Below are 121896 nucleotides of genomic sequence, written 5' to 3'. Positions count from 1 at the left end.
CTCCTTGGACACTAAGCTAAAACTGGTAGCCTCTATCTCCAGGCTGAGGGTATAGCTGATGGAGGAGGGGCTTAACAGTTTTACTTAGTGTCACGCCTCCTAGGGAGCTGAGCTATACCCAAGGTCTGTGTCCCCCAAGGAAAATGGGCGAGAAAACTGCATGTGCGTTTCTAGCCTTACAAGATGAAAAAGAGAAAACCTGTTGTGATTGGTACATTATATTTTTCCCAAAATGCAGCTTCCTCCTTCTTGCTTCATGTGTCTAATAATTGGTTTCATGCTCACAGTATCCTATATACAGTGGCTCTGCAGGAATTCCACGCCTAGGAGAAATGCAGCCAAAAAATCCAATGTTATAAATAAATTCCGGTTAAACATAATTAGGGTGTATTCACACACTATGGCCTCATGCACACTAACGTATTCACTTCAATGGGGCCGCAAAAGATGCGGGCAGCACTCTGTGTTCTGTCCGCATCCTATCACCTCATTTTTACCTAATTAGCTCTCAGACACTAGCGATCTGCTAGTTTCTGATCTACCTAACAATGCTATTCTCAGACCTGTGTGGATCTCTTTGCTCCCTGCACCGGCATCTCCACTGCACCTGCACCATCTGTTCCTCTGACGTATCCGGCGCAGTGGAGATGTCTGTGCAGGGAGCGGTCAGACGTTCACTGTGCCTGCGCCGAATACAGACGCGCACGCGCGAGAATTCGTCGGCTGGCTCAGAAGGAGGATCGCATTTCAGAGGAGATGGGCGGGCTGGACTGACGAGTTGGGCGGCATAGAGTGTGAGTAGACCGAGCCTCTAGGTGCTGAAAAGACACCCCCATAGCACCTAGAGGCGCATTAGCATATCAATAAAAGTTATTTTTTAGGGAAACGGATCCACACTGAGAATAGCATTGTTAGGTAGATCAGACACTAGCAGATCGCTAGTGTCAGAGCTAATTAGGTCAAAATGAGTTGATAGAAACCCTTTAACAATGGAAGAACAATGATTTCAAGCATCACCCTCCTTTTAACAGGTCAGGTCTGCCATAATGATCTCCAGCCTTGTGCTCGTCAACATTCTCACCCGAGTTTACAAGACGATTACTGAAATGATCTCAGCAGGTCCTTTAATGACAGCAATGAAACGCACTGGAAAGTTTTTTGGGGGGGATTAAGTTAATTTTCATGCCAAAGAAGGACTATGTAATTCATCTGATCACTCTTCATAACATTCTGGAGTATATGTAAATTGCTATTATAAAAACGTAAGCAGCAACTTTTCCAATATTTATGTAATTCTCAAAACTTTTGGCCACGACTGTAGTAGCGGTGATTGGTATTGCAGCTCAGCCCCATTCAGTTTAAAAAAAAAAACAAAAAAAAAAAAAACAAGCATGAAATAACCACTGAAACCACACCTCACAGTAAAGACTTTATTACATGAAACTGTAAAAAAAAGGTTTTACAATTAAACTTTTTGAAAAAAGTTGCAAATCAGTGATTTTAAGATTTAAGCTAGATATGCACACACACAGTTTTTGATGACATTTTTTAAAAGTAAAAATAAGAAGTGGATCCAGAAGGAAGAAGTGCAAGTCCTTCCTTTAGGCCTCTTTCACACAGGGGTGCCATGTTTTTTGCCCGGATAAGAGGCGGGTGCGTTGCGGGAAAATGCACGATTGTTCCGCGCAAGTGCAAAACATTGTAATGCGTTTTTCACGCGTGTGAGAAATATCGGCATGTTTGGTACCCAAACTTCTTCACAGAAGTTCAGGTTTGGGGTTGGAAAATAATAAAATCTACACCTTATAACATGGTTATAAAAGGGAAAAATAATAGAATTCTGAATACAGAATGCTTAGTACAATAGGGATGGAGGGGTTAAAAAATAATAATTTAACTCGCCTTAATCCACTTGCTCGCGCAGCGGACATCTCTTCTGTCTTCTTTGCTGTGCACAGGAAAAGGACCTGTGGTGACATCACTGCGCTCATCACATGATCCATCACCATGATGAAGATCATGTGATGAGCGCAGTGATGTCATCAAAAGTCCTATTCCTCAAAGAAGAAGACAGAAGAGAAGCCGGGCTACGCAAACAAGTGGATAAAGGTGAGTTAAATTATTTTTATTTATTTTTTTAACCCTCCAGCCCTATTGTACTATGCATTCTGTATTAAGAATGACGTTATTTTCCCTTTTAACCATGTTATAAGGGAAAATAATCATGATCGGGACCCCATCCCGATCATCTCCTAGCAACCGTGCGTGAAAAATCGCACCGCATCCGCACTCGCTTGCGATTTTCATGCAGCCTTTTTCACTTCTATGGGGCTTGCGTTGCGTGAAAAAACGCATAAAATAGAGCATGCTGCGATTTTCACGCAATGCACAAGTGATGTATGAAAATCACTGCTCATGTGCACAGCCCCATAGAAATGAATGGGTCCCGATTCGGTGCGGGTGCAATGCGTTCACCTCACGCATTGCACCTGCGCGGAAATCTCTCCCGTGTGAAAGGGCCCTTATATTTCCTGTTGCTTTTGAATCCATTTCTGCCTCATTACACGGCCACAAAAACTGCATGTGCGTTTCTAGCCTTACAAGATGAAAAAGAGAAAACCTGTTGTGATTGGTACATTATATTTTTCCCAAAATGCAGCTTCCTCCTTCTTGCTTCATGTGTCTAATAATTGGTTTCATGCTCACAGTATCCTATATACAGTGGCTCTGCAGGAATTCCACGCCTAGGAGAAATGCAGCCAAAAAATCCAATGTTATAAATAAATTCCGGTAAAACATAATTAGGGTGTATTCACACACTATGGCCTCATGCACACTAATGTATTCACTTCAATGGGGCCGCAAAAGATGCGGACAGCACTCTGTGTTCTGTCCGCATCCGTTCCGTAGCCCCGCAAAAAAATATAACCTGTCCTATTCTTGTCCATTTTGCGGTCAAGAATAGGCATTTCTACAATGGGCCACCTGTTCCGCAAATTGCGGAAGGCACACGGATGGCTTCCGTTTTTTTGCGGATCCGCGGACCACAAAAAACGGAATGGTCGTCTGCATGAGGCCTATGTATATTCTTTATCACCGAACACAACAAAGGGCACAGTCAGCAAGAGATCCTAAACTTACCAGGTTGTAAAAAGGTGTTGACAGATTATGAAAAACCTTTACCAAAGCCTTGATGTGTTAAAAGCTCCAATACTCACCCATTTAATCCTCTTCCAGCTGTGACAGCCCCGTGTGACCACTACAGCCAATTACTGGCCTCAGCAGTACACGTGTTTGGTGTGCTGCAGTCACCTGGGGTGTATAAAGGTTGTCACAGCTGCAGCCATGTAAACACAAATTGAACCTGTACGGGATTGAAAGGGCAATTACAGGATCTTATTTTGGGATGAGCGAATAGACTTCGGATGAAACATCCAAAGTCGATTTGCATAAAAACTTTGTTCCAATACTGTACAGAGCAGGAGCGATGTACAGTATTAGAATGTATTGGCTGTGATGAGCCGAAGTTATTACTTCACAAAGTCTCCCGAGACTTTGCGAAGTGGCTGTAAACTACGGTACGGGCACACAGTAGGGCGTAGAGGGAAAGGTGCGCTGTGTGTTTTTTTTTTTTTTTAAGGCAGATTTTGCTGGACTGGTTTATTTCCTTGTCCCATTTGAAGCCCCCCCGATGCTCCCCTAGAGTAGAAACTCCATAAAAGTGACCCATTTTGGAAACTACGGGATAAGGTGGCAGTTTTGTTGGGACTATTTTTAGGGTACATATGATTTTTGGTTTATCTATATTACATTTTTGTGAGGCAAGGTTACCAGAAATAGAAATTCTGAAATTTCATCTCCATTCACCAATAACTCTTGTGGAACACCTAAAGGGTTAACGACGTTTGTAAAATCAGTTTTGGATACCTTGGAAGGTGTAGTTTCTTAGATGGGGTCGCTTTTATGGAGTTTTTACTCTAGGGGTGCATCAGGGGGGCTTCAAATGGGACATGGTGCCCAAAAAAAAAAAAAAAAAGCCATCAAAATCTGCCTTCAAGAAACCGTACGGGGTTCCTTTCCTTCTGCGCCCTGCCGTTTGGTCATACAGCAGTTTACAACCACACATGGGGTGTTTCTGTAAACTGTAGTATGAGGGTAATAAATATAAAGTTTTTTGGTCTGTTAACTCCTTACTTTGTTATTGGAAAAAACGGGTTAAAAGTGATTTTTTTTTACAGTGTTCATTGGGGGGGGGGGGGGGGGGGGTTATTTTTATAGAGCAGATTCTGACAGACGCAGAGATACCTAATCTGTCTACTTTAAGTTTTACACTATATTATCTTTTTATAAACCCCCCCCCCCCCAAAAAAAAAAAAAAAAAAAAAAAACATTTTAGTATCTCCATAGTCTGAGTCATATTTTTTTAGCTGATTCTCTTAGGTAGGGGCTCACTTTTTGCGGGATGAGAGGACGGTTTTTATTGGCACTATTTTGGGGGGGGCATATGACTTTTTGATTGCTTGCTATTACAATTTTTGTGACGTAAGGTGACAAAAAAAAAAAAAAAAACACACCTTTTTTGCACTTTATTTCTTTTACCGTGTTCATCTAAGGGGTTGGGGGGGGGGGGGGGTGTTTTTATAGAGCATATTCTTATGGACGCAGCGATACCCAATATGTATACACTTTATTTTAGGTTTTTACTAAATAGTGTTTAAAAAAAAAATAAAAAAATTCGTTTTTGTGTCAGAGAACCAGTTTTTTATCCGATTGTTAGTGGCTACATTTGGGATATAAATTTTGTACTCCATGGAAATGTGATACTCCCTGAAGCAACCAATAATGCAGAGGCCCGGATGATCAGGGCACGTGTCACATTGAGTAGTGGTGTCCTTCCGTATCCCCTTCCTGTGACACACTCTGCAATTTTTTTGGGGTCCGTCCCTTCTTTCCAGTATGGGGGACCACACCTGGAAAGTGTTGGCCAGGGACGATCCGGGCGTCTACAGATCCCGAGGTACTCCAGCCTGCTCTTTCCCGGTCAGAAAAGATCAGGGCCTTGAGGACTGCCTCATAGAACTGGAGGAATTTCCCTGTGTTGCCAGCGCTCCGGGACAGCACAAAAGAGTTGTACAAGGCAACCTGTACCAAGTAGACCGCAACTTTTTTGTACCATGCCCAGGTTTTGCGCATGGCATTATATGGCTTGAGTACTTTATCAGAGAGATCAACTCCTCCCATATACCGATAGTCCACGATACAATCAGGCTTGAGGACAGTTGCCGCGGTACCTCGCACAGGGACAGGGGTGATGCCGTTACCATAAATTGTGGACAGTACAAGGACATCCCTCTTGTCCTTATATCTGACCAGCAACAGGTTTCCAGTGGTAAGGGCACGGGTCTCACCCCTGAGGATAGGTATCTGGAGGGGGTAGGTAGGGAGGCCGCGTTGATTTTTCTGCACGGTCCCACAAGCGGACGTGGATCTGGCAGCAAGGGACTGGAACAAGGGTATACTAGTATAAAAGTTGTCCATGTACAGGTGGTAACCCTTATCTAGCAGTGGGTGCATAAGGTCCCACACAAGTTTCCCGCTAACACCCAGAGTGGGGGGACATTCTGGGGGTTAAATATGGGAATCTCGCCCCTCATACACACAAAACTTGTAAGTGTACCCTGAGGTACTCAAAGTTTGTACAGCTTCGGGGACATGCTGCATTATCTAAATAATGCAGGCATTTCCAGATGGCCTCAAACTGGGAGCGTGTCATGGCCGTACTGTAAAGTGGGGCCTGGTAGAGGACGTCCCCACTCCAGTAATGCCTGACACTAGGTTTCTTGACTAGGCCATTATGCAGCACGAGGCCCCAAAATGTCCTCATCTCGGCTGCACTGACTGGGGTCCAGCCACCGGGCCTAGCCAAAAAGGAGCCCGGGTGTTGAGCAACAAACTGTTGGGCGTACAGGTTCATCTGCTCCACCATTAGATTTACAAAGTGGTCACTGAAATAAAGACAAAAAAAGTCATATTCAGTGAAGCCCACTGTGGAAATCTGGATTCCTAATTGGCCTACAAAATCAGGAATCACAGGCTCATAACGCTCTGGGCTACACCAGACAAGTTCACCGGCAGGGGGCTCCGGTGGATTTAACTGGTGGGCCGGAAAACTAGTACGAGCCCCAGAGCTGCTCGTACTAGGGTGGGCAACAGGGTCCCTAGCATGGCAGTCCCCTTGCTCTGCCTGGCAGCATCTCCGCTGCCTTGGGGGCTCATCATCGCTAGATGATGCGAATGACAAAAGGAAAGTGGGGTCATCCTTGTCCTCTCTTGCCTCCTCGGCCAAGAACATCTGGCGGGGCATAGGGGAGTGTGTGCATATCTTTATTTGGTGTGCGTGTGTGGGCACGGTTGTTCGCGAGCTCAACCTAAACCTAACAGACAAAAATTTGGGGGGGGAGTGAAAATAAATTAATAAAAAATTCAAAAATCGCTGATCAACAGTCTGAAGTTGATCAGCGGTGGGGTGTGCAATGCGCTAACAGTGGCCGGACGCTAAAAGTGCCAGCCACGGTCAGCGTACGCAACAAAAAACAAAAAACAACAACTGCCTGCACCCCAAAAAAGTTGTGCTGTGGACCCCCCAATTTAGGGTGATGCAACCAAAACAGTTTTAGTTTTTTTTCTTCAACTAACTTTCCCTAAAATATCCCTGCCTAATCTAACTTGTCCCTAGCCTTTCCCTAAATACCTGGTGGTGCTGGGGCACAGATGGGGTGCTGGCTCTGAGACACGACGCAGCGCTCCTCTCTCCTCTGGACTGAAAAGGAGGAGAGGAGCGCTGTGATAATTTGAATGAACCGCCCGCCCAGCCGACCAATGAGAGCGATCCTGAGAGGTGATGTCACCATCATCTCTCAGGATCTAAGTATGGTGATTGGTGGTGTATTATCACACCACCAGAGACCCGAATAACCCGGAAACGCAGCAAACCGCAGGTCTGAATTGACCACCTCGCATTTAGCCCGCCGAGCAGCGGTGATCAGAAATACATAGGACGTACCGGTACACCCTGTGTCCTTAACGATCAGGAAATCAGGGCGTACTGGTACGCCCTATGTCTGGAACAGATTAAGTACCGCAATCAGCAGTATTGCCGGCCTCGGGTTTCTGCCATTTAAAACAGCGGCGACCCGCCGGCCATGACACCCCCTGCATGAGCGGGTCGACGTCATGTTTGCCCATCGCTCCAGCACCACACATATACAACACTTGTAGCGAAGGGCTTTAGGACAAGAAGCAGCAATTTTAACATTGTGGGACCTGCTGAAGGGGAAAATGTGGGATGCGCATGGCTAGTATCAGTGTTTTGTGGATCCCATCACTTGCAAACTGCAAAAACGAATATGGTTCTGTGCATCCGGCCTGAAAGGAATACCCTTCTGATAAAGTGTTCCTTTAAGCTTTAATTTGCACATAACTAAATACAGCACCACATATCAATTGTGAAAGAAAAAATAGAAAAAATAGTGCAATGCTGCATCAGATGCCATATTCTCAGGATCGCCCGCATTGGCCGGCTGGGCGGGCTGTTCATTCAAATTATCGCAGCGCTCCTCTCTCCTCGGGCTCCGGACTGAAAAGGAGAGGAGCGGCTAGACGAAAAACTTAGGAAGAATGCCTCCATAATGGCACGTCTGTAGTAACTTCGCAGACTAGGCAACCTCCGGCACTCCAGCTGTTGAGAAACTGCAACTCCCAGCATGCATACTTGCTCTGCTCTAAGAACTCAGAGTTATAGTTTCACAACAGCTGGACTGCTGAAGGTTGCTGATCCCTGCTATAGTGTAAAAAAAAAAAAAAAAAAGCACATGAACAGAATATAGCAAGCGTTAAGTGATTACTGGTTGGCATAATGTGTGAAATTGCTTGGCATTCCATACCCGACCATGCGGCATCGATGCTTGATAAGTCTGGAATAGGCATCCCCCACTGAGGTGACATCTTTGTTACTCCACAGCCTTTCTGCAACTGCGCTGGCTCTGGGCCTACACAACAAGAGCAATATCAATACTGCAAAATTAGTAAATCCAATAGTCGAGTAAATGTGTCATGATGGCAGCTTGGGGATAAATACTAATGATCACTCACAGGATGGCGCAGAATATGACTTACCACAATCTAGGCGTGAGGTTTGAAGCATCCACAAACTCTCCCCATAAACAAGCTTCACCGCCAATCACCAGCTGCTTCTGCTGGGTGGTCCCTGCAGCGACAGGAAATTCATCAGTCTGGACAAGTATGTTCATGCGGCCAAGGTACACTACAGCCAAAACAACTATTTTTAATGCTAAGGCGTGTGTTGGGCGTGCTGTATTTCTGTTCTGTCACAGAGACAAAACCTGAATTCAAGCCAGAGACGAATCAGTCACAGGACAGACAACATCCGCCGATTAGTATGAGCTTTGTCCATTTCCATCATTTTAAGGATCAAAAATTGTGGAATTATAAAAGCTAATGTGAATGAAGGTCTACACTTTAAACCTGCATTGTGTTCTTAGGATTAAGGCCTGGAGGCAATTAAAACCATGTGGGTTTTTTTTTGTAATAAAGAAAAATAAAAAATAAAAACTGTACTTTATAGAACTAAATAAAATCACAATTTTAATTATCTCGAATGCTGGAGTTTTTCTTCCTCAGCTTGGGAGTCGACAAAGCCATCCACACGCCCTCCTTCATGCATATGCTGGAAAGGCTGCTGCGGGCGAGCTGAACATTTGCAGCTTTTGTAAGAATTTTAAACAAGAGACAGATACGTCCCAAAAATGGCGTTGTCAGAGTTTACATGCTATAGAGCAGGCGTGCTCAACCTGCGGCCCTCCAGCTGTTGCAAAACTACAACTCTCAGCATGCCCAAAACAGCCTACAGCAGGGCATTGTGGGAGTTGTAGTTTTACAACAGCTGGCGGGCCACAGGTTGAGCATCCCTGGTCTAGAGGAACAGACCAGGGCAAGCTGAGACTTTTCTAGCTCGGCTGTGTCATATAACCTTCACAGAAATGTAAAGGGTGCAGGCTCCCAGCAGAGAACTATTCCTAGTGCAATACACTAAGGTTACAATAAGGTTTGACATGGTTCCCTCACCGCAAGCTCAATTTTGACCATAGCTACATGGAAACGTGACACCCTAAATATGTATACTAGGCTGGTGCACACAGATGCAGAGTCTATACAGCTCCATTAGTACACAGCTTTATCTGATGCAACAAGGCCTCATCACATTCGTAGATAGAATAGAAGGCTCCTCTACCTTTTTGAAAGCCTAATACAACCGTGTGCATGAGCTTGGAGAGTCCCAAATGCAATGGTATACAAGCACTGAGATTTATCATACTGCATCGCATACGCTCCATGACCACCCGCAAATCCAATTACAAGGCAGTAACGCCATGAAGAAAAGACATCCTCCAGAGATTCAGTTTTCAGCATATCTTCAACATGAAACTCCCTTATAGAAAGCAATCGATACTAATTATAATCCTAGCAAATGTTTAATGCTATGAACTAATAATGTCTGTAGTGCCAGGAAAAGGTCTAAGATGGAAGCCAATAAGGACCCCTTTTACATGGGCCGACAATCTGGGCGATTATCGGGAAGGAGCATTCCTGATAACTAGCCTGTGTAAGGCGTTTCACATGAGCATGTTCAATCTGTGAAACCATGTGATGGCTGTATTTCCCCGACCGAAAACTGCTTCTCTGAGCGAACTCACAGCATGATAATTTATTATGGGAATGAATTCCTGCCTGACCACGGGTCTACTGAACGGAGATCACATAATGCCCTCAGTAGGAAGGAAGTAATTACAATGCTACGAGTTTGGTCAGAGGAGCAATGTTTGGTCCAGGTAAGGTGGGCACCATTTCTGAACTTGTGTGAAACTGGCCTACTAACAATGTGGATTGATGGAAGACTGCTCAATGATCCTGGTGGCTCCTTGAAGCAGCAGGACACCACAGTCACCTTATCTCCTTCCATACTTGACAAAAATAGAATGGACAGCTGTGAATTATTCAGACTGGGGGTTATCGTCGTACAACCATATAAACCTTTCGGTCACAATTCACATGGGGCTAAACATAGACTCTTAAACAACTTGCAAAAAAAGTGTCCAGTCCCCCCCCAACTTCACATGGTTTGTATAGCAGAACCTCAAAATTATGAGCAAAACTTATGGAGAAGAAGTAGCTGCCTGCTCCTCAGCCAATGATTTCTACAAATGCTGTCACATGCAGATTTATTGAGGTAAACAGGCTCCAGAACACACCATTAAAATTTGTTGGCTCAACCCCATAGGCTGCGATCCAGTCCTGACCATAGGAAATGCGGTTTAGGTACCAGGGAGCTGACAGAAGGACCTGAAACCCGGCGGCCGTAGCAGCCGCCATCTCCTGTTGATAATCCTTTTCCTTCCAAACTTCAACAATGGTGTCTGGTTTCAACTGGGAGATTTAAACACTTATTTAATAGATTACACCACTGTATATTACACCTGCAAAGAGAGCAAGACTGCACACATCATTAAAGGTCACAACAGCCCCAAGAAAGTCCTCGGCCATACACAATATAAAATCTTTCAAAAGGAAGATGCACAGAAGCCATCACTTTTGCAGAATACTTTGGATGTGGAATAGAAAGGAAGCCCTGGTTGTGGCTGCTGAGGACCTAAGCTACAGGAGTGCTACTGCGAAATATTATATTCTAAAACGACAATTCAAAGATGGTGGCAAGGCCATGAGAAGCACGTATCCAAGCAGAGGCGCAAGAACAGCCAGATATTTTAAAGCAAAGGTGACTTCTGACAAAATTGATTTAAACCTGCAACACGACACACTGCACACATCATTAACTCAACCAATGCAGTTATCTAGTCCTCTAGTATGTTATAGTTACAGGAGGCACGGCTGCCAGTAATTTGCTACACGTAGATACGGATACAAAATCAACGGGGTCCAACTGTTGCTGCCGGTGTCCACTGTGCGATAGATCTGCCACTGCATTGTGGGGTTTGTTTATGACGGTGACCACAATAAAGATGTGAACACAGCCATACCTGCCAAAAGGGAATATTGTGACGTGGCTTATTCTAAACAAAGGTACATTTCAGTCATTGGGGCTTAGCGAACAGTTATAGGGTGAATATAAGCCAGTACACCATCCGACCCGGATTCAGGATCGCTGAACCTTCAAGTCAATGTTCACTTTTTAATACCCAGTGTTCAAGTGCGCTTGTGTGGATTTAACTAAGGGCTCTTTCACACTTGCGTTGTCCGGATCCGGCGTGTACTCCACTTGCCGGAATTACACACGGGATCCGGAAAAACGCAAGTGTACTGAAAGCATTTGAAGACGGATCCGTCTTCAAAATGCGTTCAGTGTTACTATGGCATCCAGGACGCTATTAAAGTCCTGGTTGCCAGAGTAGGAGCGGGGGTGCGGTATACTTACAGTCCGTGCGGCTCCCGGGGCGCTCCAGAATGACATCAGAGCGCCCCGTGCGCATGCATGACGTGTTCCATGTGATCACGTGATCCATGCGCGTGGGGCGCCCTGACGTCACTCTGGAGCGCCCGGGGAGCCGCATGGAAGGTAAGTATGCTGCTCCCCCGCTCCCCACTACACTTTACCATGGCTGCCAGGACTTTAGCGTCCCGGCAGCCATGGTAACCATTCAGAAAAAGCTAAACGTCGGATCCGGCAATGCGCCGAAACGACGTTTAGCTTAAGGCCGGATCCGGATCAATGCCTTTCAATGGGCATTAATTCCGGATCCGGCCTTGCGGCAAGTCTTCAGGATTTTTGGCCGGAGCAAAAAGCGCAGCATGCTGCAGTATTTTCTCCGGCCAAAAAACGTTCCGTTCCGGAACTGAAGACATCCTGATGCATCCTGAACGGATTTCTCTCCATTCAGAATGCATTAGGATAATCCTGATCAGGATTCTTCCGGCATAGAGCCCCGACGACGGAACTCTATGCCGGATCCGGACAACGCAAGTGTGAAAGGGTCCTAAGGGGTCTCAAGCACACGGCCCCCGATGTACTTTCTTTTGGCCCTCGAGACCTCAAGGGATGGGGTGCACCTTGAACTAATGAGTGCTTCCATTGTGGGAGCGCTCATTAGTACATAATAGAAGACCCAGGAAGCCGTGAGTAAAGCACCGCTAGTCCTGTGCTGGAATTACTCATCGCTCCCTGGACCTTTTCACCCCATACCCTGGCAGTTCACAGGTTCAACATGTAGTGCACACCACTTGATATTGTGTGAAATGTAGCAGTGCTTCGCTGACGAGTCAGAGTGGTGGCGGCGCCCAGAGGAGGAGAGGAGACTGCCTTTGCTGTGATGTCAGAGGGGTTGGGTGGGGGGTTATAAGGGGGCAGCAGTTTGTCGGTATACATTTGTGGTGTAAATCATGGGTCTGTATAAATTTGGAGTTTGATCTGTATGTGTTTGTGGGCTGAACTAGGGTCTGTATTAATTTAAGGGTCTGGTCTGGGAGACTGTTTTAACTTTGGAGTCTCATCTGGGGACTGTATTAAGAAGGTGCTGTCCAGCTAGGGTTGGACGATATCAAAAATATTCAGACGATAACGATGTATATCGCGATAAATACCGGTTTAAAAGAAAAAACACAAGGAGACGTTATACTGTATGGCAGGCATGGCCAACCTGAGGCTCTCCAGCTGTTGCAAAACTACAACTCCCAGCATGCTTAAACTGCCTACAGCTATCAGCCTGCAGCAGGGCATGGTGGGAGTTGTAGTTTTACAACAGCTGGAGAGCCTCAGGTTGGCCATGCCTGCTGTATGGGGTCAGCCACAAGGAGACGTGAGAGCAGCAGCCACAAAGAGACATTACATACAGTCTAGGGCTTGGGGGCAGCAGACACAAGGAGACATTACATACATTCTAGGGCTTGGGGGCAGCAGCCACAAGGTGGTGCTGCTCCCCCCCACCCTTCCCCATGTCTTATGGCCACCTGTGTGACTGACTTGTTACTGCCACCACCACACAGTAATTCCTTCTTGTTGGTCATGCTCATCATGTCATGGGGAGGTACTGGAGGGATTAATGATGGCTCATTCCCTGCCTGCTATTTCAATGTGCAGTGCAGAGCATGCAGCTAGTTGCAGGCAGGCAGGCATGAAGGACTGAGTGGGCCAAGCCAGTTGGACAGAAGACCAATAACTGGGGTAATCTGATAAAGATAGGCAGAGTGAAGTGACATTACACCTTTAATAGCTGACTGTCCGGCAGCTGTGATATATAGGGTCTCTTCTCTCCGCAGGGGGTAGGGGTCAGTCGGAGTGTGGGTTCTTCTGACTGACTTTCCTGCTGCTCAACTCAGCCTGGGGGCGTCACCTGAGGGGTTAATTGTGCGTATCATAGCCCCCTGTAAGAGATCAGGTGCTGCCAGGCAGCAGACCCCCTCCCCCCCTCTATTGTATTAATTTCATTGGTGGCAGTGCGCGCCCCCCCCCCCCCCCTATTGTATTAATTTCATTGGTGGCAGTGCGCGCCCCCCCCCTCTATTGTATTAATTTCATTGGTGGCCAGTGCGCCCCCCCCCCCCCCATCATTGTATTAATTTCATTGGTGGCTAGTGTGCGGCCCCCCCTCCCTCCCTTGTATTAATTTCATTGGTGGCCAGTGTGCATCCCCATCACTATGGGAACGCCTCGGTGTTAGAATATACTGTTGGATCTGAGTTTCACAATCTAACTCAAATCCGATGGTATATTGTAACCTAGAGGTGTTCCCATGGTGATGGGGACGCTTCAAGTTAAAATATATCGTATTGGAGAAAACTCCGATCCGATGGTATAATAGGGGCTCCTGACTTTACATTGAAAGTCAATGGGGGACGGATCCGTTTGCAATTGCACCATATTGTGTCAACGTGAAACGGATCCGTCCCCTCTGACTTGCATTGTAAGTCAGGACGGATCAGTTTGGCTCCGCACGGCCAGGCAAACACCAAAACGACTTTCCTTCATGTCCGTGGATCCTCCAAAAATCAAGGAAGACCCACGGAAGAAAAAACGGACACGGAACTACGGAACCAGTTTTTGCGGACCGCAAAAAAACGTCCGTGTGCATGAGGCCTTATACAGCTGGATGGGTTACTTCAAAGTAGCGAGCTGCCTCAGCTCTCCTCATTGCGCTCATGTCATAAATTAGGAGCCTACATACAGCTGATAGCATCTTCAGCTCAGATGTGTGTAGGAACGAGTAAGGCTAATTTCACACCTGCGTTCGATCGGATCCGTTCTGAACGGATCCGCTCATATTAATGCAGACGGTGGCTCCGTTCAGAACGGATCCGTCTGCATTATAACTTAGAAAAATTTTCTAAGTCTGAAAGTAGCCTGAGCGGATCCGTTCAGACTTTACATTGAAAGTCAATGGGGGACGGAGCTGCTTGAAGATTGAGCCATATGGTGTCATCGTCAAGCGGATCCGTCCCCATTGACTTGCATTGTAAGTCGGAACGGATCCGCTCGCCTCCGCACGGCCAGGCGGACACCCGAACGCTGCTTGCAAGCGTTCAGGTGTCCGCTCACTGAGCGGAGCGGAGGCTGAGCGCTGGCAGGCGGATGCATTCTGAGCGGATCCGCCTCCACTGAGAATGCATTAGGGCCAGGCGGCTGCGTTCAGGGCCGCTCGTGAGCCCCTTCAAACGGAGCTCACGAGCGGACACCTGAACGCAGGTGTGAAAGTGCAAACAGGATGGCTGTGGTAATGCAGCAGAGTGCACAGGCGCTGCTGATCATTAGTCATACCCACACCTGCGCTGAAGAGGTCATCAGCTCTATGCAGGACGGCAAGTCATGACAGTGAGAGCAGTGAAGAGACTCTGAAGTAACCTGTCCAGCTGTGATATATATTTATTTATATATTATATAAATCTCCGGATTCTCACAGCTTGATTTACTCCCTCTTGACCTCTGCATAGGTCACAGAGCATGCCTAGAAAACTCTCCCATAGAAGTCAATGGGGTCAACTCCTGTTCATTGTGTCTCTGGCGTATGTGGCTGCTCTCAAATAAGTATTGACATATTTGGGCCCCGTGGCCAGTGTGAAAACTACATAATTTTAGTTTTGTTTTTTTTTTGTTTTGTTTTTTATATGGATAATTACATGGAAAAGTTTTTTTTTTTATTGTTAGGGATTTATTTATTTTTTACCTAAAAACTTAAAAGGGAGAAGGTTAATTTTTAGCTTTAACCACCTCCCGACAGCTGTACGCACCGATGCGTCCGGGAGGTGGTTGATTTATTCCTCCTAGACGCATCGGCGCGTCATCTCGCAAGACGCGAGATTTCGTCACAGCCGGCCCGCGCATGCGCATCGCGGGCCGGCATTTCGTCGAGAAGTATTTCGTCAGCAACCTGCCGGCCAATGATCGCGGCTGGCAGGTTGCTGATTTTTTTAAAAAACAATCAGAGTGCCAGATAGCAGATCATATTTGTAAATATGATCTGATATATGGCTGCCTGCTCCTCTGCTGGTTCTTTTCGTCGGTTGGATCCAGCAGAGGAGCAGGCTTCACAGTGAGTACACCAAACACCTCATACTAGCCCCAGATCACCCCCCTGAACCCCTATTAACCCTTTGATCGCCCCTGTCAATCACTAGTGAAAGGAAAAAAGTGATCAGTGCAAACTGTCACTTTTTTTTTTTCACTGGTATTGACAGTTAGGTTTTAGGTATAGTTTAGGCCCCTTGGTTAGGTAGTTTAGGGATCAGTTAGCGCCCAGCCCACTGCACCGCAGTCCGTTATTCGCTGATTAGCGTATCGCTAATCAGCATTTGTACTTTTATAGTATCTGGAAGTGATCAAAACTGATCACGGTCAGATCTATAATTGTATTAGTGTCACTTTAGGTTCGCCCTCCACCCAAAACGTAGTGTTTGCCCGATCAGGCCTGATCGGTCGCCCACACGTGCGTTCACCTACGCCCGCCCCACCGCAGAGACAAAATTTTATTTTATTTTTTATCACTGCACATTCACTTTACACGCGCTGCGGCGATAAAAAAAAAATAAAAAAAATCAGTTTTGATATTTTTTATCAACCGCAGCGGCCTCCGGTACTTCGCTAGCCTCCCATTTGTAAGACAGGCTTGCTTTTTTTTTTTCTTGGGTAGTCTCAGGGAATACCCCTAAATTTAGTTGCCCACATGTCTAACAGGGGGTATTCTTCTGAAGAGGCCTACAGGCTTCTGACCCAGTCGGATGAGGAATGGGAACCCTCATCTGATGAATCCAGCGGGTCAGAATACGAACCTGTAGAAAGCAGTGGCTCTCTGACCCAAAGTTCGGACGAGGAGGCTGAGGTCCCTGATAACACCAGGCGTACCCGGCCCAGTGTCGCTAGACCGCAGGTTGCGCAGGATCCGCTTCAAGAGCAGCAGAGTGGGGCTGGTGCTGTTGGATTACGTGGTGAGGCATACACCAGCAGCCCAGCCCTTCCTGGACCTAGTACCAGCACTGCCGTACAACCTGGTGAAGTGGCGAGCACCAGAAGGGCAGTTGAAGCTGGTACGGTGGCACGTGCAGTAGTGACCCCGTCGCAGCCACCGCAAAGACGTGCCCGTAGAGCCCCTAGAATCCCTGAGGTGCTGGCAAACCCTGATTGGCAGTCCCCAACTTCAGCTGCACCTGTAGTTCCCTTTCACCACCCAGTCTGGAGTTCGGGTTGAGACAGCTCAGATCGGTTCGGCCCTGGGATTTTTTTAGCTGTTCTTGACTGCGGAGCTCTTAGACTTAGTTGTGGCAGAGACAAACCGATATGCCACACAATTTATCACCGCTAACCCGGGAAGCTTTTATGCCCAGCCTTTCCGGTGTAAACCAGTCCAAGTTTCCGAAATTAAAACTTTTCTGGGACTCCTCCTCAACATGGGTCTAACTAAAAAGCATGAATTGCGGTCATATTGGTCCACGAACCCAATTCATCACATGCCCATGTTCTCTGCTGCTATGTCCAGGGCACGATTTGAGACCATCCTGCGTTTCCTGCACTTTAGTGATAACAGCACCTCCCGTCCCAGAGGCCACCCTGCTTTTGAACGGCTCCACAAAATTTGGCCCCTCATAGACCATTTCAACCTGAAATGTGCAGATTTGTATATCCCAGAGCAAAACATCTGCGTAGACGAGTCCCTGATACATTTTACCGGGCGCCTTGGCTTCAAACAATACATCCCAAGCAAGCGCGCCCAAATTTCGTGTCTATGAGGGAAAAGACCAAACCCTGGAGCCGGTCGGTTGCCCTGACTACCTGGGGAGCAGTGGGAAGACAGTCTGGGACTTGGTGTCACCCTTATTCGGCAAGGGGTACCATCTTTATGTGGACAATTTCTACACAAGTGTGGCCCTCTTTAGGCATTTGTTTCTAGAACGGATTGGCGCCTGTGGTACTGCGCGAACTAGTCGCGTGGGCTTCCCCCAACGGCACTTCACATATACCCATGCTGGGTGAGAAAAATATCTTGGTCAAATGCCAACTTTGTATAAAAAAAATGGGAAAAGTTGTCTTTTGCCAAGATATTTCTCTCACCCAGCATGGGTATATGTAAAATGACACCCCAAAACACATTCCCCAACTTCTCCTGGGTACGGCGATACCAGATGTGTGACACTTTTTTGCAGCCAAGGTGGGCAAAGGGGCACATATTCCAAAGTGCACCTTTCGGATTTCGCAGGCCATTTTTTACACATTTTGATTGCAAAGTACTTCTCACACATTTGGGCCCCTAAATTGCCAGGGCAGTATAACTACCCCACAAGTGACCCCATTTTGGAAAGAAGACACCCCGTGAGGGGCATGGCGAGTTCCTAGAATTTTTTATTTTTTGTCGCAAGTTACTGGAATATGAGACTTTGTAAGAAAAAAAAAAAAAAAAAAAAAAAAATCATCATTTTCCGCTAACTTATGACAAAAAATAAAAAGTTCTATGAACTCACTATGCCCATCAGCGAATACCTTAGGGTGTCTACTTTCCGAAATGGGGTCATTTGTGGGGTTTTTCTACTGTTTGGGCATTGTAGAACCTCAGGAATCATGACAGGTGCTCAGAAAGTCAGAGCTGCTTCAAAAAGCGGAAATTCACATTTTTGTACCATAGTTTGTAAATGCTATAACTTTTACCCAAACCATTTTTTTTTTTGCCCAAACATTTTTTTTTTTATATCAAAGACATGTAGAACAATAAATTTAGCGAAAAATTTATATATGGATGTCTTTTTTTTTTGCAAAATTTTACAGCTGAAAGTGAAAAATGTCATTTTTTTGCCAAAAAAAACGTTAAATTTCGATTAATAACAAAAAAAGTTAAAATGTCAGCAGCAATGAAATACCACCAAATGAAAGCTCTATTAGTGAGAAGAAAAGGAGGTAAAATTCATTTGGGTGGTAAGAAAGTAGTGTAGTGCAGAAGTGTAAAAAGTGGTCTGGTCATTAAGGGGGTTTCAGCTAGCGGGGTTGAAGTGGTTAAAGGGTAACAGTCATGTTTTCATAAAAAAGAAATAAAAAACATTTTTTAGCATAAGTTACTGCTGCAGCATCATTATGCATAAAGCAATCTTTAGTTTCTTCACATACCACTGTTTTCTTTGAGTTTTCCCTTAGTTACAGACGTTTAAACATTTACAACATGAGGACCTTCTCAAGATGGCTCCTCTTCCAGTTCTGAGGACAAAACTGCTTTCCCTCACTTCCCATACACACTCTCTGTAGCCAGCAGCTCCCTGCCAGCCAATCAGATTGGATTACTGAGACACGCCTCCTCACTCTGAAGCCTAATGCAGGCATGCAGTGTGAAGGACCGCCCCTCTGTCTTCTTAGCCGGAGACAGACAAGCCCTAGCAACTGTCTGAAGGGAGCAGTGGAAAGGGACAGGAGGACATTAATGAAAGCTGTTATTATAAGGCGATTACAGATCTTTTGACAATCATTGACAGACTAACTCAGGTATACATGACTAGCTGTAATAAACTAGCAAATAAAAGAAAAAATAAGAAATAAAAAGAAAAAAAAAAGACAGTTACCCTTTAAGGCTGGTAACCTTTGTGACTTGAGTACAAGTGAAGAAAATTGGATTTTTTGTACTCACCGTAAAATCCTTTTCTCGTAGTAGGCATTGGGGGACACAGCACCATGGGTATATGTCCAACTACCACTAGGAGGCACTAGACACAAAAAGTGTTGGCTCCTCCCAGGTGGGCTATACCCTCTCCACAGGCACGAGGCTATTCAGTTTGTACCAAAAGCAGTAGGAGAGAGAAGAAAAGCAAGGAACCAACAACTCCCGTACCGGGAAAGATCAAGAGACCAGCCCGGAGAAGCGGAAGTAAAAACATAGGGTGGGATCTGTGTCCCCCAATGCCTACTACGAGAAAAGGATTTTACGGTGAGTACAAAAAATCCAATTTTCTCGTGCATGGCATTGGGGGACACAGCACCATGGGACGTCCCAAAGCAGTCCCTGAGGGTGGGAAAAGAAGAGACGTGCCACCGGCTGGGCATACAGGTGCAGGAGAATGTGACCATGTGACCCAACAGGAAAAAACACGGAATGGGCAAGAGGTCTCATAACAAGGAAGAAACCTCAGAAGAAGCAGGGAAGACTGCCAGCACCCCAGGACAAATGTCTGGAAGAAAATCCCAAATGCAAGAAGGTGGCAAAAAGGGAACACCAAGCGCAGCCAAGGGCTGGAGAAAAAAATTAGGACAGCACTGCGTGTTGGATCGACCCAACGCCCTACATTGTCTCAGACCCATAAACCTGTGGCCATCCCCTGAAAGGCCAGGGGAGAAAAGAAACAGGGAAGCACTGGAAACCAAACGAGTGAGGGAAGCCATAGCAAGGCTCACATGTGAAGGGAGAGGGACTCCCCTCACCGCAAGGCCAGGTGAAGAAGCCAAGCGCCCCATGTAAAGGCGAAAACCCAAGGCTGCTAGAGGAAACTGCCAACCCTTGGAGAAGGAGGGGGTTGTAGGTAAAAGCCAGGAACAAAGAACGATCGCTCCTGCGTCCCCAAAAACAGGAAACGAGGCACAAGCCTCCGAAAACAAGATAGCACTGTAAAGCGCAAGACCAGAGGAAACTCTGGGCATGTGAAGTATCATGGAAAAAAGGAACCAGAGACAGGCCCAGGCAACCTTGGCAGGAACACACTGGACTGACAGACATGGGAGTAGAAGAAGAGCACTCCAAACAGCCTAAGGAGGAAGGGGTCTACAACAGGAGGAGGTCCCTCCCGAAGGAGACCATACGGTGGAATTGCAAACCGTAGCACCAAACCACTCAATACCAGGTACTTTACGTGGGAGGATGGAAAAAAAGACAAATCCCAAGAGGACCTCAAATGAACAGGGACAGGGACTCCAGAAAGGAGTACCCAGATGGGGTCACAAGGAACCAGGAGCTGAACCACCGGAAGACAACGCAAGCCAGCATATCCAGGAAAGGCGAAAAGAAACCGCCATAGGGGAAGGGACATTGGCCATGGACAACTAGCCGCACCAAAAACATTGACCAGCAAACCGTAAACATTGTCCCAGAGAGGGCAAGTACAGCAGCTCGGAGGTACCACAAAACGACAGACATCGATATGCATAAGGAATGCAGAAGTCGCCATGAAAAAACCGGGGTAGCCTACATAGAAATGTAGAAACCAGCTGCGACCGGCATACAGAAAACTCGCAGGGGGGAGAAAGTACCTGATAGGTACAGACGACGGCAAGGTCCAAGGGGAACGTCCCTCCGCCATGTAGTGCAACCAAGCATAAAATACAAGGGAAAACCGAAAACACCAGGACCCAGAAGGAACTACGGGGCCCTGACCGATACCAGAGCAATCAGCTGAAAATTCAGACAGATGTGTGGCGCTCAGTGGTCCTGTCCTTGACCCGTCAGGGAGGACGTCCAGCGACGAAAAAAAAAAAAAAAAAAAAAAAAAAAAAAACGTGGACCCAGAAGGATACCGTGAGGCGGACATCCAGCGATGACCGAAAACCACTGCCGCGGCCGATGCTCACCAGCTACATGTCCAAACAAGGTAGAAGATCCAGTGGAGATCCTTGTACTACACCAGGAATGGCCCGCTCAGCAATAGGAAACAATGTGAGTACTCCCCTATAACATGGGGTAACGCGGAGCACAGCATACCGTAGGACCTTAAAGAGAAAGCAAGAGCAACTCTAGCACAAAGGCCAACAACCACCTGGCCATGGAGTAGGAGGTTGAATGAGGACCACCCGCCGGACCAGACAGATCAGTCATATACTGGAGCTACCAGAAGCAGCACTAGACCGATAAGGTGGGGGATGGGCTGACCCACCCCTGCCAGATATGGTAACCATGCACATGCTGAACAAGGGTGACCTGGTGCTGACCGTGCCTTGAGCGGCACAAGGAGACCAATGAGGACGACAGTAACGGAGTGGCAGACGTATGGAAGAACCAAACGGATGGAACCAACATCTGCAGCACAGATTAGAACCCGTGGGCAGAAAACACCTAGTAAGAAAGAAACTGTCTGGGCCACAGATCGCACCATAGGGCCCAGCACTTGGGGTACTACAAACACACGCCTAAAATAAAGGTAAAGTGGCTGCATGTTGCCGACCAAGGAGAGTGGAAACATAGCCACAGCATCTGGGGATGCGACAGCATTCGGAGGGTACAGGTACACAACCTGTAAAGTAGAAATATGGCTGTGAAGAGGAACTTCATTTAAGATCGAAGCAATGTGGCCGCATGGTGCACCCCAGACCCAGAGAGGTGCAACAGCAACTGCGTTAACAATGGAACCCATAGGGCCGCACGGTACCACAAAGAACAAGACAGGTGCACACTACAATCAGGTAGGTGCAATGGCAACAGAAACAGGGCCGCATAGTACACCATAGAAGCCAGACAGGTGTAACGGCTGCAGCATCAAAGACGGTTCAGGAACTCTACCTATGAAGGAAGTAAGATGGCTGTTTGGTGCACACTATGATGAGGTAGGTGCAATGGCCACGGCAACTGGAGGAGGCCTCAAAATCTCGTCCTGTAAGGGAGAGAAAATGCCACATGGTACACCATAAAGCCGGACAGGAGGAACGGCTACCACATCCGGAGATGGTGCAGGTACTCTACCTGTTAAGGGATCAAGGTGGCAGGGAACAGACAGGTGTAACTGAACCGGACAGGGGCAACTCTATGGCAATAGAAAGTGGCCTCTATATCTCGCCCGTAGGGAGAAATGTTGCCGCCTGGAAGACAAAAGAGCCCGCCAGGGGTATCGACCACAGCACCGGAGATGGCGTAGGTACTCTACCTATGAAGGGAGCAAAATGGCTGGGAATAGACAGGTGCAATTTCAACGGCAATTAAAGGCGGCCTGTAAATCTCGCCAGAAAGGGAGAAATAGTGCCGCACGGAACACCATAGCGCCAGCCAGGGGAATTGGCTACAGCATCAGGAGATGGCGTAGATACTCTACCTATGACGGGAGCAAAGTGGCTGGGAACAGACAGGTGCAATTGCAACGGCAATCGAAGTGGCCTGTACATCTCGCCCGGAAGGGAGAAATAGTGCTGTATGGAACACCCCAGAGCCAGCCAGGAGTAATGGCTTCAGCATCTGGAGTAGGTGTAGGTACACTACCTATGAAAAGGGGCAAGGCAGCTGTACAATTGCTCTTAACTCCCCAACCTACAGGAGGCGATAGCCGAGCTAACCGCTTGCCCAGAACAGGAACCCCCTGTAATGAGGTAGAGTGGCGAACACCACCACCAGGATGGGGACCCTGTGGAAACACTCTCAAATGTGTAGAGGATAGCCCCTGGTATAGGGGAACCAGGAAGGCTTGTCAGGGACAGCCTATGGCAGTGGTGCAGGAATCCCCCTGTTAAGGAGAAGGCGTACGTATCAGAGACACCGCGTAGGTGACTCAGTATGCTAAACACGGGGACGGCTGCCTTACCTGTGCGGTTGAATACCTGTGCGGTCAGGGGAGCACCATCCGAAAATCCACTAGAGGGGATACCAACCCTGGGTAGGAAAGGTTCCTCCGTCCACATTCGTCTTGACCTCCCAGAGGGCTTCTGTATGGAGGAAGACCGCCTGATGCTCTGTTCCGAGGGAATCGGCGCAGAGGTGTCCCCAGAGGCAACGGATGGGGTGACAGGAAGGATTCGTCACCAGCCTCAGGCCTGTCCTGGGGGGGATCCGAGGATGCCGAGGAGGGGTGGTACCCCGTTGAGACCACCCGAGGGAGTACCGTGAGCTACCCCTAGCCGAACCCGGGTGCAGGTACCCCTAACTGAGCGTGCCCCATCTGCAGGGAGGACCCTGGGAGGGCAGAGGTGGCCGCAATTTGGATTGGTAGCGGCCAGCGACACCGCCAGGGAGAGGCGGTCAAGGTTCCCATGGCATTGACACGGAGGGAGCCCATTCATGGGGGACCGACACAAAGGGATTGTTCGGGGAAAGGATCTGGGAAGAGGTACTGCACCCAGCAGGGACAGGCTGACCGCACGGCAGCCATTGTTAGACCCAGAGAGGTGCAGACAGCGGACGCACGTGAAAACACGTGGCGACCGAGGAGAGGCTGGGAGAGGAGATGCTCAAAAAGCAGCCAGCAGAGGCTGTCTATCCTGACCCGGACGCCCTGTTCCCCCAAAGAGGCGCTGCAGCAGCTTGTCCCCCCAAAAGAGGTGGTCAGTAGGGCTGCAGGGGACATGAAGCAATTGAGGGGAGGGAAGGGGTTAACCACCCCCTTCAGCAGAAAAAACACGTTAGCCCAGGAAAGGGTGAAGAGATAGCCCCTCCCAAGGGCCGGGCGGGGCTCAGAAAAGCCCGGGAAGCAAGGAGGAGGGGCCGGGAAGATTGCGGCCTAGCAGGCCCAAAAGCAGGGGCCTCGATTTATTAAGGCGGCCGGGAATGGAGCGAGGGGGGCGGGGCGAACCGCGGCCGACAGAGGGCCCACCGAATCATAAAAATAGGTGAGGAGGGTAGGGGGGGAGAAGCGACACCTAGGGACAGGTGGATCAGGGCAAACGGAGCACCTGGGAGCCGGGAACGGGCCACAGAAGATGAGGCCTAGTCCCGGCAAAAGCCGGGGACTAAAGTAGCGGAGAAGCCAGGGAGAAGACTGTGTGGCCAGGGAGGAGAGAAAAGACCAACCAAGGGGGAAGAGAAGGGAGGGGAAACAAGAATATAACCCCCCCCAGAAAAAAGGGGGGGTTGGCTAGGGGGAAGATTGAGGCTCCCCAGGACCCCCAGCTAAGGTGGATCCCATCCCCCTGGCCACAGGAGGGAACCTAACCCTGGGGCAGGGACACAGGGACAGGGGAGTATACTCACCATCAGATATACTCACCATCCGATGTCTTCGGGCGCAGCAGGGTCACCCCTTCGGCAGACTCAACACGGAAACCGTGGGAATGCCGGCAAGCCACTGCGGATGCAGTCCGTGGGGACTGGGTGACCGGCGATGGTACCGAAGTACGCGCCCGCAGGGGGGCAACTAAAGTGGAACACGATGGAGCCCCAGCCTGCAGCAGGTATAACGGTGGAGAACACCGAGACCTGCGGAAGAGAGAAAAAAGAAAAGAATAAAAATAAAAAACAGCAGAACCTGCAAAAAAGCAGGACAGGTCTGCCTCCTACGGACACTAGACTAAAACTGAATAGCCTCGTGCCTGTGGAGAGGGTATAGCCCACCTGGGAGGAGCCAACACTTTTTGTGTCTAGTGCCTCCTAGTGGTAGTTGGACATATACCCATGGTGCTGTGTCCCCCAATGCCATGCACGAGAAAACTCAAGAACGGGAAGTTTGTTAAAAAGTAAACCAAAATTAATAAATTACAATATTCAATGTTAAAAAGTTAACAAACCATTAAACGTTAGCGGCTCAACTCCGTAGTATTTCTGCCAGTCCTGGCCATAGCTAACATAATCTAGGTACCAGGGGGCTGAGAGGATAGCAGACAAGCCCACATCTGTCACCTTGTACAATTCGTCCTCATAGTTCTCTGACTTCCACACCTCCACTATAGTGTCAGGGTTAATCTGTAAAGATTGCAATAGATAAGGGTTTAATAGAAATGTGTAGGCTCGAGTGTAATTATCACACGTCTTTACAAGAGTGACACCCGAAACAGGCTGGGACCACAAACTGTTTGTAGAACGAGAACTGCCGCCCACAGGTACAGGATGCAACCCCCACCCTCGTAATGGGAGAGATCGGTAATAATGTTGTGCTACAACGGTATACAAGTCTGTAAGTAGCCCCGTGTACACTAACGCACCTGTGTTTTTCCTGGACTATAGTATGAAAAAAGTTACCATCTGTCACTGCATTATGGGACTTGTAGTTTTATAACAGCTGGAGGGTCTTCAGTTGGCCATTACTGCCTAGATCACAACTAACGCCATCATTTCTAAATGCCTCATCAATGTAGTCCGGTCCTTACAATGAATGGGTCCTGTACCCCCCGGGGCATCAGTTGTGCAATGGCTGGTCTGACCGCAATCTCCCAGACTCCTTCATAAAGATCTGTTCAGATCAGTCGACTGTGCAATTTTTTTTCCATAATAAGAGGGGAAGAAGCCACTGCCAGATTACTTTTCCTGGGACACCAACGCTGGCCATACACTTCAGATACCAGTCAGCCAAATGCTTGTTTGATTGACAGCTATTCCTCCAATACACATGCATGCACCATGCTGAGCACATGTGTTTCTAGGGGGAGAGAATAGCTGCTGCCAGAGATGTCCTCTTCCTATTAGGGTGCATTCACATGACCGTATCAATTATGTGGTCCGCAAATTGCAGATCTTAAAAATACGGAGGCAGTACATGAGCCTCCCACAGTTCACGGGCCCCATTGGAAAAAAAAAAAATGCCTATTCCTGTCCGCAAAGTGGACAATAGAACACGTTCTATAATTTGCGGCTCGGCCACACGGATGCGGACAGCACAAGGACGACATGTGCCATCTGCATTTTTTTTGCAGACCTATAGAAAGAAAGGGTCCGAGTCTGATCTGCAAAAAACGTTGACCGAAAATATGACCGCGTGAATGCTACAGTGGTTTAACTCCAGTGAGAACAAAGGATCTCCAAAGGATCAGACTTGTTGACATCCAACATGCCCGATGCTTTTTTTCCCGGCAGCAGACAGTTGTACATTAGTCGGTCAACAATTGCAGCAGGATCAGCCAGCAGCTATGACCATGGGCAGCTTTATCAGATGGCTACACGACAACCATTTCATGTGCTGACCGATCATGACGCAAGCATGGGACAGAAATATAATCAATTCAGAGGTGGTGTTTTACAGATATGTGTTAAGGATAAGCAAAGCAGCATTTGTGGTTTTCTGATGATTATTTAGAATGATAATATTTCTCATGATTGTCCTTCACGTCTGTGAATAGAGGACATTGGTAGGTCAATCAGCAGCCACTAAGGATGGATACAGGTAACCCCAGAGAGGAACGTCAATAGAAAGCACAAATACATGTACATGCATGACATACAGTGAGACCTCTCCGAGATGACCACCCAAAAAAGTGGTCTTCTAAACAAAGATGTCTAGTATCCATGATACATGGCAGAACGAAAAATCTGTGGCAGGAAATTTGGTCTGGATAAAAGGGGTGATCTGAGGGAGATGTTTCACTGTATGTGCGAAGTGTGTGATCGGAGGAAGGTGGAAACACCCGGAGAAGAGATGACGTCTAGCTCCACTACAACACATCCCACTCCATAGAGGAACATACCTGGTCATGATTATCAAATACCTCTTGCCAGACCATGTAGCCCTTCTTGAACTCTGACACTATGTTCAATATTCTGTAATAAAGTTAAGTTACAGGCAGTTAGTCACAGGTACAGGCAGAGGTCCTACCCAGAAGGAGAAGATCACTCTATGACAATATGGAGTGATGAAGAATAACACAATCATGTGTCAGATTTTATCTGAATGGTTTCATTATTGCAGGAAATCAGTATGTGGGTCACTCAAAGACAGAATCGTACCGTTTCAGTTTCATCCAGCCAGAACAAAAGATTAGACAAGCTAGATTTAAACATGCCCAGTCGTCCTTTCTCCTCAATACCTTATGTCAAGGGACAGTTAACAGGCCTCCATATGCAGGAGGTCATAAACAATATATCTATAATTTTGATACCTCAAATTTTTTGATCAGTGTGGGTCCGAGTTGCGAGACCCCCGCCAACGGCTAAAACAAGAAGGTAATGATCACACAGGGCAGCGCTGTCCATTACCATGTTGGCAGAGCTACACCCAAACATCTGATGGGCAGGGCTGTGGGGTGTCACACCTCCACTGATCAGGTAGTGATGTTCATTCCTGAAGACAGACCACCGCTAAAAATTATAAAATAACCAAATATATGTATATTTCTTTACTATTAAATCATTTTGAATTAAAATTAAAAATTTTCTTTTTTCTTTTCGCACTGCTATTTTATTGTAATGTCCTGTCCGACAGGCAATAGGACACTACAGTACAGCCTCTGCATGTGAAGTGCACAGACCTCTGTAGGGCATACCTAGCAGGGCAGGGGGATCTTGTTAGACCTCAGGCTGAACATATGCCTCTGCTGGGGTAGAAAGGAATTAAAAACAGCCAGAAGCTAAGTCTTCTTCATTTATGGCTGTTAGTGCTGGAGATGGCCGTCAGTCACGGGTGTCCTCCAGCAGATGTTTGCAAGGGCACTGTGCAGCACAAGATGGCCTTTCCTGCAACGTATGTGTATGCGACAATGCAGGAAGGGGATTAAATTGAAGCGCCATGACATACCATACATGTACATTATGAGATTGTAAATCAGCAACCTGGATAAGGAAAATCCCTGTTCCCAGGTGCTTAACCCTTTAGATGCTGAGGTTAATAGCCCAACTCAACCTCTCTCCATCAACTTCTTTGACAGACCTCATTTCTGAGCCATTAGACATTTGGGTTGGGAAACTGTGCAAGGTTTATTTTGTCCGTGGCTGATATATATCCACATTACACAATTAGTGTTACCCTTCAAACCGCTCTGCTTTGTTAGGCTACTTTCACACTAGCGTTCAGAGCGGATCCGTTCTGAACGGATCCGCTCATATAATGCAGACGGTGGCTCCGTTCAGAACGGATCCGTCTGCATTATATTGTCAAAAAATGTCTAAGTGTGAAATTAGCCTGAACGGATCCGTCCAGACTTTTACATTGAAAGTCAATGGGGGACGGATCCGTTTGAAGATTGAGCCATAGTGTGTCATCTTCAAACGGATCCGTCCCCATTGACTTACATTGTAAGTCTGGACGGATCCGCACGCCTCCGCACGGCCAGGCGGACACCCGAACGCTGCAAGCAGCGTTCAGGTGTCAGTCTGCTGAGCGGAGCGGAGGCTGAACGCCGCCAGACTGATGCATTCTGAGCAGATCCGCGTCCACTCAGAATGCATTGGGGCTGGACGGAAGCGTTCGGGTTCGCTTGTGAGCCCCTTCAAACGGAGCTCACAAGCGGACAGCCACATTATATTTGGGCACAGTCAATCACAGCCACTCAATACTCTGATGTTTCATCAGCACCATCACCCCGATCAGAAGGTGTAGTGTAGAGCAGAGGTGCAAGGAACAAATGGACTAACACCCCAAGGACAGCACAAAAAAAAAAGACAGCAAATAACTTACTTTTGAACATAGTAAGATTCTAGTTTACGGTAATCTGTGCCAAAGCCATGTTCACTCATGAACTTCGTGATATCAGGATTGGATTTCCTGCAGAGAATAAAAGGCATAAAGTAATATTGTATTTTATTACCATCAACAGGACTGTCTGTACTGGGACGTAATTGTATACAAAGAACTGCAACTGGTGGTTAGAACCCAAGAGTTAGGCCTCTTGCACACGGGCGTGTGCACCCCCGTTGCCGTGTCGCGGCCCGCATTTGCAGATCCGAAATACACGGGTGCTGTTCCGTGGGCATTCCGCATCACGGATGCGGACCCATTCACTTCAAATGGGTTCGCAAATCCAGAGATGCGGAATGGAAGCACGGAACGGAACCCTACGGAAGCACTATGGAGTGCTTCCGTGGGGTTTCGTCCCGTACTTCCGTTCCGCAAAAATATAGAACATGTCCTATCTTTTTGCGGAACGGCTGGATCGCGGACCCATTAAAGTAAATGGGTCCGCGATCCGCTGCGGCTGCCCCACAGACTGTGCTCGTGCATTGACCGTGCTCGGGGAGACCATGGGGCGCACACGCCAGTGTGAAAGAGGCCTTAAAATGGGTTTTCCAGGTTTAGGGTGGAACCTGGATATAATGCTTTTTATTCCAACTGCATATAAAAGTGGAGCATCTGAGTATTTCCTTGCTCCGATGCTCCCCCTTGCCACGCTACATCACGCAGCACAAGGTTACGTTTGCTACGTGCCGCAGACTTCAACCTAGCAGTGCAGCGAGCCCGGTGACGTCAGAAGGTGGTTTAGTGTAGTAGCATAGTACCCGCCTCCAAAACAGCCTCCAGGAATGCTGTAAACCACTCATCTGTGTTGGTGATGTCACCAGGCTTACTGGCCTAGTGATGCAAAGCCGATACGTCACCGGTACACAAACAGAGCCTACCCCCAGTGGGGCAAGGGGGAGCAATGGTGCAAGGAAATGCTCTGATGCTCCACTCATATGTAGTCACAGAATAAAAAGCAGCTCCAATTCCGGTTCAGCCCTGAACTCAGAGAACCCCTGTAAAGTGGATTTACACAGGCAGATTAATCGGGAATGAACGTTCCCGTGAATGAATTTGCAGCAGATCAACTGATGAACAAGCGAAACACTCGTTCATAGAGTGATCCTGGCACATCAATCATCATTCTTGGGAGGCAGATTGTGCTGTCTAGAGAGCGATCTGCTGCAGCTGTATGAGGAGGAGTGAGCGCAATAGAGATCCCTTGTCCTCATACTGTGGAGGGTGGGCTTAGGGGATAGTTGTAGGCCAAATGTCTGTAGGGGTCCAGCTTAAATGGGTGGGAAGTGCATAGCCAGGTTAATCAGGATCCCCAAGGAGGTGGATGAGGACTCAACTCAAAAGTGACATGCATAGTCTCCAGATTTTGAAGGACCATACGTTGCCCCATGGGACTGCAGTGTGTTTCTCATTAAACATGTATTATTGCATTGACACCTTACTTCTGAGAAGTGGAAGGTCAGGGGCAGACTGGCCATAGACTACAGGGAAATTTCCCAGTGGGCTGATGCCCTGGGGGCCGCCTGAGCCCTCCTCATGGGCACCAGCAAGATAAGCTATTATCTGTCGCTCCCAGAGTTAATTAACGCTGGGGCGTCAAGTGTAATGTACCTGGCTGGTGACCACAGGTGCTCCGATTCCTGAATTCAACTAGTGCCATCCCGAGGCAACAGGAGTCGGAGGGCAGAATGTGGCAGCTGGTGCTGGCCAACACAGAGGGGCAGCTTCTGAGGAGGTATTTTGGGCTGCAGTCTTTGGTTCTGCTGGGGTGGTATTTTGTGTCGCAATATGGAATCGTTAGCCCGCCTACTTGTGTTGGCCCTGCTTTCTGTCAATTTGGATCCGCCTACTTCATGGGGCCATTTATAGTTTTTTTTTTTTTTCTAGGGCCACTTTAAGTTCCCTATCCACCCCTGTGGAAGGTTGACTGCTTCTGCTTAGCACAGGGGGATCCCTTAGATAGATCTTTGTTAAGCAGGGCTTGCCAGGAACATTTAGACAGATTATAGTATGTAACAAAGCGGGTATAACTTGTACCAAAAATGGACCACTTTAGGACCACCAGATATACACCATATCTCTAATGCCACAACAGGTAGGAGGTAGTCTGGCACTACGTGGTTATATAGCTGGGTACAAGGCACCACCCTCATCAGCACTTCGTAAGAGGTTCTATAATGGAAACATCTTTAAAGCGGTGGGCCAATCACTAGGATCTACCACCAATGTCAGATAGGTACAGGACCCACGCCTTATTTCAGGAATGGGGCCTACAAAGTGAAGGGCAGCACACTTCTATGGAAGTTCACTTCTAAAAGTGAGTGCACAGCTATTTCCGGAACTTCCATAGAGATAGAGAGTGCAATCACGGCCAACTCTCCATTCTGTTCTAGAGATAGGTGCAAGTCCCAGAGGTAGGAGCTGCAAAAGGCTAGATGGGATAAACCCTTTAAAAATTGTTTTTTTTCCCCTTTTTCTATAGCTGTATTGGGCTTGATTGTTTTTTCACAGGATGAGCTGTAATTTTGAAATTGCATATAATTTTACTAACCTTTTCTGGGAGGGAGGAATGGAAAAAAAAACATGGTGTACCTAACGCATTACTTTCATTCTATGGGTCAGTACAAATATTATATAGTTTTTTTTTATGTGAACAGGATTACTTTTTATTAACTTTATATATATATTTTCACATAAACTTACCAACAAGAGAAATCTACTTCATCCCCTCCTAGATGGATATACTTATCAGGAAATACTAAATTGAGCTCATAAAACAAATCGTGTATAAATTTGTAGGTCTCATTTATAATGGGATTTATAGGCCCAAATATTCCACTGGGTTGCCCATCCTTGTAGCATGGTGTCAAAAGATCTTTCTGCCCTATAAAGCAAGAATACAACTATAAATCTTCTCATTTACCTGTTGATCTATAGAGGATGTGCATTTAGAAGTGTGCCGAGTGACTGAAAATGGCTATTCCCTAAGTAAAAACTAGGAGGAATAGGTAGATATCAATGTATTGTAAGCTAAAAGCTAATGGAAGAGGGTCCTGGAAATGATCAAAACTCTCAGATGTCAAATTACCACCAATTGTTTTAAATATGTCCTAGCACTGTTGCCTAGCAGTGCTGGGGTCCTAGGTTCGAATCTGACCAAGGACAACATCTGCATGGAGTTTGGATCTTCTCCCCATGATTGAGTGGGTTTCCTCCCACACTTCAAAGACAAACTGATAAGGAACTTAGATTGTGAGCCTGATGCTGATGTCTGTAAAGGGCTGCAGAATATAGCAGTGCCTTAAGGGTAATAAATACAATGTTAAGGAAAATGGAAGAGAAGGGGTTGCTTGCGACGCAAGGTTCTCCATGAAGTTCAACAATGGCCAATGGATTTCATAGGACAATGTGTGATGGTTCATCTATAAAAAATAAGCGAGTAACAACCTGCATCTCCCTCTTCCCGAGTTTCAGAAACATACACTAAAGCTTATTGTGTAAAGTATACTGAGCCAGTAGAGTGCATGCTGAAGTAGCACCAAAAACACTTACCTTTACCCCATGAATCCGCATGTCCTGGAGTGTCAAACTCTGGTACGACTCTAATGCCTCTGAAGCGGGCATATTCAATCACCAGGTTAACATCAGTGGGAGTGTAGATGTGTGTCAACGGATGGTAAGCTCCCTGAAAAACAGCAAGAAATACAGGACTCAACACTACACGTGATTTTAGGGCTTACTCACATTGTGGCCTGAACAAACAAACACACATATACCACAAATCGATACCACACACATTGAAGAGCTGGCAGTTTCAGTATTACAGGTTTATGCCTCAAGCACACGGCCCAGAACGGAGGCATAGAACCCCACGGAAGCACCACAGAGTGGATCTGCAGCGCAGAAAATAAAAAAAAGTGCATGCACTACTTTTTTGCGGTGTGAACTGTCGGATGCGGATCCCATTCAAGTGACTGGGTCCGCGTCCGCATGCAGCAGCCCTACGGTCGGTGCCCGTGCAGTGCAGGGCCGCAACCTGCAATCCGCAGCACAGGCCCTAACGACACACGTTCATGAGGCCTTAGGCAGAGTGCTGGATGTCCTTAAAGAGACCACTCCTATGTGGAGACTTCTTGGCAATACATAGGAATGGAAAGGGAACTCTTCTGGAAGTGGCTCCTTCGTGTCAAAATTCAACTTTTAACCCTTTCAAGACCAAGCCATTTTTCACCTTAGTGACCAGGCCTAATTTAGCAAATCTGACACGCGTCACTTTATGTGGTGATAACTTTGGAATGCTTTTATTTATTCAATCCATTTTCTCGTGACATCTCGTACTTGATGTTAGGGGTAAATTTGGGTTGATAACTTTTACCTTTATATTTAAAAATAAAAATAAAAAAATCCAAAATTTACAGAAATCGTGGAGAAAAAAATAAAATAAGTCATTTTCTAAATTTGAATTTGTACGCATTAAAGGCAGATAACGATACCTTATTAGATTAAGATTCCCTGTATGTCTACTTTGTCAACATAAAAAAATAAAAATTACATTTCATTTTCTTAGGACGTTGGAAGGCTTAGAATTTAAGAAGCAATTTTTCCATAACATTTTCAAAACAGACTTTCAAGGACCAGTTCAGTTCTGAAGTCACTTCAAGGTCCTTACATAATAGAAACCACCCATAAATGACCCCATTTTAGAAACTACACCCCTCAAAACTGGTTTTACAAACTGTTAACCCTTTAGGTGGTCCCCAAGAATTAAAGCAAAATGGTGGTGAAATGTACAATTTTCAGTTTTTGTGCAGATTTTTAATTTTAATCCAATTATAACACAGCAAGGGTTAACAGCAAAACAAACCTGGATATTTATTACCCCGATTCTGCAGTTCACAGAAACACCCCATTTAAGTTCATAAACTGCTGTATTTTTTTTTTTTTTTTTTTTTTAACAAGAAAGTCACAAAAAAGCCCACATCCAGATGTTTGCGGAAAAGCCTTTTACCTGCAATGGGGAGGGACATCAAGGCCAGTTTAGAAGCATTATCTGCCGCCCAGCAAGATGGCCACAGGGTACGGCGAATAGCCATCAAAAGGGCTGAAGAGCTGCGCGATTCGCCATTTTTAAAAATGCAGAATGCACGTGGCTTTTTTTTTTTTCACGTGGTATCGAGTATCGCAATACTTTTTCATGGTATCGAAACCGAATCAAAAATTTGGTATCGCAACAACTCTAGTTTGTACATTGTTTGGTTTTCCTATTTTTTCCTTTTGCTTCTCCTACTGCTTTTGCAAAAACAATTTTAGCTTAGTCCCTGTAGCTGGATGGAGGAGCTCACACACATTTTTTTTTTATAACGTTCACTATGTGGGATTGGTAACATGATTATTTTATAGATCAGGTCATACAGACACGGCGATACCAATTATGTGTCGTTTATTTTATTTTTTTAATCTTTTATAAAATGAGCGGATGTGGGAAAAAGCAATTCGATTTTTTTTAACATTTATTTTTTAACTCTTATTTTCAATTTTAATTTTTATCAAGTCCCACTTGGATCTTGAAGATCCAGTGGGACTGATGGCTGTACTATACTTTGCAATGCTCTTGGGGCATTTAGGGGTTACAGCTGACACTCGCTGCTTATGGTGGCGGCTCAGGAATAGCCGCCGCCATCAGATACAGGGGGGGGGGGGGGGGTTACAGTTGCTGGCAGACAGCACGGCCAGCGAATTTGAGGCAGGGGCACACAGCAGCCAGTGCCCAATTTCAGGCTCGGATCTGCAGAGTGCAAATCAAAACCTGCGGCACTTTTACACACTGGCAGAGACTAACCAATCGGAGCGATCACTGGCAAGGGACCACTCCGATTGGTCCCTTGCCGGCATTACCAGACTCTGCACTGTCCCCGACAGCGGCTGAAGCTTTAATTCAAGCGTTTTGCAGCGCTTGATTAAAGCGCTTCCATAATGTTTATATACGTCCTATCTGCACTGGGTATGTGCAGAAAGGACGTATATAGCCTTATGGCAGTCATGAAAGGGTTAAACTAGCCTTGAAATATGACGAGGGAAAATGCCAAGCCAGATATCCATCTGTAGACAGCCATTTCAGGGTGCTTGCCTCTCGTCAGTACAGAGTAGGATTCTGGCTGGGTCCAATGCCTCGAAAGAGGCTTAGCCAGGGTATTGAATCTTCTTTAAAAGAGACCAATTCTGTATGGAGACATTTTCGCTTGTCATATTCCAAGACTTGTTCGAAAGTCAGACTTTGACTCATAGGGAGCCACTTCCAAAGGGTAGACCCAGTGAGATGGTTCTTTGTCTTTGGAGATAACTCTTCGCATATTCGTTTCCCATGGAGCATTGCCTCCATACCATAGAGCACTCCCAGCAAGTCTCTATACAGGACTGGTCCCTTTAAGGCGATCCAGCACCCTGCGTAAGATGCATTCAAGGCATCGTACCCAGCCAGACAGAATCCTACTCTGTACTGACGAGCAGCAAACACCCCAAAACAACTGTCTAATGGATATCCAGTTTGACATTTTTCTCTTCATTGGGAAATACCACTTTGCACAGTATTATAGGTTTTTAGGGACCCTATCACCATGAAAACACGAAATAATCTACAGGCAGCAGGTTATAGAGCAGGAAGAGCTGAGCAGATTGATATGTAATTTTAGGAGAAAAAGATTCTGAAAAAAAAACAACTTGTATTTCACTCATGTAAATTCCTGCTCATTCTGGGCTTTGTAGTCCAGGAGGCGGTCCTATCAGTGATTGACAGCCTTCCCTCTATGACTGACAGCCATCTCTGCACACACAGTCATAGAGGGGAGGCTGTCAATCACTGATCGGACCGCCTCCTGGACTTAAAACCCCCAGAATGTTCAATGTGACCGGTTGCCATTAACCATTACATCAATGCATGTTTTGCTATGCGGTTCTGGGTTTCTGGATCTGTAGTTAATATCCTTCTGGATACTTGGTGCATTTCAAATAGTGACTTTTCAACACCCACAGTCAGACCGAGTCCACATTACACCATACTAGAAGACTGCGTTTTATAACTGCTGGATTGTACACACAGGTAATTCTTGCCATTAGAATCTGTGACGGACACTCACCTTGTTACTTAGTTCTGGAAAAGCTATGCTCTGGTAGGGAAAGGACGGATCATCTACTATATGCCAATGAAAAACATTCATCTTGTTAAAGGCCATTGCATCCTGGAACAGAAGAGACTTATTATCTGCCCATTGATTAAAATTATTATTATTATTATTTTTTTTTAAAGAAAAAAGGTTTATTCCAAGGCTGTAAAACTAAACCATGTATTGAAATCCTTGGCGTAACATTCCCATCTGAGACATGCAGCTCTATCGATTCACTTTTATGCGACTTCTGATCATAAGCAAGTGAGCATGCTCTGCCATTTCCAGAACTCACATATGTGAATGAAGAGTGCAGCCACCCCTCTATTCGTGGCTGCCACACGATGGGAACAAATTCTCAGGACAGGAGAACATCTCAGAGGTGTGACCCCCACCTACCAGATATTCATGACATATCCTGCTGCTATGCCATAAGTGTCGCAGAGGGTAAAGACCCTTTAAAGGGAACCTAGCCAACTGTATGCTGAGGGGACCAAGATACTGTCACAGGGCACCCTGAACCCAACATGCCAAAACTTTTTTTTCTCCCCTCTACATCTGCCTTCAGGAAAAGTTGAGAGATACAAGCCAATGGAAGTCAATGCAACTGGTAAGTAATAAGCCTCAAAATGTGTGACACAGTGCATTTAAAAGGGTTTTCCAAGTCTTTACAACAGATGATGAACTATTCTCTGCATATATTATCAGTATCCAATCAGTGGGGGACCGACAAATGGGACCCCCGCCAATCAGCTGTTTGAGAAGACAGTGGCACTCCTGTGAGCATCATGGCCTTCTCACAGCTCACCAAGCACAGCATCGCACAATGTATAGAGGCTGTGCTTGGTATTGCGGCTCAGCCCCATTCACTTCTATGGGGCTGAGCTGTGCCTAGGCCACGTGACCGATAAGACGTGCAGTCACTGACCTAGGAAAAGCTGAGAGCAGGCCACGGCACTACATTGATCGCCGCAGCCTTCTTAAACAGCTGATCGGCCGGGGTCCTAGGTGCTGGACTCATCGATCAGATACCGGATAGGTCATCAGTACAAAAGTCTAGGAAAACCCCTTTAAGCAGTAAAAGAGGGGAGGGGGAAAAAAAAAAAAAAAAAAAAAAAAAAAAAAACACACTCACCAAGTTCAGCAAAATAGTTTTTAATGGCAGGTAATGCCTGGATGTATCCAGCAAGACTCCTCTATGTGCAAATCTTGGAGCATCAGCAATTCGGCTATGGTTTACAAGGAACTAGTTAAAAGGAGAAAAACAGGGCAATGATAAAATTATACTATAATGTTCGATTCAACTCTCGACAAACATCATATATACTCCTTGACCAAAAAAACAAACAAAAAAAAAAAAAAAAAACACTGCACACAACATAACGCACCAAGGAGTTATTGAAACTGAATGATTGAATTAATACTTTTACACATTGGAAGTAGATATACTATACACATATACAGTGCTGTGTGTGTTTTAGGCAGGTGTGGAAAAATGCTGCAAAGTAAGAAAAAAAAGAAAAATAACAATATATGAATAGAAAAGAAAAAAAAAAGGGGGGGGAGGAGACTTGATGTATTTCTGGAGTGTAATAATATTACAGGTTATAGGTATTAGAATTCTGGAGGGGTCATTGATCCAGGGAGTTATTCTGATTTTTAGGGGGGAAAAAAATTCCTTCCCGACTACAATGAGGAAAATTGTCTTCCACCCCAAGGGGCTTTTTGCCTTCCTCTGGATCAACTTGCAGGATAACAGGCTGAACTGGATGGATGGATTTTTTCAGCCTTATAAACTATGTTACTAGGCTAAGTGTTAAGAAGTCTGCATTTTATAATTGATAAAAATAAAGTGAATAAAGAGAAATCTAAATCCAATCAATGATCTTGGTTAGGTCTGCGATTAGGGCCTCGTGCACATGACTGTACCCGTTCTGCGGTCCGCAAATTGCAGATACGCAAAACACTGATACCGGCTGTGTACATGTTGCAGTTTTTCTTTCAAAGCCCTGTAGAAATGTTCTATTTTTGTCTGCAAAGCTAGCAAGAATAGGACACGTTCTATCGATTTTTTGTGGGGGGTCGTGGAACAGACATACGGATGCGGACTGCACACGGTGTGCTGTCCTCATCTATTGCGGCCCAATTATAATGCGGATCAGATGTGAAACAAAAATGCTGACATCTGCATGAGGCCAAACCGAAAGGATCTGAGCAAGCCTGCATCCACAGAAGATCTGTGGTTAATCGCCAAGATGTTGGGAACAAGCTCACTGTTGAATTCCTTCAAAAACGGTGTGAGAGTGTACCTAGAAGACTTGATGGCGTTCTGAAGGCAAAAGGCGGTCATACCACATATTGATTGGATTTAGGTTTCCCTTTTGTTCATTCACTTTGCATTTTGTTAACTGAAATATAAACCATTAACGTTTCTATATTTGAAAGCATTCTTACTTTGCATCATTTTTCCCATACCTGCCTAAAACGGTTTATTAACGGCTTGAAATCTACTTCTAATGTTTATTTTCTTGTAATAGCATTCAAGATAATTATCCAAGTCAATCAATATATCCAGAACACAATATTGAACGTATTGACTTACCAGCCCAGCAGCATCCTCATAGACTAGTTGGCTGAAAGTCTCCAGACCTTTAAAGAAAGAAAGGAGGGAGGAAAAAAATAAAATAAAGTGGACTGAGCTGCAATGCCAGACACAAACTATGGACAGGGGTAGCGCCATTTTCACTCAATCCAACATCAGGAGTGGAGACATGCAACTCCATGCTGGGCGATACAGTTGCCAAGATTACTATGATACTCTCCAAGGAACATATGGTTATCAGAACAGGACCAGTGCACCAAACTTTGGCAACTGTTCCACCCTGCATGACCAATCAGATGTTAGATGAAGCGGCAGACTATCCCTCGAAGAACACTTTTCAAACATAAATTTATGTAAATTTGTCAGAACCATAAAAAAGGTCAGAGCAATTAACAATAGACCTACTTAAAAGACTTACCTCGTAGGGCACCCCAGACCTGACTGGCCTGTAACACAGCTCCACCCTCATCAATTACGAGTTTGTCTACAAAGAAGATGAGACGCCCATAAAGAAACAGAAATAAAGAGTACTGCTCCGCTACATGTAACTACACTAACATTTCACTCGCACCACCTCAGTCTCAGAAGGTCTAGGAAGCAGGATTTGCCTCCATGGACTGCATGAAGGGAACACGTGTTGAACTGCACTAGAAAACAATGTTGCATAAGAAAATTAAAACATAGCAGCAGGAACAGCATCACTCCTGTCCATTACTACAGATCAGCCCAAATCAACTGAAGGCGGTAGATCCGCCAGAGTTATGAAGAGGCTCCAACCTCTTCAAAACTTTTGACGTATCCAGCGCCTGCTTCCAAGTTGTCTTACCTTTAGACCTTTTCTATGCCTGAAACAGGCGTAGAAAATGGTAAATGAGACAGACCGGCCAGACCGTCCCCTTCCTGCTCACACTAGGTCTAAATAAGCGAGTGTAGTGTGAGCAGGAGAAAGATCGCAAATTGCGTCGTAACTAGGCATTGCGCAGCAATCTACACCTGAAATACACCTAATATAGGCATATTTCAAGTTCATAAATGAAGAAATCATAAAAATCTCCTTGCTAATCTACAGGCAGTAAAAGAAGGGCATGTGAGAAGGATCCACCCGACTACACATAGGGCTTGTTTGCAGTCTGTAACCCTGGAGACACAGAGCACTGCATAGGAGTTGTACTATGTACAAAGCGTAATAAAAAATAAAAAAAATTACAAAGTTCAAACTTTCCCCATTACAAGCGAGTGTTTCAAACAGCATCCCACCAAGTGCATTCACGTTAGTGGTAGACATACATTACTTACAAGACTCGTCTGATTTGATGTGGGGATGCATAAAACATTCATTATCTTCAGAAGTAAGAATAACCTGAAGCTGGACCAACCTCCCAGATGATGGACCTACATCCTTTACACCACTGTTCTTCCATGGAGAGTATCCAAAGATATATTCATAATACCTATAAAAAGAAAAACATAAATTTAGTCTTACCGGTAAATACCTTTCCAGGAGTCTGACATGACAGCACACATGGAGGATGTCCTTTATACCTCTAAAGGGACAGGAAGCACACAGGTTAAAAGCCCCTCCCTCCCCTCGGAGCTAGGCTTGGACGATATCAAAAATATTCCCACAATAACGATATTAAGAAATTTATCGCGATAACGATATATATCGCGATAAATGCCCATGTAGAAGAAAAAAAAAAAAAAAAAACACACACACACGGAGACGTTAATTGTTATACATTTATATGTCATTTTTCACCATTTCGGGTATCTGTAACTGTAACGGTATCTGTCAATTGACTTCTAGTAACAACAAAAACATTACAGGGTTAATTCTGTACCAGAACGAGTGGTTTATAGTAGGGACGTCTCGATACCATATTTTTTATTTTTTTTAGACTGAGTACCGATACTCTTATTTAGGTACTCACCGATACAAATTATAAAAAAAATTTAATACATTTTGTGACCACTGACCAACCAAAAGTCCAAAAAACAGCCCCCAGCCTTTGATCAGCCCCCCCAGCCTCTGATCAGCCCCTCATGTGCCTCCCAGCCTCTCCCTCTTATCATCCCCCTCTCGTAACTCAAACCCCCCCTCTAGTATTAATCATTGGTGACAGTGGCCACAGGGTCCCCCTCCCATCATTGGTGGCAGTGGGCCCCCCCTCCTCCCTCCCCAGTATGCATCATTGGAGGCCACAGGGTCGTCGTCCCCATCATTGGTGGCAGTGGGCAGTTCCGATCGGAGTCCCAGCAGTGTAATGCTGGGGCTCCGATCGGTTACCATGGTAGCCAGGACGCTACTGAAGCCCTGGCTGCCATGGTGCGTTAGTGAGCAGCATTATACTCACGTGCGCCGTGGCCACTCCTTCTGTCTGTGCGGCGCATTGCTAATGCTTATAGCATTAGCAATGCGCCGCACAGACCTATAAGAAGAAGGAGCGCCCGGAGGCCACGGCGCACGTGAGTATAATGCTGCTCACTAACACACCATGGCAGCCAGGGCTTCAGTAGCATCCTGGCTACCATGGTAACCGATCTGAGCCCCAGCATTACAGCATTGATGGGGAGGGACGACCCTGTGGCCTCAATGATTAATACTGGGGAGGGAGGGGGGGGGGGGGCACTGCCGAGACTTAAGAATATTCCCAGCACCCGACCTCTGAGAGGACGCCGTGATCACCTGAGGGGTTAATTGCGCGGATCACAGTGTCCTCTCAGGTCGGGTGCCGGGAATGCGAGTCACAGAATTCCTTCCCTCCCCACGCCGGCCGTACTGCTAAGAGCGCCGCCGCAAGCTGCCAGCAGGTATCGGGGACATTTGCACGAGTACAAGTACTCTGCAAATGTCCCGTATCGGTTCATGCTGGGACGGGCGGCCACGGACGCAGATTTAGAAGCGGTCAGCGCACATGACCATTTCTATGACGTCATGAAATACCGCTGTATTTAGGAAACAGCGATATCACCCTTTTTTTTTTTTTAAATACCGCTGTATATCGTCATACCGGTATATCGCCCAACCCTATCCCCTCCAATGCCAGTATTCTAAATTATCACGCCGGTCAAGTAACAGACTACATGTAAGAAACCGATACTCAAGTAAACAATATATACCCATCTACAGTAAGGAGGGGCCAATAGGGGTGCCGTCATGTCGGACTCCTGGAAAGGTATTCACCAGTAAGACTAAATTATGTTTTCCGGGACATCCTCCATGACAGAACACATGGAGCAATACCAGATACCGTATTCTCCCCCCTCCCAAAAGTAGGAGAAAAATGTCAGTGCGTCTTATGGGGCGAAGGCTGCCATTTTTACACCGATACGCCGGCCGCGCTGTGCAGCTTGCGGTGTGTGAATCAGCGAGGGGGGGGGGGCTGGGGGCCGGCCTTTAGTTTTGTAATGGCAGCTAACTATAGATATGTTCGATCCAGCGCTGAGCAGTCTGTACTAACGATCATAGCAGGCTGGAGGCTGGGCACTGGCAGTGTAACTTCCTACGTCACGTGCCTGCTCCGCCCACTTTATGTATGAAGCAGGCGGCGCAGGCACGTGACGTAGAAGGTTACGCCGCTAGTGCCCGCCCGCCCACCCAGCCTCCTATGATTGTAAGTACAGGCTGCTCAGCACTGGATCGAACATATCTATATAGTTAACCATTGCATGCCTGCAGTTACAGTAGATACCATTAGTACAGTGAGCGGGGCCCAGTGCAATGGAATACAATGACTGCACCGGAGCCCGCTGCCATTTACAAACTATTGTAGATGCCAGCCCCCACCCCCTGTATTGGGGGTCATTTACAGTGGCTGACACTGTTATGGGGAGGGGGCGAAATCTCTGGATGTAAAATAGCATAAGATGCTATTTATCTGTGTCATTCACAGATCCCCCCCATAGCAGTGTCATGCCAGCCACAGACGCCCATAACAGTGCCATTTACAGGCTACCATTAGTTCAAAGCCCACCTTTTGGTTCAAAAATAAAATTCTTAAATTTTCCTCCTCAAAAACCTAGGTGAGTCTTATGGGCCGATGCATCTTATAGGGCGAAAAATATGACTATTTTAGGGAGGGACTACTGACTGTAAGACTTTAGACCTCTCTTCTAATACAGACCTTGGACGTAATCTATAATGCCTACAAAAGGTTTGAAAACTAGACCAGGTAGCTGCCCTGCAAATTTGTTCCACCGAAGCGTCAGCTCTTTCTGTCCAAGAAGCAGACACTGATCAGGTAGAATGGGCGAGATCTGTTCTGGGAAGTATATGCTTGCTGAATTGTTGATTTAATCCACATTGCAATAGTGGACTTTGAAGCTTGCTTCCCCTTGTTCTTCCCCGCAAATTGTACAAACAGGGCTGAACCCTCCCTGAAGGGGCGAGTGGCTTCTAGATATCATATTACCGCCAGACGAACGTCCAGAGTATGAAAAAGCTGTTTTTTCACATTCCTTGGGTCAGTACAAAAAGAGGGTAGAACAATTTCCTGTTAACGATGAAAGGTAGAGACTACCTTTGGCATAAAAGCCAGGTCCGACGTTAAGATAATTCTATCATCCAGGATTCTCATGTTGGTTTCCTTGAAGAAAATGCTTGAAATTTCACCCACTCATCTTGCTGTTGTTATGGCCACAAGAAATACAGTTTTAAAAGTGAGCATTTTAATGTGACAGCTATCTAATGGTTCAAATGGAGATTTACATAGTTCTTCTAAGACAAGCGACAAGTCCCAAGAAGGGACTGACTTTATAACTGGAGGCCGAACCTTGAGCTAGCACGAGTAAAAAGGTTTTTATCCAATTGTGCCCTGCAAGAGGGAAGTCAAGAAACCACCTATTACTTATTGTACTGGGTCGAAGACCCATATCAAAACCTTCTTGCAGAAACTCTAGAATGTCCTGTATGGAAGGAGAGTCCGAATCCTTCTGTAAGCACAGATACCAGGAACTAATTTTTTTTCCAAATCTTCACATAGATGGCTGAAGTGACTTTTGTGGCTCTGAAGCATAGTAGATATCACTTTCCGACAAGCCTCGATTTCAGCATCTGCTTTTCAGAATCCAGGCGGTCAGTATCAATTTGTGCACTTGTGGATGGTATAGAGGCCCTTGAGAATAGGTATTTTTCTGGGAAAAGAAAAACGGTACCTCCAATGGCAAGTTTTCTAGAACTGAAAACCAGCTCTGTTTCGGCCAATTGGGAGCTACTAGGATCAGAGCAGTTTTTTCTGATGTCAGTTTTTTTTTTTTTTTTTTTAAAGACCGACCCAATCAGAGGAAATGCGGGAAAGGCATAATCCAGATCCATGTCCCATTTTTGAGACAAGGCAACCACTGCCAGTGGTCTGCCGCATGGGTTTAGCGAGAAGAAACAGGGAAGGTGGGAATTCTTCCGTGTTGCAAAAAGATAGACTTGCTGCGTCCCCCATCTTCTGCAAAGTAGATGAAAAGTTTCCTTCTTGAGACACCACTCCCCTGGTTGCATGGAGTGTCTGCGGTAACATTTTGTTCCCCTTTCAGGTGGGCTGCTGATATTAACAGAACATTTTTTTTTTCTGCCCAGCTGAAAAATCTGTGCTGATAGATGCTGAAGGGGCGGGAATTTTTTTTTTTTTTTTTTTTTTTAAAGTTTTATTGAATAAATCAGTACAATACAAAAATAGAGCAGAAGAGAAGTAAACAAACTCCTCTACTCTTATAGATAAGAAAACGGAATACAGGTCTGTCAAATATCAAATATACAGTAAGTATGATAAGCTAGCATCCAAGGGGTTAATCGGTATAGAATATCCCATGGAAAATATGGAAAGTACACTTCAGAAAAAGCACATTTAAGAACCAGGTGGCAATTATTGATCTAAAATGTCTGTTAAATACCTTAGGTCTTAATGATACGTTCCATCCGAGACGGTCCCAAGCGGGAGCAGCAACACCGTCTGAGCAACTCAACGTCCAACAATCCAAGAAGGGTTAGGAGATAAGTGGATGGGGAGATAGATGGGGTAGGCCCTAGATGCTGTATATCTAAGGATAATGTTGATAGTGCTAATCTCTGTCTAATAGCCCCTAAAGGAAATCCATTGACTCCAGTTCTTTAGAAACTTATGATGAGATCTCAGTTCCCATGAGGATAACTCCTCTAATCTGTAAATTTGATCTATTTTCTGATACCATTGATCCAAAGAAGGAACTTCGGAGGATAACCATAGTGTAGGGATCAGCAATTTTGCAGCATTCACTAGATGTTTGAAAAGAAGTAGGTTAGGGGGGGAGGGGTTACGAGGATAAAGATTCAGGAGGGCAACTTCCGGAGACGGAGTAATATTGGAATTGCAAATCTTGTTACTGATTTGAAAAACCTTTTCCCACCAATTAAGTAAGATTGGGCAGGTCCACCATATGTGGATAAAAGCGCCCCTTTCTTTTGAGCATCTCCAACATGTGTCAGATGATGTAACTGAATATAAACATGTCTTGTCGGGGTTTTTATACCATCTTGTGATTATTTTATAGTTAGTTATTCTCCTGAATCCAGACACACCTTGAAGATTTGTGTGAAGAGTTATATATGATGCCGGTATCCTCCGGTGAGAGACTTATATTTAGGTCATTTTCCCAAAGTCTTATGAAAGCAGGCGTTAGGGCTTCAGGAGGAGTTCTCAGCCTGTTGTACCATTGTGAGATCAGTTTATGTGGGGTGGAATCACGAGAGATAATATGTTCAAGCAAGGTAATAGGGCGTAACAATGTATGTAATTGTACGTTTTGAGACATGTATGCCCTTAAGAAATTGAGCCCATTAAAACTTGAGAGAGGGCTTTTTAGGAGATCACATATCTCTTATGGAGAGTAGTTTGCCTTCTTTGTATAAATCTATCAGTTTCAGATTAGACTGAGTAATTTCAGTGGGAAGGCTGCTCTGTAAGGCCTGGGGGGCTAGGTGAAAAATACCCTCTATTTTGAGGATATTTTCAGGAGATGGGAGTGGGGAGCTTAAGGATGATTTTTGTAAGGTGTACCACGCATTCAGAGTGGCTTTCATAACTGGAGTAATATTAGGATGGGGGTGCAGTGGAGACATGCGTCCCAGTAGAGCCGCTCTGAACGGAAGTTCCAACAAGGACTCTTCCATTGGGACCCAAGTATTCTGCTTGGGGGCCGTTAACCAGTCTACTACTCTAGTGAGTAAAATAGCTCTACCGTAGAGTTCAGGGTCTGGTAAAGCTATTCCTCCCCTCTCTCTCTCGGATAAGACAAAGATTTGTAAGACGTTCTGGCCTTTTTCTTATTCCATATAAAGGAACGAAACATGGACTTGAGTTTAGAGTAATATGTGGAAGGAACGGGGATTGGTAAGGTTTGTTGGAGGTAGGTAAGTTTAGGGATGATGAGTGACATTAATATGTTTTTCCTCCCGAACCACGAGAGTATAGGGATATCAAGAGAAGTTAAATCTTCCGCCAATTTATTTTGGAGAGGGATATAGTTCAGGTTAAAGAGTTGATTGGGATCCGTACTCATTTTGATGCCTAGATAGGTTAGATAAGGAGAGGACCAGTTAAATGGCGAACACGCTTCTAGCTGACTTTTCAAAGACTTTTTAAGTCCTGTGGATATTATTAGTGATTTATTGTGATTCATCTTGAAATTAGAAAGTGATCCATATGTTTCAAAATGGTCATAAATTTTCGGGAGAGCCATTTCGGGGTTACTTATTATTAAAAGCAAGTCGTCCGCGAATGCGGCTACTTTGTGCTGTTGGTAAATTTATTCCCAATGTGTCAACATCCATCCGAATAGTCTGTAGAAGAGGTTCTAAGGCAAGAACAAACAGGAGGGGAGATAGAGGGCAGCCTTGCCAGGTGCCATTACTAATTCTAAAAGAATTTGACAGGGTATTGTTGACCCTTACTGAAGCATGTTGATACATTGCTTTTATTGCTGCTATGAAGGGGAGGGGGAAATTACGAGATTGCAGCGCCGCATACATGAAGGACCAGTTGGAGGATTAGAGATTAGAGATTGAGAGATCCCAGTGGTCCTGGAAGTAGGAGTCTTGTATCTGGGTGCCTCAGCCTGACTTGCTGGCATCTGTTGTCACTATAATCTGAGGTTCTGAAGGCCAAGGAATTCCCAACAAAAGATTCTCTGGATCTTTCCACCATGAAAGACTCTGGATTACAGAGTCCGGGATGCAGAGCTTTTTATCTAAAGTCTTCAGATCCCGGTTCCAGCAAGTCAGGATTGTCTTCTGCAGAGGTCTTGAGTGGAACTGACTCCAGGGGACCATGGAAATGCAAGAGGTCATTAATCCCAGGATTTTCACGGCCGATCTTATGGACCAGACCTTCATCTGGAATAAGGAGATTTCCTGGCACATTTTTACTTTTTTTTTTCCTATTGGAAGGAATTAACGTTGTTTCTCTGAATCCAGAAGTGTACCCAGGAAGATCTTCCTCGTTTCTGGGACTAGGTTTGCTTTTTCTAGGTTGATGTTCCACCCTAAGCGATAGAGGCTGGACAGGGTGTATTCCAGCTGTTCTCTTAGCATTGTGGCCAATGGAGCTGTCAATAGGATATCATCCAGATAAGGTATTATTCTTATACTTTCTTTCCTTCTCAACCAGGACATCACCTCTGCCACTATTTTTGAAAATATTCTTGGAGCTGAGGATAGGCACTGGAACTGGAAATGCAGAATGGATGAGTTTTTTTGAACTGCAAATCTGAGATATTTTTGATGGTCTGGGAAAATTGGCACATGATAATAGGCATCTTTTAGATCCATCGTGCACATTGATGCACCTGGATTGATCAAACGAGTCGTGGTTTTTATCAATTCCATTTTGAACCTCCGATATTTTACCTACTGATTCAGTGTCTTGAGATTCAGAATGGTCCGATATGTTCTGGTCGGCTTTTTTTTTTAATAAGGAAAACCTTTGAGTAGTGACCCAGACCTCTCTCTTCTGGAGGAACAGCCCTGATGGCTTGAAGTTTCAGAAGTTTCTCCAGATCTGAAAGTATTGAAGATCTGTTCCGGTTGAGAAAAATGAGTTATCACAATTTTTTTTTAGGGAGGAGTGTATAAGAACTCAAATTTTTTAAATCCAAGTAATCTCTTCCCATTGGGGAAGGAAGGATTTTAATCTCCCTCCCACAGGAAGAATGTCATTGTTTCTACTGTGTAGGGTTGGGATTAAGGAGAAACCCCCTACCCTTGCCTCCTTTAGGGCAACTCCATCTTCCTGACTTACCTTTGCCCTTGTAAGACTGGGTAGTATAACGGGAACCAGGCTTCCGAAAAGGACTGAGATTTTTTACTTTTGTCTTCAGGAAAGCCTCTCTTTTTATCCATAGCCTTTTCTAGAATGGAATCTAAAATAGGACCGAAAACATACAATGCCTTGCAAAAGTATTGACCCCCCCCCCCCCCCTTGACTTTTTTTGTGTTTTGGTGCCTCACAACCTGGAATGTTTGAGGATTTGCATCATTTAATTTACAGAACATGCCCACAACTTAAGATTTTTTTATTTTTATTGTGAAGCAAACTACAAATAGGACAAAATAACTGAAAAAGTCAATGTGCATAACTAGCCACCACCCTAAAGTCAATACATTGCAGAGCCACCTTTAGCAACAATCACCGCTCCAAGTCGCTTTGGATAAGTCAGTGTGGCCCCCCCCTTCCCTCTACTGTATTTAACTCATTGGTGGCAGTGTGCGGCCCCCCCTCCCTCTACTGTATTTAACTCATTGGTGGCACAGTGTGCGGCACCTGAGGGGTTAATTGTGCGTATCATAGTTATCAAGAGATCAGGTGCTGCCAGGCAGCAGGGGGCAGTCATGTACACAGTTTGTAGTATATTCTAACTAAAAGCATCCCCATCACCATGGGAACGCCTCTGTGTTAGACTATACAGTCGGATATGAGTTTTCACGATGTAACTCAAATCCGATGGTATATTCTAACAGAGGCGTTCCCATGGTGATGGAGACGCTTCAAGTTAAAAAAGTTAAAATATACCATCGGATTGGAGAAAACTCAGATCCGATGGTATAAAAGGGACTCCTGACTTTACATTGAAAGTCAATGGGGACAGATCCGTTTGCAATTGCACCATATTGTGTCAACGTCAAACGGATCCGTCCCCATTGCCTTGCATTGTAATTCAGGACGGATCCGTTTGGCTCCGCACGGCCAGGCAGACACCAAAACGACTTTTTCCTTCATGTCCGTGGATACTCCAAAAATCAAGAAAGACCCACGGACGAAAAAACGGTCACGGATCACGGACCAAGGGAACCCCGTTTTGCGGACCGTGAAAAAATACTGTTGTGTGCATGAGGCCTAAGTCTGACCACAGATTTTCTATTGGATTGAGATCTGGGCTTTGACTAGGCCATTCCAACACATTTATCTCAAACTCATGTTTCTCCTTAAACCAATTAAGTGTTGCTTTAGCCGTGTGTTTGGTGTCATTGTCCTGCTGGAAGGTGAACCTCCGTCCTAGCCTCAAATCACAGAGTGGTACAGGTTTTGCTCAAGAATATCCCTGTATTTAGCCCCATCCATCTTTCCCTCAACTGACCAGTTTCCAAGTCCTATCCCCTGCTGCTGCAACCACCATGTTTCACTGTGGAGATGGTGTTCTTTGGGTGATGTGATGTGTTGGGTTTGCAGCAGACAGTGTTTTCTTTGATGGCCAAAGTGTTGAATTTTAGTCTCATCAGACCAGAGCACCTTCCTCCATACATTTTGGGAGTCTCCCAAATGCCTTTTCGCAAACTCACAACGTGCCTTTTTGTTGAAAGTAATGTTTTCTTCTGACCACTCTGCCATAACGCCCAACTCTGTGGAGCGTACGGCTTATTGTAGTCCTATGTTCAGATACTCCAGTCTCTGCTGTGAAACTCTGCAGCTCCTCCAGGGTTACCTTGGGTCTCTGTACTGCCTCTCCGATTAATGCCCTCCTAACCCATTTTCGTGAGTTTTGGTGGACGGCCGTCTCTTGGCAGGTTTGCTGTTGTGCCATGTTCTTTCCACTTGGTTATGATAGATTTTATGGTGCTCCTGTGGATTGTTGTGCTTATATTTTTATAACCTAACCCTGACTTGTACTTCTTAACAACATCGTCCCTTACTTGTTTGGAGAGTTCCTTGGTCTTCATGGCAGTGTTTGGATAGTGATGCCTCTTGAGTAGGTGTTACAGCCTCTGGGGCATAAAAAAAAAATTGTGTGTATATGTAATGACAGATCATGTGACACTTGCATTGCACACAGGTGGACATCATGTCACAAATTATGTGACTTCTGAAGGTAATTTGTTGCACCAGAGCTTTTTATGGGCTTCCTAACAAAGGGGGTGAATACGCACATGCCAATTTTCTGTTTTCTATTTCTAAACAATAGTTTTATTTATATAATTTTTCCCATTTCACTTCACCAACTTAGACTATTGTGTTCTGATTCATCACATAGAATTCAGATTAACAAAACAATGACCTTAAGGCTGTAATGTAACAAAACACAAAAAAAGTCAAGGGGGGAGAATACGTCGCAAGGCACTGTAGGTACCGGAAAAGGGAATAGCGCACAACTTGTTTTTTGACAGAATATCTCCTGACCAGGTCTTAAGCCACAATGCTCGTCTGGATGTGTTAGTCAGCTGCATCTGGCAGCGAATCTTATGGATTCTTCCGAAGCATCAGAGAGAAACGCTGTAGCCATCTTCAATAGTGGAATGGACTTTCTTTGGGGTTTTCATTTTTAAATGGTTCCCAAGCTGGGAGAGCCACAAAAAAAAAAAAAAAAAAAAAATAAAAAAAAGACACTGGGGTAGCAGCAATATTCGTGTTGATTAATGCAGAAGATACTTCCCAGGATTTTTTAAGAAGACCATACATTTTTTTCTATCCATAGCATCTTTTATCTTCAAAGGGCAAGGTGTTTTTTTTTTTTTAGTTTTTTTTTTTTAGTACTTTTGCAATGGGTACGTCTATTTTTGGGGTCTCTACCCATAGTTTTGTATCTTCAGCATTAAAGGCTAAACTGTTTTTAATTTCACGAGATATATACAGACTTTTTTGCCCGCTTCCTCCCATTCCTCCAAAATGAGGGACTTTACATTTTCATTAACAGGAAATGGAGACTTCCTTCTTGCTTTAAGTCCCCCAAACATTTTGTCCTGAATAGAACAAGGCTATATTCATTGTCTAACAGACTGCGGAAATAATAGTGTCTAAATGATCGGAGGAAAATTTCCTCCCCTCTTCCGCCGGACCAGAAGCAATATCATCGTTGATCTCTCCTTCAGATCTATTATAAACAGATTCTTCCTCGGAATCTTGAGTCTATATACACTCTAGGTCTTTTAGCCCGAGATCGTGTAACAGATTTTGGTATTAATTTAGCCACAGAGGAATGAACTTCTTCTTTAATGTTTTTTGTAATTTCAGATAACAAAGATGGGGATATGATAGAAACTTTTAAATACATAAAGGGAATCAACAAGGTTGGGCCTCTTTCACACGTGCGTTGTCCGGATCCGGCGTGTACTCCACTTGCCAGAATTACACGCCGGATCCGGAAAAACGCAAGTGAACTGAAAGCATTTGAAGACGGATCAGTCTTCAAATGCGTTCAGTGTTGCTATGGCTATTAAAGTCCTGGTTGCCATAGTAGTAGTGGGGAGCGGGGGAGCGGTATACTTACAGTCCGTGCGGCTCCCGGGGCGCTCCAGAATGACGTCAGAGCGCCCCATGTGCATGGATGACGTACCATGCGATCACGTGATTCATGCGCTTGGGGCGCCCTGACGTCACTCTAGAGCGCCCCGGGAGCCGCACGGACTGTAAGTATACTGCTCCCCCGCTCCCCGCTCCCCGCTACACTTTACCATGGCTGCCAGGACTTTAGCGTCCCGGCAGCCATGGTAACCATTCCGAAAAAGCTAAACGTCGGATCCGGCAATGCGCCGAAACGACGTTTAGCTTAAGGCCGGATCCGGATCAATGCCTTTCAATGGGCATTCATTCCGGATCCGGCCTTGCGGCAAGTCTTCAGGATTTTTGGCCGGAGCAAAAAGCGCAGCATGCTGCGGTATTTTCTCCGGCTAAAAAAACGTTCCGGTCCGGAACTGAAGACATCCTGAACGGATTTCTCTCCATTCAGAATGCATTAGGATAAAACTGATCAGGATTCTTCCGGCATAGAGCCCCGACGACGGAACTCTATGCCGGAAGAAAAGAACACAGGTGTGAAAGAGCCCTAAAAGAGGAAAGAATATTTATAAGAAAAAACTGCTACAAGAGGACATAGTTTTAAATTAGAGGGCAAAGGTTTAAAACTAATATCAGGAAGTATTACTTTACTGAGAGAGTAGTGGATGCATGGAATAGCCTTCCTGCAGAAGTGGTAGCTGCAAATACAGTGGAGGAGCTTAAGCATGCATGGGATAGGCATAAGGCCATCCTTCATATAAGATAGGGCCAGGGGGTACCCATAGTATTCAGTATATTGGGCAGACTAGATGGGCCAAATGGTTCTTATCTGCCGACACATTCTATGTTTCTATGGTTGTTCCTCCTTATTGAGTTTATCAATACAAGAGCTGAAAAGTTGCTTAGCGTAGGAATCCGCCAGCTTCTTATTACACGTAGCGAATATTTTAACTCCATTTTGATTCAGATAGTGTTTTATGAATCTTTATCATGCTGAAATTACGTAAGGAAAACTGCCTTCTATGTGGCCAGAAGACGTTTCATCAGACAGGGTCATATATAGATTTAAAAAAACAGAAATATGTCGCACACGGGTGACGGGGAAATTGCTTAGAGTTGCTCCCACTGACAGACAACACCCAATCTGACAAGAGAAGGAATAAATATATAATAGTGGGGCACTCTATTGTATTGGGATTTTATTTGATAATGGATAAATTCAGATAAGGGTACAATCAAGGGTATAGATAGGTCAGTGAAAACCAAATACTAATGTTAAAACTGATTGGCAGCAATAATAAATATGTATATATCGTATCACAATAATGTTATAAAAGGATTCACCAATTCATCAAGATATCTCAGTCCCTGGAAGGGTAACAATCAACCAAGCCTCTAATGGTAGAGAGTGTTCGCAATACGAAAGTCTTCCAAGAGCCAAATCAATATGCCAGGTAGTTGTTAGTCTCAAGCACAGACGAGCGCTGGCAACAAGCAGAGCGGCGTCCCGCTCACTTAACAGGAACAGCGGCGTCCCACTGTATTATCCAAAAGGATGCGATCGCTAAGTGGAACAAACGGTTGCAATCTTACCGGGAGGACTTCAGTGGACTTCGTTGCCCTTGACACGGTAAGCCTCCTATGGAAATCGGGGTTCCGGTCTCAAGGGCTATTACTTGTATTCAAATCCCGCGCCAACCTTTAAAGTACACATGACCCCGCGATGAGTGAGGGTTTCCTCTGTGTAGCGAAAGTTGTCTGCGCGGCTCGATAACTTCAGTAATAGGTTCCACTCCTCCTCAGCAGGTCGATGTGCGTCTGTCTCCACTCCAGAACAAGGGGTAACACCAAACGTGTTTCGGGGGTTTAGAGAGATGACCCCTTCATCAGTGGCTTACTTTTATGTAGAGACTATGCCCGATACTGCCACCCACTGCCTGCTGAGTACCATTCAAGTGAATGACACTGAGGTGCAGTACCAGGCACAGCCTCTACCAAAAGGTAAGTATCCTTAGAACAGGTCGGCAATTTTGTAGTCCCAGATAAATCCTTAGGGTGGCTGTACACAGTGCGGATTTTGTGTCTCCCCCCCATGTGGATTTTCATGCTGAAAAACCAGTGTATGGGCTCATGCACATGAGCATTGTTGCTTGGTGCCCGTATTTCGGGCCAAAAACAGCAGGTCTGCAGTATACGGGCACTGGCCGTTTGTGCACCACATCTCGGATGCAGACCCATTCACTTGAATGAGTCTGCAATTTGGAAGGGAAAGGAGGCACAGAGCCCCACGGAGAGAAAAATAAATAAAAATAGAACTTGTTCTACCCACACAGAATAGGCCATACATGTCTGATTGGTAGGACCCCCATGATCACCAGAAGTGGGGGTTCTGAGTTCCCCATTCCTCCTCTAAAATGAGAAGTTAAATGGAGCATCAGGAGAATGGGCTGCCGGATACAGTCAAGATCAGTACTTAGCGGTTTTGGAGAGTCCCATAGACAATAAATTAAGCGGCCGCGCACATGCTGGATCGCTACTCCTCCTGACAGTCATGCAGAGAGCACAGGGGTCCCAGCAGAGGAGACCCCAGCAAAGACACCTATTTATATTGGTGAGAAATGTCCATTGGGCAATGCAGTGATTGGTTAGTAGTGTTGCCTGCAGCGCTTGGGTTCTGGGTTTTAACCTGGCTGAGGGCAGCATGTGGACAGGCTCATTTGGAATTTAGATTGCGAGCCCCAATCAGAACAGTCTCTGTACAGGGCAGCGGAGTATGTTCCTGCCCTGTAAATGAATAAAATAGTCATAAAATGTGGTAAACAACTAAGAATAGGCGATCTCACGTGGAAATAACTAATGTATTTGTTATATGCTGTATTGTTTGAATTGAGGGGAACAGCAGCCAATGGGGGGGGGGGGGGCAGAGGGGGTGGGGGGGTTATAGGTATGTTTAGGTTTTTTATATTATATACATAGATGTGATGGATTTGTTATATACTGCTATATTTTTCACATTAATGAGATTGACACTGGTCTATGTATTAATCTTATGCTTTTTCTTAAAATAAAAATAAAGATAAATAAAAAATAAAAAAAAGAAGTATCAGAAAAATGACCCTAAAATCTAAAGAAAATCTGCAAAGCCATAAATCTAGCCGTGCCACCCTCCTAGTGAAACTTTCCAGTGAGAATTACCAGGAAGTTCAGTATCTGCCAGGAGAACATGTTGGTGTATTTCCTGGAAATCAGCCAGAGCTAGTTAATAGCATAATTGGACTTCTGAAGGATGCTCCCGCAATCAATCAGGACATCCGGCTGGAGACACGCAGTGAACAAGGTAACTTCTGGACAACCAGTGAGAAAATCCCTCCTTGCTCACTGTCCTAGGCATTGACTTACTTCCTCGACATAACCACCCCACCCTCCCAGCTGCTTCTGAAAAAGCTGTCTCTTCTGGCTACTGACGTGGAAGACAAACAGAGACTGGAAGACTTGAGCAAAGATACAGAAACGTACAATGCATGGAAATCCTACAATTATCCATCATTCCTTGATATACTGGAGGAGTTTAAATCTCTTGAAGTAACTACTACATTTTTGCTGACTCAGTTACCAGCACTTAAGGCACGGTACTACTCTATAAGCTCCTCCAATGACATGACACCTGGAGAGATTCACCTCACCGTCGCTGTTGTAAACTACAGAACGAAAGGAGGCCATGGTCCACTTCACCATGGGGTTTGCACTACATGGTTTAACACTTTGAGCCAGAATGATATAGTTCCTTGTTTTATACGGAGCACAAACGCATTCCATCTCCCGACAAACCCATTATCGCCATGCCTTCTGATCGGCCCAGGAAGTGGAATTTCTCCATTCAGAGCTTTCTGGCAGCAGAGATTGTATGACATTGAGAAAGGTAAGAAAGTCAACTCTATGATATTGCTAACTGGCTGCCAGCAACCTGACATTGATGAAATCTACAAAGAAGAGTTGCAATACATGAAAAGAAAAGGTGTTATGCAAGACGTGTTCACTGCTTACTCGCGAAAGCCCGGACAAGCAAAGTCATATGTCCAGCACATTCTGGAAAAAAGTCTTGAAGATGAAGTGTTAAGGATTCTATTTGGAAAAGACGGCCATATCTATGTGTGTGGACATATTGAGATGGCCAGAGATGTCGCTTCAACAATTAAACAGATTATTGCAAAAAAGAAGGGTTTGAATGACGAGGAAGTGGAACAATATCTGACCCAGTTAAAGAGTGAAATGCGTTATCATGAAGATATATTTGGGGCAACATATAAGACACGGCAGCCCCAGAATGGAATAATATCTCCTGATATATCATATCGCTGCCATGAATCAGTTGTTCCGCAATACAGAAAATTTTAACATTTCCTCCACATATCTTGTTTTAAATCATGAACAAGTATAGAGGAACCAATTCAAATTTTGAAAGCAAAAAAATTCCTTCCGGGTTGATTAAAACAATTTACTTTCTGCATGGCCAGTACATGGTGTGGAAAGCAAGAACCAAAAAATATCTCTATAAATTCTGCTGGCTCCCTAAAAATTGAAGTTAAAGAATTCCAGAATATCCAGACATGTGCCTCCAGAGCTCCAGATGATTGGTTTCCAATGGATCTTAATCAAACATGACTATTCTCTTTTGTAAATGTCCTGGAGCAATATGTTGGACATCAACTGTGATAACACCATGGCTAAAGAAGATTTGGAAAAAGTCAGAATTTGCATTTAGAACCCAGTGGACTTGTTGAACGGCTGCTTGTTGTCATTATGAAATTGAATTTTTTTGTCAATCATTGTACATACATCGATTTTCAATTTGGCAACACAAAATTTCATACTTATATTCATGTTTATGACATTACAATGTTTTGTATTTATGGTATAGACATTATGGAGCAGGGATGCTCGGGCTGCGGCCCTCCGGCTGTGCGGGGCTTCAACTCCCAGCGTGCACTAATAGCTGTAGGTGATCTGGGCATGCTGGGAGTTGTGGTTTTGCGACAGTTGGAGGGTCGCAGGTTGGGTATCCCTGTTGTAGAAGTTTTTATGCCCTGTAACAGATGGGAAACTCTTGCCACTCGGGGATGTTTTTTTTTTTTTGTTTTTTTTTTTTGTTCTTATGGTTTTTACTATTGTTGAACTAGGCCATCAAAATCTGATCAATGAGGAACCTTGCACCCCCACCAATCAGCTTTTTCAGAGTAGCTCTGGCATCAGCGGTGCAGTAAGCAGGTACAGTATGCCTACTGCACAAAGGACAGAGTGGTGTAGCTCCAGCACACTTCTAGCAAACAGCTGATCGGCAGGGGTACAAGATGCCAAATCCCCCGTCGAGTAGATATTGTGGCCAATCCTCAGGCTAGGCCATCAATAGTAATATCTGCAACATCCCTTATTATTTAATATATTTTTACCCTTGCTCATGATGAGCAGCATCGAAACAAAATTGCAATGCATTGCAGTGGGTGAAATCTGCTTCAAATCTGAGGCATGTTTTCAAACCATTGAGTTTTTTTTCCCACTGATGTCAATGAGTTTTCTAAATGCAAGCCAATAGTATGAAATGAAGCAAGCAAGGCTCTTAGGGGGGTTGTCCGGGTTCAGAGCTGAACACGGACATACCCTTATTTTCACCCCGGCAGCCCCCCTGAGGCTAGCATCGGAGCATCTCATGCTCCGATGCGCTCTCTTGCCCTGTGCTAAATCGCGCAGGGCAAGGTCTCTTGTTTTTAATAGCACACTGCCGGATGGAAACTTCCGCCTGGTAGTGTGTTCAGTGGCGTCGCCGGCTCTGATGGGCGGGCTTTGACGCTGCCCTAGCCATTTTACTGGCTGGGGCGGCGCTGAATACTGCCCATCGGTGCAGGTGATGTCACCGGGCTTCCTGGCAGCCCCATGGAGAGCCCAGTTCGTCACCGGATCTCCCAAGGATGCCTTTGCCCTGCGCGATTTAGAGCAGGGCAAAGAAGAGCATCGGAGCATGAACTGCTCCGATGCTCATGTCAGCTCTGAACCTGGACAACCGCTTTAATAGATGTTATACCTCATGCCAGTAGATGCAGCCTTTACACCAATAAACAGCTCTCCTTGTATGTCTGCTTCGGTAAATGCTTGCATTGCCAATGAAATAACAATACTGGAGCGTCTTTTCTTAGAACTCCACATTGTGCTGTTCCCCTGTTATTTCCTCCTGGAAATGTATGAATATATTGGCAACTGGGTGGTACCTTTACCCTTGGCGATAGGGCATGTCTCTACCCAGTTTGACTGTCAGCAGTAATTGGATAGTGTCAGAATGGGCAGGGACACACTCCCTAACTGGTACTACCCACCTAGACCTTCACTGCAAATTGCTAGTAATTCATAACTTCTAGCAGGAATGGTATGGGAATGGCACATTATGGAGTTATAGGAAGATATACTCCATAATTCTTGTTACAAGAATGATGCAGGTAGTTCCTAAAGCAGACATGTCAGGAGAGGTTACAGGACCCCTTTAACTACTTAGTAATTGTCATACATAAGTGTGAGGATCCAACCACTGGGACCCCATCAATTCCAAAAACTAGAATAATTTGTTTCCTTGTAGAAATGGAGCGGGGGTTTAGCATGTATTTCATACCTATAGGACTGCTAAAAAGAAGTTAAAAACAGCCCTTGGCACTGTCTGTCAATGAATGGAGCAGCAGCGAACATGCTCGTGATCAGTGGAGGTCCCAGGAGTTGAACCTCCACCAAAAATATGCCCTAACCTGTAGATAGGGGCTAAGTTTAAAACTTGGCACTACCCTTTTTAACTAAAGTCTTTCTATGAGATTTATGAGAAGAATGAATACGTCAGTAAGCAAATTATGAGTATGGTATGCATCTAATACATTGGCAACTGGGTGGTACCTTTCCCCTTGACAATAGGGCATGTCTCTACGCAGTTTGACTGTCAGCACTGATTGGATAGTGTCAGAATGTGTAGGGGCACGCCCCTAATTTGTAATACCCACCCCTTTTGTATTTATAAGGTATAATAGGTGAAGCCAATGATATAGAAAAAAAATCCCAAAAATATATAGTAAATATGAAGGTACTGTAGCAATATATCTATATGGCAAACTGAACCTTGTTTTGGCTGCTTGCCTATTACCTCCATATATTCTACATCTATCTACCAAACTGGCACCTGTTTGTTTATTATTGAAGTATATGTTGGATAGCTGCCTGGCTGGACCAGGGGTCCAACTGTCAACCTATTCTATAGTTTGAAACCAGTTCTAACCTTATTCTATTATTATTGTATCTGAATTTTATCAGAACCTATATTGTTATTTAAATCATTATATCTAATAATAATTATAATCATAGGAGTCTGTGTAGAGTATGTTTTTTGAAACTTTAGTTTACCCTGTATGATAAATGTAAAATTAAATAAAGTTAATGTATAAATAAAAAAAATAAAAAAAATAAAAGAATAGGCGATCTCATCTGTAATAAAGCAATACTGAAAAATACTTGCATAATTTCTAGTAGTGTTTTCTAAAGGAGTTTTTTTAGGTTCTCTTCCTGTGAAATGTGTTGCAAATCTCTGCCCTGAGCTGAAAGGTTTCCCAACTATCAGTCTTCCTATGTATATACAGGTATGAAAAACAGCAAACATACCGACCAAACCACCAAAGGACCAACACAGCAGCAAGCCAAGAAAAATAAACCGCCTCTAGAATAAAATCTGTTAAGCAAACATCTTGGAGGCAGATACCTTAAAAGAGGACTTAGACAACCCCTGCTCATGTGCCCGATCTGTAATATGACTGTAATAGATGGGGTCCCCCACTTGCAATGTCTGAACCATAACCGAGTCACAATCAAGACCCCCCCCCTTCCCCCCCCCCCCAAAAAATAAATAAATATTGTTTCCCCTTCCATTAGCACATCATCAAGGAAGTACTCCATTCCTAAGGAAGTTCCATCTTGGTCGCACATAGAGAGAGCAGAAAGCTAGATAGGAAGGTGACCGTTAGGGCTCATGCAAACAGCAGGTCCACAATATACGGGCACAGTTTATGCACACAGGACCCAGTCACTTGAATGTAATCCGGAAGGTCCGGAACCACTATATAGTGCTGGGAGTTTTCTGTCTGTGCCTCTCCACCGCAAAAATGTAGTCCATGCACTACCTTTTTTTTTTGTGGTGCGGACCGTGGACGCCATTCAAGTAAACTGGTCCTGCGTCCACATACAGCGGCTCTATGGTCGGTGCTCGTCCACTGCGGACCGCAATTTATTAAAAAGACAACATGTTAAAAAGACATGTTCTACTTTTTTGCGGAATGGCCACGCGGACACGGAATGCAAACGCAGTCACTTCCATTTTTTTGCACCCCCATTGAAGTGAATGGTTCCACATATGGGCTGCCCAAAAAATAAAAAGTTTGAACATGGAAAAAAAAATAAAATTATATTTGTGTGCATGAGCCCTTACAGAAGCAAGGTTTGGGCGAGGTATTGGGTGCAGAAAAGAAAGCAAAAAGCTGGAATGTCTAGTTTTTCCGCAGGCCCTAAACAAGAAAGTGCTGCCTCAGAGGTAGAACATCTGAATTCTGTAAGTAACCTGTAAATAAGGGTTTTGGCCTGGAAATTTCTCTTAGCTTTTAAAAAAAAAAAAAAAAAAAGTATTTTAGGGATTTATTCCACAAATTACAATCCCCCCCCCCACTTAGGACTCTCTTTTCCTAGGTGGCCAGCAGCTCGTCACATGGGACAGTCGAGCGCTTGCATCTCCCAGGAAGCATTGCAATCCGCTCATTAACCCCTTCATCTCCTGCTTAAAAAACAGTCCACGACAAGTCCAGGAATGCCTTCAGTATGAACGCCCCCACAACTCCATTCTCCACTGTCTAGAAAGATATAGCTCTACGGTCTATGTATCTGAATTTAGAAATGGGGATGAATGCTTCTTCCCTTTTTTTTTCCCCTATGAGAAAAGTTTCCAATTAGCAATAATCGCGGCCCGGATAAACCTCATTGGCTACTGGATACCGCCACTGCACAAACCAGGAGATCAGTTACTGAGCATGTCAGTCCACATCTGAACACAGGAGAAGGTGGACCAAGAGGGTAGACAGCAGGGGGCGCTACCAGAGCGGAAAACGTAATGTGCGTAAAAAAACGGAATATTTTTATGGCATGCATAATATATGAAATACGCCATCTGAGATATCCTATTCACTGCATAGTAATACTTTAAGAATAACGAGAATTCAACTATTATATCTGAGGCATGGCTTTATGATAAGCTCAGGTATACAATTCATAAACAGACGCCATTATTTTATAGAACTGTGTATATAGCAATTACCAAACATAATTTATCTGAACCCCTCCCTTGGCAAGAAAGATGGAATGAATAATAAAGCATGCAGGCCTGAGGCAACGCACCACCACTGACCTGAATCCAGGCAGCCATGAACGTGACCTGCACTCTGTTTAAGGCCACTTTCACGTGGTCTGTATTTTTCATGAGTAATAAGCCAAAACCAGGAAAGAGTCTGAAGCACAGAAGAGGGGCACATCTTTCCATTATACTTTTAGGCTGGTTTGAGTGAGCTCAATGCATTGAACCCGCAGCATGCGTCTGCTAGAGCGCCCGTCCTGACCTACATAGCCTTAGGGATCATTCAACGAACATGTGCTGCCCGTTGCTGTATTGCGGACCGCATTTGCCACCCAAGGCGTCAGCCAGGAGCTTCTACAAGGTCTGGTCTCTCCCCGAAGGGAGAGCCCAAGGAGTTTGGCAGGCCCCGTCAGAGGTCGGGTGCCGGCTATGTGATTCTGCAGCCGACACCCGCCTCCTGTATTTGTATTAATGGTTTAGTTAGGGCCCCCCCCCCCCCCCCCAGTATTAAATCATTGGTGGCAGTGGCCACAGGGTCCTCTCCCCCCCCCTCTTCATTGTTGGTGCAGTGGCAGCTTCTGATCGGAGCCCCAGCAGTGTAATCCTGGGGCTCCGATCGGTTACTATGGCAGCCAGGACGCTACTGAAGCCCTGGCTGCCATAGTCTGCTCCCTGCTGCGGTGTGTACTATGCACAGGAAAGCAGGGAGAGTGAGAAGTCCTAGTCACCCTTATAGATCTCTATTAGGGTGAAAAGGACAGGGGATTAAGGGCTGTTTCACACGAGCGGATGCCGTGCGTGACATCCGCTCCGTGAAAGAGTGCCAAGACCCGATGCAGACTGCAGAGGCACGGAGCATTAACATGACTGATAATGCTCCGTGCCTCTCTGTGATCTCTTTACTACGAAATCACAGTGACAACTTTATCTTGCTGCGATTTCGTAGTAAAGAGATCACAGAGAGGAACGGAGCATTATCAATCATGTTACTGCTCCGTGCTTCTGCTGTCATTCACGGAGCGGATGTCACGCACGGCATCCGCTCGTGTGAAACAGCCCTAAAAGATCCCAGGTTCTAGCCCCTAAGGGGTTAATAGTTATTAAATCGTGAAGAGAAAAAATAAAAATAAAGTTTAAGCACCAAAATATTAAGGCTACTTTCACACTAGCGGTTTTTGTGGATCCATCATGGATCTGCAAAAACGCTTCCGTTACAATAATACAACCGCATTCATTCGTCATGAACGGATCCAGTTGTATTATGTCTTCTATAGCCATGACCGATCCGTCTTGAACATCATTGAAAGTCAATGGAAGACGGATCAGTTTTCTATTGTGCCAGAGAAAACGGATCAGTGTACCAGGACGGATCCGTTTGGCTGTTTCATAAAGCCTGCCTGCAGCGTTTTGGTGTCCGCCTCGAGAGCAGAATGGTGATGGAACGGAGGCAAACTGAGACATTCTGAGCGGATCCTTTTGCATTCAGAATGCAAACTGATCCGTTTTGGACCGCTTGTGAGAGCCCTGAATGGATCTCAGAAACAGAAAGCCAAAACGCCAGTGTGAAAGTAGCCTAAATATAAATCACCCCTTTCCCAATTTTACATGTAAAATATCTAAAACAATAAATAAACATATTACATATCGCCACATGCGAAAAGTGGCAACTATTAAAATATTTTAAAAAAAATAAAAATAAAAATATGAACGCTGTAACAGAGAAAACATTTTTTAAATAAAAACAGCACGATTTCCCTTTTTTTTAGTCACCTTATATCCCCCAAAAATAGGATAGGACTGTTCTATTATGGGCCGGACGTTCCGTAAAATGTGGAATGTACACATTGGAATGTAGTTTTTTTGCGTGGTATCGTGACAACCCTACCAAGCACGCATGTAACAGGTCAGCCAGCTTCATAAATACAAAGCTGCTGACAGACGCCATTTAATACAATATAAAAACATGATATCATAAAGAGCAGTCGATGATTCCCTGTTCCTTGACTAATTACAAGACAGCGGAGTCAATGCTATCACATAACATCTGAACTTTGTGATAAATGCACCCTGGTCTGGGAGCGGCAAGGTCTGGGCGGACGCCAACTGACATGCAGTACATGAGGTTCATACGAGAATAACACAGATGTAGATTCCGTCAGTATTACTCCATGGGTTTATAATGGACCTCAACTCTCAGCATCACAGGGACCTACAATGCTGAGGGTGTCAGTTAAGGCTACTTTCACACTTGCGTTCGGAGTGGATCCGTCTGGTATTTGTACAGACGGATCCGCTCCTATAATGCAAACGATGGTATCCGTTCAGACGGAACCGTCTGCATTACATTTTACTAAAAAAGTCTAAGTACAATTTGTATTCAGACGGATCCGTCCAGACTTTACATTGAAAGTCAATGGGGGGGGGCGGATCAGTTTGAAAAATGCACCATATTGTGTCACCTTTGAACGGATCCGTCCCCATTGACTTCTATTGTAACTCTGGACGGATCCTTTTGCCTCCGCACGGCCAGGCGGACACCCGAACGCTGCAAGCAGTGTTTAGGGTGTCCGCCTGCTGAGCGGAGGACAGACTGTGCCAGACTGAGGCATTCTGAGTGGATGCGCATCCACTCGTGAGAGCCTTCACTTGTGAGAGCCTTCACACGGAACTCACAAGCGGAGCCCCGAACGCAAGTGTGAAAGTAGCCTAAGCCTGCTGTCAGGTCAGAATATAGATGTAATATACATCCATGTTGTGCTCATGTGAATCCTGCATACAATGAAATGTAGCACCGCAGTGCCGTTTTTACGTGTCTGTGATGACATATGGCAGATTTTATGCCGCCATAATACACACCATGGTCATCTCGGCCCAATACAGCAGAAAGGCAAGGGCTTGGGGGCTGCAGCTGTAAGGCTACTTTCACGTGGGCGTAAAATCGTTATGTAGCGGACTGACATTCGCGATGTGCTAATGACAGCAGTACATAGCAGTGTGCTTTATAACTCCCTGCCTTCCGCCGGTCTCTTAAAAAAGACTTTTATAATATGCCAATGAGCCTCTAGATCAGGGGTGCACAACGTTTCCTGGTTGGGGGCCACATTGCCAGACTGAACCAATGACGAGGGCCGAAATTAAAATTTAAAGGTGTATTAACAACTGAAATATTGTACTTATGGCATATTGAACACACATTATATACCATTAATGTCTAGTTACACTTCAGGACTCCCATCTAATGGGAGAAATACATGAAAAATACATGAGAGCAGCCACAAGACATAGGCATACATGTCTGTTACCAGATGGTTGGGGGCCGCACAGAATGGTATCGAGGGCCGCATGTGGCCCCCGGGCCGCAGGTTGTGCACCCCTGCTCTAGGTGCTATGAGGGCGTTACTGCAGCACCTAGAGGATCGTTCTACTCGCCTTTTGGCACGCCCACTTGATTGACGTCCTTCTCCACATCGTCCTCATAATACTGCGCCTGCGCCGTCCTGTTTAGTATTCGGCGCAGTGAGGAAGTTGGCAGCAGCCGAGTGACCTTCACTCACTGCGCCTGCACCGAATACTAAACGGGACGGCGCAGGATTAGGAGGATGATGCGGAGAAGGACGTCAATCAAGTGGACATGGGCGTGCCAAAAGGCGAGTAGACGGAGCCTCTAGGTGCTGCAGTAACACCCTCATAGCACCTAGAGGCTCATTAGCACAATATAAAAGTCAGTTTTTTAAGAGACTTTTTCTGACCTGACAGCAGGTTTACCTGACACATACCCTCAGCATTGTAGATCCCTGTGATGCTGAGAGTTCAGGTCCATTATAAACCCATGGAGTAATACTGACGGAATCTACATCCGTGTTATTCTCGTATGAACCTCATGTACTGCATGTCAGTTGGCGTCCACCCAGATCTGCCGCTCCCTGACCAGGGTGCATTTATCACAAAGTTCAGATGTTATGTGATAGCACTGAATCCCATGCGCTGTTTTTATTTATTTTTTTATATTTTAATAGTTGGTACTTTTAGGGTGTGGCGATAAGTAATATGTACTGCTGACATTAGCACATCGCTAATGTCAGTCCGCTACATAACGTTATTTCTCATGACAGAAACCCTTTAATACAGAATGCTTACTAAAATGTCGATTGAGGTGTTAAAATAAAAATTAAAAATAACTCACCTCACGATTACGAACAAACCAGCACGATTACGTCAAAGGTCCTTTTGGCAGGTCCTGAAAGAAGAAGACGACTATGCCGGCTGCACGAACAAGTGGATGAGGCGAGTTTTTTTTTTTTTTAACCCCTCAATCGATATTTTACTTAGCATTCTGTATTAAGAATGCCATCATTTTCCCTTGTAAGGCTACTTTCACACTAGCGTTCAGAGCGGATCCGTCTGAGACGGATCCGCTCATATAATGCAGACGGTGGCTCCGTTCAGAACGGATCCGTCTGCATTATATTGTAAAAAAATTTCTGAGTGTGAAAGTAGCCTGAACGGATCCGTCCAGACTTTACATTGAAAGTCAATGGGGGACGGATCAGTTTGAAGATTGAGCCATAGTGTGTCATCTTCAAACGGATCCGTCCCCATTGACTTACATTGTAAGTCTGGACGGATCCGCACGGCCAGGCGGACACCCGAACGCTGCATCAGTCTGAACGCTGCCAGACTGATGCATTCTGAGCGGATCCGCGTCCACTCAGAATGCATTAGCGCTGGACAGATGCGTTCGGGGCCGCTTGTGAGCCCCTTCAAACGGAGCTCACAAGCGGACACCCGAACGCTAGTGTGAAAGTAGCCTAACCATGTTATAAAGGAAAATAAAATCTACACAAAACCTAACCTGAACTTCAGTGAAGAAGTCCTGGTACCACATTAAATTTTTTATTACGCGTGTGCAAAACGCATTGCACCCACGCGATAAAAACTGAACGCAATCAAAACTGACTGAAATTGCGTGTGGACTCGCACGGGTTTCCTGCAATGCACACGCGACTCACCCGGAGCAAATCCGGGATGCCCGTGTGAAAGAGGCCCAAGACCACCTGTACACAGGTGGGGGGTGCGATTCTGCAGCATATCCATACCAAAATCTGTAATGTCTAACAACAGTTTTTGATGCGGATTAGAAGCCGTTTTCCCGCTGATCTCACCTTCCGCAGCTAAAACCGCAAACATAATTGACATGAAGCGGATTAGGAAATAAATCTGCAAAGTGTACATGAGATTTGTGTCATCTCATGGTACTGTACTACGCCTTGGTTTTTCTGCACGGAAAAATAATGCATATTTCAGAACGTGTGCAGGTGGACTGAGAAATGCCGCCATATAAGGCTCAGTGCACACAGCGCCTCAGTATTACGTTTAACGCATATGCTGGGACCAGCTCCCGACAAACACTACGTAGCCATAGGGCTCTTTTTTTCACTAAATGAGACAAAATAGTTGTGGCCGTGGTCAGGGCGGTATGTGTCCAGATGCTTTACTGTATAGGAAGGTGCAGCAGACCACGCTTTCTATACAGAGGGCCACCACAAAAAAAACAAAGTGCAATATACCTCCCCCCCCTCCCTTAATTCAACAACATGATCCTATGGGTGACATATCCCTACACAATGGCGTACATCAGCGCCTTCTGGAATGTACAGGCTTGAGCGCCGTACACATCGAGAGGAACTGGCCTAACCAGAAATAAGAAGCACAGATCACAAGCCGTACAAGAGCTTCCACGTACACTTGGTGACTTCCTCAAAACTGTCACAGACAAAGACAGAGCAGTCACCCTGCCCAGGAGCCATGGGCAGGGAAAGGGAGGCGGGCAGAGGGGGCTCCTGACAGGCCCAGCACTAGAGGACACCCTACAGATACCACCTCTCATGGCTACATTTAGGGTCTGGATTTCCCCTGATGCCAGCTCCATGTACCCTGGGCAGATTGGCCATAGACCTTACAGGGAAATTTCCCAGAGGGCCACCAAGTCCTCCTCTCTGCTGATGACCAGCCACATAAAGAGCTCTCAGCGGTAATGAGAATCAGGATCTCCTGTATCCAGCCGGCGACCGCACATGCCCTCCTCAATTTAACTGCTGTGGCCGCACCTCACCTCCCAAGCCCCCCCCCCCCCCCTCCATAGACAACTGGAGGAGGAGTACAAAAGATGGTAGCTACTGGTGGCCAGCTTTTGGGGCAGTATATTGAGGTAGACAGTGGGTCCATATCCCTGCAGCGGCCCTGCCTTAAAGGGGTTCTCCAGCTTTAAAACTATTCTCAGCAGCCCCCTCCAGACTTATGGAAGAATACTTACCCGCTCCCTGCGCTTTTGTGGCAACCCCTCTCCCTGCTTGTCAACTTGGAGAAGAGAGGGGCAATGCATGCCACTGCAGCAGTGACATGTCCCCAAAGCGGCATGGGGAGGGGGGGGGGTGTTTCAAAGCTGGAGAACCCCTTTAAAGTTGGACAGTGCTGCAACTGTACCACAATCTATATTAAAGTCATATAGGACCATGGTCCATATAAAGTACTGTCAGGTCCCATGATGCCACCATTATGATGACATATTAGAAGGCTTTTGTGCCAGGGCAGAGAAACAGGGACGGTCCAGGAAGTGATCTGCTGTGTATACATGGCTCCTGGAGGACTACAACTCCGAGCATGCACTGAAAGCCTGCAGTTGTGAGAACGTGCTGGGACGTGTAGTCCACCAACAGCCAGAGAGCTACAGGAAGCAGTACAGGGGCTCCACATAGAGCAAGAGGAGTAAGCTGGGAGTAGTAGTCCGGCAGGCTTAGTCACCACTAGCACCGGGCACTCACCTCCGGAAGGCGTCCTGCAGCACGAAACACGTCGACCCCGCGGAGGAGCCTGCACCGTGCACAATCTGAAACTCAGCCGGGGGGAGGTAGGAGACATTGGGGGACAGCGCCACCGTCTGCGGTAACGGCCACAGAGAGCCGTACGGGGACCCCTCCTGTGCCGCCAGGAACAGAGCGTCGGAGTCCAGCACATCGCCCTCTTCCGGGAACTGCACGCGCGGGTAACCGCAGCCCTCCCGGGAGAGGAGGACGAGGCAGAAGACGGGAAGAAGCCGCAGAGCCATCACCGTCCTGGTACCCAGCACACTGCCCCGCCGGTCACCTGCATCCACCAGATCACAAGACAGCGCGGTCACATGACACCCGGAAGACCACGCCTCCTCTCCCTGAATGGCTGGGCTGCCTAGAAAGGGCGGCTGCTGTATGAGGGCGGGGAGGCGTTCACCAGAAGCCTCATGAGGAAGGAACTGGACTGTACCTGTCAGAACCCTGTCCTGTGTACTGCGCACTTACCTCTGTATACTGCCCTGTACTTACCTCTGTACTGCGCTGTACTTACCCCTGTCCTCTGTATACTGCGCTGTACTTACCCCTGTCCTGTGTACTGCGCACTTACCTCTGTATACTGCCCTGTACTTACCCCTGTCCTGTGTACTGCGCACTTACCTCTGTATACTGCCCTGTACTTACCTCTGTCCTCTGTATACTGCGCTGTACTTACCCCTGTCCTGTGTACTGCGCACTTACCTCTGTATACTGCCCTGTACTTACCTCTGTACTGCGCTGTACTTACCCCTGTCCTGTGTACTGCGCACTTACCTCTGTATACTGCCCTGTACTTACCTCTGTACTGCGCTGTACTTACCCCTGTCCTGTGTACTGCGCACTTACCTCTGTATACTGCCCTGTACTTACCTCTGTACTGCGCTGTACTTATACCCCTGTCCTGTGTACTGCGCACTTACCTCTGTATACTGCCCTGTACTTACCTCTGTACTGCGCTGTACTTACCCCTGTCCTGTGTACTGCGCACTTACCTCTGTATACTGCCCTGTACTTACCTCTGTACTGCGCTGTACTTATACCCCTGTCCTGTGTACCGCTGTACTTACCCCTGTCCTCTGTATACTACGTACTTACCCCTGTCCTGTGTACTGCGTACTTACCTCTGTATACTGCCCTGTACTTACCTCTGTACCGCGCTGTACTTACCCCTGTCCTGTGTACCGTGCTGTACTTACCCCTGTCCTCTGTATACTGCGCTGTACTTACCCCTGTCCTCTGTATACTGCGCTGTACTTACCCCTGTCCTCTGTATACTGCGCTGTACTTACCCCTGTCCTCTGTATACTGCGCTGTACTTACCCCTGTCCTCTGTATACTGCGCTGTACTTACCCCTGTCCTCTGTATACTGCGCTGTACTTACCCCTGTCCTCTGTATACTGCCCTGTACTTACCTCTGCATACTGTGCTGTACTGACCCCTGTACTGCGCTGTACTGACCCCTGTCCTGTGTACTTACCCCTGTCCTCTGTACTGCGCTGTACTCCCTCCTGTCCTCTGTACTGCGCTGTACTCCCTCCTGTCCTCTGTACTGCGCTGTACTCCCTCCTGTCCTCTGTACTGCGCTGTACTTACCCCTGGCCTGTGTACCCCGCTGTACTGACCCCTGTACTTACCCGTGTACTGCGCTGTACTTATCCTTGTCCTCTGTACTGTGCTGTACTTACCTCTGTACTGCACTGTACTTACCCCTGTCCTGTGTACTGCGCTGTACTTACCCCTGTCCTGTGTACTGCGCTGTACTTACCCCTGTCCTGTGTACTGCGCTGTACTTACCCCTGTCCTGTGTACTGCGCTGTACTTACCCCTGTCCTGCGCTGTACTTACCTCTGTACTGCCCTGTACTTACCCCTGTCCTCTGTGCTGTACTTACCCCTGTCCTGTGTACTGCGCTGTACTTACCCCTGTCCTGTGTACTGCGCTGTATATATACCCCTGTCCTCTGTACTGCGCTGTACTTATACCCCTGTCCTCTGTACTGCGCTGTACTTATACCCCTGTCCTGTGTACTGCACTGTACTTATACCCCTGTCCTCTGTACTGCGCTGTACTTACCCCTGTCCTCTGTACTGCGCTGTACTGACCCCTGTCCTGTGTACTCCCTCCTGTCCTCTGTACTGCGCTGTACTCCCTCCTGTCCTCTGTACTGCGCTGTACTTACCCCTGGCCTGTGTACCCCGCTGTACTGACCCCTGTACTTACCCGTGTACTGCGCTGTACTTATCCTTGTCCTCTGTACTTACCCCTGCCCCGTGTACCCCGCTCTACTGCGCTGTACTTACCCCTGTCCTGTGTACTGCGCTGTACTTACCTCTGTACTGCCCTGTGCTTACCCCTGTCCTCTGTGCTGCCCTGTGCTTACCCCTGTCCTCTGTGCTGCGCTGTACCTACCCCTGTCCTGTGTACTGCGCTGTACCTACCCCTGTCCTGTGTACTGCGCTGTACCTACACCCCTGTCCTCTGTACTGCGCTGTACTGATACCCCTGTCCTGTGTACTGCGCTGTACTTACCTCTGTACTGCCCTGTACTTACCCCTGTCCTCTGTGCTGTACTTACCCCTGTCCTGTGTACTGCGCTGTACTTATACCCCTGTCCTGTGTACTGCGCTGTACTTATACCCCTGTCCTGTGTACTGCGCTGTACTTATACCCCTGTCCTGTGTACTGCGCTGTACTTATACCCCTGTCCTGTGTACTGCACTGTACTTATACCCCTGTCCTGTGTACTGCGCTGTACTTACCCCTGTCCTCTGTACTGCGCTGTACTGACCCCTGTCCTGTGTACTTACCCCTGACCTTTGTACTGCGCTGTACTCCCTCCTGTCCTCTGTACTGCGCTGTACTCCCTCCTGTCCTCTGTACTGCGCTGTACTTACCCCTGGCCTGTGTACCCCGCTGTACTGACCCCTGTACTTACCCGTGTACTGCACTGTACTTACCCCTGCCCCGTGTACCCCGCTCTACTGCGCTGTACTTACCCCTGTCCTGTGTACTGCGCTGTACTTACCCCTGTCCTGTGTACTGCCCTGTACTTACCTCTGTACTGCCCTGTACTTACCCCTGTCCTCTGTGCTGTACTTACCCCTGTCCTCTGTGCTGCCCTGTGCTTACCCCTGTCCTCTGTGCTGCCCTGTGCTTACCCCTGTCCTCTGTGCTGCCCTGTACCTACACCCCTGTCCTGTGTGCTGCCCTGTACCTACACCCCTGTCCTGTGTGCTGCCCTGTACCTACACCCCTGTCCTGTGTACTGCGCTGTACCTACACCCCTGTCCTGTGTACTGCGCTGTACCTACACCCCTGTCCTGTGTACTGCGCTGTACCTACACCCCTGTCCTGTGTACTGCGCTGTACCTACACCCCTGTCCTGTGTACTGCGCTGTACCTACACCCCTGTCCTGTGTACTGCGCTGTACCTACACCCCTGTCCTGTGTACTGCGCTGTACCTACACCCCTGTCCTGTGTACTGCGCTGTACCTACACCCCTGTCCTGTGTACTGCGCTGTACCTACACCCCTGTCCTGTGTACTGCGCTGTACCTACACCCCTGTCCTGTGTACTGCGCTGTACCTACACCCCTGTCCTGTGTACTGCGCTGTACCTACACCCCTGTCCTGTGTACTGCGCTGTACCTACACCCCTGTCCTGTGTACTGCGCTGTACCTACACCCCTGTCCTGTGTACTGCGCTGTACCTACACCCCTGTCCTGTGTACTGCGCTGTACCTACACCCCTGTCCTGTGTACTGCGCTGTACCTACACCCCTGTCCTGTGTACTGCGCTGTACCTACACCCCTGTCCTGTGTACTGCGCTGTACCTACACCCCTGTCCTGTGTACTGCGCTGTACCTACACCCCTGTCCTGTGTACTGCGCTGTACCTACACCCCTGTCCTGTGTACTGCGCTGTACCTACACCCCTGTCCTGTGTACTGCGCTGTACCTACACCCCTGTCCTGTGTACTGCGCTGTACCTACACCCCTGTCCTGTGTACTGCGCTGTACCTACACCCCTGTCCTGTGTACTGCGCTGTACCTACACCCCTGTCCTGTGTACTGCGCTGTACCTACACCCCTGTCCTGTGTACTGCGCTGTACCTACACCCCTGTCCTGTGTACTGCGCTGTACCGACACCCCTGTCCTGTGTACTGCGCTGTACCGACACCCCTGTCCTGTGTACTGCGCTGTACCGACACCCCTGTCCTGTGTACTGCGCTGTACCGACACCCCTGTCCTGTGTACTGCGCTGTACCGACACCCCTGTCCTGTGTACTGCGCTGTACCGACACCCCTGTCCTGTGTACTGCGCTGTACCGACACCCCTGTCCTGTGTACTGCGCTGTACCGACACCCCTGTCCTGTGTACTGCGCTGTACCGACACCCCTGTCCTGTGTACTGCGCTGTACCGACACCCCTGTCCTGTGTACTGCGCTGTACCGACACCCCTGTCCTGTGTACTGCGCTGTACCGACACCCCTGTCCTGTGTACTGCGCTGTACCGACACCCCTGTCCTGTGTACTGCGCTGTACCGACACCCCTGTCCTGTGTACTGCGCTGTACCGACACCCCTGTCCTGTGTACTGCGCTGTACCGACACCCCTGTCCTGTGTACTGCGCTGTACCGACACCCCTGTCCTGTGTACTGCGCTGTACCGACACCCCTGTCCTGTGTACTGCGCTGTACCGACACCCCTGTCCTGTGTACTGCGCTGTACCGACACCCCTGTCCTGTGTACTGCGCTGTACCGACACCCCTGTCCTGTGTACTGCGCTGTACCGACACCCCTGTCCTGTGTACTGCGCTGTACCGACACCCCTGTCCTGTGTACTGCGCTGTACCGACACCCCTGTCCTGTGTACTGCGCTGTACCGACACCCCTGTCCTGTGTACTGCGCTGTACCGACACCCCTGTCCTGTGTACTGCGCTGTACCGACACCCCTGTCCTGTGTACTGCGCTGTACCGACACCCCTGTCCTGTGTACTGCGCTGTACCGACACCCCTGTCCTGTGTACTGCGCTGTACCGACACCCCTGTCCTGTGTACTGCGCTGTACCGACACCCCTGTCCTGTGTACTGCGCTGTACCGACACCCCTGTCCTGTGTACTGCGCTGTACCGACACCCCTGTCCTGTGTACTGCGCTGTACCGACACCCCTGTCCTGTGTACTGCGCTGTACCGACACCCCTGTCCTGTGTACCGACACCCCTGTCCTGTGTACCGCGCTGTACCGACACCCCTGTCCTGTGTACCGACACCCCTGTCCTGTGTACCGACACCCCTGTCCGGTGTACCGACACCCCTGTCCTGTGTACCGACACCCCTGTCCTGTGTACCGACACCCCTGTCCTGTGTACCGACACCCCTGTCCTGTGTACCGACACCCCTGTCCTGTGTACCGATACCCCTGTCCTGTGTACTGCGCTGTACCGATACCCCTGTCCTGTGTACTGCGCTGTACCGATACCCCTGTCCTGTGTACTGCAATGAATTGCAGGGTGGTCTGTAACCATGGAAACGAGCAGTGTATAATGTGATAGAAAAAATTAATCCAGCCAGCAAACAAAGCAAAATGGATAATAACAATATATTAGTAAATGGCTTATATTAACTTTCTATACATGATGAATGCCACTTACTAAAGTGACACAACCCCTTCAGGACCCTGCCATTTTTTACCTTAACCCCCTCCGTCTGCCCGTTGACTATAAACGTCCGGGAGGTGGATCTCTATCTCTGAATGGACGTTTCTGAACATCCATTCAGAGATGGCAGCTGCACGCTAATCATGCATCTTCAGATCGGGTTGCCCTCTGTCAGTGACACCGAGTGCTGTGTATACAGATCGGGAAGCGCTATCCTGTCCCAGCCCAGCGGTCGTGATTGCAGGCGCTTTCGGGTCTTCTACAGACCTCGATCAGCCCTGCACTGAGGCTGTACAGCGCAGTATACCACTGTACAGCCTCTCCAGGGAGTGTATTTCCCCTGTAACTGGGGCTACTGTCAGCCCCAGTTACAGGAGAAATCAATAGTGGGGAAAAAAAGTGAAGTTAAATGTCCCCCAGAGGTCTTGTATGACCTTAAGTGTTATAGAGGACCTTTCACTACAGTACAAACTAAAAACTAACTAGATCAGTGGGCAGAGTGGCGCCCAGGGGTCCCCCTGCACTTACTAGTATGCCTGGGCGCCGCTCCGTTCGCCCGCTATAGGCTCTGGTGTCTGCGCTCCCTCTGACTGATTTTTTGTAGGAGGCGTGTCCCTTGCTGCACTGCTGGCCAATCGCAGCGCACAGTTTATAGCCTTTGTACCGTAGTGAAAGGTCCTCTTTAAAATAAAAAAAGGTTTCACATGTAAAAAATAAATAAAATCCCCAAGTAAGGAATTAAAAAAATAAATAAAAAATAGACATATTTGGTATTGCCGCGACTGTCGGCTCTTCAAATATATTACATGATCCACCCAGCCCAATAAACACCATAAAAATATATATTTGTCACCTTAAATCACAAAAAGGGCAATACAAAGTGATCAAAAAGGGATATGTCCCAAAAAATGGTACCAATAGAACAGTCACCTTATCCTGCAAAAATGAGCCCCTACATAAGAAAATCACTAAAAAAAATAAAATTAACTATAGCTCTCAGAACATGGACACATTAAAACATCATTTTTTTTGTTTCAAAAATGCTATTATTGTGTTAAAGTGAAATAAAAGAATAAAAGTATACATATTAGGTATCGCCGCGTCAGTAACAACCAGCTCTATAAAAATATCACATGACCTAACCCCTTAGGTGAACACTGTAAAGAAATAAAAACTGTGCCAAAGAAGCCATTTTTTTGTCACCTAATATCACATAAAGTGCAACACCAAGCGATCAAAAAGCCGTATTCCCCCCAAAATAGTACCAATCAAACTGTCACCTCATCCTGCAAAAAATGAGACTTTGGCCTCATGCACACGACCGTTGTGTGCATCCGTGGCCGTTGTGCCGTTTTCCGTTTTTTTTCGCGGACCCATTGACCTGTCCTATTTTTTTGACGGACAACGGTTCACGGACCCATTCAAGTCCACATGTTGGGTGTTTCTGTAAACCGCAGAATCAGGGTAATAAATATTGAGTTTTGTTTGGCTGTTAACCCTCGATGTGTTAAAGAAAAAAAATGAATTAAAATGCAAAATCTGCCCAAAAAGTGAAATGTAAAAATTTGATCTCCATTTTCCTTTAATTCTTGTTGAACACCTAAAGGGTTAACAAAGTTTGTAAAAATCAGTTTTAAGTTACTTGAGGGGTGTAGTTTTATGGGGGGGTGTATCCACTATGTAAGCTCCACAAAGTGACTTCAGACCTGAACTGGTCCTTAAAAAGTGGGTTTTGGCAATTTTCTTAAAAATTTTAAGAATTGCTTCTAAAATTCTAAGCCTCCTAACATCCTTTTTTTTTTTTTATTACATTTATAAAATGATGCCAACATAAAGGAGACATATGGGGGATGTTAAGTAATAAATATTTTATGAGCAATCACTTTCTGTTTTAAAAGCAGAGAAATAGAAATTTTGAAAATTGCAAATGTTTCAATTTTTTTTGTAAATTTGGGATTTTTTCATAAATAAAGGTGAAATATATTGACTCAAATTTATGACTATCATGAAGTACAATGTGTCACGCGAAAACAGTCTCTGAATAGCTTGGATAAGTAAAAGAGTTCCAAAGTTATTACCACATAAAGTGACAAATGTCAGATTTGCAAAATCAGGCCTGGTCAGGAAGGGGGCAAATGGCCCGGATGTGAAGTGGTTAAGGACCAGGCCATTTTTTGCAAATCTAACGTGTCACTTTATGTGGTGATAACGTTTAAACGCTTTTACTTATCCAAGCTGAGATTTTTTTTATCTCATATTGTACTTCATTACAGTGGTAAATTTGAGTCAAAATATTTCATTTTTATTTATAAAAAAATACCAAATGTACCAGAAATGTTTCGAAGCTTTGGATCTTATCTGTGATGATGATCCGGATCGGACCTCTCTAGCCGAAACCAAGCTGCGCAGCCTTCGTCAGGGTGATCGTTCCACTGAGATTTAGGAGGTGGGCTACAGATACGGAGTGGAACGATCCTGCCCTCCGTAGCCAGTTTTGTCGAGGGTTATCAGAGTGTCTGAAAGACGCCTTGGCCTTTCATGAAACCCCAGTGTCTCTGGAGGCTTCTATGTCTCTGGCTATACGCATGGATAGATGCCTGAGAGAGAGATCTAGGGGCCCCCACTCTCAGGACATACTATCACATGATGTATCGTCCTACTCTGATACTTTGGGTGTAGCTACTCCTGGGTTTATGTCTGGGGACGAACCCATGCAATTAGGGGGAGCTACTCCTGGATCCGCTTTTAATCATTGTGGCAATGTGAACATTGAGGTGTTGTTTCCCCAGGTTCCAGTCCAGGACTTAGGGCATGCTCATGTCCAGGGATCCTGTTTAATCCTGCTACTGGTGTGTCTCACTCTGGAGAGTCTATGTGCAGCAGAGGCCTGGGAAGGCTCTGTACAAGTACAGCCGAGCTAGCTGAGGGGCCATGGGGCTAGGTGTTAGCCTGAACTTTGGGGGACTCCGCGAGGTCTTGTAATCGACGGTCGCTAGGCCAGAGTTTGTTACAGCCTGGAAGTTCTAGATTGTTAGGCTGGGAAAAGCCGCATGTTCTTCCCGTGTGTGAACGGGGCTTTCAGTGAGGTAGGGAGTCCTCATGTTTAGTTAGAGCCCAGCCGGGCAGGTGTTTTATTTGTATTGTTTGTTTTGGTTTTGCTGAGGTGCCAAATAAAAAGTAATGTTTGGCCCCTAACCCTGTGGTCGATGAAGATCATTGTGAGAATGACCCCCGAATAAGGCGATCCCTTACAGCATGCTGGTAATAGGAAGGGAGTGTGTTTTTTCTGCAGTTAAAAGGGACATTTTATCAGAGTATGTCCATGCATTCAATGGCAATAAGAAAAAAGAGGGATATTTAATTCCCATCTGACTCTTGGAGGGGTGAGAGGAGTCTCAGAAAATGTGCATTTGTCTTTTACTGGTAGTACCCGATTTCTCCTGGCTTGCTGAGGTAGCGTTAGAGTAAAAAACTCTGGGGATTGAGGTGTTCAGGGCCCCTTCACAGCAGCCGCTAGTGTGATCTAATTCTACTGTCTGCTAAAGTCTCCTGGTCTGGGATTCGAACCCACAACCTCCAATCTAGCAGTGTATCAGTGGCAAAGCATTTACCCTCACAGCCATAAAGGCTGCATTACAAGTCATTGAAAAAATATGAGACTTCTACTGTTATAGCTGGCTAATTGTACATCTATACACATGACAGCTGCCCAAACACCTAGCACTGCTATATCTCTATATGACAGCTGTCCCTGCACACTCAGCTCTGCTATATCTCTATATATGACAGCTGCCCCAGCAAACCCAGCTCTACTACATCTATACACATGACAGCTACAGAAACACAGCCAGCTCTGCTACATCTATACAAATGACAACTGCCCCCAACACACCCAGCATTGCTATATCTCTATATGACAGCTGTCCCAGCACAATCAGTTCTGCTATATCTCTATATATGACAGCTGCCCCAGCAAACCCAGCTCTACTACACTTATACACATGACAGCTGCCGAAACACAGTCAGCTCTGCTACATCTATACACATGACAGCTGCCCCCAACACACCCAGCACTGCTATATCTCTATATGACAGCTGTCCCAGCACAATCAGCTCTGCTATATCTCTATATATGACCGCTGCCCGAGCAAACCCAGCTCTACTACATCTATACACATGACAGATGCCAAAACACACCCAGCTCTGCTACATCTATACACATGACAGCTGCACCAGCACACTCAGCTCTGCTATATCTCTATATATGACAGCTGCCCCAGCAAACCCAGCTCTACTACATCTATACACATTACAGATGCCCAAACACACCCAGCTTTGCTACATCTATACACATGACAGCTGCACCAGCACACTCAGCTCTACTATATCTCTATATATGACAACTGCCCCAGCAAACCCAGCTCTACTACATCTATACACATGACAGCTGCCGAAACACAGCCAGCTCTGCTACATCTATACACATGACAGCTGCCCCAGCACACTCAGCTCTGCTATATCTCTATATATCTATCTACTGTATAGCAATACTTAGAGATATATAGATGTAGCAGAGCTGGGTGTGCTGGAGCAGCTGTCATATATAGAGATATAGCAGAGCTGAGTGTGCTGGGACAGCTGTCATATAGAGATATAGCAGTGCTGGGTGTGTTTGGGCAGCTGTCATATGCATAGATGTAGCAGAGCTGGGTTTGCTGGGGCAGCTATCATATATAGAGATATAGCAGAGCTGAGTGTGCTGGAACAGCTGTCATATAGAGATATATCTGAGATACTGCTATATCTGTATATGACAGCTGTCTCAGCACATTCAGCTCTGCTATATCTCTATACAGGTCCTTCTCAAAAAATTACCATATTGTGATAAAGTTCATTATTTTCTGTAATGTACTGATAAACATTAGACTTTCATATATTTTAGATTCATTACACACAACTGAAGTAGTTCAAGCCTTTTATTGTTTTAATATTGATGATTTTGGCATACAGCTCATGAAAACCCAAATTTCCTATCTAAAAAAATTAGCATATTTCATCCGACCAATAAAAGAAAAGTGTTTTTAATGCAAAAAAAGTCAACCTTCAAATAATTATGTTCAGTTCTGCACTCAATACTTGGTCGGGAATCCTTTTGCAGAAATGACTGCTTCAATGCGGCGTGGCATGGAGGCAATCAGCCTGTGGCACTGCTGAGGTGTTATGGAGGCCCAGGATGCTTCGATAGCGGCCTTAAGCTCATCCAGAGTGTTGGGTCTTGCGTCTCTCAACTTTCTCTTCCCAATATCCCACAGATTCTCTATGGGGTTCAGGTCAGGAGAGTTGGCAGGCCAATTGAGCACAGTGATACCATGGTCAGTAAACCATTTACCAGTGGTTTTGGCACTGTGAGCAGGTGCCAGGTCGTGCTGAAAAATGAAATCTTCATCTCCATAAAGCTTTTCAGCAGATGGAAGCATGAAGTGCTCCAAAATCTCCTGATAGCTAGCTGCATTGACCCTGCCCTTGATAAAACACAGTGGACCAACACCAGCAGCTGACATGGCACCCCAAATTTTGACTCATTTCAATATGATATTGATATAAATCAATTTTTTCGCAAGTTGCGACTTAAAGCCCATTTTAGTGATCCCGGAAACAGGACTGTGAGTTCGGATGATGGGGAGGGATCATGCGGCTTACGCCTGGCAGATTTAGGTTTGAAGAACATTAGTAAATATATGCCTCCTAAACTTTACCACCCTATTGATACCTATGTCCAATTAGTGACTAGAGACATTAATAAATATATGGATGAGATGAAGAGGGGCAATTTACGTTTTACACAGAATGTGACATCTGAAGAAAGGGCAGCCATTAACTCTTTGGTGGAAGAAACCAGCGGACAAAGGGGGCGCTATTGTCCTCATGGATAAAATAAAATATGTAGCAGAGATTAAGCGACAGCTTGTGGACTCTAACACATATGAACCCTTGAATGGGGATCCGGTTCTCCATATCAAAGAGAAAATCATGAGGACTGTTGACCATTTTGCCAAACTGGGCATTTTTGATAAAAATATGTACACCTTTTTGATCAATCATACACCAATAACACCGGTTTTCTATGTGCTCCCTAAGGTCCACAAAACTTTAATTGACCCCCCTGGACGCCCCATTGTGGCCTCGGTGGGATCCATTTTATCACCATTGGCTATAGTGCTTGAGAAGATTCTTACACCTTTAATAAAGGATATTCCATCCTTTTTGGCAGATACACAACATTTTCTCAGCACTATAGCACAATTAGGACCTATTCCACCGGAGAGTTTGTTGGTGACCATTGACGTGGTCAGCCTGTATACCTCCATTGAACACAGTGGGGGTATACAGGCTGTACAGTCGTTCCTAGAAAAGAGTGATTACTCTTCTATTGAATGTGATTTTTTTGTACAACTCCTTCATCTCGTCCTGTATGAAAATTATTTTTTGTTTGAAGATACCTATTATCTGCAGAGGCGGGGGACCGCGATGGGGTCGAAAGTGGCTCCGCCCTATGCAAATGCATATATGTCAAAATTTGAAGATACATTTGTATATAACACTGAGTGGCATCATAACCACATTCTATTATGGAAAAGATTTATTGATGATATTTTTTGCATATGGGCGGGGCCACATCTGAACCATGCATGTGCTGGTTTACAATTCACACTAACGTGTGATGGCCAAACAGTGAGTTTTCTAGATACAAGGGTAATTAAGGATCCTAATGGTAATCTCTCTACAGACATATTTAGAAAAGAGACAGACAGGAACAGTATCCTCCACTTTTCCAGTGCCCATCCTCACTCTTTGAAAAGGGAAATTCCTAAGTCTCAGTACCAGAGAGTGAGACGTATTGTCTCAGACCCCTCTATACGGTGTCTCAGGTTTGAGGAAATGACTAGGAGGTTTGAGGAGAGAGGTTATCCCCCATTAACCTTGAGGAAAACTATGAGTGATCTAGACAATCCTAGACCTGATAAAACAGATACCCCGCGACTGGCCCTGGTCCATAAATATCATCCTTTTAATTATAAACTAGACAATATTGTGAGGAAGCACTGGTCTCTGTTGGGAAGAGCATACCCCCAGATTGAAGAATTCAAAAACCCTCCGCTTATCTGCAATAAGAAAAACCTGAGTTATAGAGACAAGTTAGTGCGCTCTGAGGTGGGTAGCCCTAGAGGCATACTCAAGCAGAGCGTACTAGCTACACAGCGGAAGGGAACGTTCCCCTGTCTGCACTGCTTCCAGTGCTCAAATATAATCAAGGGATCCAATATCTATCACCCACATACTTCAATTTCCTTGATTTACCCTGTATTCTCTCGGGTAGAAGTTAAAACATCTAGTATGCAGTTGCTTAATCTGTATTACAGCCTTCTATCATACAGGGAACTACAAGTCCCAGCTGAACGGCCGACTTGTAGTTTTCTAGTAATACAATGCCGTTATAGAACGTGGAATAGAATATAGTCAGTTCCAAATTCAGCCATGTTCTTTTCCATATTCGATACACGTTGGCCCATAGTTTCCCTTTAAGTATACGCTTGAAGCACTTGTAGCTTTTACTTATACATGAGGCACAAGGTAGGGGTGAAAATATTAAAATGTAATCTCGCCAAAACCAAACTGGCACTAATATTTTTTAAGAAACAAAGGTCAAACAAAGGAATGGTACATTCATTCACAAATCTCAAACCATGGGTTGCAAAGTGGGCAGGGCTTGAAGTGACATGATCTAAAATATAATGCACAATATCTCTAAACTAAACCCTTGTTCTGTCAAGATCTTCAACTTGTCAAAATCCCCAAGTTGCTCTACTGTGCATGCACTGATTGGGATTTTCTTTTTACAGAATATGATGTCTAGGGAGGCCTCTAAAGTTGAGGGAACTGAGACAGGGTGAATGCAGAACTGTACCCCTCCCCCTTTTTATACTTTACATGCTGGGAGGTGGCTAGGGCCCCCCGAAAAGCTGGTGGCAGCTTTCCAGGGGCCTGCCATGACACTGTCTTGAACCTCTCAACTTTGAGGATGCTGGAGGCCTCCCTGGATATTATATTCCATCAGAATCTCTAAACAGCTGTACTGCACATGTGAAGATTGCAGCTGACTAAAACGTTCAATGTGTTGGCTAATTTGACAGAGAACCGGCACAAATGAAACACAATGGATTTTTGATTTGATAGATTCATCCAAGCAAAATCACATAATTTTATATCCATATTGTTTTACAGATGCCCAGGGTACCAAAGTTTCTCCGAGGAAGAGATTGTTAAAATCATTGCAGAGAGAAAATTAGAAATGGTTAAAGATGGCAAAATTGCTATGCCATCAGCCAAGGTGTGGGAGGAGCGAAGTAAAAATCTGAAATGTGATATATCCTCCAAGGCTCTTTACACATTAGTTAAATTAAATAGATATAATATGTACCAGAAGCTTGGCTTGGAATGTGTGCAGACAAAACAGGACCCTGACCAGAGCACCTCTAACTCTGAGCACAACAGTGAGCTACCTGAGGAGAGAGAAAAATGTGATGTAGTCCTGTCCCCTGAGAAGTGGCGGCGAGTTTTTCCTGAGCCTGTAACTTACCGTTGCAAGGACAGCAAGTATTTTAAAGGCCGGAACTATGAGGTCCTTAGACGTGGTGCATGGACTCAATGAAGCCATCTGGTTTTCCAAAAAATATCCATGTACGTGGGTCTTTAAGAGGGCAAAGGTGTTCCCATCAGGAGAAAACTACATAACAATTCATGGATCATGTAAAGAATGTAAGGCAGGACTCTTTGTTCACTGTGACAAAAAAAAACTAACAATGATGAACCATTAACATTGAACTGCGAAATATATAACAATTGTGAACATCTTCACTCTGGGAAATCAAAAAGAATGCTGTCAGGGGATCTGCGTGTTCAAATTTCAGTGAATTGTGTGAGGGCAAGAAGGATCCAAATATATGGCGAGCATCTGAAGCTCTATGGCTTATGGATGTAGGGGACCCTGAGCCAGGCCATTTACATAATTTGTCAGTTTTGAGAAAAGTTAAACAAGAACAAATAAATCGGGAAGTTTTTGATAAAGACCCGCTTATATCTGTCCTTCACATGAAATATTCATCTCCCTATTACGGCAGCTTGCATGACATTAGACTTGACAAATGTTTTTCTTCATTATTGGTCAACATCACAAATGTATGTGTACAAAACAGTCTAAACAGCATTCCAGTGTTGTTGCCTTTGATGCCACAGGTTCCCTTGTCAAAAAACTGAAACGTCCACAAGGTGTGTCTGGACACATTTTTTTGTATGAAGGCGTACTAATACCTGGAAGTACGGAGGAAGCCATGAAGGTCCCAGTAGTTCAAATGCTGTCTGAAAAGCATGACATAAATGCAATTTCATATTGGCTAACGGAATGGAAACATGTAGGTGGTCATCTGCCAAAATAAACAGTATGTGATTTTTCACTGGCTTTACTTGGTGCCATTGTGAGAGCTTTTACACCGTACCCAGACCTTATGACATACATAAACCATTGCTTTGGAGTGTTGATGCAAAAGGAATCTTCAAAACTGCCCCCTTGCTTTGTTTGAGTTGATGTTGCACATTGCATCAAGCTAGTCACCAGGTGGGAATGTCTGAGAAAAAAAGGCAGAAGAGTCAAAGAATTTTACATAAGGGCTATAGCACAACTCATCACGTCTGTATCCCTTGCTGATGCCAAAGATCTCATCAAGGCCATTTTTGTAGTTGCTTTAAGTGAAGCCGAAGGCTGTGATTAAATGGGAGAGCCACTAATGTCAGAGTTATGCAAAATCTTCCTGAAGAAAAGCATCGCTGAAGGATGTGTCAATTTGCCCGCTGAAGAGTCTGAAGATGAAATGGACATCCCAAAACCAAAAGAAAAACTTGATGCATGCTCAACAGAATTAAAGCAATGGGTAGTCCACTTGCGTGATGAATGCAAGTTGTTAGCTGCTGACAATGGTGATAGAGACAACTTACATTTTTTACCTGAAATTGTTCCTCATATCACATGGCTTTGTTGTTACCTGCCACTCTGGACTGGAATATTAGTTCCATTCTTCAAAACTTTTAATGTCACAGCAAGTTCTGCTAGTGTTGAAGCGGAGTTTAAGAACTTGAAGCCCTCTGTTCTCAAACATGAAACCTTGCCAATGCGAGTTGACAAGTTTCTCATCCATCACTTATCATACATAGGACGTATGAGAATATCAGCTGCAAAAGACAATATTTCCCAGGTGTTACCACACACAGTCTGTGATGATACTGTCATAGCTGAAACCGGTATAGAAAATAAGGAGTCCCTTTACCCAGCAGATAAGGTTGTAGAGAATTGGAGAGGACTTGCTATTCCTCCAAAAAAACGAAAGTACATACCTTTCCCCTTGTACAGAAGGGCAAGGAAAAAGGCAAAATTAGGTTTAATAAGGCATGGCAACATCAGAGACCTGCAACCTGTAAAGGTGTGCGGACACACAGTGAGAGTCACAAACACAGGTGCATTTGATGCATTTTGTCAGTGCCTTTTGTGACAGCACATCCTACAGTAATTAGGTGACCCAAGAAATAAGCAATGTAGAAAGTTTTCAGCTTGTGAAAGCCATGGCAGAAAAAGGTGTACAAAAATAAATTTACATGCTGAGAGGTAAAATCCTAAGGGACATATTTGGAGCAGAACAAATAAAAGCAGGACTCCAGCTGGTTAAAGCTGAGTGCAACATTTCATCAATAATTTCAAATGTGTTTTCAACAGTGCCCAGTATAGTGGCTGAGAGCAAATGTTCTTCAAAAACATGTTCACATGTTGGAGTGTCAAGAAATATTGCATATGTATCAGTTGACCAAGACACATTAAAATCCAGAGGAGTTTCAGCTCTACAAGAAGCAGTCAACAAACACGTTAACTTACCACCTTCAAAGTGCCTGTCACGCATCCATGATGTGCAACATACACCCATGGAAATGCAGTTTTTTGACCCTTCAGTTTCTGGAAATGTTCTTTGTAATGGGACACACCTTCAAAACAGGACAGCACCTTTGGATTGACACTGACATAGGATTCTGGACAGCTGGTGAAACACAAAGCAGAGGTTCAGAAGAAAGATTTCTTGAAGCAGGACTCTCTGAATTTCCACCCTACCTTTAATTAAATGAGAACAGGTTCACTTTAAGAGCTGTTGTTGCATTTTGCCAACCAGCTACCAGAAGCTCTCTAGGCCATTACATAGCCTACTGTAAAAGGTCTGATTACGCATGGAAAAAAATATGATGATTTGACAAATGGTATGGCAGTGGTAAATTCACATACCAAGATCTGCCCCCATGCTCTTCTGTACACAAGTTAACTGCTTGTAGTCCGCAATAGAAGTCACCAGCACACGATGATATGTGCCAGAAGTAAAGCACTTTTTATTCAATCATCACATGCGTCAAACAGCCAACATTTCGGGGCCAGGCAGGGTCCCTTTTTCTGTCCGACATAGTGACCGTCACTATGTCGCCCAGAAGAAGGGACCCTGTGTGGCCCCAAAACATTGGCTGTTTGATGCATGTGACAATTGAATAAAAAGTGCTTTACTTCTTGCACATATCATCGTGTGCTGGTGACTTCTATTGTGGACTGTATCTGAGACGGCGCCATCTGTGTTGTCACTTCAAGCACCAACCTCTTACTCAAGGTCTGTACGCTGTATCGAGTGCAGGTGATTTGGGATTATTAGCTGCTTGTAGTTCCCAATTGCCATTTGTTAAGCGTAGGTAGAAAAGGTTTTAGCTTGAGATAATCTACTTTTTTATGGACTTCCCATGGACACGTGCAGTTACCGTTTAATGAAGACTGTGAAAAAGTCAGAACTTAATATGGACATCTCTATGTTTTGGTTTATTTGTTCTTCATATGTCCAAATCACTGCAGAAAATGTACCAAAATGATACGCAACTGACAATACTAGCTAATTCCTCAAGCCGATGTTAAAAGCTGAGAACTTTGCTAATATCTTCCAGTCAGGAACATATCGGAGCCCCTCATGCACCATATCACGGTGTCTCAGCACGCATGGGTGTAGTGTCCCACTAGGTAAATGTGGGCACTACACAAGGGTCAATTGGGCCACGTTGTTCTCCATCTCCAGTGGAACAGTGGCATCGTATTTAACAGTCCATTTTAATGTATTTTTTATATGTTTTTATGTGCATTTCCCTGTGTATTTGTGTATTAGGCCTGTTAGGGTGTAGTTCCTCCTCCTAGGCAGTAGAGGGAGCTAGGGAACCCCTAATATAAATAGTCAGGTCCTGTTCAGGGAGAGGTGTGTAGAGTCAGAAGCAGTGTGGACTTTAGCTAGGCAACAGCTGAAGGGAGCTTCTGACATGCAACTGGATAGTCCAGGCTTCTAGTTGCCACCAGGAGGCCAGTGTGAGTAGACTAGCCAGCCTGAGAATATTTAGCCATAGTTAGCTCAGAAGATTTACACCAGGAGAAGGGTTTGCCTCCTGAGAGAAACCAAGTTCCCATAAGCAGAGCAGAGCTAGTATTCCAGCTAGACAAAGGTGCTGAAGGGCAGAATGATTCACCCAAAGCAAGGATATATACCTGAAGAAGTTTTCTACCAAGGATAAAGCCAGCATTAGGGCATACAGGCCTTGGGATTGACACAGCCAGGAGTTCTGAGGAATAATGCACAGGATTTCTGAGGAAAAGTGCAGCCTGGTCTGTAAGTGTTGTTTTTACCCTCTGAGTATCTTGCAAAGAACATTGTACTTGCCATTGTTGTGAAAGCCTGCTTATATCTGCTGCTATCATATGGAACTTTACAAAAGACTGTACAAAGTTAGCTGTTTCCAGTAAAGGAAGTTTTGGTTCACAACAACAACGTGTTCCTCAATTATTGCCACTATCAATCGGTATGCCACCGTTACAGGCCCTGGCATCACAAATCTTAAAGGGACCTTGCCCCAGGCACATTAAACACCTGCAACATCCAGGGCACCTCACCCAACATCAGGCCTGGTCCCTAAATACAGAGAGTGCCCCAGAGGACCCCTGTGCCAGCCTCTCCATCACTGCTGTACGCCTGCCCAGGGTCCCCCTACAAACTGTGAGTAACCCAGAGCAACCCTCGTATGCCTATTAACCGTGACCTCACATCGCAATACCCTGCAGGTCTGCGTACTGCATAGGGTCCTACCACTAAAACGCCTGTGGTGTGTTAGCAGGGTCTGAACAATGCTAGAAATTAACTCACAGCCAGGCTCTCACATGCCTCCATAGTGATATCACCAATGCATTGTGAGGTAAAATAAAGCTGTGAGCCGCACCCACAACAGACCATGTGACACAGAAGCTACTAGGTGCAAAGGAATGTTACCAACAAAATAAAGTGGCACATGCCATATACATAAAGACAAAAACTCACTGAAAAAAGTGGCCTAAACGGGTGGAAATGCTCCAAACACTGTAGCGCATTTATAACCGGGTGAGCAATTCCTCCGCATGCGGTCCACAGACAACAGCAATCCCCAGCAAAAAATGCGTACAATGGAGGATGCAAGGGCGGACCGCATGCACCACAAGGACACATTGTGCAGATGAAAAAATATATATACACACAAATCACTGCAGAAATGCACCAAAATGATACGCAACTGACAATACTAGCTAATTCCTAAAGTCGATGTTAAAAGCTGAGAACTTTGCCAATATCTTCCAGTCAGGAACATATCGGAGCCCCGCATGCACCACGTCACGGTTTCTCAGCTTTATTTTACCTCACAATGCATTGGTGATACCACTATGGAGGGATCTGAGAGCCTGGCTGTGAGTTAATTTCTAGCATTGTTCAGACCCTGTTCACACACCACAGGCGTTTTAGTGGTAGGACCCCATGCGTGCTGAGACACCGTGACGTGGTGCATGAGGGGCTCCGTTATGTTCCTGACTGGAAGATATTGGCAAAGTTCTCAGCTTTTAACATCGGCTTGAGGAATTAGCTAGTATTGTCAGTTGCGTATCATTTTGGTGCATTTTCTGCAGTGATTTGTCTATATATTTTTTTTCATCTGCACAATGTATCATTTTGTGTAAAATGTCCTTGTGGTGCATGCGGTCCGCCCCAGCATCCTCCATTGTACGCATTTTTTGCTGGGGATTGCTGTTGTCTGTGGACCGCATGCGGAGGAATTGCTCACCCGGTTATAGACGCGCTAAAGTGTCTGGGTTTGGAGCATTTCCACCCGTTTAGGCCACTTTTTTCAGTGAGTTTTTGTTCTTCATATGTCATTGATTTTCATGAAAACTTTATGATCTACAGTTTGTAAAATGATTTGTAGAATAAAAATGTTTAAGACACATTTTACCATTCTACTTCTTGATAGTATTTATTTTTTTGGCTGTAGCTATAATCATTCTTACCTCAAGTGATGTCAGTCCATATTAACTTCTCTTACTACCTGTGTAAAGCGAGTATGCTTCAGCCCCGTTAATGGAGTTCATAAAATTAAGCAGCACAAATGATCATTTTTATAGCACAAATGCAGCACTAACCAACCAGCCGGCTTCGTGTCTTTTGACTGTTGCGGGGTGGCTGGTGATGTCATCATCTTAAAAAAATAAAAATTGCTATTATCTTACAAATAAAAGCAGCACAAATGTTAATTTTTACAGCACAAACATAGCTCTAACCATCCAGCCCAGTTTGTGTCTTTTGGCTGTGGTGGGCGGCTGGGTGACCTTTGGCGACCTTTCAATAAATGGTTAATAACTTGAAAACGAAAGGAGGTAGAATGTATATTTAAATGGCACAAACCAGCACAAACGTAGCACTAACCAACCGGCCCGGTTTCATGTCTTTTGGCTGTGGTGGGCGGCTGGGTGACCTTTTAATAAACGGGTTATAACTTTAAAATAAAAGCAGCACAAATGTTATTTTTTGCGGCACAAAAGAGCACAAACGTAGCACTAAAGAAACACACTGGAGTTTTTGTTTGTGCCGATTGAAGGGGGGCTAGCTTCGCCCAGCTGTGGCAGCAGGGTTCTTTTTTGTTAAAAAACAGGACAGAGGTCTTTGGCCATGTCTGGATTTCAATTAACTCAATCGGATTACTGTCCGTGATTCTTACCCTATTCCTTTGATTCCCGATTTGTTTAACCAGATTATTGGTGCCAAGGTGTTCTCCAAGTTGGACTTAAGGGGGGCATATAATCTGGTTAGGATCAAGGAAGGGGATGAATGAAAGACTGCTTTTAATACTCCTGACGGGCACTTTGAGGACCTGGTCATGCCTCTCAGGTTCACCAATGCTCCTGCGGTTTTCCAGCATTTTGTGAATGACGTTTTTCATCACCTTGTGGGAAGGTTTGTAGTTGTGTATTTGGATGACATTCTAATTTATTCTCCAGACGTGGAAACACATCAGGATCACGTTAGACAGGTGTTACAGATCCTAAAGGACAATAAATTGTACGCAAAATGTGTGTTTTTGCTGTACTCGAGGTGCAGTTTTTGGGCTACCTGCTGTCATCTTCAGATTTTCGAATGGATCCTGAGAAAGTGTGTGCTATATTGGATTGGGATCGACCCGAATATCTGAAGGTTCTTATGCGGTTTTTGGGGTTCACCAACTATTACCGAAAATGTATTCAGAACTATTCGATAATAGTAAAACCCTTAACTGACATGTCTAAGAAATGGACAGATGTCTCAATGTGGTCTGATTCGGTGTTGCAAGCCTATACTGCGATTAAGGAATGCTTCTCTTCTGCCTCTATATTGGTGCAGCCGGATGTATCACAACCTTTCGTTATGGAAGTGGACGAGTCCGAGGAGGCGGTAGGAGCAGTTTTATCGCAGGGCCCGTTACCTGGTAAATTACATCCATGTGCCTTTTTCTCTAAAAAAAACTCTAAAAAACTCTAAAAATGATGTGGGTAACAGAGAGTTACTGGCCATTAAGTTGGCTTTTGAGGAATGGCGTCATTAGTTGGAAGGGGTGATTCATCCGTTCACAGATCACAAAAACCTGTCTTACCTGGAGTCAGCTAAACGACTGATCCTGAGACAAGCCAGATGGTCTTTGTTTTTCACCAGATTCAATTTCATTGTCACCTATCGTTCTGGGGTTAAGAAAGTCAAGGCAGATGCCTTGTCACATTGTTTTCCTAGAGGTGGTGATTTTGAAAATACGAGGCCTATACTGTCGGAAGGGGTGGTGATATCCGCTCTTTACCCTGACCTAGAGATGAAGGTGTTAGAGGCCCAGTAAGATGCACTGGATTCTTGTCCCTCTGGGAAACTGTGCCATCTGAATTGGGTCATAAGGTGTTTGAGAAACATCACTGTACGGCTCTTATGGGACACTCTGGGAGTAGATCCACTGCAGACCTCATCTCTCGTAGATTCTGGTTGCTGGGGTTGTGTGTGTTGAGGACTATGTGTTAACCTGTAGTACTGTACCTGTGCACGTGCTAAGGTGACACATACTCGGCCTTCCGGATCTCTATTTCCGTTTCCCATCCCGTCCAGACCATGGACTCACTTATCCATGGATTTTATCACTGATCTACCTAATTCTTCAGGAAAGAAAGTTATTCTGATGGTAGTTGATCGCTTTAGTAAAATGGTGCACTTTATAGCGTTGCCGGGCCTGCCTAATGCTAAAACACTTGCACAAGTGTTTGTTAACAACATTGTGAAACTCCATGGCATTCCCTCTGACGTGGTCTCGGATCGTGTTTCTAGATTCTGGAAGGTGTTCTGTACTCGACTGGGGGTACAACTGTCCTTTTCTTCAGCTTTTTATCCTCAGTTGAACGGACAGACGGAACACACTAATCAAAGTCTGGATACTTACTTTAGATGTTTTGTCTCGGAGAACCAGGAGGAGTGATCTTCGTTTTTCTCTTTGGCAGTGTTTGCCATAAACAATCGTAGACAGGAGTCCACTGGTAAGTCAACGTTTTTTGGGGCAAATGGGTTTCACCCGCAATTTGCCACATTTTCTGGTTCTGGTTTTTCGTCATTATTGTCATCTATATGGTGGAAAATTCAAAATAACTTGATGAATATGGGCAACAAGTTTAAACGTGTGGCTTACAGGAAACGTATGAATGGTCCGGACCTGAGTGATTCTGTGTAGCTGTCCACAAGAAACATTAATTCGAAGGTACCTTCTTGGAAGTTGGGTCCAAGGTTCATATAAGATCACTGTCACGAGGGTATCGAGAACCACGCCTGACTCCGTTATACCCGGGGTCAGGAAGTCGCAGCGGTTGGCTGCACGCTCTATTTAAGATAGGGCTGTTTTCCTTATGGTAGCTTTCTTGGTTTGCTTTGCAAACCCTTTTGGCTCACTCAGGGATCCGTAGCTCCTTCTCCTCAGCTGTTCCTTGTCCAGCACTCCCAAACCTCCTTATATTCCTCTCTCACACTTCTCTGGTTGCCAGAGATAGAGCTTCCTGCCTGGACATCTATTCTGACCCACTGGAGCTGTGTTGCTGCGTTCTCTGATTGTTGATTCAAAACGCTACCCTCCGGATCCCTGTTGGATCTTTGTGGACTGCTGTGGTCGCCCACCTGGGTGTATGTGTTTGTCTGTATTTGTCTGTCCTCTCCCTGGTGTTTCCCTCTTAGTGCAGTGGTGCGGACTAGCGATCCCACCGGCCCGTTCACTATCCAGGGCTCATTTCAGGGAAAGCCAGGGTTTAGGCATGTGATCACCGCACGGGTGAGGAACCCGTCTAGGGACGTCAGGGCAGTCAGGTGCCAGCCGCAAGGTGAGTTAGGGGTCACCACCTTTCCCTCTCCCTTGGGCAGGGCTTTCCCTGTTCTCCTCCCTGTGCGTGACGTCGGTCATTACAATCACTTCCAATTTTAATCATGTAGCTTTTCGTCTTGAACTTCCTCAGGCCCTGAAAATTCATAATGTGTTTCATAAAACTTTGTTGAAGAGATGTGTTAGACCTTTGGAGCCGTCTTCCTTGCCACCCGCTCCTGTCATGGTGGACGGTAGTTTGGAATTTCGGCAAGATAATTGACTCGAGTTCTCCGTAGATCTCTTGAGTATCTTGTTCAATAGAAGGGTTATGTACCAGAGGAGAGGATGTGGGTACCGGCATCTGATGTGAATGCCAGTCGTTTGGTCACTGTCCCGACATCCCCGCGACAGGTGGCAGGAGATCGGTGAGACTGGCAACGCGTGGTTTGATCTGACAGGTTTTCCTTGTGGATCAATAGGCATCTGTGTTGGTTCTGGTAATGGCCACACCCCCTTGCCTCAGGTGTTGCTAATGTGGTCATTTAACCTTCCTTATTTATTGTTGCTTCTCCCACAATGCTGTGCAGTTTATAGCTTCAGTTTCAGTCCTGATTCCCTGTTCCCCCTTCCCTCTTATGCTCGGTGTGGTGTTTTCCTCCCACACCGAAGCATCACATCAATTTCCAAAGACCACCACGTCCTCAAAGTACTTTTTCTCCATGGAAATTTCCTGTTGGTTATGATTTTCAAACACACTTTTACACATCTTCTGTCTTCTTAAGGGAGGCAGACACTTCCCACCATGTACAAGAAGTCACACCTACTGGAATTCCTCATCAATCAGGGACTTATTAATTTGTCCCTCACACTCTTTCACCTTTACATTCAGGGATTATCATTAGTCAACATTCAAAGTCCAAATATTTGATACTTTAATATTTGTGGATTCACACTCTGAGAACAAATATAATCTCTATATGAATCAATATTCACTCTGTGACCTACACAGATTTAGTTCAAATGTAAATTGAACTTACAAATCTTGAATCTATATCTATATATAGTATCTCCAAAAGTGAGCACACCCCTCACACTTCCGCAAACACTCTACTGCATCACCCCACGGGACAACACCAAAGACACGACACCCCGACACAATGCGAAGTAGTCAGTGCACAACAGCGCAAACCCGGCGTTCCCCTAAAACGACGCAACATAGCCACCAACGTCCAACTGCCAGCAACAAAATTCGAGCACACCCAGAACCGCGCCCAATTGTCATGTGACTCGTTAGTGTTACAAGGTCGCAGGTGTGTTATATTTGGTGTTATCACTCTCACACTCTCTCATATTGGTCACGGGAAGTTCAACATGGCACGTCAGGGCAAAGAACTAGTGTAAGCTTAGACAGGCTGTCTAGACCTGCACCAGATTTATTACAGGGCCTCAGGCTGGATGATAAATCTGGTGCAGGGATAGACACGTTTGTCTGTATCTCACCTTTTGGTTGGCTTACTTTAGGACAGACGTTTACGCCAAAATCGTGGTGCATGTTTGGGGAAATAGATTGCATCTTACATGACATCCCCTTTCAAGTAAGACCCGCCTGCCGACACATTAGTAAATCAGGGTCAATGAGAGTTTTCCATTCCAAGTTCAGCATCTTTCATAACTACTGTGTGGGGGCATAACTACGGTGTGTGGGCACAAAGGGGGCATAAATACTTTGTGGGGGCACTATGGGGGAATAACTAGTACATGGGGCACTATGAAGGCATAACTACTATGTGGGAATATAACTACTGTGTGGGGGCATAACTACTGTGTGTGGGCACTGGCACTATGGTGGAATAACTAGTACATGCAGCACTATGGGGGCATAACTAATGTTGAGTGGCATTTTACTCTCAGGGGTCACTAAGGGGGCATTCTACTGTGTGAGGGCACTAACACTGCATTCTTACTGTGAGGTGTCACTAAGGGTGCATAACTACTGTGAAATGCAGGGACATGCCGCAGCTGCAATATTCTGTAGATGTCTGTATGGCCTTTTCTGGACGGGCTTGAATCTGCAGAAAATTGAAGGTGGAGCAATGATGTTTTTGCATCACTTACATCACAAAAATGTAGTATAACCAGTAGTTCCTGCCCCGCTATTTGGAGCTTTTTTTTGCGATGCAGGTGGCGTTGCAATGTTTCACAGATGCAGGCCTGTGCAGAAGTGGTTATAGCATGAGGCACGCTATAGGGGACACAGAGCACAAAGCACTTAATGGGCACTATTTAAAGGGGCCACAGATCCTGGCACTAAATACAGGGGCACTACAGGTACATACAGTGGGTACAACACATGTGGCACTACATACAGGGGGCACAAAGCATGAGGCTATATATACATAGGGCACAGAATGTGTGGCACTATATAAGGGGCACTACCATTAAGAACACTGTGTATATGGTGCTTTATTTTCCGGGGGCATAGTATATGACATGACTGTATTCCGGTGGACAGATTATGCTGCTATTATATTCAGGACACAGCATGTGGCACAAAGATGATTTTGTGTTAGTATGTAGGTTGCCGATGTGCTGGTAAAGCGAGAAGCTGAAGACGTCTGGGTGGTAAACTCTGCAGAGACAAGTTCTGTGCCGGGAGAAGTCAACATGGTGTCTGGACTGGATGGAAAGATAAGGAAAGAGAAGAACTCTGGGGGAAACGCCATCTGTTAAGTCACTAAATGTGGAAGTTTATTCTGCCACAGACTGTGTCTGATGAGTGCTGTAGTCACTTGTATGGTCTACAGCATGATGATGGGTGGTAGCATTCTCTTTTGTGAAACTACCACTCTTAGCATACCTTTACACCTGTTCAGGCCATGCAGAGACCTGTAGTTTCATGCTTTACATACATATATGTCAAGGGTTAACCTGAATATACAAATTATATTTGTATTGAGGTGTTTTGAGCTGGTTCGGGTAATGTATTTGAGCATATTGGTTCTGGTAATGTATTTATGTAATGAACTTGAAGTTCAGAGCTGTATTTATGTTCCTTTCTTGGTTCTGATGCTGTATTTATGTGATGGTGACTTGGTTCTGGTGCTGTATTCATGTAATGAGCTTGGTTCTGGTGTTGTATTTATGTAACGAGCTCGGTTCTGGTTCTGCATTCATGTACCATGCCTTGTTCTGGTGCTGTAATTATGAAATGAGCTCTTTTCTGTGGTGTATTTATGTTCATTGTGTGGTTCTGATGCTGTATTTATGTGATGGACTTGGTTCTGGTGCTGTATTTGTGTAATGAGCTTAGTTCTGCTGCTGTATTCATGTAATGGGCTTGGTTCGGTGTTGTATTTATGTACCATGTTTCATTCTAGTGCTGTTATTATAAAATGAGCTCTGTTCTGTGCTGTATTTATATTCTGTGCTTGATTCTGATGCTGTATTTATGTGATGAGCTTGATTCTGATGCTGTATTTATGTACTGTGCTTGGTTCTTGTGCTGTAGTTAATGTAATGAGCTTGGTTCTGGCGCTGTATTCATGTAATGAGCTTGGTATGGCACCACTACTTCTGTGCATACACAGAGTCCTCTCCATTCACTGCTATGGAACCTCTGAAAATAGCCAGTGCTCAGCTACTGTATTTTTGAAAGTCCTATAATGGTAAATTAAGGGGTGGTTGCGCATGGTTGTGGAGGTATGTGTGTTTGGGACACCAAACATACTTCTCTCACAGGGTGCCATGTAACCTAAGGCCAGCCCTGTTTTCAAGGAATGGCATACAAATATACACTTTTATAGGGGTATTCCGGTTGTTAAAAGCTATCCCTTATCTAATAGTTAGCCCTATCAGTATAATTTGGGATCCTACTGCTGGAACCCCCACCGATCACAAGTATGGGGCCTCCATATTCCTCGGAGCCACCCAAAATTAACGGAGTGGCAGATTGGGCATGCAAACTATTCTATACATCTGAATGGGAGTTTCGGAAATAGCAGAGAGCTTTATTTGTCTGTCTCTGGAACTCCGGCAGAGATGAATGGAGCGGCAGTGGACATTCTCGACCTGCTGCTCCGAGGGATAAATTTCGGACTATTTTAGCGGGACTTAGTTACAGGCACAGTGATCTAGAGGGTTTTGTACCAGGTTTATAGAGAGCAGACAACGTACATCTGTCTGAAGTGGGTCTAGATATTTTTAATTTAGGCCTGCACAATGCTTTGGAGAAATGCCTATGTTGCTTTTTTTTGGGGGGTGGGAAGGGGGGCCTCAGCTTGTTGAGCCTAGGCCTTGTTGGAAATGGTCGCCCAGCTAATGCTGGGTGGACTTAGTGGTGAATAGTTTCATTATTGGTTTAATATTTATTGGTGGTTGATTTATGGTTTATTTATTAAATATTTATTTGGTTCTTTAACCCCTTCACGACCTCAATCCGTATATATACGTGATAGCTGCACATACCCCGTGCAGCTACCACGTGTATAGAAGCCATGGCAGTTCTTTAATCCAAGCGCTGCAAAGCGCTTGGATTAAAGTTTCTACCCCTGCCCTGCTGCTGTCACGGACAGCATACAGTCCAGTAATGCCGGCAAGGGACCAATCAGAGTGGCCCCTTGCCGGCAATCGATCCGATTAGTTAGTGTGTGCAGACTAACCAATCGGATCGCTGCAGTGAAAAAATCCCAGTTTCAGGCTCTGATCTGGCCCCCAATCTGTGCGCCAAGCCCCCCCTTGTCCCCGCCTGTCCCTTATGAAGTTCCCCCCTGCTCCCATCCACATTCCTGCAGCCTGTGCCCTGATGCGGTCCGCCTCCTTCCCCCATTTGCGCTGCCCCTCAATGCTGGCTGTACCCCCCAACCCCCCGCCCCCCTTTTCAAGGCTGCCCCCATGCCGTGCGCTCCCCCTGCTTCCCCTGCTCCATTCCTGAGCCGCCGCCATCAGCAGAGCGTGATCCATGGGGTTAATAGAGGGAGGGGGCTCCCTCTCTCCACCATCGGGGCTGCCGCGCTGCGATGGCAGCGCCCGATGGTTGCCATGGCAACCGGACGCTTTGCAAAAGCGTCCAGTGTTTCCACCTACAGGGCATCTGAATGTATTATACTTTGCAATGCAAGAGCATTGCAAAGTATAGTATAGCCATCAGCCCACCTGGATCTTCAAGACCCAAGAGGGACTTGATAAAAAAAAGTGAAAATAATAAAAGTAAAAATAAATAAATAAAAATGTTAAATTAAAAAAAATATTGCCTTTTCTTATAATAGAAAAAACAAAACTACACATATTAGGTATCACCGCGTCCGTAACGACCGTCTCTATAAATATATCACATGATAGACCCCGTCCGATAAACAACATAAAAAAAAAAACTGTGTAAAAAAGCCATTTTTGTCACCTTACATCACAAAAAAGTGCAACACCAAGCGATCAAAAAATGAGACCCTACATAAGAAAATCGCTCAAAAAATAAAAAAACTATAGTTCTTAGAACATTGAGACACTAAAACATTTTTTTTTTTATTTCTAATGTGCTATTATTGTGTTAAAGTGAAATAAATAAAAAAGAGTGTACATATTAGGTATCGCCGCATCCGTAATAACCTGCTCGATAAAAATATCACATGACCTAACCCCTCAGGTGAACACCGTAAAAAATAAAATAAAACTGCCAAAAATGCTTACATCACAAAAAGTGCAACAGCAAGCGATTCAGAAAGGCTTATGACCCCCAAAATAGTACCAATCAAACCTTCACCTCATCCCTCAACAAATGATACCCTATTTAAGACAATCGGCCAAAAAATAAAAAAGCTATGGCTCTCAGACTGTGGAGACACTAAAGCATCATTTTTTTTGTTTCAGAAATGCTATTATTGTGTAAAACTTAAATAAATAAGAAAAAGTATACATATTAGGTATTTCTACGTCCGTAACGATCTGCTCTATAAAAATGTCACATGACCTAACCCCTCAGATAAACGCTGTAAAAATACATAAATAAAAACTGTTCCAAAACAGCCCATTTTTTGGTCACCTTGCCCCATAAAGTGTAATAATGAATGATCAAAAAATCCTATGTACCCAAAAATGGTACTAATAAAAACCTCAACTCTTTCTGCAAAAAACAAGCCCCTGCACAAGACGATCGGCAGAAAAATAAAAAACATATGGCGTTCAGAAAATTGGACACACAAAAACATAATTTCTTTTTCAAAATTGCTTTATTATGAACAACTGAAACAAACAAAGAAAGTAGACATATTTGATATCATTGCGTCCGTAACAACCTGCTCTATAAAAATAGCACATGATCTACCCTGTCAGATGAATCTTGTAAAAAAAAAATGCCAAAACAGCCATTTTTCTGTTACCTTGCCTCACAAAAAACTTAATATAGAGCAATTAAAAATCATATGTACCCCAAAATAGTACCAATAAAACTGGCACCTTATCCCCTAGTTTCCAAAATAGGGTAACTTTTGGGGAGTTTCTACTGTAAGGGTGCATCAGGGGGGCTTTAAATGGGACATGGCATCTAAAACCAGTTTAGCAAAATCTGCCTTCCAAATACCATGCGGCGCTCCTTTCCTTCTGCGCCCCCTGCCGTGCGCCTTACATCAGTTTACGACCACATGTGGGGTGTTTCTGTAAACCGCAGAATCAGGGTAATAAATGTTGAGTTTTGTTTGGCTGTTAACCCTCAATGTGTTAAAGAAAAAAAAATGTAATAAAATGGAAAATCTGCCAAAAAAGTGAAAAATTTGAAATTTCATCTCATTTTCCTTTAATTCTTGTGGAACACCTAAAGGGTTAGCAAAGTTTGTAAAATCAGTTTTGAGTAACTTGAGGGGTGTAGTTTCTACAATGGGGTCATTTATTGGGGGGTTTCCACTATGTAAGCCCCGCAAAGTGACTTCAGACCTGAACTGGTCCTTAAAAAGTGGGCTTTGGAAATTTTCTTAAAAATTTTAAGAATTGCTTCTAAATTTCTAAGCCTTCTAATGTCCTAAAAAAAAAAAAAAAAATTTCCTAAATGATTCCAACATAAAGTAGACATATGGAAATGTTAAGTAATAAATATTTTATTAGGTATGGCTTTCTGTTTTAGAAGCAGACAAATTGAAATTTAGAAAATTGTGAATTTTTCTAAATTTTTGATAAATTTGTGATTTTTTTTCATAAGTAAAGTTGAAATATATTGACTCAAATTTATGACTGTCATGAAGTACAATGTGTCACAAGAAAACAATCTCAGAATGGCTTGGATAAATAAAAGTGTTCCGAAGCAATTACCACATAAAGTGACGCATGTCAGATTTGTAAATTTTGACCTGGACACTGGGGCATCAATGACCCTTGGTCATGAAAGGGTTAAACTTGGTAACCCCATAATAAAGCAACACGGCCTAATTTTTCCAAAATACTGATTGGTGTAGTCTCTTCTTATTTGGTTAAGGTATTTAAATTGATATTTGGTTATGTGATCTATGTCCTCCATGGCATTCCACATACCGGAGGGCTCTGGTGAGCTGGCAGAAAAAGATGCACCACCTGTCATCCATGGTGCATCTTGGGAAGGGCCGCACCATGTGAGGTGACAGGGTGAACCCTTTGTCAGCCATGATAAAAAATGGGACTGGTGGTCCAGAAGATTGAGCAGTTGTCTTTGCTCTTGAAGGATAAGTTGTTTGGCATGAAGCTGTTCACACTTTCACAAAACCCTGAAATGCAGGCATGAGCAGAACTCCCATAGGCTCTGATATCCACCATTATCATCTGGTAGCTACTGCCAAGTCCAAAAGCACCACTGAAAAATGAACTTGTCATTAACATACTGTGACCTTGAGTAAGGCAGCTTCTTAACAAAAAATGTTTTCCACTAAGAAACATTGCCATATTGTAGAAGCCTTGGGCTGTGACATCACTGCCTTTCTGAGTCGTTCCTAGATCACGTCACAGGTAATCAGTATGATCCCCAAAATGGTGGAGGTCCTTAGCAAACCCAAACCTAAAATGCAGCAACACAAACAAGTTCCCACTTGCTGGAGATCTAAAGAAAATAAAAAAAATTTGAATATTACAAGGTTCTCCGGGTGAGTTGGCAAAGTGGCTATTTTCAGTTTTGGAGGCGAGAAGAAAAGGAAGCAAAAGAGTTGTGATAATTGACACTTGCGCTGTAGGTTATAGAAAAGCAATAAGGGCAATGGTGCCAAAGTTCAATTGGACCATTTGAGACCAGAATGCAGGTCCACCAGCAGGTGTTCAAAAGTTAGGATTGATATCCAGCAGAAGTTGTAGAATTTATCTTGGTGCTCCCACTTGTCACCATTAAGGGTCCATTCACCCGTCCGCAAAATGTGTCCGTATCCGTTCCGCAACAGGTGCGTACCCATTCATTTTCAATGGGGCCGGAATGTGCTGTCCGCATCTGCATTTGCGGATCCGCGCTTCCGTTCCGCAACAAAATAGAACATGTCCTATCCTGAAGAGTTATTGCAGCAACAAAGGTTAAAAAGTGAAACCTCTTTCACAGGCATTGCGAAACCTCGACAGAAAAGACTTCCTTTCATTGTGAAATACCACCCGTGGATTAATTGTGTTAGGTTCATTATTAATAAACACTGGAACATAGTTGCAAGATCCTACCCGCAGGTGACAGAATTTCAAAGTCTCCCAATGATGTGTCACAAACGGGCAGGTAATAAGAGGATAAGAGACAGAGTTATAAGAGCTGACATGGGCACAAACAAAAGGAGCCTGAAGCAAATGGTTTTTTCTTCAGTAAAAAAAGGCGCCTTTCCTTTTGTGTTCACTGTTCCAGTGTTATTAAAGGATCATATATTTCACACCCACATACCGGGGAGCAGATCATAGTGAAAGGAGAATTCACCTGTTGTGTATTTATTGAAATGCCCGTGCGGTCTTTGTTACGTGGGGAAAAATACTATGCGTATGAAAGACCGCATCGGCAAGCATAAGTCCACTATACGCAACAACAAATTACTGTTACCCATTCCATCCCATTTTGACCAGTTGGGACATAATGTCTCGCAGCTACGTTTCCAAATAATTGAAGAGGTTTAGTTGCCCAGATGTGGGGGAAATAGAGCCGAGATGCTACTTAAACGAGAGGCATTTTGGATTCATCGCTTGCAGACATTGGTACCCAAGGGGTTAAATCGTGCTTTTTATGATTATTTCTCTTTTTATTTCATGCATGTGATCCTTCAGGATTGTCACATACCTTCTCTTGTCTCATCATGCGTATTTATGATTTTTCGCAGTGTAACTAGGAAATTTTCGTAACCCGATCACGGAGAGGAATCACAGAACTTGTATGTTTCCATGTATTTTTTCCACTTGTTATGTTACCGCCCACTGACGCTTAGGTCATGTGACTTGGGGCGGGCTATTTAAATTCTTGTTCACTTTGTATCTTTGCAATCAGCTGTACACTTACTGTTTGACAAAGGCACATGTATGTCCCGAAACGCGCGTCACTACTGCATATATGAGTGACCAATAAACAAAAATCATTCAGCAAATTGGAGTGCCGGTTTCTTCTTCATTGATTCGCCTGGGATGACACCCGCTGACCGAGCACCCACATCAAGCACAGTGCCGCCCGATATTTTTGTATAAATGTCCTATTCTTGTCCGGACAAGATAGGACTGTTCTATTAGGGGCCAGCTGTTCCGTTTCGCAAAATACGGAATGTACACGGACATCATCCGTATTTTTTGCGGATCCGTTTTTGTGGACCTCAAAATACATACGGTCGTGTGCATAAAACCTAAAGGTGTAGAAGTGGCCTTTCCTGGACTGCTAGGAGATAACAGAGTGAATCCAATGCCTCCTTCTCTGTCACAGTTGTTCTCCAAGCATCTGCACATGCTGTCCAAATTGCTGAGACAGGAGCCAGTATAAAAGGGCAACATTCACAGGGTTTTTGGACACAAAAAACTAAAGACTGCTAGAAACCAAAGCTAACCAAGCAGAGGAATCTAACCGAGCTCTCTGTGCTGAAAGCAATGGCACCGGGACGATGACGTGACCTTCCTAAGGATGTTTCCAGTGGGCTGTGGCTGGGACAGTATAAAGACTGCAAAATATGGATGACATAACACCTCTGTAAAATATGGACACACAAAACAGATGCGAAAGCAACTAGCAAGCAATGTAGACATAAATAGGAATTCTAGGATCCATAGTTTGCATCCCATTCAGCGGAAACGGTCATGTGCATGAGGCCTAAGTGTATGTTCACACATGCCATAAACTCTGTAGGTGAGATTTTTAGAAATCTCATCCACACACAATCAACTTATGCTTCAGGTGTCTACCGCAGATTACACCCTTTGCAATACAGAGAGGGAAGCCATTTCCACTGCAAAATCTGCATATACATTACCAGACAATGAAAAAATAACATCTGGAAAATTGAATGCAATTGAGATTGACAAAGTATGAACGGCTAGTGGTGCTGGTCACACAACCAAGGTGGTTCTGCAGCAGGGTATACTCACTGGAACCCTGAGGTCCTTTCACTGCAGGACCTCATACTGTGACTTCTTTGAAAAAGGAAAGACCTGTGTTGAAAATTTCAGTGATATGGGGGGCTATGAAAATAAGCACTTCATACATTGACTTAGTGGTGAGCTTGCGGTGGGCTTGTGCTCATACACAATAGCCAATCTGAAAAGACAGAGCCGCAGCTGCCATATTTGTAATGGATATAATATATAAGGTGCAGTAATGTGGTGGCGCTACAGAACAACGCCCCACCAAGGATACACAAGGAATGTTATATATACCCAAAGCCCCTGTAGCAGGTTCCGTTTTTGCTGAACCATCTATTGAAAATGTTATGCTCAGCCCAATTTTTTCTATGTAATTACTGTATACTGTATATGGCATACGGAAAAACGGAACGGAAAACACAACGGAAATAAAAAACGGAACAACAGATCCGTAAAAAACGGACCGCAAAACACGGAAAAAGCAATACTGTCGTGTGCATTAGCCCTTTATCAGTGTGCTAGACACAGAGGGGTACACTGTGTCTTGCAATTCTATATTGCCAATGATCTGAGTGAGCACTAGGTCAGCTCAGCGGATCATAGTGTTACACGCTACATAAGTGTGCCATAATATCCCTACTGAACCACAGACACTGCTAGCATCAACCCACACGTAATGAAAAATAGGTGTGCTGAAGAGTTGAAGCACGGAGCGTGGTACATGATTATAAGCAGATAGCCATTCATTCAGATTTTAACGTGAATATAAATAAAGTTTTGTTATTTTATCTTAGTTTAAGCTCTATCCTACATATAGTGAATAGTTTAGAATCCTGACAGACGTAACCGTTTGTGACCCTTTTCAGTAATAATAAAATTTCACGCATAACAAACTTCGAAAATCAGATATGTCCGTAAAGGTGATTATTACTGCTCGGATGTGTGACATTTAAAGATCAAGGTTATGGAAATGACTCATATCGGAAGGAAAATGATATTATCAGGCTCAGCTATAATCCTGTGTGGAACAAAATGAAGCCTTGACATTGACCGGAGGTTTTAAAAGAAATCTGCCACCAGCGACCTCCATATCCACCTGCATAGATACATGTTGGTCACCTGATTGCTGCTTTTCTTTTGCTGATCCGAGGCTTTGTTCCCAAGTGATGATAATTTTTCTCAATATTCATATTTTTTTGCAATAGTTTTTTCTGGTCCTTCCTTCATTAAGCCCCGCTTTTTGGAATGTATGATTTACAGTGATCCTATGGACAGATACTTCCATCTCTGCTGTAGATCTTAGGGTACTTTCACACTTGCGGCAGGACGGATCCGACAGGCTGTTCACCCTGTCGGATCCGTCCTTCCGCTATTTTGCCGTGCCGCTCCGTCCCCATTGACTATAATGGGGACGGGGCGGAGCGCCGACGCAGCATGGCAGTGCACGGCGAAAGGCCGCCGGACTAAAAGTCCTGCATTTCCGACTTTTTAGTCCGGCAGCCTCTCACCGCGAACTGCCGTACTGCGCCGGAGCTCCGCCCCGTCCCCATTATAGTCAATGGGGACGGAGCAGCGGTCCGGCGGCAAGGCGAAATAGCGCAAGGACGGATCCGACAGGGTTACAAGCCTGTCGGATCCGTCCTGCTGCTAGTGTGAAAGTAGCCTTAGGAGCTCCTTCAGTGTTATCATTGATGTCTTTGTCAGATTTAATTCCCTCCTTGCCCAGTCTGTGAGTTTTGATGGTGGTCTTCACTTGTCAGGATTGTAGCTGTGCCATAGTCTTTCCATTATGTTATACGGGTTTTAATTGTGCTCCCATGTGATGTTTACAGTTTGGAATCTTTTTTATAACTCAACCCTGTTCTATAATTCTCCACATCTTTGTCTCTGACTGGTTTGGAGGCTCCTTGGTCCATGTGATTCCACACAGAAGGACCTTATTTAACTAATTATGTGACTTAGGACCAGTCATTATTTAGGGGTTTCATTGCAAAGGGGGTGATTATATATGCACTTTTATTTAAAAAATTGTAAACAATATATTTTTTCTCATTCCACTGAAACAGTTTGGCCTGTCTTGTCAGATTAATTAGATAAATTCTAAATGAACCCTTTCAAGACTGGGCGATTTTCAGTTGTTTTTTTTTTCCACTCCCAAAGCCATAACTTTTTTATTTTTTCATTCACATAGCCATATGAGAGCTTGTTTTTTGCAGGACAAGATGTACTTTCTAATGGCACCATTTATGCTTCCATACAATGATACAATGTGGTGTGAAACGGTGAAATTATATTAAAAAAAAGAAATCATCTGCCACTGTTTTGTGGCTTTTGCAGTAAAACTGACCTGTTACTTTTATTCATTGGATCAGTATGATTACAACAGTACCACACATATATAGTTTTTCTTCCATTTTAATTCTGAAAAAAATTTACAACTCTGGAAAAATGAATATTTTCTTTGCATTGCCATATTCTAACCCCCAGTTTTTGTTTTTGAAATTCTTTATTTATAAGTTTCAAGAATATGACAAAACTTGTAATATGTTAAATCACATATAACAAAATGGCACAGCCGAAACCAGTCCGGTAAACAGACATGAGTAACATATTGATATTCGGACAATAGAATCTGAATATACATAGCATATGATAGCCATGATAGTGACTGAGCAATATAAAGAAGAAAAAAAAAAAGGGAAGAAAGAAAACAAAAAAAAAACAACACAAGACAATAAAGAAACCACTCTCTCAAAGTGGCACATCACAGAGTATTCTTAGCATAATACAAATAGGATTAAATATAACTGACGAAGGGACAGGACACACCACAAAAGGAAGGGAAGGACAAATCCGGTTAAAGAAGAGCAAAGAGGAAGGTTAGGCGGAAAGGACATCATCAGGTAAGTAAGGATCGGTACTCGGCTGAATCCTGAAAGATATACCATGGGGTCCAAGTAGTAACAAAAGTTTTGTTGTTGCTCTTCAAGGACGCTGTTAGTTCCTGCATTCTCCGGATCTCTTCCCCTTTTTGAATCCACAACTCAGTGGATGGTGGAGTAGAGGATTTCCACTTCACCGGGATGCAAGATCTAGCCGCAGTGACCAGATGGCGCAAACAGGAGCGTCGGAATAAGCTCAGGGTTAAATCCGAGTGAAACAATAAGAAAAATCCTGGCGTGTTTGGGATGGTGAAAGAGAAAATGGACGTCAAGGCCCTATCAATTGAGTCCCAAAAATGCCTGATTCTGTCAAATTGCCAGAAAATATGGCGAAGCAAACCCTGAGACGTTTCACAACGCCAGCACAAAGGGGACACTGTCGGAAACATTCTCTGGAGACGGGTCGGAACATAGTACCATCTTGACAATATTTTGTAACTGGCCTCTTGATACTTACTGGCAATCGAAGATTTATGAGCTAATTGAAATATTTTGAGCCATTGGTCGGAAGAGATATCAATTTGCAGATCGTGAGTCCATTTGTCCGCGTAAGAAGGGTAGAAATCTCCATCAGGCGTTACCAATGTTTTATACAATTCCGAGAGAGAGTGGCGGTATACTCCTGAGCCTATGCATGTTTTTTCAAAGGAAGTGAGGGCTCTATCAAAGTCTGGGGAAGAGGGAATAGAGGAAAGGAAGTGGTGCAGTTGCCTAGTTCTTCATGGGCCGAAAGTACAGGGTTCAGACTGCCCCAAGAAATCAGCGTGAATGAATCAGCGTCCCGCGGTTCTAAAGAAAGGCGCACGACACCTCCCACTCTGTCTCCACTGCAAAAAAGTTAATGTTCTGTTCCAAAAGTTCATAAAAGTTAATGTTCTGTTCAAATGTTATTATAAAGTTCATGTTAATAAATTTATTGTGTTGCGGCCTGGTTTTTTCTTTTGTTTTTTTTACCTTCTAGGTGGACCAACCGATGAACCAGCTGCAGCACTGATGTGTATTCTAACAGAAGCATTGCGCTGCTGTCCGATTACACAAAAGTCGGTGCATGCGGCGCTGCAAGACGAGATTTCTCCTCTGCAGTAAAAAAGATATGTTTGCCGAGGCTTATGAGCTGAGGGGTGGTGTTCATATGCTTTGGCAAACACTTTGTATAAAAAAAATAAAATAAAACCCGGCAATGATTTATTCATCCACATCGATTGATGTGAATGGAGAAATCGGGTTTGCCAGGGCATACGGGCTGAGTGGGTATGGATGTTGGGCAGAGCTCCTATGTCCTGGCAGACGCTTTTCCCCTCCTTTTTTGGGGGGGGGCAGAGATTTTTTCATCCACATTGATCGATGCGAATGAAGAAATCTGTGCCGTTCATTTTTTCTTTCAGCCCAGAGGCTGAACGAAAAAAAAATAATCTCATTACCTGTATGCTCAATATAAGTAGAATAGAAGAAACTCCTAATGCTGGCCATACATGTAATGATTGCGGAGACCCTCAAATGCCACATTTTACACATTTGGATTTCAAACTACTTCTCACGCATTAAGGCCCCTAAAATGCCAAGGCAGTATAACTACCCCACAAGTGACCCCATTTTGGAAAGAAGACACCCCAAGGTATTTTGTGATGGGCATAGTGAGTTCATGGAAGTTTTTATTTTTTGTCACAAGTTAGTGGAATATGAGACTTTGTAAGAAAAAAAAAATCATCATTTTCTGCTAACTTGTGACAAAAAGTAAAAACTTCTATGAACTCACTATGCCCATCAGCAAATACCTTAGGGTGTCTTTTTTCCAAAATGGGGTCACTTGTGGGGTATTTATACTGCCCTGGCATTTTAGGGGCCCTAATGCGTGAGAAGTAGTTTGAAATCAAAATGTGTAAAAAATGCCCTGTGAAATCCTAACGGTGCTCTTTAGAATTTGTGCCCCTTCGACCACCTAGGCTGCCAAAAAGTGTCACACATGTGGTATCGCCGTACTCAGGAGAAGTTGGGCAATGTGTTTTGTGGTGTTATTTTACATATACCCATGCTGGGTGAGAGAAATATCTCTCTAATATGACAACTTTGTATTAAAAAAATGGGAAAAGTTGACTTTTAGAGAGATATTTTTCTCACCCAGCATGGGTATATGTTAAAATACACCCCAAAACATGTTTCCCTACTTCTTCTGAGTACGGCGATAGCACATTTGTGACACTTTTTTGCAGCCTAGGTGGGCAAAGGGGCACAAATTTTAAAGAGCACCTTTAGGATTTCACAGGGCATTTTTTACACATTTGGATTTCAAACTATTTCTCACGCATTAGGGCCCCTTAAATGCCAAGGCAGTATAACTACCCCACAAGTGACCCCATTTTGGCAAGAATCATCATTTCCCGGTAACTTGTGACAAAAAATAAAAACTTTCAGGAACTCACTATGCCCATCAGCTAATACCTTAGGATGTCTACTTTCCGAAATGGGGTCATTTGCGGAGTGTTTCTACTGTCTGGGCATTGTAGAACCTCAGGAAACATGACAGGTGCTCAGAAAGTCAGAGCTGCTTCAAAAAGCGGAAATTCACATTTTTGTACCATAGTTTGTAAACGCTATAACTTTTGCGCAAACCAATAAATATACACTTATTGCATTTTTTTTATCAAAGACATGTAGAACAATAAATTTAGAGAAAAATTTATATAGAAATGTAGTTTTATTTGAAAAAATTTACAACTGAAAGTGAAAAATGTCTTTTTTTTTCCAAACCATTCGGTAAATTTTGATTAATAAAAAAAGTTAAAATGTCAGCAGCAATGAAATTCCACCAAATGAAAGCTCTATTAGTGAGAAGAAAAGGAGGTAAAATTCATTTGGGTGGTAAGTTGTATGACCGAGCAATAAACCGTGAAAGTAGTGTAGTGCAGAATTGTAAAAAGTGGTCTGGTCATTAAGGGGGTTTAAGCTAGGGGAGCTGAGGTGGTTAAACGTTGATTTTGTTGAAATTTTTCTGAAGCGGTCAATTTGGAATTGGTAGAGTGATAAGGCTAAATGCTTGGGTTGTTTCTTTACTATGTCCAGTTAATATAGTGCGTGATTGGCTTGTGGTGCGGCCAGCTGTGTCGGGCCCATTTTTGATTCATAAAGATGGCTCTCCTCTTACCAAGTTTCAACTTTGCTCGATACTTAAGAAATGTTTGGCTGCTCTTGGGTTTACTAGTAGCTCTCTTAAAATTTCCTCACATTCTTTCAGGATTGGAGCAGCAACTGAGGCGGCGAGGTATGGGTTGGATGATGCAATTATTAGAAGAATAGGCCATTGGGACTCACATAGAGCTAAATTATATGTTAGACCGGATCTGCTATTATCAGACTAAATTATGTTTTATTTTTCAGGAGATCATTTAATTGTTTGGATTATTGGGCATTCTTATGTATTCTGGGCTCAGAGAGCAGAGAAGAGAACATACACTGAGAATTTGTCATTTGATTGCTCATTCTTACATGTCTTCTGGCAGGGTGTTAGAGGAATGGGCTGGAGTAGTGTGTTGTGGGAAGTTAAGAATTTATGTTCTGAATGGTCTCTTCCTGATGTTCTGGTTCTACATGTAGGGGGAAATGATGTTGGAAAAGTGAAGCCGTGTCTGTTATTATGGAAGGTGAAAAGAGACTTGTCACTGCTAAGATGCATGTTGCCAGACACTGTTTTGGTGTTTTTTTTTAAATAGTGCCTTTCTTGCTTTGGTTTTTTAAAGAGAATTTTTTTTTTTTAGAAGATCCGTAAGAGAGTTAATAGATCTATGGAGAAGTTTCTTCCATTGCTAGGTGGAGCTTCTTACTGGCACATTGATTTGGACGGCTGTGTTTTAGGCCTTTTCAGATCTGGCAAAGTGCATTTGTCAGAAATTGGAGTTGACATTTTTAATGTTGGTTTGCAATGTGCTATTGAGAAAGGGCTGCAATGCTTGTGGGGGCCTCGCCTTGTTAAGGCGGAGCTTGTGGGATTCATCACTCAGCTATAGCTGAGTGGATTGTGGTCTTTAAAGGTTAATGATTTGTTTTTTAAGGGTTAATTATTTATTTATTCAGATCTATTGATTAAAATTAATTAATTATGAATTTATTGGGTAACTCATAATATACTGCATATTGTGGGGTGCTGTATACTATAGGTTGCTATACTGCCTACTGTAGGTTGCTGTATACTATAGGGTGCTATACTGCATACTGTGGGGTGCTGTATACTATAGGGTGCTATACTGCATACGGTGGGGTGCTGTATACTATAGGGTGCTATACTGCATACTGTGGGGTGCTGTATACTATAGGGTTCTATACTGCATACTTTGGGGTGCTGTATACTATGGGGTGCTATACTGCGTGCATACTGTGGGGTGCTGTATACTATAGGGTGCTATACTGCATACTGTGGGGTGCTGGGGTGCACTGTAACGCTAGGGTGAGCCGAGCCCCGGTCTTCTTCCTGCAGAGCGGTGCCCACTTCCAGCCTGAGCCCAGCTGCCCAGAGCACTGATCCTGAGCCGCTGGAGTCTTCAGAACTGGAAGTATTTACAGTCATTCACTGTACTCTACCAGGTGTGTGGATTTATTTTGTGTGTGTGTTGTGGTGGAGGGCGTGATTGCCTGCTACGGTGTGGGAAGGCGGGATCTAGGGGGCCCAAGTTAATTTTTGCCCAGGGTCCAATCAATATTAAAGACGGCCCTGTGGTTGGTGGACTGTTAAATAAAGTGCAAGTGCAACAGAGTCAGGTCAGCAAAATATATAAATACTGTACCGAAGTAGCAATTAGCTACAACATTGGTACACCGTGCTATAATGACAGCAGGTATAGGCACATGGGATGCAGAAAATATTATTAGAGCACACTATGGATATCAAAAAGTACCGTATGTACAGTCATGGCCGTAAATGTTGGCACCCCTGAAATTTTTCAAGAAAATTAAGTATTTCTCCCAGAAAAGTATTGCAGTGACACATGTTTTGCTATACACATGTTTAATCCTTTTGTGTGTATTGGAACAAAACCAAAAAATGTAGGAAAAAAAGCTAATTGGACATAATGTCACACCAAACTCCAAAAATGGGCTGGACAAAATTATTGGCACCCTTAACTTAGAATTTGGTTGCACACCCTTTGGAAAAAATAACTGAAATCAGTCGCTTCCTATAACCATCAATAAGCTTCTGACACTCTCAACCGGAATTTTGGACCACTCTTCCCTAGCAAACTGCTCCAGGTCTCTCTTATTGGAAGGGCGCCTTTTCCCAACAGCAATTTTAGGATCTCTCCACAGGTGTTCAATGGGATTTAGAGCTGGCCACATTGCAGAACTCTCCAGTGCTTTGTTACCATCCATTTTTTAGGTGCTTTTTGACATATGTTTGGGGTCGTTGTCCTGCTGGAAGACCCAAGATCTCGGACCCAAACCCAGCTTTCTGACACTGGGCTCTACAGTGCGACCCAAAATCCGTTGGTAATTCTCAGATTTCATGATGCCTTGCACACATTCAAGGCACCCAGTGCCAGAGGCAGAAAAACAACCCCAAAACATCAATGGACCTCCACCATATTTCACTGTAGGCACGGTGTTCTTTTCTTTGTAGGCCTCATTTTGTTTTTGGTAAACAGTAGAATTATGTGCTTTACCAAAAAGCTCTATCTTGGTCTCATCTGTCCACAAGATGTTTTCCCAGAAGGATTTTGGCTCACGCAAGTTCATTTTTGCAAAATGTAATCTTGCTTTTTTATGTTTCTAAGTCAGCAGTGGGGTCCTCCTGGGTCTCCTGCCATAGTGTTTAATTTCATTTAAATGTCGACGGATAGTTTGTGCTGACACTGATGCTCCCTGAGCCTGCAGGACAGCTTGAATATCTTTGGAACTTGTTTGGGGCTGCTTATCCACCATCTGGACTATCGTGCGTTGACACCTTTCATCAATTTCTCTTCCGTCCATGCCCACGGAGATTAGCTACAGTGCCATGGGTTGCAAACTTCTTGATAATGTTGCGCACTGTGGACAAAGGCAAATCTAGATCTCTGGAGATGGACTTGTAACCTTGAGATTGTTGATATTATTCCACAATTTTGGTTCTCAAGTCCTCAGACAGTTCTCTTCTCCTCTTTCTGTTGTCCATGCTTAGTGTGGCGCACACAGACACACAATGCAAAGACTAAGTGAACTTCTCTCCTTTTTATCCGCTTTCATGTGTGATTTTTATATTGCTCATACTTGTTACTTGCCCCAGGTGAGTTTAAAGGTGCATCACATGCTTGAAACAATTTTATTTATCCACAATTTTGAAAGGGTGCCAATAATTTTGTCCAGCCCGTTTTTGGAATTTGGTATGACATTATGTCCAATTTGCTTTTTTTCCTCCCTTTTTTGGTTTTGTTCCAATACACACACAGGGAATAAACACGTGTATAGCAAAATATGTGCTACTGCAATACTTTTCAGTGAGCAATAATTCATTTTCTTGAAAAATTTCAGGGGTGCCAACATTTACGGCCATGACTGTATGTGGAAACCACATACAATATTCAAAAATGTGTGCACCTAAAAATTTATATGCATCGACATAAGTTGATAAAAAATAACCATGCAGTAAAGCGTGCTACAAAGATAAAGGTAAATGTTAATACTGACCACACTACATTAATACAAGTCCACAGCAAACACAAACACCACCAGTCCTCTCCCCAACGCACGTTTCGTGTACTGCTTTTTCAAGGGGTGATGGCTGAACTAACAATGGTACTCCGTATAAATCTGGCACACATTACAATGCAGATGGTCACAAAGGGCATTCATTGGCCCCAAGATTTAAACAGAAGTTTAGTTGGAATATGATAGGTTAAATAGCCATTAGCTATCCATCTCACCTGTGTATTATGGTGGACGCCGCTCACTATATGGCGCCTGAATCGCTGCCCATGTACACCATGGGTGCGTGGGCCAACTGGTCCGGAAGAGGAGGACCACACGCCAAGCACGTGATGCGCATCATCACAGAGCAGCGGGACGCACAGCCACCCTGGCGCATCTGCAGAAGACCAGGCGCATCGTGGCCGCCCTGTTGGGTGAGGGCAGCTAAGCTGGCAATAAGGAGAGCCAACATACATTGGAACAAAGTAATTGATGACAGATCCCTAATAGTGAATGTCCCACAGTAGAACAGATGCAAATTGCAAGAACATAATGAAATAAAGTTAATATATATAAAATATGATTTGGACATGAATAGATAAAATAATCCGCAAAAACAGTATAGATATATATTAAATACCAAATCAAAAAATGCAGTTGCAAGAAAAAGTATGTGAACCCTTTGGAATGATATGGATTTCTGCACAAATTGGTCATAAAATGTGATCTGATCTTCATCTAAGTCACAACAATAGACAATCACAGTCTGCTTAAACTAATAACACACAAAAAATTCAATGTTACCATGTTTTTATTGGACACACCATTTAAACATTCACAGTGCAGGCGGAAAAAGTATGTGAACCCTTGGATTTAATAACTGGTTGAACCTCCTTTGGCAGCAATAACTTCAACCAAATGTTTCCTGTAGTTGCAGATCAGACGTGCACAACGGTCAGGAGTAATTCTTGAACATTCCTCTTTACAGAACTGTTTCAGTTCAGCAATATTCTTGGGATGTCTGGTGTAAATTGCTTTCTTGAGGTCATGCCACAGCATCTAAATCGGGTTGAGGTCAGGACTCTGACGGGGCCACTTCAGAAGGCGTATTTTCTTCTGTTTAAGCCATTCTGTTGTTGATTTACTTCTATGCTTTGGGTCGTTGTCCTGTTGCAACACCCATCTTCTGTTGAGCTTCAGCTGGTGGACAGATGGCCTTAAGCTCTCCTGCAAAATGTATTGATAAACTTGGGAATTCATTTTTCCTTCGATGATAGCAATCCGTCCAGGCCCTGATGCAGCAAAGCAGCCCCAAAACCATGATGCCCCCACCACTATGCTTCACAGTTGGGATGAGGTTTTAATATTGGTGTGCTGTGCCTCTTTTTCTACACACATAGTGTTGTGTGTTTCTTCCAAACAACTCAACTTTGGTTTAATCTGTCCACAGAATATTTTGCCAGTACTGCTGTGGAACATCCAGGTGCTCTTGTGCAAACTGTAAACGTGCAGCAATGTTTTTTTTGGACAGCAGTGGCTTCCTCTGTGGTATCCTCCCATGAAATCCATTCTTGTTTAGTGTTTTACGTATCGTAGATTCGCTAACAGGGATGTTAGCATATGCCAGAGACTTTTGTAAGTCTTTAGCTGAAACTGTAGGATTCTTCTTCAGCTCATTGAGCAGTCTGCGCTGTGCTCTTGCAGTCATCTTTACAGGACGGCCACTCCTAGGGATAATAGCAGCAGTGCTGAACTTTCTCCATTTATAGACAATTTGTCTTACCGTGGACTGATGAACAGCAAGGCTTTTGGAGATACTTTTATAACCCTTTCCAGCTTTATGCAAGTCAACAATTCTTAATTGTAGGTCTTCTGAGAGCTCTTTTGTGCGAGGCATCATTTACATCAGGCAATGCTTCTTGTGAGAAGTGTGTTTTTTATAGGGCAGGGCAGCTGTAACCAACACCTTCAATCTCATCTCATTGATTGGACTCCACTTGGCTGACACCTCACTCCAATTAGCTCTTAGAGATGTCATTAGTCTAGGGGTTCACATACTTTTTCCACCTGCACTGTGAATGTTTACATGGTGTGTTCAATAAAAACATGGTAACATTTAATTCTTTGTGTGTTATTAGTTTAAGCAGACTGTGATTGTCTATTGTTGTAACTTAGATGAAGATCAGATCACATTTTATGACCAATTTGTGCAGAAATCCATATCATTCCAAAGGGTTCACATACTTTTCTTGCAACAGTACATGATTAAACATAAAACATATAATAGGAAATTTCTTATATGGATTTTGTGTATTTAATAAATTATAAAGTGTCAAATAGTGCCATAATCAAGACAATATGTGCGGATGTATGTAAATACATAATTGTGAATACAAATAATAATTACTACTGCATGATAGCATGAATATAATAAGTTATTTTTATACAATATAAATCAAAAATGCAAAGTTAATAATAAAAACCAAATACTGCGTAAATAAAATAACCATGATCGGGAATGTATTAATAGATACAGAATACATAAACATAATTGAAAATAGGTAGTGGCGTCGCTACAGGGGGGTGAGGGGGGGCAATTGCCCCCCCTATGTTATTCTTTGCCCCCCGTATGCCCCCCCGCTGATTCCCAAATGAGCGCTTCCATTATGGAATTATGCATAATGGGGGCTAATAAGATGCATAATGGGGGCTAATGAGAGGCATCATGGGGGCTAATTAGAGACACAATGGGGATTAATTAGACTATTAGAGGCATAATGGGGGCTAATGAGGCATATGGGAGCTAATGAGGCATATGGGGACTAATGAGTCATATGGGGGCTAATAAGAGGCATAATAGGGGCTAATGAGAGGCATAATGGAGGCTAATTAGAGACATAATGGGGGCTTATGAGGCATACGAGAGCTAATTAGGCACATCGGGCTAATGAGGCATATGGGGGCTAATAAGAGGCATAATGTGGGCTAATGAGGCATAATGGCTTATAATGGGGGCTAATGAGGCATTAGGGCTGATATGGGGGCTAATTAGAGGCATGGGGGCTGATATGGGGGTGATAAGAGGCATAATGGGGGCTAATAAGAGGAATAATGGGGGCTAATGAGGCATAAGGGCTTATAATGGGGGCTAATGAGAGGCATGGGGGCTGATAAGGGCTTACCTGTGCATCGCCGGACGGGTGAGTCTACCTTACTGAAGATGGCAGCCCGCATGTGTTCGCTGGCGAACACTGCAAACTGACCATCACTGTAGATAATATTAGTGAAGAAAAATAGAGCTGTAAAATATGATGGAAATTAAATTAATTTATTTTTTTATATTAATGAATGCTGAAAATGTATACCTACATGTAAATACAATGACAAAAAGCGTGATGTCATAGTAGTAAGGATAAGACAAAGAATAGTGATGTGCAGAATAGATGTAGTGCAAGGGAATGAAGTGAACATGCAGAAAGTGATTAAGCGTGTGTGAAGAACAGACCACAGAGTACATGTGCACCGTTAAAGTGGTGTAGAACAGAAAAACAGTGACACAAAAATAAGTGAAAATTACACCCACAAAAATGATGTGCAAAAGTGATAGTGCTGTTAAATATGTGAAACGTGACAATATATGATGCATTAACACACACACAAAAGCACGAATCACCAGAGAAGATACAAACTATTCCTAACAGTCATTCAACATGATAAGGTAAAATTCAAAATGTAAAAATTCAGAAATCAGATGACAGAAAAAAACTGAAAATAAACCAATTGGAGAAACCTTAACAATGGGGCACATGAACCACGGTATTCCAGTTCCGCTCACTCACCTCATACAATGGGGATGATTATACCAATCACTAGTTACCATACACCAAAATTCAGCCAGCCTAAACTACACTGCCTAATGGAAGTACAGATGGGTACTGGAAGCCTAGGACAACAACCTAAAGTAATTAGAGTCAAGACTTGTCAATCATACATGAAGCACCAACCCAATTCGCATGCAGCAAAAATTAAAAAGGGTAAGAAACAAAAAGATTAGGCACGTGCCCTTACCAAAATGACGCAAAGGGTATTTTGTCATTAAGACCATGTGGTGTTTGTGTTTTGAGCATCACTAGCCACTTGCTATCCACTTGTTCCATCCGTCTAAATAGATTACCACCTCTTGAACCAAGGGATACCTTGTCGATCCCACAAAATTGTAGCTCTTGCCACCGATTGTCATGTTTGTGTGGAAAGTGTCTTGCTATTGGTTTCAGTTTTGCAATTTTATCCTTCTCCAGATTGCTGATCTTAGCGGCTGCTCTGATGTTCCTGAATGCGAATGCGGAATTCACGTGTGGTCATACCGACATATATGAGTCCACATGGACAGGTGGCATAATATATAACCCCCGATGTGCTACAATTAATAACGTGCACAAAGTTGTAAATTTGTTGACCAGAAGAATCACTAAAGCTATCCTTCTTTATGATAGCTTTGCACGAACAACAATGGCCACATTGCACTGAGCCCCATTTGGGACCACGTGATTGAAACAAAAAGCTGGCCTTAGGTGGAACATAATGGCTGCACACAAGGATAGTATCCAAATTTTTGATGCGTTTGGCAACAAACGCTGGAACGGGTGTAAGGACCGTTCAAAATCAGGATCAGATCTTAGAATGGCCCAAAATTTTGAGAACATTTTCCTGATATTATGCCATTGTGTATTATAGTTAGTGATCATTCTAACCACCTGTTTGGAATCAGAGTTGTCCCTGTGTCTGGGGATGAGAAGTGTTTCAGGCTGCGTGCTCTTTGCACGTAGGTATCCACGCTGTATGTCATGTTAATGGTATCCCCTTTGTTCAAAGCCTTGTCTAAGTATATCAGATTCATGTTCAAAGTCAGTAGCCGATGTACATATTCTTCTTGCACGTAGAAATTGGCCGGTCGGTATCGACCTTTTCTGGTGCCTAGGATGAAAAGAAGACGCATGAAGTAGGGCATTAACAGCTGTTTCCTTATGATATACACTTGTTTCTAATATCCCCGTTGCAGACAGTTTGATGTTGATGTCCAGAAAGGTAATAGAAACATAGAAACATAGAATGTGTCGGCAGATAAGAACCATTTGGCCCATCTAGTCTGCCCAATATACTAAATACTATGGATAGCCCCTGGCCCTATCTTATATGAAGGATGGCCTTATGCCTATCCCATGCATGCTTAAACTCCTCCACTGTATTTGCAGCTACCACTTCTGCAGGAAGGCTATTCCATGCATCCACTACTCTCTCAGTAAAGTAATACTTCCTGATATTACTTTTAAACCTTTGCCCCTCTAATTTAAAACTATGTCCTCTTGTAGCAGTTTTTCTTCTTTTAAATATTCTCTCCTCTTTTACCTTGTTGATTCCCTTTATGTATTTAAAAGTTTCTATCATATCCCCTCTGTCTCGTCTTTCTACCAAGCTATACATGTTAAGGTCCTTTAATCTTTCCTGGTAAGTTTTATCCTGCAATCCATGTACCAGTTTAGTAGCTCTTCTCTGAACTCTCTCCAAAGTATCAATATCCTTCTGGGGACATGGTCTCCAGTACTGAGCACAATACTCCAAATGAGGTCTCACTAGTGCTCTGTAGAGCGGCATGAGCACCTCCCTCTTTCTACTGGTAATGCCTCTCCCTATACACCCAAGCATTCTGCTAGCATTTTCTGCTGCTCTGTGACATTGTCTGCCTACCTTGAAGTCTTCTGAAATAATGATCCCTAAATCCCTTTCCTCAGATACTGAGGTTAGGACTGCATCACTGATTTTATATTCTGCTCTTGGGTTTTTACGTCCCAGGTGCATTATCTTGCACTTATCAACATTAAATTTTAGTTGCCAGATTTTTGACCATTCCTCTAGTTTTCCTAAGTCCTTTTTTCCATTTGGTGTATCCCTCCAGGAACATCAACCCTGTTACAAATCTTTGTGTCATCAGCAAAAAGACACACCTTACCATTGAGGCCTTCTGCAATTTTGCTGATAAAGATATTAAACAATATCGGTCCCAGAACAGATCCCTGAGGTACCCACTGGTAACAAGACCTTGGTCTGAATATACTCCATTGACTACAACCCTCTGTTGCCTGTCCCTCAGCCACTGCCTAATCCATTCAACAATATGGGAGTCCAAGTCCAAAGACTGCACTTTATTGATAAGCCTTCTATATGGGACAGTATCAAAAGCCTTACTAAAGTCTAGATAAGCGATGTCTACTGCACCTCCTCCATCTATTATTTTAGTCACCCAATCAAAAAAAATCTATAAGATTAGTTTGACATGATCTCCCTGAAGTATACCCATGCTGTTTTTCATCTTTCAATCCATGGGATTTTAGATGTTCCACAATCCTATCCTTAAGTATGGTTTCCATTAATTTCCCCACTATTGATGTCAGGCTTACTGGCCTATAGTTGCCCGATTCCTCCCTACTACCTTTCTTGCGAATGGGCACAACATTTGCTAATTTCCAATCTTCTGGGATGACTCCTGTTGCCAGTGATTGGTTAAATAAATCTGTTAATGGTTTTGCTAGTTCACCGCTGAGCTCTTTTAATAGCTTTGGGTGTATACCATCAGGCCCCTGTGACTTATTTGTATTAATTTTAGACAGTTGACTTAGAACCTCTTCCTCTGTAAAGACACATGCATCAAAAGATTCATTTGTCTTCTTTCCTAACAGTTTCATAGAAACAGTTTGGGTCAGTGAAATATTCCAATCATTCACATTAAGCCTCATCAGGAATGAATTAAGTGCACATTGGGATCCCTGCCATACAAACAGGATATAATCTATGAATCTCATCCATGATATCACCTGACCATCCGCCTCATCCATAGACACCTGGACAAATTCACGTTCTCAATATCCCAAAAGTAAATTCGCATACGATGTCGCACATGTCGCGCCCACAGCCACCCCTCGTAGCTGTAAAAAATTGTATTCTTTAAACCAAAAATAATTATGCGTGAGGGCAAAATTTTATAATTCCATCAGCAGGTCTACAAGTTCAGGTGTCAGGTTTCTCATCTGTAAAAAGAAACATGCGGCCTTAAGGCCTAAATCGTGACGAATACAGGTGTATCAGGATTCAACATCACAAGATACCAAAACCATGTCATTCTCCATCTTAATATCATCCAGTCGCTTCAGAACATCTGTAGAGTCTCGTACAAATGAAGGTAAACACTCAACACAGGGTTTAAAGTAAAAGTCCAGAAATCGACATACTGGTTCACACAAGCCCCCTCGTCCAGATGCAATTGGTCTACCTGGTGGTTTGGACAAAGATTTATGTACTTTGGGCAACAAGTACAATGTAGGTGTTACCGGATGCTTGACTATGAGGCCTTCATATACAGATTTCGTAATCACTCCAGACACAACTGTTTCCATAAGTATGGCATCTAATTGAATTTTGAAATCAGTTGTCGGATTGGCTAGTAGATGTTTATAACAGTTAACATCCCGAAGTTGGCTATAGGCCTCAGCCTCATACATCTCCGTGGGCCATACAACCACATTTCCACACTTATCGGCCGGTTTAAAAACCATGCCTTTCATTTCACGCAATTGCCTAAGTGCGTGTCTCTGTTCTTTATTGAGATTATCATAATGTTGTTTGCCAGGAATTTTGTACAAATCCTGCACAGCAAATTTAACAAACGTCTCAATGGACGGATTAAGAGACAAGGGTGGAAATGTGGCTGAACGGCCGCGAATAAAGCAAGGAAATTTGGACACACCTACCTCCTGTTCCAACAATAATGCTTCTAGTGTTCGGTGCGCCTCCAATTCCTCCGGGGTTGTAAAGATATTATCAAAATTAGTTTTGGAAAAATGTTTCTTAAAAATTAATTTCCTGGCAAACAAAAAAGTGTCCTTAATTGCAATAAAGTTGACACTGGACTGAAAGATAAACCCAAGGAGAGAACCTCCAACTGGGGCTCAGACAAATAAATATTGGATATATCAATTACCTTAAGTTCCCTATTCTTGGCTTCTCCAGAGTTGTTATATTTCCTCTTAAGAGGTGTACATGATTGTAATGTCTCATGTCCTTCCACAGACGATATCTGTGTTCGCTGTGATGCATTGATGAACTGGCACCGGACATATTTGTCTTGTGTCGATATTGCCAATGGAAAACCCTATTATGCTGGTAGTCATATATATGACGTTGGAATTTTTTTGCTTTGATCTCTTACATCTCCTTATCCCACCGTACGTGATCATTGTTCAAGGTCCTGTTTGAATCTTAAAAGTGCCTAGGAGTCGACCAGACCCAGTAATTTCTCCTGTAGTGGCCCAATCGCCTTTTCAATCTCATCAACATGTTTTCTCTCATATCCAATAAGTAATTCAATGAAGGTACGAGAAAATGATTTACAAGCATCCTCCCACCTCTGTTTCAGCAGGTCGTTATCAATTGGAAACGAAGGGTGTACATATACCCGGAGGCCCCTTGGAATCAAGTCCTTGGTAAGATATTGCTCAAGTGCCGCATTGTTCCTCCATGTTTTAGTCCTGTTCCTATTCAGGTTCTTCATCAGTTTTTGTGTCTCTATGACATTTGGTTGTGTGGAATGAGAAGCAACAATTGTGTCATCCATGAAAATCTTTGTTACTTGTGAAAGCCAATCAGTTTCTTTGGCCCGGAAATCCACGATAAAGGGAAATCTACAACAAAAACATAAATGAAAAAAGCAAAACTAATTCCCAATTGAACGTACTTAACCCATATATAAACAAACTACAAACTCCTACAGGGATATATGGATCCTCATCACGTCAACAAAATAAATAAGCGACCACAAAGTATAATAGATAAGTACATAATTTTATTATAAGCGGCATAATACAAATGATTGACATAACACAATAAATAAAAACATGATTAAAAACCAAAAGGGCTCGTGGTGCATGGTTGGTGGACTGTTAAATAAAGTGCAAGTGCAAAAGAGTCAGTTCAGCAAAATACCTAAATACTGTACCGAAGTAGCAATTAGCCACAACATTGGTACACCGTACTATATGACAGCAGGTATAACCACATGTGATGCAGAAAATATTATTAGAGCACACTACGGATATCAAAAAGTATGTATGTGGAAACCACATACAATGTTCAAAAATGTGTGCACCTAAAAATGTATATGCATCGATGTAAGTTGATAAAATAACCATGCAGTAAAGCGAAGATAAAGGTAAATGTTAATACTGACCACACTAAGGGGGTGATGGCTGAACTAGCAATGGTGCTCCATATAAACCTGGCACAAATTACAATGCAGATAGTCATAAAAAGGCATTCATTGGCCCCAAGATTTAAACAGAAGTTCAGTTGGAATATGATAGGTTAAATAGCCATTAGCTATCCATCTCACCTGTGTATTATGGTGGACGCCGCTCACTATATGGCACCTGAATCGCTGCCCATGTACACCGTGGGTGTGCGTGGGCCACCTGAGGACCACGCGCAAAACGCATGATCCGCATCATCACGGAGCAGCAGGACGCACAACCACCCCGGCACATGCGCAGAAGACCAGGCGCACCGCAGCCACCCTGTTGGGTAAGGGCAGCTAAGCTGGCAATGGTATAGAGCAGAGCCAACATACATTTGATGACAGATCCCTAATAGTTAATGTCCCACATTAGAACAGATGCAAATTGCAAGAACATAATTAAGTTAATGTATACAAAATATCATTTGGATATGAATAGATAAAATAATCTGCAAAAACAGTATAGATATATATTAAATACCCAATCAAAAAATACATGATTAAACATAAAACATATAATAATAGAACATGTCTTATATGGATTTTGTGTATTTAATAAATTATAAAGTGTCAAATAATGCCATAATCAAGACAATATGTGCGGATGTATGTAAATACATAATTCGGAATACAAATAATAATTACTACTGCATGATAGCATGAATATAATAAATTATTATTATACAATATAAATAAAAAATGCAAAGTTAATAATAAAAACCAAATACTGCGTAAATAAAATAACCATGATCGGGAATGTATTAATAGATACAGAATACATAAACACAATTGAAAATAGGTGATGAATAGGTGATGAATAGATAATATTAGTGAAGACTGGAAAACTGAAAAGGAAAAAAGAAAAAAGGAGAAAAGAGTACAGCTGTAAAATATGGAAATGAAATAAAACATTTTTTAAATTAATGAATGCTGAAAATGTATACCTACATGTAAATACAATGGAATTATGTTAAAAAATGTGTGTGCGTGCAAATAAAAAACGTGATATCATAGTAGTAAGGATAAGATAAAGAATAGTGATGTGCAAAATGGATGTAGTGCAAGGGAATGAAGTGAATATCCAAAAAGTGATGAAGCGTGTGTGAAGAACAGACCACAAACAGAGAACATGTGCACCGTTAATGTGGTGTAGACCACCACTTGAATTACTACTTCGGTACAGTATTTATATATTTTGCTGACCTGACTCTTTTGCACTTGCACTTTATATAACAGTCCACCAACCACACACCACCATCCTGTTTGGTTTTTAATCATGTTTTTATTTATTGTGTTATGTCAATCATTTGTATTATGCCGCTTATAATAAAATTATGTACTTATCTATTATACTTTGTG

At 44.4% G+C, this 121896-nt stretch overlaps 1 protein-coding gene across 2 annotated transcripts; it reads right to left on the bottom strand.

Moving 5' to 3' along the window:
* Positions 1-2400: 2400 nt before the first annotated feature.
* Positions 2401-67921, bottom strand: HEXB (hexosaminidase subunit beta). 2 transcript variants are annotated; one of them, XM_044276065.1, is made up of 14 exons: positions 67560-67921; positions 39889-40043; positions 39011-39076; positions 38593-38639; positions 37126-37236; positions 35964-36065; positions 32383-32515; positions 31534-31714; positions 28774-28860; positions 26849-26921; positions 10329-10503; positions 8176-8266; positions 7944-8048; positions 2401-2744 (listed from the first exon to the last, which is right to left on the bottom strand). In XM_044276065.1, the coding sequence occupies exons 1-14, from the start codon at positions 67841-67843 to the stop codon at positions 2684-2686; spliced, it is 1671 nt and encodes a 556-aa protein (XP_044132000.1). In that variant the 5' UTR covers positions 67844-67921; the 3' UTR covers positions 2401-2683. The 2 variants fall into 2 exon arrangements, with proteins under 2 accessions (XP_044132000.1, XP_044131999.1); XM_044276064.1 differs by lacking the exon at positions 10329-10503 and adding an exon at positions 24959-25133 and having other exon boundaries at positions 67560-67919.
* Between the last annotated feature and the right edge of the window lie 53975 nt (positions 67922-121896).

Source organism: Bufo gargarizans, chromosome 1 (assembly GCF_014858855.1).
Source record: "Bufo gargarizans isolate SCDJY-AF-19 chromosome 1, ASM1485885v1, whole genome shotgun sequence".
Taxonomy (NCBI): domain Eukaryota; kingdom Metazoa; phylum Chordata; class Amphibia; order Anura; family Bufonidae; genus Bufo; species Bufo gargarizans.
This window is presented reverse-complemented; position numbering and strand designations above follow the sequence as displayed.

Bases quoted from the DNA above. Each gene is read 5' to 3' on its own strand.
- HEXB (XM_044276065.1), bottom strand. From the start codon at position 67,843: ATGGCTCTGCGGCTTCTTCCCGTCTTCTGCCTCGTCCTCCTCTCCCGG. The intron at 38,640-39,010 runs GTAAGTCTTTTA...CTTTCTTTAAAG, and splicing joins GGTCTGGGGTGCCCTACGAG to GTCTGGAGACTTTCAGCCAA. The intron at 31,715-32,382 runs GTAAGTGTTTTT...CTTGCTTTATAG, and splicing joins TGCGGATTCATGGGGTAAAG to GGCAGAAAGATCTTTTGACA.